The 144179-nt window shown below is 32.3% G+C and overlaps 1 protein-coding gene across 1 annotated transcript; it reads left to right on the forward strand.

Annotated features, from left to right (window-relative positions):
• Nucleotides 1–1285: 1285 nt before the first annotated feature.
• Nucleotides 1286–68174, forward strand: LOC114334086 (uncharacterized). The gene is made up of 5 exons (XM_028284101.2): nucleotides 1286–1721; nucleotides 5202–5537; nucleotides 11579–11824; nucleotides 30263–30462; nucleotides 67983–68174. Exons 1-5 carry the CDS (start codon nucleotides 1286–1288, stop codon nucleotides 68112–68114), a joined length of 1350 nt encoding a protein of 449 aa, XP_028139902.2. The 3' UTR covers nucleotides 68115–68174.
• The last annotated feature ends 76005 nt before the right edge of the window (nucleotides 68175–144179 follow it).

Raw genomic sequence — 144179 nt, forward strand, 5'->3', positions numbered from 1 at the left:
TCATCTGGGTGTCTCGTTATTTGCCACCTTTTTCTAAGCCTCCGCTTTTCTAGTATTTCAGTTCTAATTATTTGGGGCATTGTCTTCGGTGCCTTTTGTTTTTATTCTCATGTGGCGTAGCTTCCTATGCTGCTTGTTGAACCAACTTAGTAAAATATTCGACTCCTAATTCAATATCATTTGGTGTTTTCAGTGGTATTTGTAGATTTATATTTTGCTCTAGTATTGATTTAAAATATTCCCAGTCAGTTTTTTTGGAGATCAGATGCGGTATCACCTCCTTCTCTTGAGGTATGGTTGATATGGATGCAATAATTGGAGTGTGGTCAGAATTTAAATCATCGCTGGATAGTATATTTAAGTGCTCGTCTGATATACCTTTTACAATGAAAAAGTCGAGTAGATCTGGAACTCTGTTTGGATCACTTGGCCAGTATGTGGGTTGATATGTAGAGAGGTGGCTTAAATTCATTTCTTGTACAACTGAATATAAAACTCTTCCCCTTCCTGGAGGTGAGAGTCTGAAACCCCAACTAATATGTTTTGCATTATAATCACCTCCAGCCAAGAATCGGTTTCCCAGCGTTTTGAACAGATTTGTAAAACCTTCCTTATTTGGCCTATATCTCGGAGGACAATAAACGGCCGATATTGCTAGTGGCCCTACCCAATCTTCTATTACGATACTTGCTGCTTGCATAAAATCTTCTTCAAATTTGGGCAATTCATAATGTTTCAGGTTCTGCCTGATTATTACTGTTGCACCACCTCTTGGATTTCTCTCAGCATCTGGATGTCCTGCATCTCCTGGTGAAACAGAAATGTGTGTGTTTCCTGTTTTATTGGCACTGGTTTAAGCAACCAACTGGCCAGCCAATGTGGTTTCAGTTCTCTTTTTACAAAATATATGCTCAGTATCTAAATTTCAAACTCTAACTACTACTAAGTTTTTTACTCTGTTTTTTTTTATTATTTTTTTATTATATTTTTTAATTATATTTTTTATTTATTTTTTTTATTTTGTTTTTTATGTATTTTTTGTATATATTTTTTACTACGCTAAGACCTAAACCCGATTCAACACCTCGGAGGTTTAGATCTTCTTAGTAACTTTTTATTTTATTTTATTATTTTTTTTTATAATTATTTTATCAGAAATAGAAATAAAAAGCAACGAGTGAAAAATGTAGAGATACTTCAAACATGACAAACATGAATGAAACGTCAACGTTGAAATTGTATAACTTCTACTTATTATTTATAAAAATGTATGTAATTAGTTTAAATGATGATATTCTACAAAGTGGTTAAACTGTTCACAGTAATTACTTTCTTCTGTGATGTTGTTTACTCCCAAAATATCTATTGCAGAGAACGTGAGAGACTGGTCTCTACAAAATCTGCTGATTTATTTGAATTAGTTGACGCAACTCTTGGATCAAACATAACATTAAAATGTACCTTTTGTGATGAAGTTGACGATGGTCAAGCAAAAAACTGGTTCAAATCTGACAGATTGGGAACAAAAGCTAAAGAGCTCACTCCAGGAATGGAAAACGACAGAGAATTTAACAGAATTGTAGTAAATAATGATCATAGTTTAAGTATATTCAATGTTTCTATGCCTGATAGAGGAGTGTATTATTGCAGAAACTTAGAAATGAAGGAAATTAATATGGGGACTAATTACTATATTGACATTATAGATACATTCAGTGGAGGTAAACTAGTGAACTTCTTGCAGTTACTTGCAATTGTTTATTTTGTAGAAAATATTCCAAGAAGTATCTTCTTCTAAAATCAAGCAAGACTTGTGAGCCTCTGGTACTTTCTCGTTACCACACCTAGTTTTTCTCCTTTAACTCTCATAGTATAGGATGTGTATGGTAGCCTCTACTTTCATTTCGCACTTTCTGCACCATGGTTTATTCACCTTACCTAGTTTTATATAGGTAGTTTCATAAACGGTAATGTCCAGTCACCATTTCAGTGACCGTTTTCGAGAGGTTCGAGAGTTTTTTTGTCAATATTGTTCTTCTACATTTGTTGCTCTACATTTCTTTTGATTACTTTACTACTTATCAGCCATTTCTGAATCTCGTTTTTCGTAGTATCTTTTAGTGATGCAACAGAAAGGTTCTGGTCATACAAAGGTTTCTCTTGAGCTATGTTTTATACCAACAGATCTTTTCGCTCATTTTATTGTCTTTTGCCAGATTGTTGATAAAGTCGGTTCGCCACACTCAGACTCAACTGTCTAGAGATTTTAGCAAGCAATTTTGCCAATTTGGTAACATTGGCAAAAAAATAATTACTAAATAAATAATAGTTAGTAACTTTTTATTATAAATTGGCAGAAAACCAAAAAATTACCAACTAAAATCACTAGCCAGTTGTGTCTGAGTTTAGCGAATCGACTATATCTTTGCAGTTTCTCACCATGTTTGATTTATTGACTGGGTTCTTTTCTGCCAGACTAGTCGCTTCACTATCTGTGTAAATGTAGATTCTCTTAGCTTTAGTCTCTGCATCTATGATTTCATCAATCTTCTTCTTCTTTACGTGCCATCTCCCCGAAGGTTGACAATCATCATTGCTATTCTAATTTTTGACACTACAGCCCGAAAGAGTTCAGTTGGGCTGCATCCAAACCATTCTCTGAGATTTCTCAGCCAGGACATTTTTCTTCTACCTATGCTGCGCCTTCCTTGAATCTTTTCCTGCATTATTAATTTTAGAAGTTCATATCTGTCACCACGTGTTATATGACCCAAGTATTGCATTTTTTATTATTTTGATGGAATCTAGTATCTCCCTGCTGATTTCATCAATGCAGCCCACCAAAGCAAAAACTTCAGCTTGAAACACAGTTGTACATTGACCTAGGCTGTAAGATTTATTATAGTTGCATGTTTGCCCAAAGATTCCTGTACCATGGGCAGTTTTAGATCCATCAGTGATTAAATATTCTTTGTTCTGCAAAATCATCATATCTGAGTTCATCATAAAAATGGATTCCTCAAGTATAGTCCCAGTAGTGTTTGTGTGGCTATCCAATACATAATTCGGCCTCCAATTATTGTTTGCTTTGAGTATCAGAATGTTCATAAAGGCTACCACCGAAATATATAATTCCAGCTGATGGAGATATGTGATAATCTCTAAAGAAGAACAGTTCCAGAAGAGTCACCTAGGCCAGTTGGTTATATTGTTAATATGAGTGCTCCAATTAAGTTTGCAATCGAAGTTTACTCCTAGATACTTGACCTCATTGGTTCTTTCCAGTTCCTTCCCAAATAATTTCAGCTCACTCAGTCCAGTTAGTTTTATCTTACTAGTGAAGGCTACCAATTTAGTTTTGAAAGGGTTATTAGTGAAAGCTACAAATAAACACCTTTCTAGCCTTTCTCTAAATTTTGGGACTATATCCTAGAGCATGGCTTATTGCGATCAGGGAACCCATAATTATTTCAAGTTCCTCTTGGTGTAGCCTATGAAATAATATGCCGTCTCATTACGCAGTTTTGTATGGTTTAAAAGTGTCAATAGCCCATCTGACTTTGTGAGAACCAAAGATCTCTTCAGCAGCCAGCCAGTTCTTTTCGGTTGGGCTAAAGTTTGTTCCAAGAAGCATATTTTGACGATCATTTATTAATGTTTCGGTAGGTTCTTCTCAAATGCTATGTATTCAGTACTTTGCTCTACGGTGTTGAGTCATGGACTCTTAAACAGAGGAATATTAAAAATCTTGAAAGCTTTGAGATGTGGTGCTACCGCCGTATACTAAGAATAAGTTGGGTGGATAAAATTACAAATGAAGAAGTAATACGCAGAATAAATAACAAGCCAGAAGTTCTACTGAATATAAAAAAGAGAAAACTTGAATACTTAGGCCACCTGATGAGGGGACAAAAGTACACATTCCTACAAAACATAATGCAAGGAAAAATCCAAGGACGAAGAAATCCAGGCCGTAGAAGAATGTCCTGGATGAGAAATTTACTAACGAATTGTTCAAAACAGCAGTAAATAAAATTAGAATCGCCCTAATGATATCCAATCTCCGATAGGAGAGGCACTCAAAGAAGAGAAGAAGGTTCTTCTCGAAATCGTATTGTTGTCTGGTTGTCTGTTCGCTTGTCTTTGCGGTAACTCCTGAATAATCTCGAAACTCAAGGCAAAGATAGATAGTGATTGTCCTGGGAGTGTGTTCGTATTCTACCATTATTTAATGTTACCTCATTAAGTTTTTGATCATTAAGATATTGATCATAACTTGCGTATTATGTAATCCATATTTTATTTATTATTTCATATATCACAAATTTTCATTTATTTTAAGGGGAAAGGCGCCAAATGTCGCTGTCAAAATTTTCAATGTGTTTTAAATGTATTCATTTTTTTCGAATCCTGAGCAAACTAATAAGTATTTTTGAAAAATTTAAACGCAGAATGAAAGATTACGTTATTACCGAGGGCCGAAAGTTCCTTAGAATAAATAAAAAGTTTTTTTTGAATGTAATATTTGCAATTAAAAATCACACTAAATTTTCTCTTTTATTTTCACCCCTGTAACTTATTAAAATAAACATTATAGAAGTTTTCAGGGACTTTCAGCTCTCAGTAATAATGTAATCTTTCATTCTACCTTTCAATTTTTCAAAAATACTTATTAGTTTTCTCAGGATTCTAAAAAAATGAATACATTTAAAACACATTGAAAATTTTGACAGGCGACATTTTGTGCCTTTCCCCTTAAGGTGCATAGGCGCAAAATGTCGCCTATCAAAATGTTCAATGTGTTTTAAATGTATTCGTTTTTTTTTTCGAATCCTGAGAAAACTAATAAGTATTTTTGAAAAATTTAAAGCAGAATGAAAGATTACGTTATTACCGAGGGCCGAAAGTCCTGAAAATTTCTATAATGTTTATTTTAATAAGTTACGGGGGTAAAAAAAAGAGACAATTTAGTGTGACTTTTAATTTTAAATATCTGATTCAAAAGAAACTTTTTGTTATTCTAAGGGATTTTTAAGGCTATTCTAAGGGAAATTTTTCAAAAATATTTATTAGTTTTCTCAGGATTCGAAAAAAAAAACGAATACATTTAAAACACATTAAACATTTTGACAGGCGACATTTTGCGCCTATGCCAGTAAGATCTCAAGATCATGGAATATACATAGGTATATCTATTCTAGAACCCGAAACAGGTAACCTGTCTGATTGGAAAACATATTACGAAGAATTCATGTCTCCTCTTAATAAACTTTTGCTAGAATCTGAAGGATACGATTTTGTCCACGCCAGACAAGACTTAAAGCTCTCTATGGAGTTGTATACGTATTGGGAACCGTTTAGCAAATGTTTGTGTGATCAACCTGGTGGTAAGAGACAGAAGAAAAAGCGAGGATTATGTAGAATTAAGTTAAGACGCAATGGAACGTATGATAATACTGACGATGCTGATGTATCCTACGTTTTAAAAGGCCATGAAATATCTTGTAGATCGCGTAGATTGGAACAGATATTTCCAGGTATTAATGATTTTTATGATAAACAAAAACTTATTTAATTAATTTTCGAAACATGGTGCCTTTAACTAGTAATTTCCGGAAGTTTGGATTATTTAAGTTTAATTGTTGATTATAATTAGTCTGGGCTGATTATCGGAGAATAGGCCATTTTTAGGAAAAGTTATTTACCAGCAATTTTATTGCTGGAATCGAATCTTATTATTGTATGTATTAATAATATAGGTATGCAAAGTCCGCAGATAGTGTGCTACTTTTTTTATAAACAAAATGGCGCCCGAAAATCGTGTTTTTTTCAATTTTTGCTCTATAACTCCAAAGATTTTAACTTTACACCAAAAACACTGATATAAGAATTCACCGCAATTAAATTCTGCATAGAGAAGTATTTTTCTCGATTTACTTTGACGAAAACTTTCCCCGGAAAAAGCGGGTTTTTCCAACAAAATCTTTAATTTTCAACTAAACTTTTAGATAGGTAATTGTTAATCTATAATTAAATAACTTGGTAATATAAAATACCTTTTTGTATAGATTATAATTCCAGAATCCGATAGAAATTGAATGAACAGTTTAGCAACAATTAAATTGTTAATTAAAAAGTTACGGTCGCTATAATAACGACAATAATTATGATGCATAAGAATAACTATGATTTTTTCATAAAAAGACACTATACCTATCTAATGTACATTACAGAATTGAAATTGGACTATTTAAGCGGCCTCAGGAATATTTTAAAATTATAAACAGTTTTTTGGCTTATAAACAAATAGAATATCTCGGGAAATGTTAAACTAAATTAGATTGTAAAAACGGTATTCGAAAAACAGCGGCAGGACTCTTCTTTTAAAAGAAAAAAAAATTAATTATGATGAGTATTTCCTGAGATACAACCGGTCAAAGTTGACCGGAATTTAAGGAAAAGATATAACCAATAGGATCATAATTTTCAAACCGTCACCTTTTTATTTTTGTCCTCTTTCTTCACACCAATTTTCATGTCCTTAAAATACTCATAACATATATTATTATAATAAAAACTATCGATAATACGTGTGACAATTGCCAAAAATAGCAAAATTCCAATCAAAAATTAGGTTGGAGAAAATGTAACCCTCAAAGTTCAAAATCGGTATACGTTAAAAATATGCAGTTTCTCGGCTTCCCATGGAGCAATTTCCTTCATTCTTTTTTTGTTCCCAAGTAACTCGAGTAGAGCCATCGAACTAACGTATTATTAAATGTCAAACTTGCTTTTGTTTTGTTATAATAAATTAATTTATTTATTATAACACAAAATTTTAATTTGTTTAAATAAAAATTGTTTAAATAATTATACATCTTTCAAATGAGAATATTAATGTTTTTAACTTTAAAAGGTACACTTGTAATAAGTTTATCTAAAAAAAAGCCTACAACTGGAAAAATATGTAGTTTTCTGTTCTTTTAAATAAATTAATCTATTATAACCAAACAAAAGCAAGTTTTACATTTAATAATGCGTTAGTTCGATGGCTCTACTCGAGTTATTAGGGAACAAAAAAAGAATGAAGGAAATTGCTTCATGGGAAGCTGAGAAAATGCATTTTTTTAACGTATACCGATTTTGATCTTTGAGGGTTACATTTTCTCCAACTTAATTTTTGATTGGAATTTTGCTATTTTTGGCAATTTTCACACGTATTATCGATAGTCTTTATTATAATAATATATGTTATGAGTACTTTAAAAATATGAAAATTGGTGTGGAGAAAGAGGATAAAAATAAAAAGGTGATGGTTTGAAAATTATGATCCTATTGTTTATATCTTTGCCGTAAATTCCGGTCAACTTTGACCAGTTGTATCTCAGGAATCACTCGTCATAATTAAACGTTTTTTCTTTTAAAAGAAGCGTCCTGCCACTGTTTTTCGAATACCGTTTTCACAATTTAATTTAGTTTAATATTTCCCGAGATATTCTATTTGTTTATAAGCCAAAAAATTGTTTATAATTTTAAAATATTCCTGAGGCCGTTTAAATATTCCAATTTCAATTCTGTAAAGTACATTAGATAGGTATAGTGTCTTTTTATGAAAAAATCATAGTTATTCTTATGCATCATAATTATGGTCGTTATTATAGCGACCGTAAATTTCTAATTCGCAATTCAATTGTTGCTAAACTGTTCATTCAATTTCCATCGGCTTCTGGAATTATAATATATACGAAAAGGCTTTTACATTACCAAGTTATTTAATTATTGATTAACAATTACTTATCTAAAATTTTAGTTGAACATTAAAGATTTTGTCGGAAAAACCAGCTTTTTCCGGGGAAAGTTTTCGTCGAAGTGAATCGAGAAAAACACGTCTCTATGCATAATTTAATTGCGGTGAATTTTTGTTTGGGTGTTTTTGGTGTAAAGTTAAACTCTTTGGAGTTATAGAGCAAAAATTGAAAAAAACACGATTTTCGGGCGCCATTTTGTTTATAAAAAAAGTAGCACACTATCTGCGGACTTTGCATACCTATTTTATTAATACATACAATAATAAGATTCGATTCCAGCAATAAAATTGCTGGTAAATAACTTTTCCTTGTATTTTGCTAATTAGCCCAGAGTAAATCTTCCCGCGCTTGGTTTGGGTATTCTTGTGGTTTTTGTTTGACCTAAAGATTTAAGGGGCTATCCTAGTAGTCCAGGAACCAAAGCTTTTCACCTCGTAATTTTTACAGAATGGATCAATTTGTTTGAAAATTTGAAAATAATTAGTGGATAGTCCATGGATCAAAATCCATATGATGCCGATAGGCGCTTTTACCATGGGGGGAAATTTTGTAGTATATTTTGACTGCAAAAGTTAATAAAAACATTAATTCTTAGCAAAAAATGTTCTATACATTTTTTTGATAAAATTAATAGTTTTTGATCTATTCGCTATCGAAAGTGTTAGTTTTATATCTAAAAAATCAATGTCTTCGACCGTATACTCATTTACGATTCACTTAATTTTTGCCGTAGAACTAATTTTATCAAACCAAGTTCTTGGCAATTAAATTACCTACAATTTCATATTTAAACATTTTTTCGTATCTCTGATGCTAATCTTTCTATTCTGAAGGAAATCATTTTTTACCAAATTGCAAACATTCGTTATTCGCTTTAAACTTCAGTTTTTTAAGAACTATAATCCTAAGCCAGTGAAACTTCTAGAATCTATTAATAATATATAAATAAGAAGAATAAATAAGGCCAATGACTAAAAACACCGCTTACTTACGTTATTATGCTTCCAACTGGATTTCTCCTGTTTTTTTTTTTTCAAAAAAATATATTGATTTTTTAACCCTTACTTTTTTATTTTTTATCATAGAAAGTTCGTTAAAAAAGAATTTTGTAGGGATTTATAAGATCTATAAGGTTATTAATATTAAATCTTTTTAAAATTCTCAGTCACAAAAAGAGGTGGCATTGAAAAGGTTGGTAAAGCTGGTTTTTGCATGATATTACAAGATTTAATTGTCAATAGCTCACTCAATTTTTTGTCATAAAAAATTTTTTTGCAAACCAAGTTCTTGGGAATTAAATAAGGTACAATTTCATATTTAAATATTTTTTCGTTTCGCTGATGCTACTCTCTCTATTCTGAAGAAAAGGGCATTTTTTACCAAACTACAAAAACTCATTATTCGTTTAACTCCATTTTTTTAAAAACTAATCATTCTAAGCCGATCAAACTTCTAAAACCTATTAAAAATATATAAGTCAAGAAAGCCAAATCAGGTCAATGACAAATTTTAATTAGGGTGGTGATTAGGGGGTTGTTTACGATCACTTTTTTGATGAAAAAAATAGGGACTGACATTCTTTTCAGTCACTTAATTTTTTTAGCTAGAGATTTTTTTTATTTCTGAAGATACATATTTTTAAATACTTTAAATTAGTTTCAACAAGTTATCCCCGATAAATGCATATTTTTCCCGTCCTTTGACTTTGAAGCTACAATATTTAGCATTTGACGAAGAACAGCCAACATACAGTGTGTCAATTTGAAAAGTTGCCACCCCCTATAATTTGGTCCCTATAGAAAATCTAAAAATATGCAAAAACACGTCAAATTTATTTGTAAGGGGGACATTTTGTAGACCAGTTTTCAACTAAATTACATTAACCCTATAGCGGGGGCGGACACAACCCCCAAAATCTTTAATGGAAAGGGGGGTTGAGTGATACCTCATTTTGAAGGTCATTAAATTACCTTTTCAAAAATACACATACCTTATATTTCTTTTCAGTACTTTTGGAAAAATCTTGGACTCAATACTCTAAAAAATTTTGGAGTTCTAAACTCGATATTTAATTATTAAAATGAATTATAAAAAAAAATAAAATTACTGAAAAGAAATATAATGTATGTGGTATTTTTGAGAAGGTAATCGAACGACCTTTAAAATGAGATATCACTCAACCCCCTTTCCATTAAAGATTTTGGGGGTTGTGTTCGCCCCCGCTAGAGGGTTAGTCTAATTTAGTTAAAAACTGGTCTATAAAATCCCCCTCACAAATAAATTTGACGTGTTTTTGTATATTTTTAGATTTTCTATAGGGACCAAAATATAGGACTATATAATAAAGTATAGCTCGATTACTATTGGTCTTAAAGAAAATAAAAAAGGTACATTTTTGTTAGGTAAAGTTGTTTTGATAAAATGAAAGCTTTTTATTAGCAGAAAACTGATTAAAAACATTGATTTTTTCGATATAAAACTAACACTTTCGATAGCGAATAAATCGAAAACTATTAATTTTATCAAAAAAACGTATAGAACGTGTTTTGCTTATAATGAATGCTTTTACCAACTGTTGTGGTCAAAATATAATAAAAATTTCCACCCTCGAGATGGGGTGGCAACCACCCCCATGGTAAAATCGGCTTTTGTCATGATATAGATTTTGATCCTTGGACTATCCACTACTTATTCTCAAATTTTCAAGTAAATTGATCCATTCTGTAAAAATTGCAAGGTTTTGTCCTTTTGTAAGCTTCATTACTTGGACTATAGTGTAAAAGTACGAAATTCATATACTTTTTTTGGGAATTTCTAAAATAAAAAGTAGTGTACGAATTGTTTTAACAATTTGCATAAGCATTTATTATAAAAAGAAGTACATGTAAAACTATTTTCTTAAGAAAATATTGAATGTTAAACGATTTATGCGCCATCTACTGGCACGAAACATGCACTCTTGATGATAATGGAGAGAATAGGGGGTGGAAAATACACATTCTTATCATCATCAATGCCGGCACAAATCATAATTCAATATTAGACTGTAAGGTGATAGAAGTGCCACTATTGTATTATGTGATTAGTACCAAATATTGGCTGGATTACTGATACTATTCAGTTTGCGTCCAACGCGCGATAGGATGAGGGCACGTTCTTATCATCAACAGCGGCACATTTTAAGTTGGGTCAGTGTTTCAAAAATATTTGTCATTCTTATAATTTTGTTGTTCACAATATTCTATTTAAAATGTTGTATTTTTAAGTGTTTTTTTTTCAAGTTTCCTATTTTATAATCTTATTTCTTTAATAAACTTTTATTTTAATTTTGTAATTTTTGTTGTTACTACAATTTTTCTAATTCCTAGATAGTCTACTTAATTAAAAAAGCTCTTGGTGTAATCGTGGCATAACTCAAACCTTTTTTCACAACTAGCATTTAAATTATGAATTAAAATAAATAAAATTAAAATTATATACACTTTTTTAAATGGCTTTTTAGAGAAGGTATTAACTTAAATATGAAATGAAAACTAAACCCATTTATCTCAAAACATGATTTTTTGAGTTGTGCCGATATTCCATTCATTGCATGTCAAGTATTAATTCTTCTGCTTAATTGATCTCAAATCGTGACCTAAATAATTTTCTAATCGTCCCCTTAACATCCAATAAACAGAAAAAACGAGTTATCAAACGCCTCTTAAAATATCCTTCAGGGAGATGAACCTCCTCACGTCATTGATTAAATTCTCCATTTTGCCTTTCAGACATAAGTAATCGAACTAGAGTTATTCCCGATTTTGTTCAAGTGGAGATGTGCGTGGAAACATGCACTCTTGATGATAATGGAGAGAATAGGGGGTGGAAAGTAGGAAAAACGAAGGGATTTAAATACAGGAAAACATTTGTCTTGATGGAAAAATCACATTTGACGTTGGTTTGCCCTGAATCAACTCTGGATAATAGTGTGGTGTGGAGGAAACGTGGGAAGTCTTTAAAGCCCGGAGATGCAAGTGAGTAGTGTTAAAATTCCATTCACTAGATTACGTTCAATTGAAAGAAAGTAATAGAAATAATTAAAATGTGTCTGCAACGAGATTAATTATACTTTATTTGACAAGTTAAAAGAGGTGGAAAACTAAAATTCGGATTATTGTCCTCTGATGCTTTTTAAGATGTAATTATAAAGCAAAACAGAGTGATGGATTAGTCGACAAGGGAATCTAAAATTGCATTCACGACTTGTCGTTCATCGTGACAATAATCTTTTGAGAACTAGTTCCTTTAAAATCACAAAAGTGAATAAAAATAAACTGAAAGTAAAAATGACTCATATTTGATTACAGCACAGAGCCTCCACTATGTGCTTATTAGGCCGGGCCGAAAATGGGCAAAAAAAAATTTTTTTGCGAAATTTTAAACGGGCTAGTAAAAAAAAGTTGTGTATGATAGTCCTTATACTGTGTGCCAAACATAGGCCTAATTAAATTATCTTTGATCGGGCCCCCGGGGGCCTAAAAAAAATAAATTTTTTTTGCTTTATTTTTTGGGTCGGCTAGTGTCTAAAATATTAAAATCGATGCTACTATCTCGTTAAAAAATTTTCATCATGATCTAAAAAAATTTAACCGGCCCCCAGGACTAAAAATATAAAAGAGGGGTAAACAATGCATATTTATTTATTATTTTTGCGCTGTGAACTGTGCAGCTCTTTGCTTGAATCAATATTCGGCACGAAAGGATTTTACATTACACTATTTTGCACATATTTAACATTATTTCGTATATTCATTTAATCCAGAACTCAACACGATGAGATAGCTGCACGGTGAGTTCCACCCGCCCACCCTCCTTTGCTCAACATTTTTACTTACTCATTTCTTGAATAAATATCGGCTAATTCTTTCTGGCATCAAGTTTAGCTCGAATGTAACCATCTCTAGGTTCTTCATCACACACTTTTATTGACGCATCAGTAATTATCTTCACACACCTCTCCACCGCTTGAGTATAGCAAGGAAAATGGTCAAACTTTTGAGCTTGTTTCACCATGTCCCGCAATTCCTCGTCGGCCAAATTAGAATTATTAGAAGAGGATTTATTAGAAGACGATCTGTTACAGCACTATTCATCCATTCTATGAGATCTATGTAATCTTCTGCATCGAAATTGATTTATGGATTTGGCATACTATGAAAGTGCAATTTTTATACCAGCCTTCCTACATTTTAAAATTTTTCTGACAGCAACCTCTCTAATACGTTGGCCTGAATCTATTAACATACAAGTTTGAAATATTTCCAGAAGCGCAAATTAAGCAGTGTCTTGAATAACTTTATTGATAATAATTGATGAGGCATTATTCGGAAAATCTCTCGAGGCCTGGATTAATTTCCATAGATGTCTGCCACCATATTACATTCTTGGCTGTGTTTTTATCTCAAACGTCATACGAGAATATACTTGTATTGACAAATCATGTATCAGCTATAATCTTTAAGCTTTCACAAGGATCAGTTGTAGCTACATAAACTCTGAGAATGCCAACTTCTCTCTGCAAACTTTGAGAACATATTCCATCTCCAATTATTGCTTTAGATAGTTTGAACAAATACTATTGATCTGAACTTATATTATTTTCATTTACAAGAGGCAGGACAGCTTCTATGGGTTTAAATTTAAAAACAGACATTTTTTCGCAATTGGGAAGAAGGGATCCAATCGGCTCAGAATATGAATAGGGACCGTTTGTGTGGTCATGGTTTGTTTCCGAAGACCATGGTTTAATCTTTTCTTTCATCAAAGTAGAGCCCTTCAATTGAAATAGCTATATGGAGATGGTGGTCCAACTCTGAATCAAATATGAACAAAACCTGCCTTGATCTTTTTTACCCTTCAATTGACTTTTTATTCATTTTAAGTTTAACATTTTATTCTCATGCTGGAGTTGCCGTCTGTATTCTTTAACTCATCTCCGAATTTTATTTAGATCTTCTAAAGCGGCATTTAAAAGCTTAAGTATTTTTTCCCGTCGACTGTATTATCTTTCTTTTGCTTAAGTAGAATATGATAACAAAACCTTTTTTTGATAGCCCCAAACATTTTTTTAACAAAATAAAAGTTCTTTAAAGGCCGGGAGGCCCGGTTAATTACTTTTTAAACCGGCCCAAATTTGGTATAGGATCATATAAATACTAGTTACAACTTTTATCAACTAGCCTTGTACAAGGAAGAGTAAAAAATTTTCTACCCAAGAATAAAATTTTTAAGGGCCAGGGGGCCCGGTTAAATATTTTTTAAACCGGCCCAAATTTGGTATAGGATTATATAAATACTAGTTCCAACTTTTGGCAACTAGCCGTGTAAAAAAATTTAAAAAAGTTTTTTTCGGCCCGGCCTAGTGCTTATACGTATTTCGATTTTCAATAAATCTCGGTTCTCGGTTCACTACACCAAGAAAAACTGTCTTTATGATTCTTCTTGCTCATCCTTGGTTTCCTTTGGTCTCGCCGGAGTGGGGGTACGTAGGGGGCTGCGCCAATATGGAAACTCGTTCGATCCTCTGCGGTTGTACTGCCGAACGCCGGCTGCAGGCATCGTGTATCATTACATGTTAAAAGAGAGAAGTTGTTTCGTGAAAAAATTAAAGAGCGGAAAGGAAATATAGGTAGTTAATTAATTATCTGTCTAAGGTACGACTTTTACAAAATTCGTGCATTCTATTTTCTTATTCTTATTATTACGGTTAGGAGTTTTTAATGTCATGGGCTCCTTTGTTTTAAAGTACCTATATGTAACTAAAAATATTGCTGTATAACTCGTAATTTTTCAAAGGAAAACCTTATTGGTTTCAACTACATCCGTACGGCAATGGTTTATGGCCTTGACGGTAACCCTTAACCTCTATTTGAAGATTTGCTGCCAGTCGCGAACAAATAGACTTTAATAACTTTTTTCTATCAGTGACAATTCGAAAACGATTAAAATAACGATAACATTCTACCGAGTAGATGCGAAATAATGATCCGTTCATGCTATACCCCTATACGGAATATTTCCCCTCATATATCCCTTTCATATTCCCGACCTTCGTTTTCTTGCTGTTTGGGGTATTTTTTTGAACAAAATTTAACATATTTTATAACTAATGGCGTCAATATTCCAATTTCTCCAAATAATGCCAGCCCATTTTTCACCTGTAGTACCCCTCCTGTCTCACGATGGGAAAGCCATTCGATCAGCAGCATTAAAAAGAATCCCGACGGAGCGTGTTAAGGCGCGCTTGGCGAAATAGAAAAATGGAAAAAGATAAATACTGAAGACGAGAATCAACGCAACGTGAAATAATGAAATTTCTCGCAAAATTTGTTATGTATGATCCTTAAGCTAATAGCGAACCCTATATTTATGACCCCTGTCTTCTTCTTTAAGTTCCATCTTCTATCGAAGGTTGGAAATCATCATGGCAATGCGCACCCTGTTGACTGCCACTACTGCATTCGAACCATTCTCGTAAGTTCTTAAGCCAGGATGTTCTTCGTCTTCACATATTTCGCTTTCCTCGGATTTTGCCTTGCATAATAAGTTGTAATAATGAGTATTTTTGCCCTCTCCTCACATGTCACAAGTACTCAAGTTTTCGTCTTTTGATAGTTAGTATTATTTCTGGTTGATTTCCTATCCTTCTAGTTACTTCCGCGTTCGACATTCTTTGAATCCATGATATTCGTAGGATTCTTATGTAACACCAAAATTCAAAGGCGGCCAGCTTATTCAAATGGACTTGTTTCAATGTCCACGCTTCCAAGTCATAAAGAAGAGTAGAGAACACGTAACATCGAAACATCCTTAGGCGTAGTTCAAACCTTATATCCCGACAAGAAAGAACCTTTTTAAGTTCAATGAATGATGCACGTGCTATTTCAATACGTGTCTTAATTTCTTTGGTTTGGTATACATTTGATGTTATCCACGTTCCTAAGTATTTGTAGTTATCCACACTCTCAATTACAGTATCTTCAATAGTTAATTGGGTATTTGCGTGTGCTGATTTAGCTATGGTCATGCATTTAGTTTTCTTTAAATTCATCTTCAATCCGTACTCATGACAGCGTTCTAAGGCGTTGCATTACGTTCTGTAAATCATTGTTGTTATCCGTTATTATTACTGTATCGTCTGCAAAACGTAAGTTGTTCAAAACTTCTCCATTGATAGATATACCTTTTATTGAATCTGAGAGCGTTTTTTGAAATACTGCTTCACTGTAGACATTGAAAAGTAGTGGAGACAGCACGCAACCCTGACGGACTCCTCTTTGTATTTTGATATCTTGGGTGTCCTGGTTGTCAACTCTTACCTTGGCAGTTTGATTCCAATATATATTAGATATAATTTTCATATCACGACTGTCAATATTTTTCTTTTTAATATATCTACAAGCTTTTTATGTTGAACTTTATCCAATGCCTTTTCAAAGTCTACAAAACATAAGTACATATCCTGATTCATGTCCATGCAGCTCTGGGCCAGCACATTCAAGCCGAACAAAGCATCTCGTGTGCTCATACCATTTCTAAAGCCAAATTGTGTGTCACTGATTTTATATTCGAGAGTTTTAACAATTCTGCTGTGTATTATTTTCAAAAATGTTTTAAGTGTGTGACTCATTAAAGATATTGTTCTGTGATCCGAGCAGGTTGTTGCACTTGGCTTTTTGGGAATTGTCGGTAAAATGTCACAGTTCAAAGAAATTTAACATACAGGTACCAAATCGTCCTCTTTTCCATGGAGCTAGTAGTTGATACGATCAGTGCCATGGTCATTTTACTATGTAGTAATCTAACCACGTTGTGTTAAGATTTATATCATTGTATGAATTAAAAAAGGTAATAAAATTTCTACCGCCCACACTGGTGGTGTACCGTCCATACTCTGGATCCGACCGATTTTATCAAAAAGTAAATATTTATTAACTAAGTAGACTTCAAACAGGCATACGACTCATTCAAAAGTAACAAACTCTACAATATATTGGCTGAATTGGCAATACCACACAAGCTAATTAGACTCATTAAAGCCACAATGGATGAAACTCAGGCATGTGTACGAATACAAAACCACCGGACAGACTTTCTCAAAATTTCGCAGGGACTAAAGCAAGATGAGCTGGCCCCAACTTTTTTTAACCTGGCACTGGAGTATGCGGTTAGGCAAATGCAAACTGGACGAGGAAACCTACTGACCAACCGAACGGTTCAACTGGCCGCTTATGCCGATGATATTAATATTATGAGTAGAACATCAACAGGAGCACAGGAAACATACGCAGAGTTAAAAACGCAAACAAAAAGGCTAGGTCTGGAAATTAACACAGAAAAAACAAAAATAATGATACAGACGAGAAGAAATATAGTCCCACAAAACATTATACATGCAGATGACATTGAAACGGTTGGAAAGTTTACATACCTGGGAGCAGAATTGTATGCCGACGGATGAGAAGATCCGATCAGAAGAGAAATACGAAAGAGAATAACGCAGGCAAACAGAGCTTATTTTGCCCTCTCCCATATATATTTCGGTCTAAAAATGTCCACCGAAATACAAAGATGAGAATCTATAAAACCTTAATTCGACCAATAGCATGCTATGGCAGTGAAGCATGGGTCCTGAAAGAAACATCCAAAAACAAACTCGACACATTCGAAAGGAAAGTACTGATGAGAATACCAGGACCTGTGAGGGAAAACGGAATCCTCAGAAGCCGATACAACAACGAGCTTTATCAACTTTATAAGGAAACACCCCTGTCAGACTTCATTAGAATACAAAGATTGCAATGGGCCGGGCATAAGGATGGGAGAGGATAGGCTACCAAAAAGAGCACTGAATGCTAGAATGCAGAGAAAGAGATCGGTTGGAAAGCCAAGAAAGCGCTGGAAAGACACAGTAAACAGCGACGCACAAACCCTTTTAGGAGTCTGTGTATGGAGAAGAGCAGCCACAGACAAGCAAGGGTGGAGGCAAAAAATGAAGGAGGCCAAGGCTCAATTTGGGCTGTAGCGCCGTAGAAGAAGAAGAAATATTAATTAATTTCACAGTAACATGAGAATATGGACTATCGCTCAACATAAGCAAAACAAAATATATCATAATATCAAAGACAACTCAGGGCATTCGTGAGATATATGTAAGAATCAGCCTATTGAAAGAGTAAGAGAATTCAAATACCTATGTAGGTACAACCATTAATGAAAATAATGACGACGCTCAAGAAATACGAATCAGAATCGAACAGGCCAGAAACACATTTACAAGAATGAAGAGGCTTCCCTGCTGTCAAGACTTAAACCTTGAGTAAAATCTACGACTGCTGAGGTGCTACGTGTTATTCGTATGATACTATGAAATGGAAACGTGGACACTAAAAGAAAATTGACGTGAGGAGAATGGAGGTATTCGAGATGTCGATGTACCGAATACTGCTGAAGATCTCATGGGTAGATAGAATAACCAACGTAGAGGCAATGAGACGGATGGATAAGGAAAGAGAAGTAGTTACTTCTAATAATTAACAGAAGAAACTGCAACTGTGTCTACTGTAACTGATTGTCCAGGGGAGAATTGACAGTAAGAGAGGGACAGGCAAGATAAGACACTCGTGGCTCCAAAATCTGCGAAAGTACTTCGGGCACACATCAGTCGAACTATTCAAAAGTGCCGTAAGCAAGATCAGAGTTGCCATGTTAATAGCCAACGTTTGCAACGGACAGGGCACTTAAAGAAGAATAAGAAGAAGAAGAGGAGAAGAAAACTGAGATATATGGGATATGGGATGAGTGGAGATAAATATTTAATCAAAATCAATGGGAAAGTCCCCGTAGCTGGCTGTATACCATAGTTAAAAAACCATACAGAAGTAAAAACTTCTTTTGTATATTGGTATAAAAAGTTTTATTAAAAAACATAAAAGTCCTCCAAAAGGATTTGCAAAACGTTTTCAATCTGAATCAGATCATCCTCAGTGCCTAGAATGAAGTATTTCCACGTTAAAATGAATGCAAAAGGTTAAAATTGTGACTAGGTTAAAGAAAAATGTGACAATACTTACGTTCTGCTTCGTAAAAGAAACTAGCAACTTTTTGAAAAAGGTTACATCGATATTAATGGTTTACATAATAATTAAGTGATATTTGTAGCGACTCCAAGTCTATGTTACAAGATGAAATGTGCTAGGAGTGCTCAAAGGGCAACATGGTTCCCTGCTCGTTAAGAACCAAGTTAAGAACTTGTTAAGAACTTGGTTCTTAACGAGCAGGGAACCATGTTGCCCTTTGAGCACTCCTAGCACATTTCATCTTGTAACATAGACTTGGAGTCGCTGCAAATATCACTTAATTATTATGTAAACCATTAATATCGATGTAACCTTTTTCAAAAAGTTGCTAGTTTCTTTTACGAAGCAGAACGTAAGTATTGCCACATTTTTCTTTAACCTAGTCACAATTTTAACCTTTTGCATTCATTTTAACGTGGAAATACTTCGTTCTAGGCACTGAGGATGATCTGATTCAGATTGAAAACGTTTTGCAAATCCTTTTGGAGGACTTTTATGTTTTTTAATAAAACTTTTTATACCAATATACAAAAGTTTTTACTTCTGTATGGTTTTTTATAAATATTTAATACTCCAGGTCATTATGCAAGGAAAAATCCAGGGAAAAAGATCCATAGGAAGGAGACGTCATGGATGAAGAACCTTATCGAATGGTTTGGATGTAATAACAACGAATTACTTAGAGCCGCGGTCTCAAAACTAAAAATCGCTCTGATCATTGCCAATCTTTGAAGCGGAGACGGCACCTCCAGAGAAAAGATTGGGCGCTCACCATGTTGTCTTTCGTTTTCACTATTTTGTGATGCTGGGCGCTGCTCACGACCTGGCCTATTTATTAAAATTTTAATGTAAACAAGACCCTTCTTTTATTATGACTTATGATGTTCGATTGTTCTAGACTTCTGAAGTAAATTCTTTTACCTTTTTCGAGATGTTGTTGTTTATTTCTAGAACATTGTAATAATGTATAAATCGGCGTTATCGAAATGCCTCCCACTTTTTCAGGTAAATATTTTCATACATGAAATGCCTCCCAGGTACAATCGAAATGCCTCCGTTTCGTTAATCATTTAGGCTGATATTTTGTCTATTTAATCTCTGTATAATGACAGAATGTTGCCAAATTATAATTTAAATAGGTAGTATCTATTTATTTTGATTTTTCTAATTCTTATTGCAGTGTACCTACATAAAATTTGTTTCACATAAATATTTCACAGTACGACATACACATTTCTTTTTAGAAAAGAAAGTTGTTACCCGTCAATCTAATATCCAGCTTTTCTGGGTAATTCCAATTCCGATTCTAATCTCTTCCATATTTATAATTCCATTTTATAATTCTATAAATAGGTACTTTTACCTTAATCTTTTTGTTTGTTTATATTCTCTGGGTATTTTCTGGGTAATTCCAATTGCGATTCTAGTCTCTTCTTAACGATTCCATGAATAGGTACTTTTACCTTAATATTTTTAAATGTTGGCCAAAGATACAGTAAAACGGTGGAGATATACTAAAAAAACCTGCAAAGTATTTTTGTGAAAACACTAGGATGTGAAAATACGATAATTGAATCAATATTAGATCATACATAACCACGAGAAGTTGTCTGCCGAAGTTTACAATAGAAAAGCCGTAAGAAATTCAATAAAAAAAAGCAGCGTGGAAGATCTCAGCGAAAAATCAATGAAGCTCATTTGTAAAGAACTTAAGAAGACAAATATAGATACATTTACTATCAATGATATCAATAGGGTGAGACAAAATTTATATTATGCTAGAACCACAAATTCTTTAATTAAACTTCTCAAAAATATTTCTGAATTTCGTAAAGCTCTCGATTCATCTTCTATTATTACAAATAGAAATGAAAATTTTATAATTAAAAATGACAAAGATAATCATATTGTTATATTAACATGTTTTTCAAATCTTCGTTTTCTTTCGACTGTTTCCAATTGATATGTTGATGTTGACGGAACTTTTGAATACTGTCCTCGTTTTTTCACTCAATTGTTTAGTACACATGGCTTGAAAAATGGACATTATATTCCTCTTGTCTTTTGTCTACTTCAAGATAAAAAGTCATCTTCACATTCTTCATATTATCTCGCTTTTAAATATATCATAGAAGAATGTTTTAAAATTAATTGTACTGTATTCCCTAAAGTAATAACTTCAGACTTTGAAATTTCCATTCATAATGGTATTCGTATGAGATTTCCTGAAGCAGATCTTCATGGATGTCATTTTCATTTGGGTCAGGCATGGTATAGAAAGGTTCAAGCACTGTGATTAGCTCCAGAATACTAGAAAGAAGGTGTTGACTCAACCGAAATTACGCATTTTCTTATTTATATTTTTGGTCTTTCATTCTTACATCCTAAAGGTGGTAGCGATTTTTTTTATATAGATTTGGCAGAAATTAAACCAGTCGATGAAAGAGTCACCCAGTTTTGTGATTATCTTGTTGATAATTACATATCTGAAAATTCGACATTTCCTCCACATCTTTGGGCTGAGCACTCTTCATCCTTACAAAGAACCACAAACCCATGCGAAAGTTTTCATTCCAAGTATAATTCTTCTTTCTACTGCCCTCATCCTAACATTAATAATTTTATTGATGTAATTTTACAATTTCAAATAAATACCTACATTAAAATGAATTCTGTTTCGACACCAAAAAAAAATTGTTGCGGAAAGTACAGCAAAAATAAATTTTCTAAATGAAAAAATTTTAGAATTAAGAGAATGTAAAATAAATAGATTAGAATTTGGCAAAGTAGTATCATATAAATTTAGGAAAAATATTTTGTAATTTTATATTTCTATACACATTTTGTATTATTTTCCAAATAAGTTTTTTTGTTATGTTATTTTTAATAAATCTATAAAATACTTAATATGTTTTTGTATTTTTTGTTAGATTATTAATTATAAAAAATAATGGTTATAATAAAATATATTATATTATAATGGTTATAAAACTATTTATATATATTATTGTGATATTCAAAGATCGGTGTGCTCAAAGCAATTGATTAGATAATTAACTAATTAATTAAATTTAATTTTAATGATGCACTTATGATTTAATCACACTATTTAATGCTCTAATCTCAGGGTTTTATATTCTCGTGCTTCAATATCTCCTTTGCTTTACATATGATAAATAAGGTCAAAGATTAACGGAATAAAACACATATATGGTACAAAAGCATCTATTGAAATAAATTCACCCTCAAAATATCCTCTAAAAATAATATCTCCTATTCTGATTATTGAAATAACCCTACCACTATCTAAAGTACTTATTGAAATTTGCGTGATGAATAATTCTACAAAAAAAATAAAACTGTCTCTCGGATGATGAGTTGTCCAAATTCTTGTCTCTGGTCGCCTACAATTTACTCTTAGCAGCCCCCTATGTAGTCAGCAATCTCGCAACAAATTATTGCAAGCCTATTGTCATTAATGACCCCCTACAGATGCACGTATCTTTCAAAAAACAATGCTAGCCTTTTCTCCTCTCGATAAACTGAATCTATTTCTCGTTCCGGCATGCAACGGTGACTCTTGGAATATAAGTAGAACAATATAACTTACAATGCTTTACGTGATGAGCTTCCGTCAGGACACTTATTTCAACAAACTCACAACTATTCACTTATCTGCCTTACTACTTCAGGAGACTCTTAGAGATCACCACTAGTCGACTTAACGATCATTTAACAACTGACTCTTCTTCCACCCTCTAACATTTCGCTAAACTCCCATTCTTCATACCTAGCCCCTCCTTTTTCCTTCTTCACCAATCCGAGTTCCTCAATTTTATCCCCATCTACCTTTCAGATAACAAACACCAATTTTCCCTACCATTAGAAATTTCCTAAAACTAATTACATGCCAATCGGTTTTTTTTCCTTTCTTAATATCTAAACAAAGATTACATTCATTTAAATTTCTAAATACAATTATTCCCTCGCCGCAAAAGTCCATTTGGGAAACCCGGTCTCATTGTCCAAACACATAACCACTTTCTTATCATACTAACTGTACAAAGAAAATACTTAATCCCTATTTAAATTTTGTTTACCTACGGCCATCCAAAGATAATTGACTTTCATTTCTTCGAAATGAATTTTGGTATATTTTTATTATATGTTTTAACTTTTCTAAAATATTAAGATCGAAACCATATTAATTCAAATTTTACATATCTTAACAACTCCCCGCCATTTGATTTGCCGAAAAAATTCTGTTATTTATTTAAATGACACAAGTTTTTTTTTTAGGATCAAATTATTCCATTATGTTACCAAACTCTACTTATGATACTTATAAATGTCGTGAATGTTAAAAATACCCCGTATCTTGCCTGTCTCTATATGCGCTAATTCATAACTATTTACCCCATTTTCCGTATTGACCCTATATGGACCTTCAAATACCGGCATCAATTTAGCACAAATACCATTTTGTAAATTGGACACCCTCAGTGCCCTCACTAAAACTTTATCCCCTTTCTGGAATGTAACCGGCCTTCTTCTTCGGGTCCTCTCTTGCCTTTGGAGATATTTCTCTCCACTTCGTCTCAATCTTCGTTGAACCACCTCGATCACTTCTTCGTATTGTCTGGGGGCGGTGTCTTCCCACGGTCTCGTAGGCATTGTTCCTTTCATTACATATAAAGGCGTCTCCTTGGTAACCGTATTTGGTGCACAGTTCAAATACGTCTCTATTTCAAACACTTTTCTGTCCCAATGTCGATGATGTTCTTCCGCAGCAATTCTTAGAAATTTTGTGACTTCTTGTATAAAACGCTCTGATGGGTTGCTCTGTGGATGTCGGATGCTTACAAATTTTTTATTTATGCCTCTCTCTCTTAATTCCCCTTTAAAACGGTCATTCCTAAAGTATGTCGCATTGTCCAACAAAATATTGTCTGGTCTTCCCACTGTTTCGATAAAATCGTCTATCTTCCGAAGTATTTCAGCTCCTTTCGTGGTTCTACATGGGTACAGTTTTAAATACTTTGAGAAAACATCCACCATAACTAATATGTGTTTATTCCTCTGTGTTGTTGTTATTAAATCGCTCAACATATCAATGGCGACAATATCCAGTTTCTTCCGAGCTATGACGTTTTTTGTGATGTTTTCGTTTTTGAAATTCTTACTTTTACACTTTTGGCATGTCTCGCAATTTCGAGTCATCTCTTTGGCTATTGTATAGTCCTGTCGACAAATGTAGTTCTCCCTGAACATAAGCCACACCTTCCTGCTTCCAATGTGTCCGTTGTCACAGTGTAATTTTGCTAAAACTTCTTTTGCCATCTGTTCCGTGATTACATATAGTTCTTTACCATCGACCCTCTTAAAATATAAGTTATCTTCTTGTTCGGCCCTTTGCTTTTCTCTTTCATCCAGTTGTTCCTGATTTTCCCTGATCTGAGCCAAAGAAAATAAGCCTGCTTCTTCTCTCATTATGTTCATGCCAACGTGGAGAGTTTTGTGGTCCTCTTTGCGGAATTGTTCATCTCTCGTCAACGCATCAGCCAAGATATTGTCAGTTCCTTTGATATATTTAAATTCAAAATCATACTCTTGAAGTAAAAGAATGCCCCTATGAATTATATTATTTACCAGCCTATTTTTCATTATATGTACCAAAGCTGCATGGTCTGTTTCAACGGTGAATTTTGCCCCTAGTAGGTAAAACCGTAATTTATTTACACAAAATAACACACTGGCGAACTCTAATTCAGTAACGCTGTACTTTCTCTCATATGTTTTGGTTACACGGGAGACAAAACAGATTGGCACCTCTACATCGTCTTGGATCTGTGATAACACCCCTGCGAATTTTGTTATGGAAGCATCGGTCCGGAGAATGAAAGGTTGATCATATCTTGGGTGATGTACTCTTACAGCTGTGGAGAAAGCTCCTTTTAAATTTTTGAAAGCCATTTCTTGTTCCGTTCCCCATTTCCACCTAACATTTTTCTTAAGTAATGCTATCAACGGTATTTCTTTTGTGCTGATGTCTGGTATTAGTTTTTTTAAATAGTTTACCATTCCCAAAAATCCCCGCAATGTTTTTAAATTGGTTGGCCTAGCGTAGTTATTTATAATTCCGATTCTATCTTCTGCAAGACTAATCCCTTTTGTGTCTAATTTGAATCCTAAATACAGTATTTCCTTTTGGAAAAACTGACACTTTTGAATATTTAATTTCAATCCCGCTTGATCCAGTTCTTCTAGCACAGTGTGAATATGTCGTAGATGGCTTGTTATATCTGGTGAGAAAATTAATAAATCATCTATGTAATGTACAACAAATTCTTCATGCCTATTTAAGATTGTGTTCAATGCGCGAACCAAAGCAGCGCATGCACTCTGTAGGCCAAATGGTACCACCCTAAATCGGTATACCACTCCGTCGATCGAAAAAGCGGTATAATTTCGACATTTCTCTGCCAAAGGTATTAACCAAAAACTATGTTTCAAATCGATTTTGGAAAAAATGTGTGACCCTGTGATTCGTCCAAATATGGCTTCGATGTTCAAAGGCGCTTCGTATTGCGCGATTGTGTGTGAATTAATGTTTCTTGCATCTAAACATAATCGCAAATCACCACTCGATTTTTTAACGCATACTATCGGGTTGATATATGGAGAGTCACATCTTTCTATCACCTTGTCTTTGATCATTTTTTCAATTTCCTGTCCGACGCTTTGCCTGTATTTATACGGGATTGGATATGTCTTGGATTTAAAATTTTCTAAGTTTTTAACTTTAAAAGAATTTTCATAATTTTTAGCCACTCGGCTTTCTTCATTAATCAAATCTCCATAACTTTCTAGAATCTTCTCTACTTCCTTTTCCATATTTTCTCCACATTTTAATTTTCTTTCATCCTCATTTTGTTCGCATGTGTTCACTGTCCATAATATTTCTTCATAAAATTCTGGATTCTCGTCCATTATTGCCATTTCTTCTCTGTCCTCATCCTTTATTTCTTCTTCTGTTTTTTTTTATCTTCAATTTCCATTTGGTATCCCGAGCACCATGTTTCTACTGCTTTCATTTCTCTTATGAGAACTTCCTTTTCTTCCTGCTTCCTTTCTGTTTTATCGTCGATTGCCGACAATTCTTCCGTATCTTCGATTTCCTGTCTTTCTCTTGTATCCACCGTGTTTTCCTTCTTTCTTTTTGAACTCTTCTTCTTTTTCTTCCTTCTTTTTTTTTCTGGTTGATTTTTTTCTTGTACTTTCGGTTTTTCCTCTACAGTCATATTGATTTCTTTATGTTTTTCCTGTTCATTTATCTTTTCAACAATTATTTTCCTCTCTATTTCCGTTTCTTCTTCTATGTTGTCTGGTTCTGCTCTGATTTCCAGTTTATTCTCCGAAAAATTTATGGTGATATGTTTTTCACTCAATTCATCAATTCCCGCTATCATATCATGGTTTAAATCTTCGATCACCACACATTGCATAATATAGTATTTGTCTCCCACTCTGATCCGCACTCCCAAACCTTCATTTACTGTCGTCAATTTTTTGTTGTTTGCACCCACTAAAGCAACCCTAGGAATTTTATACACAAATCTGTCCAAATTTAATTCTTTTACTAGTTTCTTATTGATTAACGATATCTCCGATCCAGAATCAATCAAAATTTTAATCGCTTTATGTTTTATAAATGCATCTAAGAATATTAAATTGGAATTAGAACTTTGTCTTTCATTTCCCGCCAACTGTATAAACTCTCTCGGATGACAAAATATACCGGAGAGTTGTTTATGTTTGTTCAGTGGATGCTTTATTGAAAATCCTGTCTGGATTCATTGCATATATCTTCTTCCTCGTTTTCTATTGTTACATGATTCATCTCCCTTCTATTTTGTCGTTGGAAATTCTGATTGTTTCTACCGTCCCTTTGTTCGTTCGTATTCCTAGTCGGAGGATTTTGTGCATCTCTGTTTCTGTTGTGATTTTCATATGTTCTATTTTTTGCGTGATTCCTGTTATCATAATTTTGTTGTCTATTGTAATTTTGGTATTCTCTCGGCCTATCTTCGTTTGTTGATTGGGCATGTCGGTTTCTCTGGTCATAATTTGATTGATACCTTCTTGCCGGTCCATTATATTGTTCATGTTGTCTTCTGTTTCGCATTTCTCTTCGTTTTGCTTCCCTTACTTGAAGGAATTGGCACAAACTATCAATATCTTGATAGTTTCTCAAAATCACGTGGTCCTCCAGCGTTTCTTCGAAATGTCTGCTTATCATTTCTACCAGTTGTTCGGTAGAGTATTTGTAGTCTAGATATTTGGAATTGTTATATATCTGCAAAGCATATCTTTCCTCCGATATTCCCATTTTCTCGTGATATCTTCCATTCGGTAGCTCTTGGTTGATTTCCCTCTGTTTAACTTTCCCCCAGAAATAGTTGAGAAATTTATTTTCGAAATCTGTCCAATTTTCAAACTCATCTTCTTTACTTTCATACCATAACGCTGCTCCTTCTTTCAGATGGTTTCTAATTGTTTCTTTGCAGTCGTCAAAATATCTAATATGTTGCAATTTGGTTCTCAAATTTTTAACAAATGGTACTGGGTGTGTTTTTCTAATATCCCCGCCAAATTGTATTTTCGCGTCGCTTGTACCATGGATAATCATTTCCCTTCTTTCTCCACAATTCTGTTGATTCTTGAGTTCCGCAATTTGTTTTTCGTTTTGCTTAAATTTTTCTTCTATTTCTCGCCTGTCTTCTTGTATTGCATTTTCAAATTTGCTTTCTAACTGTTCTAATTCCATCTTCTGCACATTCTTAATATCCTTCATTTTAGTTTCTATTTCTTCTCGTTGCATCTCCAGTTTCCTTTCTGTTTCTTCTCTAACTTTTTCTAAACAGGCTTTCATTTCATTTTCATATTTTTCCAAACGCTTTTCCAATTTGCCATCATTCTCTGTTTCTTGTGTTCATTCTCTGTTTTCTTGTGTTTCTTCCATGGCTCGTTTTGATTCCTGTTGATTTTATTGCATTGTCCTTTTTGTTTCCTGTTGATTTCTATCCATTTGTTGTGACTGGAGTTGCATCAGTTGCAATAGTTTCTCTATTCCTGTTAATTCCTGTTCTTTTCTCTCCATAATCGTTGTATCTCCTTCATTATCCAATCCTTCTTCAACAATTTTTTCCTCTTCTCTGTTTTCTTGCATTTTGCTTTGCCTCCTTGTGGTCGACATGTTGTTTCTTTTCGTTACTGTTTTCTTTGTCCCCGCCAAATGTGAAATTTTACAACACTCTATAAGTTGCAGAACACGACAAATATTTCTCCCCAAATTTAATAAATTTTCTCCACAAATATCAAATATGCAATCAGTAAATTTCAAAATAAATATCAAATGTACGATTGGTAAAAAAAAATCAAATAATTCAATGGCAGTAAATATCAAATACCTACGATCAATCCATAAATCAAAATTATTTTTACACCTGGAAAAATTGTCAAATTATCTCTGGATCACCTGTAGTTATTCCTTATCTCTTTCCCTACCATCAAATGCAAAGCTGCGATATTTTTAAGCCACCACGTTCTGGGCTCCAGTTATTGTGATATTCAAAGATCGGTGTGCTCAAAGCAATTGATTAGATAATTAACTAATTAATTAAATTTAATTTTAATGATGCACTTATGATTTAATCACACTATTTAATGCTCTAATCTCAGGGTTTTATATTCTCGTGCTTCAATATCTCCTTTGCTTTACATATGATAAATAAGGTCAAAGATTAACGGAATAAAACACATATATGGTACAAAAGCATCTATTGAAATAAATTCACCCTCAAAATATCCTCTAAAAATAATATCTCCTATTCTGATTATTGAAATAACCCTACCACTATCTAAAGTACTTATTGAAATTTGCGTTATGAATAATTCTACAAAAAAAATAAAACTGTCTCTCGGATGATGAGTTGTCCAAATTCTTGTCTCTGGTCGCCTACAATTTACTCTTAGCAGCCCCCTATGTAGTCAGCAATCTCGCAACAAATTATTGCAAGCCTATTGTCATTAATGACCCCCTACAGATGCACGTATCTTTCAAAAAACAATGCTAGCCTTTTCTCCTCTCGATAAACTGAATCTATTTCTCGTTCCGGCATGCAACGGTGACTCTTGGAATATAAGTAGAACAATATAACTTACAATGCTTTACGTGATGAGCTTCCGTCAGGACACTTATTTCAACAAACTCACAACTATTCACTTATCTGCCTTACTACTTCAGGAGACTCTTAGAGATCACCACTAGTCGACTTAACGATCATTTAACAACTGACTCTTCTTCCACCCTCTAACATTTCGCTAAACTCCCATTCTTCATACCTAGCCCCTCCTTTTTCCTTCTTCACCAATCCGAGTTCCTCAATTTTATCCCCATCTACCTTTCAGATAACAAACACCAATTTTCCCTACCATTAGAAATTTCCTAAAACTAATTACATGCCAATCGGTTTTTTTTTCCTTTCTTAATATCTAAACAAAGATTACATTCATTTAAATTTCTAAATACAATTATTCCCTCGCCGCAAAAGTCCATTTGGGAAACCCGGTCTCATTGTCCAAACACATAACCACTTTCTTATCATACTAACTGTACAAAGAAAATACTTAATCCCTATTTAAATTTTGTTTACCTACGGCCATCCAAAGATAATTGACTTTCATTTCTTCGAAATGAATTTTGGTATATTTTTATTATATGTTTTAACTTTTCTAAAATATTAAGATCGAAACCATATTAATTCAAATTTTACATATCTTAACAATATGTATAAGTTAGTTAAAATTTATAAATACCGCCTAGTGTCAATAATGTTTAATACATAAAGGTTGAAAATAAAATAAATTAAATAACAAAATACCAATTTTGACAAAAATTTACAAAGAGACGAAGGTGCGGCAACGTCTCACTTTCACATAAAGATTAGAACCATGTAATTGATTTAAACCTTGGGAGGCAATTCGTATGTGACCAATTTAGCGACAGGTAAGAAATCCTATTTCGGGAGGCATTTCATATGCGGCCGTATAAATGAGGGTTTTTAGAATTACTAGGGGAGTTGTGAATTTGAAAACGTCGGGGTAGTTTGATATGTAACGGGCGCGGTATATTGTAATTAGTAAGCTGACGTTTAAATTGGTAAACTGGTGAAGCGCGCCTTAATACGCTCCGTTGGTCCGGACCTTAAACGTTGATAGCAAGCATTTTCTAAAAAGTTTTAGGCAATAACATTAATACGAGTAATATTTCAGGTTATTCCCATATGTACGTGGATTCGTTCAATATACTTTATCTAGTAAATGTAACGAACGAGGAAGAGGGAAACTATACTTGCCAAGTAGATGATATACAAATGCAAAGGATTAATATTTTTATTGTAAAAAAATCGAAATTTCTTTCGGGAGAACTAACCAGACATATGGGGTATTTGGGATTTATTCTGCTACTGACAGTAAGTAATTCGCCGAAATATAATTTAGACCCGCAGTTCTCAATCTGTGGTACATGTAAAGTTTGTTTAGCAGTATATGGTTGACTTCAATTAGTACCGACTATAAACATCCTTGGTTAACCGATAATAGTATAACAGGCCCGGTTTCAGGTAAAATTTAAATATGTTTCTTAAAAATCTTAGCAATTAAAATAGATTTAATTTATTTTCAAACTCATTTTAGAACATTAATTTCGGGTATACCTATAAGGCAAAGCAATATATTTTACATCCGTTTTTTTGTTTTTGTCGTCCTAATTATTGTAACTTTTGTGGATCCTTTGCTTTATTATAGGAGTACCGTCTAAAAAGTGTTAATTGTCAAAAGACCAACTCTGTCTACCTCGTTTGCTTATCGCTCCGGACCGGTCTTAACAATGGGCCAAGTCAAATAAATTTAATAATATTTACGACCGCACTAATTGAAGTCAACCATTTACTACTAAACAAACCATACCACTGGTGGTACATATCATTATTAGAGGTGGTAAACAAAATGCAAAAACAGCCAAACTGGGACCGTGCAAGTTCGGAAAAGCGACACCTGGTTTCATAGTTCAGCAATATTTTTAGCATTTTTGAATTATATTATATTAGTCCTGGTTACTGCATAATTGTCAAGGCCATATCCCAAAAAAGAATAAGAAGAAAAAGTAAGATTGAGGTTATGTTATTAAAAGGTAAACATTGTACTACAAGCAAAATACGATTAATTAAATTCACTTTAATAATTGCATATCATATCAATATTGTGGAGCAACATATAATTTTTACAATTTATAAGACATCATTTGCGAAATCCCATTTTCTTCAATGACAGTAGGTATGAAATATACGTAAATTTGACAATTTCAATTAACAATATGAATTATACAGGGGGTCCCAAAAGTAGTGGAACGGTCGAATATTTCGCGAACTAAACATCGGATCGAAAAATTGAAAAATACTTGTTCAATCATTTTCAAAAATCTATCCAATGACACCAAACACCAACCCCCACTACACCCCCTGGGGGTGGGGTTTAGGGTAACTTTAAAATCTCAAATGGAAACCCCCGGTTTTACTTGCAGATTTGGATTTGTTACGTAAAAGTAAGCAACTTTTATTCAAGACATTTTTTCGAACTGTGGATAGATGGCGCTATAATTGAGAAAAACGATTTATCCTGATACCATAGGTAAATTATAGAAACGGTCTAATATCTCAAGAGATATACTTCCAAATGAGAAACCAAAAAAAAGGTTTTTAATACTTTTTGAAAACCTATCGAATAACACTAAATATGACCCTCCAACCCACCCCCTGGAGGTGGGGTGGGGGGTAACTTTAAAATCTTAAATAGCAACCCACACTTTTTATTACAATTTCGGATTCGTCATGAAAAATTAAGCAACATTTATTCGAAACATTTTTTAGAATTGTTGATAGATGGCGCTTTAATTGGAAAAATACGATTTATTAGCGCCATCTATCAGCAATTTTAAAAAATGTTTCGAATAAATGTTGCTTAATTTTTCACGACGAATTCGAATCTGCAATAAAAGGTGGAGGTTGCTATTTAAGATTTTAAATTTACCCCCCACCCCGTCTCCAGGGGATGGGTTGGAGGGTCATTTTTGGTGTTTATCGATAGGTTTTCGAAAAATATTAAAAACCTGTTTTTGGGTTTCTCATTTGGAAGTGTATTTCTCGAGATATTAGACCGTTTCTATAATTTACCTATGGTATCAGGATAAATCGTTTTTCCCAATTATAGCGCCATCTATCCACAGTTCGAAAAAATGTCTTGAATAAAAGTTGCTTACTTTTACGTAACGAATCCAAATCTGCAAGAAAAACTAGGGGTTTCTATTTGAGATTTTAAAGTTACCCCTAACCCCACCTCCAGGGCGTATAGTGGGGTTTGGTGTTTGGTGTCATTGGATAGATTTTTGAAAATGATTGAAAACGTATTTTTCAGTTTTTCGATCCGATGTTTAGTTCGCGAAATATTCGACCGTTCCACTACTTTTGGGACACCCTATATATTAAGAAAGCTGCAAGATTTGTCCGCTATACGCGCACGATCGTTTCTCGTATCCCCTCCAAGTACTTGCACACGGCGAATAGTTACATAATTAGTTTACCTAGTTAGACAGGTAGGTATAGGTACCTATATGAGTTAGGTAGTACCAAAAATAATAAAAAGTTTTTTGTGGTACATGACTCAAAAAGATTGAGAACCACTGATTTACACTGTACAAAATATTGTTTGTATATAGAGAAATATTAAGATATTTTGAGAATTGTACAATTTAATCTTCTCAAGATTTAGTCATTTGTTTCCTGCTCTGACATCAAACTTAATGATATAATAATAGTAATAATGAGGTAAACATCCAGAAAATCATGTACACTAAATTTTAAAGTTTAAATCTTGAATCCTTTATGTACGTAAGTATTCTTTGGCAGTGTTTCATTCCCAAGTCCCCTGGGATCACGCTGATGTCAGTATTTGTAAGAAATGTGTACTTTCCCAAGATTCCCTTTATTTCAATCAGTTTTCTAAAAGGATTGGTTCGTAAAATACGGGTAAAGTGATTTATATCGCCTGTCGTTTAAATATTTATAAGTTTGCTAGTGGAAAATAAAGTAACAGAAGAATTTAAAACTACCTAAATTACATTACGTGTATTGTATATAAACATCAAAAAAAGTAGGAGAACACAGCAGGGAGATACTGGATTCAATCAAAATAAGAAAACTGCAATACTTGGATCATATATACCTAACACGTGGTGACAGATATGAGCTCCTAAAATTAATAATGCAGGGAAAGATTCAAGGAAAGCGCAACATAGGTAGAAGAAAAATGTCCTGGCTGAGAAATCTCAGAGAATGGTTTGGATGCACCACAACTGAACTCTTTTGGGCTGTAGTGTCAAAAGTTAGAATAGCAATGATGATTGCCAACCTTCGTCACGGAGATGGCACGTAAAGAAGAATCAAAAAGTAGTTCTGTCACCAACCAGATATAAAAAGGAACAATTGATGATGGAGGAAATTTAGATTTAATGGAAGAAAGACGTCATTATAAAAATAAAGATGATGAAATGAACAAAAAAGTGAAAAATTAAATAGAATTCAATATTAGGCATGCGAAAGAAGAATGGTTAAAAGAACAATGAGCAGAAATAGAAGAATGCCAGAAAAACATATGCCAGAAACAGATAGTTTTAATGCACACAAAACAATAACACAAGTTTACAACCAATTTGCGACTGGAATGCAAAATGGTGTTTTTTGTTAATTTATGCTCTCTAAATATGATTATGATGGTAAAAAGTTCCCAACACGTAAGATTTTTGAGTTAGGATTTAAAAAAAAATGAGTTATGATTTTTAAGTTATGAATATTTTACTAAAAATTTTTTAAAACAGTCATTTGTAATATATCGGGGCATGATCTTATCAAATTAACGTTTTTCCTAAAAATTGTGAATAATTTGGCCACACTGGGATATCTAATACCTACGAATAACACATTAACATTTAAATAAAGAACAAACCAAAGGTAGTCCTTAATCAGTAAACCTAACCATTTAAACTTAAATAGTTCTAAACCATTTTAACGACTGTTACTCTTGCATGACAAAAGTGTCTGGGTTTTCAAGGAAGAACAAGCATAATATTAAATATCCAGATATTACCTCAGCAACAAAACCGGTTTTTCATGGAGAAGATTTACCAGTTCTAGGACCTCGGCAAATCAGGAGAAAGAGTTGGAAATGTATGGTGACAAAAGTGAATCTGATGATGTATCAGAAAATAATGATTCTTATTTTCCCGAAAGCGACGTAAAAGCACCTTATTGCATCAAAAAAGCTGAATTACATGATTTAGTTCGAGACCTTCACTTGTCCAAAGGACATGCTTAACCCATAGGCTCTACATTAAAATAATGGATTTTTTTAATGGAATTTACTAGCCAGGACAACTTATAATATTTAAAAACTGTAACCAGGAGCTATCCTCGTTTTTTACTATGCAGGATAAAAGTGTGTTTGTGTTAATCCAAATAGTGATATGGGAAAATTGGGATATGCAAAAAATTGTGTACAAAAGACTTAATATAATTTTTGTTTCCAGTGTTGAAAGTGTTGAACTTATATGTATATTATAGTATATACGAATTTTTATAATAAACAGCCATATTTGATGAATTCTATAACTCCAAATCTAATATTTCACATGACCAGACAATGTACGGTGGAGGCATAAGCAGAAATGCGCTGTGCTTTAAGAAGAAGATAACTCAAAATATATACGTGGTGGAACATTTTGGTGTTTGAATTCGCATTCAGGATGCTTTAAACTCTCCGATACAGCCATTTTAACATCAGTCGCAACTTTTTTTTGTTAATTTGTTGACTAGTGCAATTATTAAAGGATTAATTTACAACATTAAAAACAAGAAAAATTAAAGATGGACGGAATACATCAATTAGTTGTTTAAAAGCAATGCCACAAATGGAAGTAGAAGGTGATGTGGCTTTAATGATATTCTATCTATCTATCTAATCAGCCCTAAACATCCATCCTTGGATATAGGCCTCCTCTTCCTTCTTCCATGCCTCTCTATCTTGGGCAATTTGCATCCATTTTGACCCAGTGTGTTTCTTCAGGTCATCTGACCATCGCATCTGTGGCCTTCCCCTTTTTCGTTTGTGGTTCCATGGTCTCCAATGTATTACCATCTTAGTCCATCTTTCATCCTTCTGCCGTAGGGTGTGTCCGGCGAACTTCCATTTAAGCTTTGCTACTTGGGTAGAGACGTCTTTCACTTTTGTTTTGTTACGGATCCATTCGTTTCTTTTCCTGTCTAATAATGTTCAGCATTTGTCTTTCCATGGCTCTTTCTGTCTTTGCTATTTTTTCCATATTCTCTTTTGTAAACGTCCATGTCTGAGAGCCATATATTAAAACAGGGAGTATACATTGATTGAAGACTTTTGTTTTTAGGTATTGCGGGTATTTTCTGTTCTTTAGAATATAAGACAGTTTTCCGAATGATGCCCAGGCTAACCTTATTCTTCTCTTTATTTCTTCGGTCTGATTTTCTTTATTTAATCTAGTGATTTGTCCTAGATATATATATTCTTTTACTTGTTCTATTCTTGTTGGTGCCACTGTAATTACTAGTTCTTCTTGTTAATTGGTCATGGTTTTTGTTTTACTGTAATTCATCTTCAGTCCTATCTTTGTCGATTCTCTATCTAGTTCTTCCATCATTCTTTGTAATTCTTCACTTCTTTCTGCTATTAATACAATATCATCAGCATATCGTAAGTGATTCAGATATTGCCCGTTTATGTTTATACCCAAACCATCCCAGTGCAGTTGTTTGAACACATCTTCTAGCGCTTGGTTGAATAGCTTGGGCGAGATGGTATCTCCTTGTCTTACTCCTCGGTTTATTTTAATAGGCTCCGTTTGTTTCATTAGCTTGATAGTTGTTGTTGCCTTATCATATATATTTGTAATTAAGTCGATTATTTATTATTAATTTGACTTAATTAATGATATTAAAGGAAGAAATTAAAATGTCATTAAAAAAAAAGAATGTGTGTGTACTTTGTACGCACGTAAGAAGTTATACTTCTATTATAATATAATCTAACTTCATATTATGATTTCAACGCAATCAATATACCTATCTACTTTAAACAGTTTTTTGTATTGTATTTAAATATTAAACTAATTTTAGAAAGAAAAAAAAAATACCAAAAATTAAAAAAAAAAGATATGACTTTGTCCGGATTTGAACAGGTGACCTCTCGATCCCTAGGCGAATGCTCTACCGATCAGGCTACCAGCGCTTTTGTATTCAGTCGATCATTTCTCGGACATAATTACAATCACGGTAACAGATAGATTAATTGAAAATAAACATTTTCAATAATACTTATTGGGAGGAAGACAAATCCAGACATAAAAATTATAATAAATATATTTACTAAAAACACTAATAATATATTCTTTTCACGCACACTTTATTTGCGCTACTTAACTTAAAAAATGTAGCGACTAATATCATACTGTCGGTGTGCGCATGCGCCAGGGAATGTAAAAATTCACTCTCGTGCCTAAAGAAGTATAACTTCAAAAAGCAAAAATTTCAAAGCTCTGGAGAACAAATCTGTCCAGAACATATAATAGTCCAGGGCGCATCTGTTTTGAGATGGACGTTGAGAGGTGACTCAAATTTTTTTGCAGAAATTGCTTGAAAATAAATCAAATAATAATATTTGAGTTATCCTCCCTCTCAAAAAGGTCCGGAACATTGTTTAAATAATCAAAATGTCAAAAATGAAGGAAAAATTCGATTTTTTTCTTAGTTTTTTGATTATAACTTTAAAAGTATTCATTTCCGAGAAAAGTTGTACTGACATAAAAGTTGCGTAATTAAATTTCCTACAACATAAAATTGGTTAAAAATTTAAAAAATACTCACCCTAGTTGCAAAATAGCAATAATTGCGAAAAAAACATACAAAAACAAGTATTCGCATTTTACGTTTTTCAACCATTTATTCTACACTTAGGACCTTCATATTACATCCAGAAAAAATTCATGATACAATAAAACAATACTGTAAATTTCATTAAGATCGGTTCAATAAATTTTGCAAAATAAATTTTGCAATCCAGCTTTCGCAAAAAAAATTAATTTTTTCAAAATGTTACAGGACTGAAAATAAAGCAGATAGCAAGTTGAAATTTTTTTGCTTATAGAAGTGTACTGTACCTTTTATTTGCAATTTTCAAAATTAAAATCGATTAATTACCACGGCGTCAGAAAATTTTTGAAATAAACAATAATTTTTGGTGCTACGCGCAGGACAGCGGTGTTCGATTCACACAAGTTGATTTCTACCAAAATTGCTTCCAATCATTATCTAATATATTATTATCTTACCCTATATTTTGATGTATTTTAATATTTTAATTCCACAAAAATCAAACTAATTTTATTATTGTTTGTGAAATATTGTTTAAACAATTGTATATGTTTAAAAATAATAAACTTTTATTATTTAAGTTAAAATATATGAACAAAGAAAGTTTTTGCTAATAAAAGTGTTATTTTAAAAGATAGAGTATGTGTTTTTATTTTGCAATAAACAAATTTATTTATTTATATCGAAATGTAATAAAAATTAAAATGTATCAATCATTGTCAAAGGTCATTGGAATGCCCAATCAGAGCAAACTATCCGCTGTCCTGCGCGTAGCACCAATAATTAATGTTTATTTAAAAAAATTCCTGACGCCGTGGTGTTAATCGATTTTAATTTTGCAAAATTACAAATGAAAGGTACAGTATACTTCTATATGCAAAAAAATTTTCAACTTGCTATCTGCTTTATTTTCAGTCCTGTAACATTTTGAAAAAATGAATTTTTTTTACGAAAGCTGGATTGCAAAATTTATTTTGCAAAATCTGTTGAACCGATCTTATTGAAATTTAAAGTATTTTTTAATGTATCATAAAGTTTTTCAGGGTGAAATATGAAGGTCCTAAGTGTAGCATAAATGGTTGAAAAACGTAAAATGCGAATACTTGTTTTTGTATGTTTTTTTTCACAATTATTGCTATTTTGCAACAAGGGTGACTATTTTTTAAATTTTTAATCAATTCTATATTGTAGGAAATTTAATTACGCAACTTTTATGTCAGTACAACTTTTCTCGGAAATGAATACTTTTGAAGTTATAATCAAAAAACCAAGAAAAAAATCGAATTTTTCCTTAATTTTTTGACATTTTGATTATTTAAACAATGTTCCGGACCTTTTTGAGAGGGAGGATAATTCAAATATTATTATTTGATTTATTTTCAAGCAATTTCTGCAAAAAAATTTGAGTCACCTCTCAACGTCCAAATGTACTAATATTTTTACAGATGCGCCCTGGTCTATAAAGTATAAAGTCCCAGTAGAGTAGAAAGCTTAAGATGCATAAATGATGATACCTTGAGCATTATAATAGTCTTGTTTAACACAATAGGCCATATACCTAAACAATTGTTACCCCCACCTTTTGCATATCTCTAAAAATACAAATGCTAAAGACTACAGAGAAAAATATCATTAGTAAGTCATATTCTCAAATTATTCTTGAATATAATACACGGTGGTTTTTAAATAGAAACTGGAAGACCTAATAGGTGATAGTTAGTTTGGGTTCAGAAATAGACTAGGAACCCAAGAGGCGTTATTAGACTAAGGCGCATCTGTAAAAATATTAGTACATTTGGATGTTGAGAGGTAACTCATATTTTTTTGCAGAAATTGCTTGAAAATAACTCATCTAATAATATTTGAGTTATCCTCCCACTCAAAACGGTCCGGAACATTGTGTAAATAATCAAAATGTCAAAAAATTAAGGACAAATTCGATTTTTTTCTTGGTTTTGTGATTATAACTTTAAAAGTATTCATTTTCGAGAAAAGTTACACCGACATAAAAGTTGCGTAATTAAATTTCCTACAATAAAGGATTAACTGAAAATTTTGCATTAACAAGTATTTGCATTTTACGTTTTTCAACCATTTATGCTACACTCAGGGCCTTCATATTTCACCCAGAAAAACTTTATGATCTGATAAAACAATACTGTAAATTTCATTAAGATCGATTTAATAGATTTTGCAAAACAAATTTTGCAATCCAGCTTTCGCAAAAAAATCATTTTTTCAAAATGTTGCAGCACTGTAAATAAAGCAGACAGCAAGTTGAATTTTTTTTTCATATTAAAGAATACTGTACCTTTAGCCCAATAAATGACCGTTTTGGAGTGTAATTTCCAGGGGCAACTCCGAATTGCCTGAAAATTTGGATTTAGATACTACTTACCCTCCACTTCAAAGTTAAATTTGTGCCGTTGGTTACTTTTATTTGTGGGGTGACATTTACCCCTTCTCGGGGGGTGAAAAACGCGTGTTTAAAATAAGGCCGAAAATGGATAAATTGACTTATTTTAACCACCTTTTGTTCTATAAAGTTTTTTACGTAAGTCAATACTTTTCGAGTTATTCTCGATTTAAAATGTTGATTTTTCGACAAAAAAAAACTACGTTTTCAGACAGTTTTTCCCAAATAACTCAAAAAGTAAATATTTTATCGAAAAAAATATTTTTAGTAAAAGTGTAGCCTATAAAAAAACGAAAAAAATGGTGTACCAGTAAAGTCTACAAATTGAGTAGAAGCAAAGTTGTAGCGCATGAAAAATACGTTCTTATTCGCCTAATTACAAATCTAATAATTCAACGCGAAATCACCAAAGAAAGAAGCGTTTTTTCGGGAAAACCTTACTAACATTTTTAAAGTATCGAAAAAAAGCTTATTATTTGTTTTTTACAAAAGTTTACAGCATCAAAAATAAACGAGTTACACTGAAAAAAGTTGGCCCCTTTTTTTTGGTAAAAAAAATCGTGAAAACCTCCCTCTATTTAGCACCCTAAATGAAATTAATCGTTTGGCTTTACCATCTATTTTAACTGTATGTGTATTGTTTATATGATCTGTAAGTTTGATTGGTTTGAAGTGCTTATTTTTTAAAACATTTGGTTTTATAGTAAAAAAAAATATCTAAAATTTTTTAAAAAATTTCATTTTTTCAAAATAACTTAAAAAGTATTAGTGATAAAAAAATCTTAAAGAGTAAAAAAATGTAGGTTTTGCTATTATAAATATGCTAGTTTCAATTTGTTTCTCCGTAAGACAAAAATTGGTTAAGATATGGCTGTTCAAAATTTGCATACACTCGTGATTAGTGGCCCATTCAAGTTTTCTCAATTATAACCCTTTCAAAATAAACACTTTAAACCGGTGAGACTGACAGATCATATAAAAAAATAGATAGGTAAGTAAATTGTTTGTAAAGCGGTAGCGATTAATTTCATTTGGGGAGCTAAACACAGCCAGATTTTCATGATTTTTTACAAAAAAAAGAGGGCCAACTTTATTTTGAGCGTAACTTGCTTATTTTTAATGCTAAAACTTTTGTTAACAATTAAAACAAAGCTTTTTATAAACACTTTAAAAAAGTTTAAATGGGTTTTTCCCGAAAAGTGCTTAATTTTTCGGTGATTTCATCTTGAAATATTCGATTTGGAATTAGACGAATAAGAACGTATTTTTCATGAGTTACAACTTTGTTTTTATTTGATTGATAGACTTTACTGATACACCATTTTTTTGGGTTTTTTATAGGCTACACTTTTGCTAAGGATATTTTTTTCGATAAAATATTTACTTTTTGAGTTATTTGCGAAAAACCGTCTGAAAACGTAGTTTTTTGTCGAAAAATCAACATTTTCAATGGCAAATAACCCGAAAAGTATTGACTTACGTAAATAACTCTATAGAACAAAAGTTGCTTAAAATCAGTAAATTTATCCATTTCCGGTCTTATCTGGAACGTATGTTTTTTCACCCTCGAGAAGGGGTGACTGTCACCCCCCAAGTAAAAGCAACCAACGGCACAATTTCAACTTTGAAGTGGAGGGTAAGTAGAACCTAAATCCAAATTTTCATGCAATTCGGACTTGCCCCTGAAAATTACACGGTATCGCCGAATTTATCGTTCATTTACTGGGCTACTTGCATTTACAATTTGCAAAATTAAAATCGGTTAACTACCACGGTGTTGGGAATTTTTTTAAAAGTTTTTCCGCTGTCCTTTAAAATAACACTTTTTTTAGCAAAAACTTTATTTGTTCATATATTTTAACTTAGAAAATTGGAGAATGGATTTAGTGTCCGCAGTCATATAAACCCAAATAAACAACAAAAACAACAACTTAGAAAATAAAAGTGTATTATTTTTAAACATATGCAATTGTTTAAACAATTTTGGAATTAAAATATGATCATACAACCAAATATAGAGTAAGAAAATAATATACCTATTAGATAAAGATTGGAAGAAATTTTGGTGGAGATCAACTTGTGTGAATCGAACACCGCTGTACTGCGCGTAGCACCAAAAATTAATGTTTATTTAAAAAAAATCCTGATGCCGTGGTAGTTAACCGATTTTAATTTTGCAAATTGTAAATGAAAGGTATAGTATTTTTCTATTTGTAAAAAAAATTAACTTGCTATCTGCTTTATTTTCAGTCCTGTAACATTTTGAAAAAATGATTTTTTTTTGCAAAAGCTGGATTGCAAAATTTATTTTGCAAAATCTATTAAACCGACCTTAGCTAAATTTACAGTATTGTTTTATCATACCATAAAGTTTTTTGGGTGAAATATAAGGTTCCTATGTGTAGCAGAAATGGTTGAAAAACGTAAAATGCGAAATACTTGTTTTTTTTTGTGTTTTTTTCGCAATTATTGCCGTTTTGCAACAAGGGTAACAATTTTAAAAAAGCTTAACCAATCTTATGTTGTAGGAAATTTAATTACGCATATTTTATTTTAGTGCAACTTTTCTCGAAAGTGAAGTTATAATCAAAAAACGAAGAAGAAAATCGAATTTTTCCTTCATGTTTTGACATTTTGATTATTTAAACAATGTTCCGGACCTTTTTGAGTGATAGGATATCTTAATTATTATTATATAAGTTAATTTCAAGCAATTTCTTAAAAAAAATTAGAGTGACCTCTCAACGTCTATCTCAAAACCGATCCGCCCTGGACTATATTTGCTTTTAATGTGATAGTTCAAAAATGCATGGGTATGCATGTCAACAGGCTTGTTTATTACGTTGATTTTGGAAAAGCATTTGACAAAGTAATACATGAAAAATTAGTCTCAATTCTAAAGACAAAAATTATAGTCAAAAGGGATTTAAGAATTATAGCAAAGTTTTACTGGAATCAATAAGAACAAATTGTAATAGATAACGAATCCTGTTCAGAAATTAAAATCAGGAGAGTTAGCTCGAATAGTTCGAGCCGAGCTTGACAATATATTAACGTGTTTTAGATTTTTTTCAAAAGGACTTCATATTTTCATACTCAATAGACACACTGTTTATTGAAAATACATATTTGTAGTTGAATGAATAAGAAGATGTATTAAAGTATTTGCTCTGCTCTAGAAGAGAAGGTCCCGAAACGGGACCAGAGATCATAATGGAGGAAATCGAACAAGCAATACGAAACGCAAAAAACGAGAAAACTGTAGGTCCAGACGAAATACCTGCAGAATTACGGAAATGTCTAGACGATGAAACTCTACCTGTACTACTGGATCTGTTTAATGAAGTACAGTCGAACCCACTTATTGGAACAGCCTTGGTGACAGTCAAAAGTATTCCTATAACCGGGATATTCTAATAACCCATCATTGGTCGCTAATAGAAATGTTTCGGGACCTCAAAATATATTCCTTAAACCGGGATATTCCTTTAGGTGGTATTCTAATAAGCGGGTTCGACTGTATATAAAACCGGAAAAATACCTCAGGAATGGTTGGTGTCCACCTTTGTAACAATACCTAAAACAATATATGCCAAAGATTGTTCAGACTATAGGACAATATCACAATATCGAAGAAGTAATACAGGCAATCAAAAAACTTAAAAATAATAAGACACCAGGTAGCGATGGTATACCCGCAGAGTGCTTAAAACATGGAGGAGAAGCGTTGTAGAGTAGTTCTATATACAAGCTAATTCAAGACATTTGGCGAGAAGAAACAATGCCAGATGAATGGAAAGAAGGGGTTATTGTACCAATAAGCAAAAAAAGAAACAAAAAGCAATGTATTAACTACCGGGGAATAACACTCCTAAACATCACCTACAAGATCCTTGCATGCACCTACAAGTTGCAAACATCCTGCTAGAAAGAACCAAAACATACACAGAAGAAATCGTTGGAGATTATCAATGCGGATTTAGACCGGGCAGCTCTACTATTGACCAGATATTCACAATAAAACAGATAATCGAAAAATGCTGGGAGTTTGATCGTGAGCTTCATCAGATGTTTATAGATTTTAAACAAGCGTTTGATAGAGTAGGCAGGGCTAGACTGTGGACAGCGATGCAGGAACTTGGCTTTCCAAAAAAACTAGTCAGGTTGATACGGATGTTTATGGAACGGTTACGATGTAAGGTGAGAGTTGGACAACAATACTCGGAGACATTTGGAATAAACAATGGACTAAAGCAGTGAGATGCACTTTCACCACAACTCTTCAACTTAGCTCTGGAGCACATAATCAGAAGTGCAAGAATCGAAAAACCGAATACAGTAATTCATCGAGAAGGACCAAACTTACTACTGGCATTTGCAGACCATATAGATCTAATAGGAAACACACGATTAAGGATGAAGGAGACTTTCGTGAGGTTCGAGAAGGAAGCAGAGAAGATGGGGATCCAAATCAACGAAAACAAGACGAAATATATGTATATGAGCCGCAATAACCAAAGCAGAGACAGAATCGGTCAGAACATCACCATCGATGACTTTAACTTTGAGCGCGTTAGAGAATTCAAGTATCTTGGAACAACATTAACTGAAGACAATAACGGATCACAAGAAATAAACAACAGGATTCAGGCCGGCAACAGATGTCTTTTTGCCGTCCAAGACCTTATAAAATCGAAACAACTAACAAGACGTACGAAGATACAGGCCTATAAAACAATAATACGACCCGTTGTGATGTATGGAAGCGAAACGTGGACGATAACAAAGGCAAACGAAGAGAGACTATGTGTTTGGGAAAGAAAAATCTTAAGGAAGATCTTTGGTCCTGTGCTGGATGAAGCATCAGGACAATATAGGATAAGAACTAACAAAGAGCTCGAAAAACTTTACCCAGACGCCAACATCATAAAAGAAATAAAGTCCAGAAGACTCCAATGGGCGGGACACCTCAGAAGACATTCTGACCAAAGAACAGTAAGACTGGTGTGGGAGGAAGTCCCAACTGGAAGAAGACACGTGGACGCCCTCGACTCCGGTGGCGAGATAATATAGGAGGAGACCTAAGCACTATGGGCGTGGAGAATTGGATGGAGGTTGCTCAAGACAGAAAACAGTGGAGGCATTTTGTCTGGCCAATAAATAAAAAAAATGCAGAAAAATTAAATAGAGCTCAGAGAGGATTTCTTGTAAGAATGACGGGAGCATTTGGAGCAACTGCAACACAGGCACTCACAGTTTTAACTGGACTAATGCCAATGCATTTAGAAACACAAAAAAGAGCATGTAATTATTGGCTAAAAAAAGAAAAATATGAAAAAATAATACAAATAATAGGATTAGATATAAGAAATAAAAGAGAATTAAAAGAAATAATAAATAGAAAAAGACAAAATGAATGGGAAAATTCAACAAAATCTAGACGTTTATACAATTTTATACCAATATTAGAAAACATTCCAAATTATTTTAATCCAAAACAAGGTTTAATACAATTTTTAACAGGACATGGACCGTACCCAACGTATTTGGAAAGATTTAACTTAAAAGATGATGCATATTGTGAATGTGGAGAACTAGGTACACCAGAACATATAGTGTTACATTGTGAAAATACTATAGAAAATGAAGAACATAGAGAAATGAGAAGAAGATTAGAAAGAATTGAAATAAGAGATATATTACAAAATGAAGAATATTTTGAAATATTAAACAATCTCACACAAATAATATCTAAAAAACAACAAGAAATCTATAATAATAGAAGAAGACAACCAATAATCCAACCCTGATGAAGTTGAGTAAGATAAAGTTAAAATAAATAAAATAAAATATAAATTCAAAAATAGATATTTACGATAATAATAATAATAATTCAATATAAAATAAATAAATAAAAATAATAATTCAATACATAATTCATGAAATTAAAAAAAAAACTACCAACTCTCTTCTGAAAATACGGACTGTCTTTATAACTTAGAAGGGAGTTGATAGTACCAAAAATATTTTAAATTGTTTATTTAAATTTGTTTGTTAAACGTAATTAATAGATTATGGCAAATTGTTAATTGTAAAAATAGATTTAATAGTTGAGTAAAAAATGTAAAAATATAAAAAAAAAATATCTGTAATCCCATCAGGAAAAAACGACCTGGATTAGTCACTAGAGGCCAGGTCATATGTATAAATAATAAATAAATAAAAATAAATAAAATAAAATAAATAATGTCTGGTCAGTATGGTTTTAGGAAAGGTAGATCAACAGAAGATGCAATAAATAAAGTATTTGAAATAGTAAATGAAAGCATAAAAAAGTATTAGGCCTTGGGCCCGCATATAAAATTATTATTTATGACCACACCGTTGAAACTTTTTGTACTTGTTATTTGGATGGAGTCGGACAAATTTTGAGCTTGGCGCATTATGGTAGTGGGGCGTTTGTCTGTCAAGCGGTGACGAAGTTGTCAATTTTATGCAAGAAAAAAATTTATTACCACATTGGTCATTCTATTTTAATCAATGGATTTTATCATATAAACAACGAAAACAATTTTGTCGGACAAAAATATTGGGGCATATGACGCGTCGGACACGCTAAATATGTCAAATTTATGAAAATAATAAATTTATTACCACATCGATAATTTTAACGGTATCTATCATAAAACCTTTTTACAATAATGTGGTAACCTTGTCGGACAATTTTCACGGGGCATATGCGCAGTCGGACGCGCCGAAGATGTCAATTTCCTGAAATTTTTTTATTTACAACCATTTTTCCGACAACATTAGTAGGTTATAAGTAATTATATTCTTAATCAAAAAATCAAAGTGTCGGACAAAAATATTGGGGCAACTCGACAGTCGGACAAAAAATTTAATTTTTATTAGTAAAGTATACTTTCAAATTATGCTGGGTTCGTGCATCCCTTATCTTTACAACCATTTTTCCGACAAAAGTAGCAGGTTACAAGTAATTATATTCTTAAACAAAAAATGTAATTGTCTGACAAAAATGTTGGGGCAAACGAACAGAAAACTTAATTCTTTTAGGCTATCGACGAGGAGGTATTATCAAAAAAAAAATTTAAAACAGTGTTTCTCGGTTACTTTTGAATCGATTTAGCTAAAAATTGGTACACACACTAAGTAAAACATTTAAAAGTGTATGACGTAGAGCTGTACCCAAAATTTTCCCAAAAAAATTTCGGACAAGAGGGAAAATTTTAGAAAAATTGTGATCTGATATTTGCGTACATACTCCTTGAACAACGACAAACATCGTTCTGTAGTTTTTTTTCTCGAAATAAAAAAAAATTTCCGACACAAGTATCAGGTTATAAGTAGTTATATTCCAAATCAAAAAATCTAAGTGTCCGACAAAAATATTGGGGCAAATCCAAAGTCGGACAAAAAATTTAATTTTTATTGATAAACTATACTTTTAAAATATGCTGGGTTCGTGTATCTCTTATCTTTACAACCATTTTTCCGACAAAGGTAGTAAGTTACAAGTAATTATATTCTTAAGCAAAAAATGTAATTTTTTAACAAAAATCTTGGGGCAAACGAACAGAAAACTTAATTCATTTAGGCTATCGACGAGAAAGTAATATTAAAAAATTTTAAAAGAGTTGTCTCGGTTATTTTTGAATCGATTTAGCTCAAAATTGGCACACACTAAGTAAAACATTTAAAAGGGTATGACGTAGAGCTGTACCCAAAATTTTCTTAAAAAATTTTCCGACAAGAGGGAAAATTTTTGAAAAATTGTGATCTGATATTTGCTTACATACTCTTTGAACAACGACAAACATCGTTCTGTAGTTTTTTTTTCCAATTAAAAAAAATTTCCGACACAAGTATCAGGTTATAAGTAGTTATATTCTATATCAAAAAATCTAAGTGTCCGACAAAAATATTGGGTCAAATCCAAAGTCGGACAAAAAATTTAATTTTTTTAATAAACTGTCTTTTAAACCTTACTGGGTTCGTGCAACCCTTACCTTTAAAACCATTTTTCCGACAACATTAGTAGGTTATAAGTAATTATATTCTTAATCAAAAAATCAAAGTGTCGGACAAAAATATTGGGGCAACTCGACAGTCGGACAAAAAATTTATTTTTATTAGTAAAATATATTTTCAAATTATGCTGGCTTCGTGCATCCCTTATCTTTACAACCATTTTTCCGTCAAAAGTAGTAGGTTACAAGTAATTATATTCTTAAACAAAAAATATAATTGTCTGACAAAAATGTTGGGGCAAACGAACAGAAAACTTAATTCTTTTAGGCTATCGACGAGGAGGTATTATCAAAAAAAAAATTTAAAACAGTGTTTCTCGGTTACTTTTGAATCGATTTAGCTGAAAATTGGTACACACACTAAGTAAAGCATTTAAAAGGGTATGACGTAGATCGGAACCCAAAATTTTCTTAAAAAATTTTCCGACAAGAGGGAAAATTTTCGAAAAATTGTGATCTGATAATTTGTGTACATACTCCTTGAACAACGACAAACATCGTTCTGTAGTTTTTTTTCTCGAAATAAAAAAAAATTTCCGACACAAGTATCAGGTTATAAGTAGTTATATTCCAAATCAAAAAATCTAAGTGTCCGACAAAAATATTGGGTCAAATCCAAAGTCGGACAAAAAATTTAATTTTTATTAATAAACTGTCTTTTAAACCTTACTGGGTTCGTGCAACCCTTACCTTTAAAACCATTTTTCCGACAACATTAGTAGGTTATAAGTAATTATATTCTTAATCAAAAAATCAAAGTGTCGGACAAAAATATTGAGGCAACTCGACAGTCGGACAAAAAATTTATTTTTATTAGTAAAATATATTTTCAAATTATGCTGGCTTCGTGCATCCCTTATCTTTACAACCATTTTTCCGTCAAAAGTAGTAGGTTACAAGTAATTATATTCTTAAACAAAAAATATAATTGTCTGACAAAAATGTTGGGGCAAACGAACAGAAAACTTAATTCTTTTAGGCTATCGACGAGGAGGTATTATCAAAAAAAAATTTTAAAACAGTGTTTCTCGGTTACTTTTGAATCGATTTAGCTGAAAATTGATACACACACTAAGTAAAGCATTTAAAAGGGTATGACGTAGATCGGAACCCAAAATTTTCTTAAAAAATTTTCCGACAAGAGGGAAAATTTTAGAAAAATTGTGATCTGATAATTTGTGTACATACTCCTTGAACAACGACAAACATCGTTCTGTAGTTTTTTTTCTCGAAATAAAAAAAAATTTCCGACACAAGTATCAGGTTATAAGTAGTTATATTCCAAATCAAAAAATCTAAGTGTCCGACAAAAATATTGGGTCAAATCCAAAGTCGGACAAAAAATTTAATTTTTATTAATAAACTGTCTTTTAAACCTTACTGGGTTCGTGCAACCCTTACCTTTAAAACCATTTTTCCGACAACATTAGTAGGTTATAAGTAATTATATTCTTAATCAAAAAATCAAAGTGTCGGACAAAAATATTGGGGCAACTCGACAGTCGGACAAAAAATTTATTTTTATTAGTAAAGTATACTTTCAAATTATGCTGGCTTCGTGCATCCCTTATCTTTACAACCATTTTTCCGACAAAAGTAGTAGGTTACAAGTAATTATATTCTTAAACAAAAAATATAATTGTCTGACAAAAATGTTGGGGCAAACGAACAGAAAACTTAATTCTTTTAGGCTATCGACGAGGAGGTATTATCAAAAAAAAATTTTAAAACAGTGTTTCTCGGTTACTTTTGAATCGATTTAGCTGAAAATTGGTACACACACTAAATAAAGCATTTAAAAGGGTATGACGTAGATCGGAACCCAAAATTTTCTTAAAAAATTTTCCGACAAGAGGGAAAATTTTAGAAAAACTGTGATCTGATAATTTGTGTACATACTCCTTGAACAACGACAAACATCGTTCTGTAGTTTTTTTTCTCGAAATAAAAAAAAATTTCCGACACAAGTATCAGGTTATAAGTAGTTATATTCCAAATCAAAAAATCTAAGTGTCCGACAAAAATATTGGGTCAAATCCAAAGTCGGACAAAAAATTTAATTTTTATTAATAAACTGTCTTTTAAACTTTTCTGGGTTCGTGCAACCCTTACCTTTAAAACCATTTTTCCGACAACATTAGTAGGTTATAAGTAATTATATTCTTAATCAAAAAATCAAAGTGTCGGACAAAAATATTGGGGCAACTCGACAGTCGGACAAAAAATTTATTTTTATTAGTAAAGTATACTTTCAAATTATGCTGGGTTCGTGCATCCCTTATTTTTACAACCATTTTTCCGACAAAAGTAGTAGGTTAAAAGTAATTATATTCTTAAACAAAAAATATAATTGTCTGACAAAAATGTTGGGGCAAACGAACAGAAAACTTAATTCTTTTAGGCTATCGACGAGGAGGTATTATCAAAAAAAAATTTTAAAACAGTGTTTCTCGGTTACTTTTGAATCGATTTAGCTGAAAATTGGTACACACACTAAGTAAAGCATTTAAAAGGGTATGACGTAGATCGGAACCCAAAATTTTCTTAAAAAATTTTCCGACAAGAGGGAAAATTTTAGAAAAATTGTTATCTGATAATTTGTGTATATACTCCTTGAACAACGACAAACATCGTTCTGTAGTTTTTTTTTCTCGAAATAAAAAAAAATTCCGGCACAAGTATCAGGTTATAAGTAGTTATATTCCAAATCAAAAAATCTAAGTGTCCGACAAAAATATTGGGTCAAATCCAAAGTCGGACAAAAAATTTAATTTTTATTAATAAACTGTCTTTTAAACCTTACTGGGTTCGTGCAACCCTTACCTTTAAAACCATTTTTCCGACAACATTAGTAGGTTATAAGTAATTATATTCTTAATCAAAAAATCAAAGTGTCGGACAAAAATATTGGGGCAACTCGACAGTCGGACAAAAAATTTATTTTTATTAGTAAAGTATACTTTCAAATTATGCTGGGTTCGTGCATCCCTTATCTTTACAATCATTTTTCCGACAAAAGTAGTAGGTTACAAGTAATTATATTCTTAAACAAAAAATATAATTGTCTGACAAAAATGTGTTGGCAAACGAACAGAAAACTTAATTCTTTTAGGCTATCGACGAGGAGGTATTATCAAAAAAAAATTTTAAAACAGTGTTTCTCGGTTACTTTTGATCGATTTAGCTGAAAATTGGTACACACACTAAGTAAAGCATTTAAAAGGGTATGACGTAGATCGGAACCCAAAATTTTCTTAAAAAATTTTCCGACAAAAGGGAAAATTTTAGGAAAATTTTGATCTGATAATTTATGTACATACTCCTTGAACAACGACAAACATCGTTCTGTAGTTTTTTTTCTCGAAATAAAAAAGAATTTCCGACACAAGTATCAGGTTATAAGTAGTTATATTCCAAATCAAAAAATCTAAGTGTCCGACAAAAATATTGGGTCAAATCCAAAGTAGGACAAAAAATTTAATTTTTATTAATAAACTGTCTTTTGAACCTTACTGGGTTCGTGCAACCCTTACCTTTAAAACCATTTTTCCGACAACATTAGTAGGTTATAAGTAATTATATTCTTAATCAAAAAATCGAAGTGTCGGACAAAAATATTGGGGCCACTCGACAGTCGGACAAAAAATTTATTTTTATTAGTAAAGTATACTTTCAAATTATGCTGGGTTCGTGCATCCCTTATCTTTACAACCATTTTTCCGACCAAAGTAGTAGGTTACAAGTAATTATATTCTTAAATAAAAAATATAATTGTCTGACAAAAATGTTGGGGCAAACTAACAGAAATCTTAATTCTTTTAGGCTATCGACGAAGAGGTATTATCAAAAAAAAAATTTAAAACAGTGTTTCTCGGTTACTTTTGAATCGATTTAGCTAAAAATTGGTACACACGCTAAGTATTACACTTAAAAGGGCATGACAAAGAATTGTACACAAAATTTTCCAAAAAGATTTTCCGACAAGAGGGAAAATTTCGGAAATTTTTTTTAAAATTTTAGAATGTCCTCTACAAGGCGGAACCCGACATCCGACGCCCTGAAGGGCACTAAGGATTATGAGAAAGAAGAAGAAGAAGGAATGTTCTCTACGTTACGTCCTTATAAATATTATAAGGTGTATTTCTACAAATTTTCAGTTTGATCTATGTAGATCTAACCGAGAAAAATTGTTTATAGTTCGCTTTGGTCTCCTTGATGCTTATTATTTTTTTATATCCCAGAAAACGGCTGTTCCCGTACATGCGACACTATATTATACAAGAAATTTTCGATTTTCTAAATGTGACTGAATTGAAAAAATTGGGCCAAATCCAATCTTAAAATATAGGAAAAGAGATATATGTCAACCATCCATTTTTTTCCAAGGGTGTGGATTTTACGTCCCATTTAGAGTCTGTTTTTCGTTCTCGTCCCCAAAACTCCCAAAAATTTAGAAAATTTAAGTCCGACTTTACAGCTTCCTTTAGTACTGAACATTACCTTTCCAAAGCATGTTTAATTTTGAAAATTCTTCTCTTCTTCTTCTTCTTCCTTTTATATAGACATTACTCTGTCTGTTTTTCAATGTGCCTCCAGTAAGTTGTCATTCCACCTTTTTCGTGGTCTTCCCACTGATCGTCTTCCTATTGGGGAACCTTCTCTGACCGTCCTTACTACTCTATTTGTTGTCATTCGGCTTATGTGGTCGTTCCATTCTACTCTTCTGCTTTTCACCCCATAGGCGTAACCAGGGGGTGGTTTTGGGGGTTATAACCCCCCTTTTGGATATACTTTGAGCTCTATACGCTTAACACAATTATTATTCCATACCCCCAGAGACCTTCAAGTAGACGTAACTCCCCCTTAGGATCATCCTGGTTACAACCCTGTTTCACCCAGTTATTAATGTTGTCCACCTTGCATCTCCTTCATATATCTGCACTTCTAGCTCTATCCCACAGCGTCTTACCATCGATTTTTCGCAATGTTTTCATCTCTGCTGTTTCTATAGCATTATTTTTGTCCTTTCTGTATCAGGTTGTGTTTCTGCCGCGTATGTCATTATTGGTCTGATGACTCTTTTGTAAATTCTGCCTTTCACTTCTTTTCTGATGTTTTTATTTCTCTATATTGTTTCATTCAGGCAACCTGCGGCTTTGTTTGCTTTATTCACCTGATCTTCCACTTTTGTTTCGAGCTTTCCGTAGCTGCATAGTGTGATGCCTAGATATTTAAACTCCATGACTTGTTCTATTATTTGACCCTCCAGCTCTAATTTACACCTTATTAGATCTGCTGTTATAACCATGCATTTAGTCTTTTTTAGGGAAATTTACATGTTAAATTTTCTAGCGGTTATACTAAATTCGTGCAGCATACGTTGTAAATCATCTTCACTTTGAGAGATTAGTATTGCGTCGTCTGCATAGCAGATTATTTTAAGTGGTTTTTCTCCCATTTGGTATTCTTTTTTTGTTCCTACTTTTTTTATTATTTCGTCCATGATCAGGTTGAACAACAGAGGACTCAGAGAATCTCCCTGTCTTATCCCATTGTAATTTTGAAAATTGTATATACCATTCAAAAGTTACCGATCTCAGAAATTTTATTCAATTTCTATTTAAAAAGGGAAAAATGTTTTTTCTCAAAGTTCGCATCACCCCGTGGAATATTCTAGCATCTATAAAATACTAAAATTAAAACCTAACTATAGCCTCATTCCTTCTCAACATTCAGTTTTTTCATTCATTCGTTTATGTTGGATAATAAAAAAGTTAAGGACTTTAATAACTAGCCATGTTTTTCATAGACAAAGTGTGTTTTTAAATGGCAAACTTTAAGGAGTAATTGTGCATGAGAAAATAAAGTCAGTTTGCTTTACGAGAAAAACGTATGTCCACAAATGCATCGTTTCCGAGATAGGGGGTGTTGAAGTTTTTCTGACGAACTGACGATTTATTTATTGCTTTAAAACCAGTTGACCAGTTGGTGGGTTTTAAGAGGTAGTTATTGCACATTTTTTAACTAGAGTTAAGAATTTAATATTCACCATTGGCGCGCATACGGGTAATATGAGCCGAAAAATACGTAATTTAATATGAAGTCAAAAATGTATAAAAATTAATTTTTTTTAAATTGTACCAAAACGCCCCATTATTTTTGTCCGACAAGTGATCCAATATGCATTACACATGTAAAAAAACAGTACAAAATAAAAATAACATCTGTGGTAATAAATAAAAAAATTTCAGGAAATTGACATTTTCGGCGGGTCCGACTGCGCATATGCCCCGTGAAAACTGTCTGACAAGGTTACCACATTATTGTAAAAAGGTTTTATGGTAGATACCGTTAAAATTATCCATGTGGTAATAAATTTATTATTTTCATAAATTTTAAGTTATTTTTCTGGTGTAACTTCAATGATATTATGCTAAAAATGATGGTGTATCGCATATTTAAAATGCGTTTATCTCGAAAACGGTTGAGTTTAGGAAGATGAAAGAAGTATACCTTTATTAAGTAAAACTAATAGGAAAATAAAAATTTTAATGTCAAAATTATACAGAGTGAGGGATAAAAAAAATTGAACGTAATAAATGAGTGCTGAAAGGCATATGTGACGCCCTCTGGGCAATGCATAATTTTTGGTAAGGAATTTAGATTTCTCGACCCAAGAAACCCCCAAATATAAAATTTCATGTTGTTATCTCATACCTATCAGGAAATATTAAATAATAAATAAAAAAAAAGTTTAACTTTGACACCCTGTATCTCGGCTCTTATAAACTTTGTACTAAGGTAAGTTAGCTTAAATCGGCCTATTTTAACCTCAGGAACCTGAGGTTAAGCTATGGCCCATTCTTTACCAAACACCCTGTATGCATAAAAATTACTTCTTCTTTTAATTGTACCAAAACGCCCCATTATTTTTGTCCGACAAGTGATCCAATATGCATTACACATGTAAAAGAACAGTACAAAATAAAAATGACATCTGTGGTAATAAATAAAAAAATTTCAGGAAATTGACATCTTCGGCGCGTCCGACTGCGCATATGCCCCGTGAAAATTGTCCGACAAGGTTACCACATTATTGTAAAAAGGTTTTATGATAGATACCGTTAAAATTACCGATGTGGTAATAAATTTATTATTTTCATAAATTTGACATATTTAGCGTGTCCGACGCGTCATATGCCCCAATATTTTTGTCCGACAAAATTGTTTTCGTTGTTTATATGATAAAATCCATTGATTAAAATAGAATGACCAATGTGGTAATAAATTTTTTTCTTGCATAAAATTGACAACTTCGTCACCGCTTGACAGACAAACGCCCCACTACCGTAATGCGCCAAGCTCAAAATTTGTCCGACTCCACCCAAATAACAAGTACAAAAAGTTTCAACGGTGTGGTCATAAATAATAATTGTATATGCGGGCCCAAGGCCTATATGTTTTAATGATCTTTATAGACGTGTCTGGGGCTTTTGACAATCTTTGGTGGCCGTCTTTCTTTGAAAGACTTCGAAGAATGAGATGTCCAAAGAATCTGTACTGAAGTCTCAGAAACTACTGTCAAGACCGATATGCAAGCCTAAGCTGTCCAACAGGAAAAAAGACAAAACATATCACAAAAGGATGTCCACAAGGATCAGTATGTGGACCTATGTTCTGGGATGTAATGCTAGAGGAACTGTTGGAACAATTGACTATAGATCCTGAAGTGCTTGGAAGCATAGCATATGCAGATGATTTGTTGTTGATCATAGATGCAAACTCAAGAAGAGAATTAGAAAATAAATCAAATGAAGTATTAATAAGAGTAAATGATTGGATGAATAAAGTAAAATTAACAATATCAGATTCAAAAACAACATATAGTTTAATAAAAGGAAATTTAGAAAGAGATCCAATTATAAAAATTAGAGGGAAAACAATAAAAAGAAAAATGGAAACAAGATATTTAGGTATTATAATAGACGAACAAAAATTATTTACAAAACACATGAGTTGTGTCTGTGAAAAGGCAACAAAGATCATGCATAGCATTGCTAGTCTAGCATAGAAGGAATATAGAATTTCGTTCCGACAGATGAGAATATACCTAAGTACAATACTTGCATCAATTGTAGGGTACGGTTCAAGTGTATGGGCACATAGATTAATAAATAAAAAAAATGCAGAAAAATAAATAGAGCTCAGAGAGGATTTCTTGTAAGAATGACGGGAGCATTTGGAACAACTGCAACACAGGCACTCACAGTTTTAACTGGAGTAATGCCAATGCATTTAGAAACACAAAAAAGAGCATGTAATTATTGGTTAAAAAAAGAAAATATGAAAAATAATACAAATAATAGGATTAGATATAAGAAATAAAAGAGAATTAAAAGAAATAATAAATAGAAAAAGACAAAATGAATGGGAAAATTCAACAAAATCTAGACATTTATACAATTTTATACCAATATTAGAAAACATTCCAAATTATTTTAATCCAAAACAAGGATTAGTACACTTTTTAACAGGACATGGATCGTACCCAACATATTTGGAAAGATTTAACTTAAAAGATGATGCATATTGTGAATGTGGAGAACTAGATACACCAGAACATATAGTGTTACATTGTGAAAATACTATAGAAAATGAAGACCATAGAGAAATGACAAGAAGATTAGAAAGAATTGAAATAAAAGATATATTACAAAATGAAGAATATTTTGGAATATTAAACAATCTAACAGAAATAATATCTAAAAAACAACAAGAAATCTATAATAATAGAAGAAGACAACAAATAATCCAACCCTGATGAAGTTGAGTAAGATAAAGTTAAAATAAATAAAATAAAATATAAACTCAAAAATAGATATTTACAATTATAATAATAATAATTCAATATAAAATATATAAAAAAAATAATAATTCAATAAATAATTCATTAAATTAAAAAAAAGACTACCAACTCTTTTCTGAAAATAGAGGGACTGTCTTTATAACTTAGAAGGGAGTTGATAGTAGCAAAAATATTTTAAAAAATGTATATTGTTTAAATTTGTTAAATGTAATTAATAGATTATGGGAAATTAATTAGTATATTGTAAAAATAGATTAAGTAGTTTAGTAAAAAATGTAAAAATATAAAAAAATATCTGTAATCCCATCAGGAAAAAACGACCTGGATTAGTCACTAGAGGCCAGGTCATATGTATAAACAATAAATAAATAAATAAATAAAAAATAAATAAATAAAATGTCGAGTCGGCTAAAACCCACGAAGGGTTGTAACGCCACGGACTAAGTAAGTAAGGTACTAGCGACATCTAGAAAAACCTCATAAGTAAGATTTTAAGTTACAAAACCTCGTAAGTTTAATGATCGTTTAAGATTTTAAGTAACAAAACCTCGTAAGTCGCTCTTTGACGAAAAAAGAATATTACTGAATTTTACTTAATGGTAATGGAATCGTTACCTAACAAGAACCCTACACACACAAAACGAATAAATTAAATCTTACATAAAGAAGCCAAAATGGTTTTCGTCTCTCCTCTAAAGTTACATAAAACTGACTTACGAGGTTTTGCAGTTTAACCGTCGGTATCTTAATTCCATATAAACATAAACTTTAACATGCTATAAGAAAACAGTTTCGCAACCTTCTTAAAATATTATTATTGCAACAATAATTTTCGTAATAAATAATAAAACCCTTTTGTAATTAAAACGTGATTATACTTCTTAATTGAATTAGTATCTGCCCCGTAGAGTCAAATATACAATTTACAATCAACCCTATCACTCAAGGGAGAAGGCCTGAATAATGACTAAAATTTAGAACAGGTCGAGATATGTTTAAAGGTGGAAATAATTATTCCTTCATGAATCTAATCTTGAATATATATACTTATTTGTTTATCTCCGGAGCCACAAATTTGCCAGGAATTTGCCGTACACAAGAAACGAATTCCGAAAACTAATGTTGACTGACAACGTAGAAGACTAGAAGACCTAAAATTCTTTATCAACAAAATCAGGTAATGCAATCAACAGTATGGAAGAGAAACTATAAACGAAAGGAAGATGATGATATGATTATTATTATTAACAAGAAAAATATAACAGAAGGTGAACTCTACTTCAACCAAACCCCTGTAGAAAGAGTGAGACAATATAACTACCTCGGCACCATATTAAATAAAGAATGGACCAACAACCAAGAGATAAGAGCGCTCATCGGAAAAGCTAGATCCACCTTCAACTGGATATGGGCGTCAGGGGCGTAACAGAGGGCCCCGCAGCGTGAAGCTTGCGGGGGGCCCCAATCGCTTAAGGGTCCCATCTTGTCATCTGATATTATGTAAAAATCTGTTATTGTTATATTATTTTTACGTTGTCTGTTTAAATTTAAAAACGTAAAAATTTCTAACTAGACGTATTTGCCAAGTGAATCATCTCATAATATCTAGAAACTTAATCCCTTCCGGCCTACCGAAATTTTATGGCAGCGACAATAAACTACCTATATAATGCTTTGTACGTGACTATTGAAAGATATTAGAATTGCAATTTGACGAATTTAAGAACAATATTTTTAAATCTAAAAATGGGTTTTCTGTCTCTCTGTTCTTTACCTACTTTTAGTATTTCGATACAATATTATCGCCAGTAATTTCATATTGGTTGTTTGCATTGAATGTTATTTATGTTTGTGTTGTTTTACGGTTATAGTTGCATCAGTTTGGAACGCATTTATTTAACAATTATTGACGACTTTTCTTGTGTAATCATTGAACAATCTCTCAAAAGATAAACGGTAAGATAAGGAAATTATAACACTTACGCTTTAGGGAAGTCAATGTAGAAAAACTTGCATTGTTTCGGTTTCGGAAAAAATCAAACAAGCTTATATTTTTCTAAAACATTTTTTGTTAGTTTATATATCTTATCTTAAAGTGAAAAGTTCTACTCACAGATGCCTCTAATTGTTTATTAATTCTTTAAACAATAAAACTGTTTTATATTAAATAATTTTAAAAGATATCGGTGAATTCATCATTTTACTTTGTTCAAAAATGTTTCTATTTATTGCTTTTTGCTTATGCTGAATTCGAACATGTCATTAAATCAGGGCCATAAGTACGATGTTCCCGGGGCAAACGTGATCTGGGGGCCCCCTATCGGGAGATCTGGGGTTAATCACTCAGCAGAAGGAGTCCGGGAAAATTGATATTTAACCACTTGAAAACGCATTTTAATGTACTCCAGGACTGAAGTTTCCTGTACCTACCTACATGTACATTGCTATCATGTACATTGCTATTTTAGTTGACCAACACAACAAAAATTTGAAATCACATTATTTTAAGCTAAATATTTACCATCAATATAACATCTTTTCTGTTTTCATAAAAAATATATTACATATAATGTTACTTACATTCTTCGGCTATAATGTAGGTTTTTAATCGCGTTATATTGCCTATAGGCAGTATAACGCGATTACAATCGCGGGGCCCCCTTCGTCGGGGTCCCCGAGGCACTGCCCCGGTTGCCCCAATGGTAGTTACGGCCCTGTCAGACATTACAATTTGAAAATTCAAAATAAATTTTTTTGAGCACTTATACAGTATGTCTGCGTGGCTTTGAACCATATGGGAAACATTTTTATTATCAATTTTACAAAAAAAGTTATTCTTCATGAAATGCTCTGAATGGTCTTAAATCTGAGATACAAAATAAGACAGATAAACCATCAGATATCAAAGCTTATCAATTTTATACGAGGTAAGTCAAAAAATAGGAATTTAACTCAAGGATAAAGTACTTTTATATTTAACAATATACGATTTTAATTTTAATATGTAATTACATCCTTGTAAATAAAAAATTAATTTTTCCAAATATTTCTCAAATTACCGATAACCAACATCATTTTATTACAATAATTATAATAACTATTTTATTATTAATTTTTTAATTTTACGAAAAAATTCTTTATAGAATTCTTATCAGATTCTTAATAAAAAGCTCTGCATTATCTCAAAACGAAGATTCAATCGTAATATATCACATTTTACCAACTTTATACGAGGTATGTCGAAAAATATGAATTTCTCTCTAAGCGTTAAGTACCTTTATAGTTCACAATATATTTCAACTGGAATGATATAATTTCATATTTAAACATAGTTTTTAATTGCGAACAACTTTTTATAATAAAATTTTTCAATATTGTAAAATATAAAGGTGGTCTAGGTACTATTCAGCGAAATTAATATTTTTTTATATACCTCGTATAAAAACAATAAAATTTAATATCTGATTATTGCAACTTAGGTTTTATACCATGCAGAGCATTTTATGAAGAATAACTTTTTTTCGTAATATAGATATGTAATAAAAAAGTTTCCCATAGGTTCCAAGCTACGCAAACACACTTTTTTGGAATGGGTCTGTATACCGATAAAGATGAGAAATGTAAGTTGTTATGAACAGTGAATGATAACGCTAACACAAAAAAGTTTTTGTTAAATAAGTCGTATTTAGTAATTGTTTAACGCGGGAGTAGTCGCGCTCACTTCTGTCACGTAAGCAGTCGCGTGTAGAACAAAATCTAACAATACAAATTTAAAACAAATTTCAATTTTATAATATTTTTGTTTGCTTGTTATGTTAAAAATATATATTTCTAACAATTTTAAAACTAATTGGTTCCCACCAAAGCCAAAAATTCCACAAAAAAAATAAATTAAAAAATTTAAAAAAAAAATCCTAAGCATTACCACAATCTTCTTCGAGGCACTTACAAGTGGAAAGTTATGATGCAAAATTGTTCATTAAGTTTTTACGGAAAATGATAAAAAGTTGGATTTTTTTTTCTAACGGCGCGACTGCTCCCGGATTAAAAGGGGCCCCAGTTCAAATTCTGCGGGGGGGCCCCGACGGAGTTTGTTACGCCACTGATGGGCGTTCTTTAAGAGCCATAATCTCTCTCTTGGCATAAAAGTGAGAATGCTGCGATGCTACGTCCTTTCTGTCATTTTTATCGTGTTAAATCGTAGACCTTGAACGAAGATATGTGCAGACAGTTGGAAGCATTTAAGATTGGATGTAGAGGTCCTCAGAGGAATGAGGATGAACGTAGAGGTACTCACCACCATCAAATCTCGAAAGCTACAATATTTCGGACACATTATGCAAAATGAATCCAGATATGAACTCTTACAAACCATTTTGCAAGGAAAAATATTTGGAAGGAGAGGTCCAGGAAGAAGAAGAACATCCTGCTGAAACTACCTCAGAACCTGATTCAACAAAACATCTATGCAGCATTTACGCGCTGCTGCAGATAAGATAGATTGCCATCATGGTCGCCAACATTCGTTACGGATAGGCACATCCATCCAGAAGAAGAACAATCCTTATGCATTTTTGTATAATGTGATTTACGTCAAATCGAAGTTCATTAGGAACAAGAGAAGCAATGGCAGCAACACAGGTGTTGGTCCAAAATTGTAACGATCAGAGGAAGGACGTGTTCCTGTCGTGTGAAGGTCGTGTCCAACATCACAAGTTAATGCAGATCCTCAAGAAGCTTGATATAGACCAAAAAGACGTAAGATGCATTGAAAACCTGTACTGGTATAAGGCAGCACAATTATAAATAGACAATTCTATTTCCAAACACTTACATATTATTATAAGAAGGGGTGTTCGGCAGGGATGTGTACTTTACCCTCTTTTATTTAACATTTATTCGGCCATATTTAAGCCATATTTCAAGAGTCTTTGGAAGATGCAGAGATGGGAATCAAAGTGAATGGGGTATTGATCAACAACATACGATATGCTGATGATGCTGTCTTAATTTGTGACAACATAGCAGATCTTCAACAACTTGTCACTATAATCGGAGAATACAGTAAGCGAATGGGATTAGAGATTAATACCAAAAAGACCAAATTCATGATAATCTTCAGAAACTTGGATGCATTTGAAAACTCCACCATAACACTGAATACTAAGTCCATTGAAAGAGTGAGCAAATTTAAATACTTGATGGGAACGTGGTTTTTTGAAGACTGGGCATCGGACAGGGAAGTAAAATGTCTCATTGAGCAAGCTCGACAAGCTTTCGTAAAATTTAGGTAGGTACTGACCTGTTCAGAGTTCGATCTTACACTGAGACTTCTTCTTCAGGTATCTTTCCCTATCGGAGGTTGGAAATCATCATCGCTATTTTAATTTTATTGGCCGCACTTCTGAATAATTCTAATGAGCTGCAACCGAACCAATCTCTCAAATTTCTTAGCCATGATATTTTGCGTCGTCCTGGGTTTCTCTTCCCTTGCATAATTAACCTAAGTATTACGTACTTCTCGCCCCTCATTATATGACCCAGATATTGAATCTTTCTAATTTTAACAGTTTTTATGACTTCACATTCTTTCTTCATTCTTTGTAACACCTCTATATTAGTTACTTTTTCAGTCCACCATATTCTGTGGATTCTCCTGTAGCACCACATCTCAAAGAAGTTTAATTTTTTGATTTCAGACTGTTTTATTGTCCACGCTTTCATGCCGTATAGTAAAGTAGAAAAAACGTAACAACGTAGCATTCTTGTGCGGATCTCTAGATTAAGGTTACGGTTGCAAAGTAAGTTCTTCAATTTTATGAACGTGTTTCTTGCTATTTCTATTCTAGAGCTGATTTCTTTTGTTTGATCTCCATCTTCGGTTAGCCACGTTCCTAAATATTTATATGTTGTTACTCTTTCGATCGTTGTATTATTGATGATCAGGTTATCTACATTTTGTGTTTTTTTTTTTAAATATCATTGATTTCGTTTCCTTGAGATTCATTTGCAGTCCGTACCTTTCACATGCATTGTATACATGTTGTATTATGTACTGTAGATCTTCCATGTCACTTGCAAATATGACCGTATCGTCCGCATATCTAATATTATTAATGCTATTTCCGTTGACCAAAATACCTTCCACAATATCCAATAAAGCTTCTTGAAATATCACTTCACTGTAGACGTTGAATAAGAGTGGTGAAAGTACGCACCCTTGTCGAACTCCTCTAAGTATACTTACTTCCTCTGTCAGTTCTCCTTCGACTCTTACTCTTGCTTTCTGATTTTGATACAGATTCGATATAATTTGTAGATCTCTACTATCTTTGATTTTGGTCTTAAGAATACTTAAAAGCTTTTCATATTGAACTCTGTCAAAAGCTTTTTTAAAATCTATGAAGCAAGCATATATGTCCTGATTCATATCCAGACATCGTTGTGTCAGAACATTGACTCCGAATAATGCTTCTCTAGTTCCTAGACCCTTTCTAAAACCCCTCTGTGAATCACTTATTCTTGTTCTAATTTCACGTGGATTCTGTTATATATGATTTTAAGGAAGGTTTTCAATGTGTGGCTCATTAGTGCAATTGTCCGATAGTCATTGCAATCTTTAGCATTTGTGATTTTTGGAATCGTTACAAAAGTTGAGAGAAGCCATTCTTTGGGTATGTGTCCCGTCTTGTATATGGAGTTAAAAAGGTCTACCAAGACATAATATTATCTTCATCAGTTATCTTCAATAGTTCAATTGGTATTTCATCGGGTCCTGGAGCTTTTCTACCTTTTGTGTGTTATGCATAAATAACTTCCTCTTTCATTATTTCTGGTCCCGTGGTTTCTCCGTCAACTTCTAATTTTTCTAGTTTTTGGTCATAAAATAGGTGTTCAATGTATTCTTTCCATCTACGTAATTTGTCTTGCGTTTCAGTTATAGTGGTACCATCTGCATTTGTTAATATCCCGATTGGTTTGTTACGATTTCCTGAAATCATTTTTTTAACCTTCTTATGGGTGTTGAAAGTGTCATACCTTGCCTCACATTCCTCAATTTCTTGACATTTAATGGACATCCATGTTTTCTTAGCTTGTTTTATTATCTGTTTTATTTGTTTATTAATTTCTTGATATTTAATATTATCTTTGTTTTTATGTATTCTTCTTTCGTCCATCTTTTCGAGAATTTCTTGTGTCATCCATTCTTGTTTGGCAGTTTTGTTGTTTATAATCGAGGGTAAAATTGAAGGCAAGAGAGGAATAGGACGCAATAAAATGTCCTGGCTCCGAAACATAAGGCAATGGACAGGGATTAACGACATACAATCTCTGATACACATTGCAAGAAACAGAGAGTTAATGGAAAATGTGATCGCTAACATCCATTAGTGGATTTGCATCTGAAGAAGAAGAAGAATAAGTTCAGTCAAGACTTCGTCAAAAATTTGTGGTCTCTTATGAAGTGAGTTTGCGGATACCCTGTATACTAATCTTTAAGTAGTACATATGTCCATATTGCTCGATAGTACATCGACGGCTAAAATAATTTTGTAAATAAAAAATATCGGATTTTTATAGCTGGTATTGAAGCGTGTCTTATAAACCAGAGTGTTAAAGGATCAATCTAACAAATGGCGAGCATTTTCCAGAAGGCAAAGAAATGTGCCGAATCGGTGAAATGAGTTCTTATTTGTTACTTTTTTTGTCGTTCTGGCACTTTTATTTGTTTTCCTTTATAGGTGCCGTATTACACACAAAACCTAATATACTTTTAGTTCAGTTATATTAGTATACAGGGTGTTTCATTAATAATTGGAAATATTTTAACTGTAGATTCCTATGCCCAAAATATTAAGTTTTAACCCAAATCACCTATTCCGAAAATGCTTTAAAACTGGATTATTAAATTATGAGGTATTCTAGTACTAAAAAGTATCGTCTAGTACTAAAAAACACAGTTTTCCAAAAAAAATCGATTTGAAAATTTTTCGTTCTTTGAATTTGAAAAAAAAAATAAAAAAAAACTATTTAGAAAGTCGAAAAGTGATACGTTTATTTATCTTCCAGAGACGAGTCGATTTCATCAATTGCGATTTTCTAGTACTAATCAGATGCGTCCGTCTTGGGCAGGTCATCGCATTATTTATTGTGCCTTTAATTTTTAAGTGTTTTGACACTAAATTATTAAATTATGAGTTATTCTAGTACTAAAAGTTACTCTTGTTTTAAGTGGGAAAAATACACGGTTCTTTTTGAAAAAATTTTAAAATTCTTTTTCAAATTCAAGAAACGAAAAAGTTTCAAATCCATTTTTTTAGAAAACGGTGTACCCTACCGACTTAAAGCAAGAGTACAGTGGAACCCCGATAAGTCGGACTCCGATAACCCGGAAGCCCGGCTAACCCGGACCGATTTTCATCAGACAAAACAAACAGTTTTTCAGTTTGACTGAGTTTTTACCAAGAAATGAACAATACTGTATACAACTGAACGTAATTTAGATGTATTGGCCATATGTATTTCATGTTTTCACAATTATAATGGAGTTTATCTGTAAGTATACAGTATTTCATTAATTTTTATCATATTCTCTGGCTAACCCGGATTTTCGATAACCCGCATCGGCCGTGGTCCCGATTAATCCGACTAATCGAGGTTCCACTGTACCGTTTATAACTAAAATACCTCAAACATTTTTAATCCAGTGTCAAAAATACTTAGTTACAAGTTAAACATAAAAAAGTTATGCGATAAAATAACCATTGCTCTACCCACAACGGGCGCCTATGACCGGTACTAGAAATTCACAATTATGGAATCGATTTATCTCCGAAAGATAAATAGGCGTACCAGTTTTTGTTTTTCAAAATAGAAGCGTTCTGGAGGTATTAAGAAAAACTAACGCCATCAACAAGACGCCATCTTAAGAGCACTAGCTCCCTTAAGAAGCGTTTTCGGACTAGGTGATTAGGGTAAACCTTAATATTTCGAGCCCAAGAATCTACAGTTAAATTATTTCTAATTAATAATGAAACACCCTGTATATCTTGCAATCAAATACAAAGAAACTTAACATCTCGTAATATAATGTTGTTCTGAAGCTATTTTCTTGTGGCATTTCTGCAATTAACTATTTTTTTATGGGAAATAAGCCACAATTTTACTAAAAAAATGATTTTATTAACGTGTCGACGCCCAAATCGGGTGTCGTTGTCAAAATATAAAAATATTAATGAATTAAACAAAAATGTTGTTACTAAGCAACAACATTTTTGTTTAATTCATTAATATTTTTTATATTTTGACATAGCGTTTCTTTGCAAAGACAATGACGTCGACTTTGCAAAGTAACAAGACACTTACTCAACACACACACTACACATTACACCTGAGTTAGTGATAAGTTAAACAATTACGTGACTAAGGGCCGGTTGTTCGAACGCTAATCAACAATGATCATTATTAAATATTTAATTACTGTCACCAAAACTGTCAATGTCAATTTTGTTTGGGTTGCTGAAAACAAAATTAATTACAATTATGAGATTTATTATTAATTATGTTAATAATTATTGTTATATTAATTGATTATAGTCTCAGAATTGTAATTAATTATGTTTTGACAACCCAAACAAAGTTGACATTGACAGTAATTAATTATTTGATAATGATCATTGTTGATTAGCGTTCGAACAACCGGCCCTAAAGGTTCTAGTTCTAAACCAAGGCCAGATTCAGAGAAAAAAAATATATTTTGACAACGACACCAGATTTGGGCGTCGAAACGTTAATAAAATCATTTTTTAGTAAAATTGTGGCTTATTTCCCATAAAAAATAGTTAATCGTAAATATAAATTAGATGAAGTTCTCAAAAAAATATTTTTTAATTATAGGAATAAGTTTGAATTAAATACCTTATACTAATGCAATAAATACAAGATAACTTAATAGTTCAAAAGTCTCTCAATTAACTCTCGCACTCTCAGGTATTTATCTTATTATCGACAAACAGGACGCGAATGCAGATATCGGTACGAAAGAAACCCTGTAAAGAAAGAGATATCTTTCTATGATATCATATTTAAATTAATTAAAAAGGAATAATTAAACTTACCACAGACTGTGAGTTTTTTTACTAATAGAACAGTACTGACTGAATTAGTTACGTAATTTCATGTGCCATATTGGCGAAAAACTCAGAATGAAGTTAAATAGAGATGTTTTGATTATCTATCTACAGTGATGAGGGCGCTAATAACCGGAAAAATAACGCAAAAGATGAAAGACATATTAAGTTGTGAGATAAAAAGAAATAAAACTAGTGGAGGTGGGAGATTTAGCGATAAAAACCTATAAACTTACATCATATTTATTGTTTCCCACCTTTAGACCTATCAGAGGAGTATGTCAGCTAAAACTGTCACTGTCACAGTGGCAGTTGCCAAACTCATAGAAAAAAGTGTTGTGTGATTTGGTAGAATGCGATCTTACTCTTTAAAAAATATGTCACGTATTTCAGCGCCATCTCAGCACCTGGTTAAATGGAAGGATACTACAAATCTGGCCTCCACATAAGTGGTCTGTAGCTTCGACATGATAGGTGTGAAATTTTAAACGTTCTTGTTGTTGATTGGATAGGAAGAGTGGCGTAATCTAGCCTCCATGCTAGGTACATCATAGCCTCCATACGGTACTTCCAATATTTAATATTTTATTCAAGTGGACAATAAAGGTACAACACAAACAACTTTTGTTTCTTAATTATTTATTTATACAATAATGTGACATTTTACGTAGAAATATGAGTATTTAATTTGGATTAAATATATGTTTACTCGTTGAATTTTTCCACCGTCTGCACACAACACCTGATGGGAGCCATTAGACCTAACAACAAAACGCGAAATAAAATGTGTATTTTAAAACTGTTGGATAAACAGTACCTACAGTCAGAAAATCTCTACCTTACAATCAGAAAAACTTACCTTTAAAAAGGTACTCGATTACAAAATAACAAAAATATCAAAAAACACGACTGAATATCAGCTTTTTATGGTGACACAAACACATCACATAAACCGACCATATAAAATAACTGAACGACAACGAACGAACGAACACGAACACTGAACACAGATTCACAGATAGCGCAGGATTTGTCAAAAGTCATGTTCCACCAATCACAACGCAGACATCAGCGCCTCTGACAAAATGGAAGGAAAATAAATGCGATTACATGTTTTTTATTAGAGTGCGCGGGGCATGGCCAAACTCATCCGATACGTCTAAAGGTGGGAAGCAATAAATAGAATGCAAATTTATAGGTTTTTATCGCTAAATCTCCCACATTCACTAGTTTCATTCCTTTTTACCTCACAACTTAATATGTTTTCTATCTTTTGCGCTATTTTGCAGGTTATTAGCGCTCTCATCACTGTATACCTTTATCCAGACCAATTAAAAGTTAAATGGTAACATTAACATTCCTAGTTATTATTTGAACGTGTGTGTTTATTTTACATGACCGATTTCAGCAACAAAAATGGCGAACGTTTTCCAGAAGGCAAAGAAATGTGCCGAATCGGTGAAATGAGTTCTTATTTGTTACTTTTGTGTCGTTCTGGCAGTTTCATTTGTTTTCCTTTATAGGTGCCGTGTTATTTCGCCGGACTGACGGTGACATGGTGGCGTAGACGTACTTTCGAATCGTATGAGGATTATATGAAAGAAAAAGGGAAAATTCCCTATGAAGAAGACGATGAGATGGAAACTCTATTGTGAATTGAATGTGTTATCTAATTTGACGTGTAGAAGAGATTATGAATGTTAAAAATATAAGATAGATAGACTTTATTTTATAAGATACTTATTAGAATTATCTGTAATAAAACTGATATGAATGTCTCTTATATGATTTGATGGTTTTTTTAGTGGTAATAGTGCACTAGGATGAATTATGTTGTCGATGTGAAACAATTGGGTGAAAATTGGCTGCTGTACTAAAAACATGTTACACATAGGGTTTTACGTGATGCCAGATGCACAAAAATTACAACACAAGTCCAGGTGTATCTGGAAGATTTAAATTTCTAATAAGGGTTCTTCTTGAACGCGTCTAGCAATCAGTGATGGCTTTATTGAATCTGTGTTGGCCTATTATCCCATTTTCGATTTTAAGTGGGAAATAGGTTGTTCATGGCCATTTATTTTTCTTGTTGCTCTCCAAAATAGTTGAAGGGTGCTTTCTGCAGATATTCATATTTTTAGATAGTTCCATCCCGTCGTTTTATGGTATTTTAGTAATTTTCTGAAGTTTAAGAAGTATATAACACCTATCAAATCCTACTCTGGTGCAGACATTTATAGCGACCATAATTCGGTTTTAGTGAACTTTAGACTCAAAAGGGTTCTAAAACAGAAAAAGTGGCAATAAAAGTACACATACCATAACTACAAATCTTCAACGAAAGAAAGAGATAATTCTTAAATTTGAGAATGAAATAGAAACGATAGCCACCTTAGTGCGAAAGACTTTGAAAATGGTGGAATGGAATGGAAGGATATTAAATTTTGATTTCTTGCCGAAAATTGGATTGTATTCTCTAGTTGTTTTCTATTTATTAATAGATTTCTTTATCTATGTGATTTTGGTTTCACATTGTATTGATATTATGTTACATATACAATATATATTTGCTTAGCTTATTAAAGTTCCATTTTCTTTTTGACTTTCATTTTTTTATATCTTTCTCGTCAGTTAAAATCTAAAGTAGCTCACAATAAAAAATGATCAGATAGCTATTGCGAAGTAAATCTCTGCACTGTATTCTTAACCTTATGTAAAAAACCTAATAAAATAGTTGACAAATTCGCAATTTTATAGGTTCTTCACAATTTAAAGTAACAAAAGAATTGATCGTATTAGATACACTTATTTATATCAGAGCCACAATTTGCTTCACTACGTTTGTTGTAAAAAGCGAAAAAGCCGCCAACTAGACCGGTCTTTACCATCAAGCTGAAAATTGGCAGGATTGTTCAAAATACCATCATAAATGAAATCTAAAAAGTCCTCATAAATCCGACCCGTGCTAAAAAATTTACGCGGGGTCAAAGGTCACCAACTATGGTATTTAGTGATTTTCAGCGAAACGGTAAATTTTATCGTAAAATTAGCTTTAACAAAAAATGTAGGTTAGATAATTATCTATAAAAAATATTTTAATAGTTTTTTTCCTTAGAGCGACCGTTTTTGAGATACAACGATTCAAAGAGTTGAAAGACTTCTAATCGTCATAATATATGTATTAGTACACGAGGTATATACATCACTGAAGCTGTAATACAAGTAAACATAATATTCTATCGGTCAACTTAACTTATATTACACATAATAATATAAGATTATAAATATGATAATGTTTCTACTATACAGCTTGCGGTCTACCGAGGGATGCAATGTAATGTATAAGCTGTATTACATTAGAGTGCCAACAAAAAAATCTTTACAAAGTGAATGTAACGCGAAAATAATAAGAATTATTTTAATTTTACGGCTTAATCCCAACAAAAATAGTAAATTGATATGACAAAGTATTAACTTACAATAATTCTTTTTATTTATGGGCCTTAGTTCAATTTGTAAAGATGGGTTTTGTCGGAATAAACACGTTCGTCGGCAAATCTAATCACACTACCTATTCTTTTCTCTGAAGGGTTTGAACATAATAATGAAGACAACTTTATTTGATGGCTATAATGATTTTACGAGAAATATTAAAGCTGCAGAACAACGTCGTAGAACTTTAGCAACATCTTCATCTTCTAATATTATATTTGATCAATCTATGACAGTATCTACCACTCAACAGAAATTTCTTGCAAATTCTCACAACAAATCTCGGTTAATTTCAATGCTGAAAGATAAGTTTATTGCTGAAAATATATCGGTAAAAAAAGCTAATAATGATGCTGACGTAATGATAATTGAAACAGCCCTAGAGCAATTCAATTTAACAAATACATCTATTATTGTAGGTGAAGATGTAGACTTACTCGTATTACTCACTGGTAGAACTCCAATCGAAAAAACTATCTTTTTTTTAAAACCTGGAAAAGCTCAACACCAATCGGAAATATATTCATCGAAAAGTTTATCTACTTTTGCAAAATGTCAAAATCATATACTATTTGTACACACAATAACTGGCTGTGATACGACATCTGCATTTTCAGGAGGGGTAAAACGACTGTTTTTAAAATGTTTGAAACACAAGATTTACTTGAATGTGCTGAAGTTTTAAAATAACTAACTCAACTTCACAAGAAGTTATTTCCAACGGAATTAGCTTTCTTCTCTCTATATATGGAGCGCCTAAGAAAACTACGTGCTTAGATAAGTTTCGATATGCATGTTTTTTTAAAAGTACTCGAAACAAAAAACAACGCTGAGGTTGGAGGAAGAGAAGAGTCTTCCTCCAACCTCAGCGGCTGCTCATCAACATCTTTTTCGAGTATATTACCAAGTTTAAGTGTTGCTTGATTATCAGCTAGATCCAAAAGACTGTGAATGGAAATTAGTAGACAGTTCATTAGAACCAATTCAAACTTTACTCCCACCTGCGCCGGAAAAACTCCTGAACACAATTTTTTGCAACTGTAAAAAGGGATGTAGCGCTAAATGTGGTTGCAAAAAAGTTGGACTGTTTTGTTCGGTAGCATGCACTAATTGTCAAAACCGGTCGTGCTCCAATGTTGAATCACCAACAATTGAGGATTCATTTGATTCTATCGAGGAGCCATGCGATGTGTCATTATTGGGACAATTTACTTGCACCCAGGATGAAGAAGAAGAAGAAGAACTAGAAGATGAAGAAGAGGAAGAAGAACAATGAGAAGAAGAACAAGGGAAGCAGAAGTATTAGAAAATTATAAACCAGTTTGATAAATTTCCCTTTTTTTTTAATTTATACCGCTTTATATATTTTTTATCATTTTTAACCCTTGCCAATATCAATTATTAAATAGCTTTAAATTAAACAGAATCATAACAGATCCGTGGAATAGGCCTACTGGGGAAACCACGTTAAAGAAACGCGCTAAGTAGGTACACTACCTCAAAGGTGGTGTGGAAACGTGTGCGCATATTATGACGATTACCACTTTTTGAATCGTTATATCTAATAAACGGTGGCTCTCAGGAAAAAAAAGTAATAAGACATTTTTTATAGATAATTATCTAATCTACATTTTTTGTTAGAACTAATTTTACGATAAAATTTACCGTTTCGCTGAAAATCGCTAAAAACAATATTTGGTGACCTTTGACCCTGCATAAAATTTTTAGCATGGGTCGGATTTATGAGGACTTTTTAGATTTCATTTATGATGGTATTTTGAACAAACCTGCCAATTTTTAGCATGATGGTAATTTTTGTAGCCTCGGATGCGTAAGTTGACCGGAGTAAATTACGGTGGACTGCTACTTGCTCAATAACCATTAACGCCTTTCAGACATTTACCCCAAAATGTTGTATAAAAGTTTTTTCCCTAATTTTCTGATTATTTTAGAAGTTGTAAGAATGTTGTAAGATGAATATGTTATTTGATACGTCAGATTAAAGTTAACATTAAAACTGTCATAGCTTTGGTTCTCGACAACCTAAAGGCTTCCTTAAACGCTTAAAATTTAGGTTTTCTTATCTATTTTGATAATTCCTAATCTAATATTATAGAATAATCTAACAGATGAGAGAAATCATTAACGACAACGTATGTTTGCTGACTTATGAAGCGAAATGCTCAATTTTTAAGCGGGCAAAAAATAGTTAAGTATAGGCTTAGGCCAAGAAATCCAATAAGTAGAAATTGTTATACATATACTGTTAAATAATTTTTATGGGGAGAATTTAGAGAATTAATTTTATGTCAAAAACCACGAGATCGTAAATTTTATTTATGTATATAGTCAAAATTTGTAAATAATATGATTTAGCCGTAAGCAGTGTTTCGTGGAAAGAGGAAATGCTTAGTGGTAAAGATTCTACGAACGGATTTATACAATTCAAACAATGAACTAAAATACGGTGGGTTTAGAAAGTGAATGTACTCGCGGTTGGAGTAGACAATAGAATGTTTCTAAATGGTTTCCTACAAAGAAACGACGGTAAACAATTTTGTTTAGTTTTAGAATAATATGGTTTTTCTAGAATGTAAGAAAAAAATTAATTTTAATATCTCCTGGAAATTAACAAGACAGAAAATTTGTATACAACACTATTTGTTCTTAAGAAATGAAAGTAGGGATTTAATATGTAGAGAATACTTGTGATTGGCGAGGAGAATGATGGAGGGAGATTAGAGTGGTTGAGTCTCAGATTGATGAGGGAAAAAGATTTACTGTGTAATTAAGATCGGAAGGGAGCAGTCTAGTTTGAAAAGTAGTAATTTTGTGTAAAGTGGTGAATTTGGTGGCCGTGTAAGCAGATTAGTGTTGAGACGAAGTCGTGATCGAGTCGAGAAGTACAATCTCCTCGTGTCCGAATAGATTCCAGTTTCTGTCTGGAACGAGTAGCCGGTTTGTATCAATTTGGCACAAGATATCGAGCTGAGAGAAAAAATCTTGGAATTATAAAGATTGATATTTTGTGTATCGAGTCGGAGACTAAATAGAGGAGAGATTTCTAGTGAGTGCTGTTTTTTGTTTGTGAAACAGTTTGGAAGAGAAGACCGTAGCAGCATCCGAGGAGCACGTGTGGGAGAACCGAGGACAACACAATCCATGAGAAGAAGTAAAGAAGATAAAAAAAGGTTAGTCAGATTATTTGTGAAAAGGAGAGATTTGTTGTATATTACATACCATATTTGTTTTTTGTCAATTTAACAGTTTTACAGCATAATTTATTCATTCATAAATTTATGGAAGATATAAGTAATCTATTTAAAAGGTGAAAATTAAATTTTGTTTTTTTTTAATAATAAGAACAGTCTACCGAATCATTTAAATTAAATTTTATATAAAAAAAGGAGATAGTAGAATTAACGATTATTTTTATTAGATAAGAAATTATTACAACAGAATACAGTTCATATATTTTAAATCTTATATTTATGGTATAGTATATAAATAAATAATATTTATAAAATTTATATGATTTTGAGTATATTTATTTTCCCTGTTTTGTCCTGGATAGAGTAAGCAACGAAAAATAGTAGAAGCCACAAACTAAAGGTGATACATTAAAATCAATTATTATCCCTGAGAATATTTTTTATTGGAAAGTTTTATTAAATTTTGGTTTTGTTTCCATGAATAGCAATTATAGGTTATTGATTATGTACTATAGAAAGGAACTACAACGTTAACGGGGTTTTATTATTTCATATGGTCAATCAATCTCTATATAATTATATATACAGGGTGAGGCAGATAAAGGGCCTATTAGAAATATCTCGAGAACTAAAGCTAAGAGAATAATGAAAATTGGAATACAAGGGTTTTGAGGTATAAACTATTTAATGAAAATATTTTGGTCTCTTTGCTACTTCCGGTTATACCGGAAGTTGATTGTAACTTCGTTTTTTAAAATGGGACACCCTGAATATTTTTACATTTTTGGATTCTCCTCGATTTTTTCTTTCTTAAAATATAAGGATTTGTAATATTATACAGGGTAAGTTAAAAGATAATAACGTTTTCTTATTAATTTCGTAGCAAGATTCACACCCTGTAGGATTGTAGTAATTTGACATAATAAACTCTATTAATGTTCAAATGATTTTTAATATAGTCTACTATTGTTAAGAGTTATTGGTATAGTTAAATTTTTCATTTTAGTATACAGGGTTGGTCGAAACTCGGAATGAGTATTTTCTGAGTTTTATTAAATGGAACACACTGTATTTTAGTATTGTAATGAAATGTTATTTTATGGTACTTTTTAATTTCTTAAGCATTCCCTATACTTAACTGCTTTAATTTGTGAGTTATTGGTGATTCAATCCAAACATTAATTATTGCAACACAAAATAGGTGAAATTGTATTAGGTTGGACGTGAAAATATTCAATCACAAATATCTTTTTGGAAATAAATAGATATTAAACTAGACTGATACTTAAAATGGCCAATAATGGTTGAGGTATCAAAATACCATCGAAGTTAAGACTGTTGGTGCGATTAACAATTAAGCACAAATTAAAGCAGTTAGGTATAGGGAATACTTAAGAAATAAAAAAGTACCATGAAATATCATTTCATTACAATACTAAAATATGGGGTGTTTCGTTTAAGAAAACTCAGAAAATACTCATTCCGAGTTTCGACCCACCCTGTATATTAAAATTAAAAATTTAGCTACACTAATAATTGTTGACAATAGTAGACTATATTAAAAATCATTTGAACATAAATAGAGTTTATTATGTCAAACTACTACAATCCTACAGGGTGTGAAGTTTGCTACGAAATTAATAAGGAAACGTAATTATCTTTTAACCTACCCTGTATAATGTTACAAAACCTTATATTTTAAGAAAGAAGAAATCCACGAAAATCCAAAAATGTAAAAATATACAGGGTGTCCTATTTAAAAAAACGAAGTTATAAGCAACTTCCGGTATAACCGGAAGTACCAAATCGATAAAAATATTTTCATTAAATAGACCAGTCTTCAAAACCCCCTTATTCCAATTTTCATAATTCAGTTTCCTTCAGTTTTCGAGATATTTCTAATAGGCCCTTTATCTGCCTCACCCTATATATATGATTATAACCCAAAAGAAAGAAATTTTGTTTTTTGTCCCATAACTTTTGTCTACGGGGATATAGGTATAGGCATTGCTTCACAGAAAAAAAACTTACATATTTTCTCTTTAAAATGATGTTTGGTAGAGGCCATTAGGATTTATAGTTTTCGAAATATGATTTTTCAAATTTCGCCACTCACAGCAATTTTGGGCAATTTTCTTTGTTATTTCGCAAATATTGTTCTGTAACTTTTTTATACGCAACTTTAGGCATATGCAATGGTACATGTAAGAGGAATAGAAATCAATTACCTTTAAAATGTTCTAACTGTATAATGTTCTACGACTTCTTTTAAAGAGGTTATCTTTTTCAAGATTTTATACTTTTAACGAGTTTTTATATTTTTTACGATTATTTTTTAAATTTCCCATTATAAGTTTTTTTTTCTTTTAGGTATAATATATTATACGGTGAGCACGTAAAGGTTGGAATAAATTCATTTTCTCGAGAATGGACGATTTTGGAAAAAAACCCAAAACAGGTCAATTTTTATTTTTAAATTGCGACTTTTTGGCATATGTATCATACTAGTGACGTCACCCATCTGGGCGTGATGACGTCATCTTAAAAATTTTTAAATGAGAATAGGGATCGTGTGGTAGCTCATTTGAAAGGTATTTTAATTCTCTATTCAGTAATACAAACAATAACATATTTATTTATACAGAGTGTCCAAAAAAAAATTTTTAATTAAATTTATTTACATAAAAAGAAGAATGTATGTAATTTATTTAACTCACAATACATTTTACTGCTATCAAAAAACAGGAAATAATGTTTATTTGACAAATAAATATTGTTTTTGCTTAAATTCAATATCAAAGCCGCCACCCACCTTCCTCTGGACAGTTTGAACATTTAGTTTAAGCGAAAAGCAATAAATATTTTTCAAAGAAACATTTTTTTCTGTTTTCTGAGAGCAGTAAAATGTATTTTGGATTAAATTAATTACATGCATTCTTCTTTTTATGTCAATAAATTAAATTAAAAAATGTTTTCTTGGACACCCTGTATAAATAATTATGTAAATGTTTATATTACTGAATAGAGAATTAAATTGCCTTTCAAATGAGCTATCACACGACCCCTATTCCCATTTAAAAAAATCATCGATGACGTCACCACGCCCAGATGGATGACGTCACTAGTATGATATGTATGCCAAAAAGTCGCAATTTAAAAATAAAAATTGACCTGTTTCGGGATTTTTTTCCAAAGTTGTTCATTCTCGAGAAAATGAATTTATTCCATCCTTTACGTGCTCACTGTATAATAAAAAAAGAAAGCTTATTCTGTTTACTTTAAAATGGTGTATTATAAAAAATTCTAGGATTATTTTTGAATAAGATATGCTTTTTCAAAATGTAATAAGTACTTGTAACGATTTTTGATTTTAGGATTATTTTTTAAATTTCTCATTATAACTTTTTTATGTGATTGTGTGTTATGATTGAATCTTATTTTTTATAGGTAATAATTTGGATCCACTTGATTCGGCCGGGCAAACTTCAAAATATGGATTAATTCCAATATTTACTGTCAAAGCTCCTGCACCACAAGCTTTGCTTGAAAAAATAGCATGTAAATGTACCAAAGGATAAAAAACTGCGGTTGTAGGGAGATAGGAATTAGGTGTTCAATATTCTGCAAAGGTGAATGTGCATGGGTACTAATTGTGGGAACTCTAAGATAACTGAGGTGTCAGAGGAAGATATTGAAGCTAATGCTAACGAAGAGATGGATTTTGAAAATTTTTTAAATGTCAACGTTTAAATAATTTTAACTAAAGTGATGTTTTCTAAGACTAATGTTTATTTAATTTTTGTAAAAGAAATAATTTTAAATAATACAGGTAAAAAAATATCAAAGAATCACTTGGTTTCCATTATTTAAATATAGATGATACACCATTTTAAAGAACAGAAAGTAAGCCTTCTTTATTGAGCAATATATAGTAGGGTAACGGGTACAGTTGTTGGCCGGTCACTAGTGATTGGTCACTTTCACAAAAATCCGAAATATTAAGATTTTTAGACAGTATAAGGAAATAAATGTATTTGCATTGCAATTCGGCAACATTGCTATATATTTGGTCTAGCCATTATCTCTCTCAGTTAATATTGTCTAGTTGTGACAGCGTGTGTTGTTGGAAGCTTAACAGGTGCATCCAGTTTTAAGAGTTTTTTAAAGAATTTGTTAAGGAAGGCCATTCAAGAGGTGAGTTATCGTGGCTAATAATATTGTGTATCTCCTTATATTAATGTTTTGTGATGATTTAGTGGGGTATATCTTACGTTATCGGTGGTTTTAATAGTAAGGTTATAATGTTTTGGCGGTAAATTTTAGTGGCCAAGCACTGTATCTCAAATATGTCCTCATTATAATGATTGGCCTGCCGGCCAATTACTGTACCTACTTTAAATTAAAATATTTATTATAATTTAGGCTCTTTTAGCTTAGTTTGGCCCAACACAACATATTTCAAGCACTTTTTCTTATTTTTTATGGCAATAACTAGTGGTTGGCCGACTGCCAGTCACTAAACCACAGGGTGGCCAATAACTGTAATGTGTAATAAGAATATATTTTTTGTCCGGATTCGTTTTTATAAAATTACAATTATTTTAGCTGTTATAAAATTAATGCCAATGCGGGCAATCTGAATCAAATTTTAAACTTCCGTATTGTAGATAATATTATTAGATACTATTAAATGATTTTTATTTTTAGAATAAAAAATGCCAAATATCCGGAAAGATAAAACGTATCACAAAAAATATACAGAACAAGATCTATGGTCTGCTTTTCAGGCCATAGAAAATGGCATGAGCCAACGGAAAGCCGCTGAACAATTTAATGTGCCAAGAGCAACACTGCAGTTTAGAGCAAGCGAAAAATTTAATGAAAAAAATAACCTTGGTCCCAATCCTATTCTTTCTTTGGAGGATGAGAATCGTTTAAAGAATTGGATCGTAACATGCCAAGACAAAGGTTTTCCAGTAAGAGAGGAAAATATAGAAGACTCGGTTAAAGGTTTTCTTGATGCAAAACCACGTGCTAATCCTTTTACTGACAATCGGCCCGGAAGAGGTTGGTATAGATTCTTTTTAAAGAGACATCCAGATTTAAGCGAGCGAACTCCAGAAGCGGTAACAGCAGCAAGTTCAGTTGTGTCCGAAAAAGATATAAGAAAATGGTTCACCGGTGTTCAAGAATATTTACACCGTAAACGTTACATTGATATTCTTCAAGACCCTTCACGTGTTTTTAATGGGGATGAAACCTGCTTCCTCTTGTGTCCCAAAAATAAACGAGTGTTGGCTGTAAAGGGAAGCAAAAATGTATATCAAATAGAACATCACTAAAAAGTTAATTTGACAGTTATGTTTAGGTTTGCAGCATCTGAAGAAATACCAGCACCGATGATTATTTACCCATACAAACAACTTCCTAGCAATGTTATAAATTCAGTTCCTCGAGAATAGGGCATAGGCTGTAGCGATACGGGATGGATGAAGAATGAAAACTTCTATGAATACATAGGAAACGTCTTATATAAGTACCTAGTTGCAAAAAACACTAAATTTCCAGTCATTTTGTTCGTTGATGGACATAAAACTCACTTAACCATTCAAACCAGTGAATTATGCCCAAAGTTACAAATTATTTTAGTGGCATTATATCCCAATGTGACCAGAATTATGCAGCCTGCAGATGTTGCTGCATTTAAACCATTAAAGGCAAGTTGGAACCGGGCAGTATTAAAGTTTAGACGAGAAAACCCAAACAAAAAGATACTATTGTCACAGAAGATACAATGACTTTAGATATTCAATCGACATCCGATAATCTGCCTTTAGTAAATCAAGACAACTCATTATATATAAAAAAATTGACACCTCAATTGACAAATTCTTTTTTGGCCAAAAACCCCAGAAAGAAAGGGTAAAAAGCAAACAGAACGGTTGCCTTTCGTGCTCACTTCTTAAGATCGTCAAAATGCAGAGAGGCGTAAAATTGAAGAGAAAGACGAACAAGAAAAAATAAAATTAGAACGAAAACAAAAGCGAATTGACGCAAAAGCAAACAATAAAGGTAAACAAAATAAAGAAACCAAGAAGAAAGTAATAAAAAAAATTGCCACAAGAGCCAATTCCGAGAGCAAAAAATGTCAAAATGTTGTGAAGAATAAAGAAAATGTTACACTAAATACAGATGATATTGTAGATACAAATACTTTTAAATCAGACACACTTCTTGATCATATAATTAAAAGCACTACTTTGAGAAGTGGAGTTAGAGTACATATACCAGAAGTGATTAACGCCAAAGAAAACCACGAACTGCCACGGAACCAATTTCCTGATTCTGTAGAGGAAAACACTATTCTGCCCTCAATTGATAACGTATCTTTTGATGTCTCCAACAATAAGAATTCATGAAATTTGAGGAATACTTCCTAAAGCAAATGTACAAATTTGGAAAGCAGCAAAGAAAAACGTGCTGGTGAGTCGGCTAAAAGAAAGTTATTTTTCGAAACAGAGGGATATCCAGAACATGAAAAAATACAAACTCTCTCAGATATATTGGTGAAACAATCAGACAACACCAACGTATCTGTAAATAATAATCTTTTGTATACAGGATTGTGCTATTCTTGTTCCTAAAATATTTCTAAATCAAAAGTTGGAATAAAATGTTTATTTTGTGTCAGAGGCTCCCATATTGGTAGTTGTATTAAAAAAAAACAAGAAATTGAAAATCTAAATAGTTTTGTGTGCCCTAACTGCACAAACAAAAAAAGAAAATAAATTAGAAATTTTATGAGTGGCCAATAACTGTAATTCTATATGCCAATAACTATGTTTGCATGGCCAATAACTGTGTAATTTTGTATGTTTTTAAATTTGTGTTAATTTTTTATGTACATTATTATTTTTACTAAAATAACCTGAGTTTTTATAAAATTTGATGTTTCATTGTTATTAAAAAACCCTTACAAAATATTTCACATTAAAATATACCAATATACAATTTTAATTCAATTTGAAATCCCTTAAGTGGCCAATCACTGTACCCGTTACCCTATATTCATGTACAAGAAAAAAAAGTTATAATGAGAAATTTAAAAAATAATCCTAAAATCAAAAATCGTTGCAAGTACTTATTACATTTTGAAAAATAATATCTGTAGTTTCTTATATTTTTGAATTTTTTGAGGTACACCATTAAAGTAAAAAAATAAGCTTTTTTTATTATATAATATAGTATATACCTAAATGTAGAAGAAAAAAAGTTATAATGACAAATTTCAAAAATAATCGTAAAAAATGATATTTTTTTATATTAGGTATTATATAATATATAATATAATGTTATATAACATATAATATGTTATATAATAATATTATTTTATTTTTATATTATATTATAAAATAAAAGTATAAAACCTTGAAAAACCATAATCTCTTTAAAAGAATGTCGTACAACGTTATACAGTGGACCATTTTAAAAGTAATTGATTTCTATTTCTATTACGTGTACCATTGCATATACCTAAAGTTACGTAGAAAAAAGTTACAGAACAATATTTGCAAAATAACAAGGAAAATTGCCCAAAATTGCTGTGAGTGGCGAATTTTGAAAAATCATATTTCGAAAACTATAAATTCTAATTACCTCTACTAAACAATATTTTAAAGAAAAAATATGTAGGTTTTTTTTTCTGTAAAGCAATGTCTATACCTATATCTTCGTGGACAAAAGTTATGGGACAAAAAACAAGATTTCTTTCTTTTGGGTGTCTTTGTGCTTTTTCTTTTGAATATATTTTTATAAAAAAAGTATCATTGACTTTTAAAAGTGATATTTAGATAGGAAATTTAACCAGGAACAATTTTTATGTAGGTATGTTTGTACCAAAAGTGCATAGAACTCACCCTAATGTAACCTGTACCCAGGGACTAATTCACCCATTTCTCAAAAACGCACCCCTTTAAATGGTAGCACTGCGCGGTTTTTTCATATATAGATGTCCATTGACCATATAAAATAATAAAAACCCGTAAACGTTGTAGTTCCTTTTAGCTATCTTATTTTGAATATAATCAATAGTCTATTAAAATAATTAATTAATTAATTGAATTAATAAGATGCTGATCAATCTCATAACAGAGAAAATACAGAGCATAATAATACATACCTACATATAGAACTACCTTCACCTAAATATTTATGTAAATTGAGAGTGTCAGAAAAACGCACTATCCATTTACAAATGATAAAATTTTTCGAAAAACTGGCAATTTTTAAACAGATGTATCTTTTAATATACTACATCGATGTTAATTTACAAATGCTTGTTTAAAAGATATTTAGAAATAGCTTCATTTGCCGGTTTCTACATTTTTTTCCTCGATTAGTTAAATTGTAACAATTAGTTGAATGGCCAGATAAAAAATGGCCAGATAGTTATTGCAAAGTCAATATCTCCACTGTATTCTTAAGCTTGTGTAACAAAACCTAATAAAATAGTTGACGAATCCGCAATTTTATAGGTTTTTCACAATTTGAAGTGGCAAAAGAATTGATCATATTAGATACACTTATTTGTATCAGAGCCACAATTTGCTTCACTACGTTGGTCGTAAAAAGCGAAAAAGCCGCCAACTACGGTGGGCTGCTACTTGCTCAATAACCATTATCGCCTTTCAGACATTTACCCCAAAATGTTGTATAAAAGTTTTTTCCCTAATTTTCTGGTTATTTTACAAATTGTACGAATGTTGTAAGATGAATATGTTATTTGATAAGTCAGATTAATGTTAACATTAAAAGTGTCTTAGCTTTGGTTCTCGACTACCTAAAGGCTTCCTTAAACGCTTAAAATTTAGGTTTTCTTCTCCATTTTGATAATTCGTAATCTAATATTATAGAATAATCAAACAGATGAGAGAAATCATTAACGACAACGTGTTTTTGCTCACTTATGAAGCGAAATGCTCAATTTTTAAGCGAGCAAAAAATAGTTAAGTATAGGCTTAGGCCAAGAAATCCAATAAGTAGAAATTGTTATGGTATAGTCAAAGCCCGAATTTCAGGCACTCCTAGATTTGACTAGGCAATCCTCAGGTCTGACTGGCCGTCTTAGTCAAAGCCCGAAATAAATTACAGTTTCGGCCTTTGACTAGTCAAACTTAGGAGAGACTACGTTGGTCAGACAAAGGTCGAAATTTAATTTTATGAAGTCGGGGTTTGACTAGTCAACCCCGATCAGCTATTAAAATGTCGTAATTTGTTAGAATAGGTTTAATAAGATATTGTTACCTCAAAAAATATAACAGATATCCGGTTAGAGGCTACAGCTATAATTTACTCCTTTCTGAGTTTGGATTCCATTCACTGCATAAGCAGCGTGAAATAAACGGCCTAATATTCATCTTCAAAATTGTCAATTGCCTAATTAATAGCGATGTTTTGCTTAGTCTTATGTCTTAGACTTTAATGTTAATGTACCACGAGCTGTGTCACGTTCAGGTGTAACTTTTCATAATTCGGTGCCTAATTCACAACATAATTTCTATTTTCCGATAAAAAGTATGTGCAGAAGTGTAAATAACTTAAGATCTGTGGACATTTTTTTTCTTAGTTTTAACATCTTTAAACGCGAAATACGCAACAGCTTACCGAATTGATGTCATGTTATTTTTCTTTATTAAGGTCTTTGTTTTTTATTATTGTGTATGTGTATTAACAACAGAAACATTTTTGTTTATTCTTTATTTTATTTTATATTTTGTCAGCAAGTGTTCAGTCAATGTAGTTTTCTTATGTACACCTTTATGGGTTCATACTTGGTGGATGTATATTTCAGTAAATAAATAAATAAATAAATAGAACGTCATTTTTTAATTGTAATGTTTATTATTTTTATATTGTCGTAATTAAAATAAAAAAATTAGTATTTATTCTCGCATGTTGAGGCATTATGGCATTTAGAATTGCACAATACGTTAGACCTTTTACACTTACATAGTTTTGAAGAGCACTTATTATTGCAGTGGTATTTTATAAATCCTTGTCCTCCAAATTTAGAATCTTTTGTACTAATTTCTCTTAGAGAAAGCTTAATGTCTGGAACATCTTCGAAATTAGGAAAATTCTCTTTGCATTCTTTTATTTGATTTTTTGAAAAAAGTGTGTTTATTGTTCCGTATTTCGTACCAACTCTATATAAACCGTCAATTATTGTTTTATCTTGTTTGATACCCAAAATATTTCGAGCATCTCCTTGGCACGCGTTCGAGCATGCGTTGTGAACAGACAGAAAAGATTAAAATAAATAAAGGAAATGCTATGGCTAATGCTATGAAACAATTAAGTGAAAAAAATTTCCTCCAATTTCGATCGGAAAAACTGTAACAATACCTATCCCCAAGCTTTGATAAAGCCAAAGAGGATGCTCGAAATATTTTCAGTAGCATACAAAATAAAACAATTGACTGTTTATATAGAGTTGATACGAAATACGGAACAATAAATACACTTTTTTCAAGAAATCGGATAAGAGAATGCAAAGAGGAATTTCCTAATTTCGAAGATGTTCCAGACGTTAAGCTGTCTCTGTCGCTGAGAAATTAGTACAAAAGATTCTAAATTTGGAGGACAAGGATTTATAAAATGCTACTGCAATAAGAAATGCTCTTTCAGATTACGCAAGTGTAAAAGGTCTAACGTATTGTGCAACTCTAAATGCAATAATGCCTCAACGTGTGAGAATAAACACTAATTTTTTTATTTAAATTACGAGAATATAAAAATAATGAACATTAAAATTAAAAAAATGACGTTTTATTAAACCTAATCTAACAAATTACGACATTTTAATAGCTGATCGGGGTTTGACTAGTCATGTTTGACTGAGGATTGCATAGTCAAACCTTCACCTAAATATTTATGTAATTTGAGAGTGTCAGGAAAACGTACTATCCGTTTATAAATGATAAACAAATGCCATTTTCGAAAAACTGGCTATTTTTAAACAGCTGTAGCTTTGAATATACTACATCGATGTTAATTTACAAATAGTTGTTTAAAAGATATTAAAAAATAACTTAATTTGCCGGTTTCTACATTTTTTTCCTCGATTAGTTAAATTTTGACAATTAGTTGAATGGCCAGATAGTTATTGCAAAGTTCCTAATAAACAAAACCTAATAAAATAGTTGACGAATCCGCAATTTTATAGGTTTTTCACAATTTGAAGTGGCAAAAGAATTGATCATATTAGATACACTTATTTGTATCAGAGCCACAATTTGCTTCACTACGTTGGTCGTAAAAAGCGAAAAAGCCGCCAACTACGGTGGGCTGCTACTTGCTCAATAACCATTATCGCCTTTCAGACATTTACCCCAAAATGTTGTATAAAAGTTTTTTTCTCTAATTTTCTGGTAATTTTACGTTTGGATGCCTCCGAGTGGAAGAGCCAGGTGGACCTTTTTAACAAGAGCGCGAGGGCTATTATTCGGAGATAGGATATTGTTAGACTCTCAAAATGGTTTTATATATTATTGGTGATCTGCTTTTCGATTGTTCACTCTTGTCTGTTTATGTACTTATTTGATGGAAAACAATGGTATTTGTTGTTGGATTAGGATAGTTCTAAATATGATTTTAAAAAGAGCAAAATGTAATGTTGGGTGGTCTTTTGAAATTCATTCACTTGTATTGTAATCATTTAATCAATACATGTTAACGTCTTTTCAAGGAATTTATTTTTTCAAGGAACTACTGGAGAAAATATATTCACAGCTTTTGAAACTGAATTTCTTCATCCTTCATCTTTGAAATGCCGCTAATTACATAGGTTTCTTAATTGTTACAAAAAGCTATGAATTAAGTGACTAACTCCCTTATTGTCGTAGGATAACATTTTCGTTTTTTAATTTGTTAAAAATGCCAGATTTTCGAATATGACAAAGTCATTTTTCTTCGACAAATAGCGAAAAAGTTATTCTCATTGTTTACAAACAAAAAAATGCAGTGCTTTTGCATTTAAGTTTTGCAATATTGGAAATGGTTATTTCTCGCATCTTTTACATAAACTCTTTCTATAGAATAACTCTCTTGTATATGGTGCCCGTAGCATTATTATACGTTCATTTTTTTCTGCCCAATTAAGGCCGGAGTCCTGCAAGGCTTACTTACTTACTTACTTACTTACTAGCCAACGCCCACCCTTGGCATGTTAGCCATTTGGCGGCGCGCTGACCAGTATAGACGAGCCGTTTCTCGTAGGCGATCTTCATCCTCCTCGGGTGGGTCTGTTATCAGGGCTGGGCACTCTGGGAGGTGAGCAGCATCCATCTGGGGCTGATTACATAGTGGGCAGTTGTCATTTTCACGGACGCCGATGCGATGTAGATGGGAGGCCAGGTAGTCATGCCCCGTAGTTGTTCTGAACGCGGCTACACTGATGGGTCTCGGCAAGTTGTGAGGGATTGGTGACTCTATTAGGTGGGCCCAAGATTTTCCAGCACCGGCTTGTATTTGCTGGTCTTTTATCTTCGCTTTGATTCCTCTTTTAATGGTGGACTTTGCTGATGTGTACGATTGGAAGCTAGGGGGCTGTGGAAGAGTAGTGCCTTCTTTTGCAAGTTCATCCGCCGCTTCATTCCCTTCAACACCGACATGACTAGGGATCCATTGTAAAGTAATCAGCCACCCTTTTTCCAGCAAGTTCGATAGTTGGACGCGGCAAGATATTGTTTGGGCACAGTCGGTATATCGATTTGTCGACAGGGCGAGGATTGCGGCTTGGCAGTCGATGAAGAAGGCAACTTTTTGGGGGTGTTGGAGATTCTCGAGACTTTTAGCGGCTTCGTGTATAGCAGCAATTTCGCGATCATAGTTGGTGAGAGGGGCACCCACAGCTATGGAGCCTTTGGAGAACGTTGAGACATATCCTGCTCCTGTTCTTCCCGAGTCCGGCATCGAGGAGCCATCGCAGTAGATGTGAGCCACTCATGCGCTGGGTAATTGGTGTGTATCGTCTCTAGGGCGGCTTTCCTTAGGACAATGTCTGACGATAAGTGCTTCGGGTCGTTATGGTTTTCAAGATGCAATTCTGTGTTTGGTAGACAGCGAGCGAGTGTAGTTTGCGCTGGGAAGGGGGCGGCTTTCGACAGGTCAATGTGGTATTTTTCCATGATTTGATTTGCTACTGTAAGCGGAGTGGTTTGTGTTTTAAGACGTGAGGCTGCTTGTCTATATTCGTCCCATTTTTGTGGAAGTATTCGTCTTTGCCTTTCCCAGAAGGTTAACGCGTGTTGCTCTCTGCGGCATTGTATTGGTTCAATACCGGTCTGGGCTTCCATTGATGTAATCGGTGTTGCGTAATCCCGGTAATACCGGTCTGGGCTTCCATTGATGTAATCGATGTAATCGGTGTAATCGGAGTCCTGCAAGGCAGTATCCTAGATCCCATTCTATATGTTTTATGCACATCAGATATTTCTGCGTGTCCACTCACTGCCATAGGAACCTTTGCGGACGACACCGTCATCTTATCAATTCACCAGGATCAAGTAGAAGCTTCTAACATCCTACAAAATGACTTGCAAAACTACAAAAATTGGGTCAAAAAATGGAAAATTAAAATAAATGAGGCTAAATCCATCCAGGTCAACTTTATTACAAGAAAATATCAGTGTCCATCACTATACATAAAATACAAAATTATTACTAAAAACAACTCTTCCAAATACCTCGGCATACATCTAGACTCTAAACTTACTTGGAAAGTGCACATAACAAAGAAGATAAATCAAATCGACATGAAAGTCAAAGAACTCTAGATTAATACGTAGACAATCAAAACTAAGCTTGGAAAATAAACTACTGATATTTACTTACTTGTCCTCTTCGTTCCCACTGGAACATAGGGCATCTACTGTCATTCTCCATTTTTGCCGATCTTGTGCTTTTTCTCTAACTTCTTTCCAGGTTAGGCTGACGTTTTCTGCTTCTTTCATAATTGTTTTCTTCCATATATTTATCGGCCTCCCCTGTTTCCGTTTTCCTGGAGGTTGGAATTCCAATGCTTGTTTTGTTATGTCTGTGTCTGGTTTCCGCAGAGTATGACCCAACCATTTCCATCTTCTCTTTCTTATTTCCTTATGTATTGGTTCTTGCTTCGTTTTTTTATCATAAGTCTGAGTTTGTGATTCTGTTGGGCCAAAATATTCTTAAAATTTTTCGTAAGCATTAATTGATGAAGGATTAAATCTTTCCAATGTTGTGCTTTTTTATTCACCAAGTTTGTGATCCGTATAATAGTACTGCCTTTACATTACTATTAAAGATTTTTACTTTGGTGTCCAGTTTTATCTCATTAGATTTCCATATATTATTTAACATATAGTATGCCGTCTGTGCTTTGCCAATTCGTGTCTGGATATCCTCCTCTGCTCCTCCTGTCGTGTTCAGTATACTTCCTAGGTAATTAACTCTTTCCACTGATTTCAGCTCTTGGTTTCCTATTAGTATGCCTATTTCTCTCGGTATGTTAATCTTCATTAATTCAGTTTTATTCATGTTTATCTCCATATCCACTTTTTTACCTTTTTTTGGCTAATTTCTCACTTTTATTCTGCATGCTCTGTCTCTTTGCTAAAAGTAGGCATACATCATCTGCGTATTCAAGATCTTCTAATTGTTCAAAAGTATTCCAGTGTATCCCAGTTTTACCGTTGCTGCTTTTTCTCATAAGCCAGTCCATGACAATAACTACTGATGTACAACACCATCATCAAACCAATATGGATGTATGGTATCGAAGTCTGGGGATGCGTAAGCAAATCTAATATTGCTATCATCGAAAGGAGACAGTCAAAAATACTACGCATGATCACAAATGCACCTTGATTCGTGTCGAATTTAACATGACATGAAGATCTGAAGGTTCCATTCATCACAGATGCCATTAAAGATAGGTACAACAAACACCACGAGAAAATGAAAACACACGCCAACGCAGTCTTATAGCCGCTATTACAACCACCAATTACCCGAAGGTTAAAAAGACTATGGCCAGCTGACATGAATACAACCTAGGACTACCTCACTGGAAGGAATGCCTTCACGCCAATGAGAAGCTCAGCTCCCAAATCAACACTTTAAATTATAGAATGTATAATATTCTTATTGTTAAATAAAGTGTCATTAAAAAAAATAAAAATTTTGATTTATAATCATCATTATGTTATCTACAATCCTAGTGGGGTGACTGCCGCTCTCCTTGAGCTCTTTCGATTTATTTGTCGCGTTAAATAAGTCCGAATTAACATTTTGGTTTTACAATAATTATGTTTTCCCTTATGGTTACCCATTAACTCCCATCTTCTTAAGGTCCTCAATTATCTGGTTCTCCCATCTGGTTTTGGGTCTTCTCTTGGTCTGCCTGATACTGATCTCCATTTGGTGATTTTCTTAGCAACTGCTTTTGAATTTCTCCATTATGGCCTTTCAGACATTTATCCCAAAATGTTGTATAAAAGTTTTTTCTCTAATTTTCTGCTAATTTTATGTTTGGATCCTCCGAGAGGAAGAGCCAGGTGGACCTTTTTAACAAGAGCGCGAGGGCTATTATTCCGAGATAGGATATTGTTAGATTCTCAAAATGGTTTTATATATTAATGGTAATCTGCTTTACGATTGTTTACTCTTGTCTGTTTATGTACTTATTTGATGGAAAACAATTGTATTTGTTGTTGGATTAGAATGGTTCTAAATATGATTTTAAAAAGAGCAAAAACTACAGTTGGGTGGTCTTATTGGATTTAGTCACTTGTATTTAATCATTTAATCAATACATGTTAACATCTTTTTAGAATTCTAAAATAAGAATTTATTTTCACTTTGCGAGAAAATACATTCACAGCTTTTGAAAGTGAATGATTGTATAAAATACAAGTTGAGGCGAATCTACTTCGAAATAATATGTAAATAACTACACTGAACGGCACTAAAAACGGGTATCTTTTGAATTTTTCATAGAATAGTCGAAACACACTTTATTTTTATTGTAACTTTTATCGATATTGGCATGCTCTGATAGAGGGTTTTAGGGTACGTTCTAAAAAGAAAATGCGTATGGAAGACTTTTATATAAAGAGAACTGTACAAACTTAATAATTAATACAAAAAAAAATATATGAAATAAAACAGAGTACTGACTACAAAGTTGAAATTTACTATCCACTTCGGAAATCGTTATCAAAATACAAAACATTAATAAATTAAACAAATTTTGTTTTTGTTGCTTGGTAAATAATTCTTCTTACATTTTATATTAAATAAATCTTTCTTACAAGTTTTTGGTCTAACATTTAGGTTTCTTTTAAAATGAACACCAAACTCTGATTTTTTATGTATCTTATTTAAAATATAAATGATGAATCCTCGATATGTTATTGACTTCGTAATCGTGGTATTTTCTTTCCATTGATTTCGTCTTTTAATATGTGTAACCACTTCCTACTGCATTCTGCCGAGGAATTTGCAACACAATTGGTTTCATTCAACATAATTAGAGCCGCTTCTTTGTTTTTTTCTCTTTTGCCATCTGTTTATTTCAGGACTATACTTAAATCTTTCCACTAAACTCTATGTTCATTGTCTTATGCGTGTTTACATATTTGAGATCTATCAAATTCTCTATTTTTATACACTTATTCTAACGCTTAATGGTCTTGATGTTTCACCTAAATAAAAATGTTTGCATTCACAAGATATTTTATAAATACAATTCTTTGTTCTTTCTCGTTCATTATTAGGCTTAGTTTTAGATAAAATATATCTCAATCTGGAGACCATGGCCTTTACAAAGAAAACCTTAGAGCAGCTCAGTACAACCCAAAGAGCGATGGAGAGGCCATGCTAGAGATTAGTTTGAAAGACATGATTCGAAATATCGACATTCGTGAAAGAACAAAAATTACTGATGTCGCAGAACGTATAACAAGGCTCAAGTGGCAATGGGTCGGGCATGTTTACCCGAGAAAATCCCGAAAAATGGACACAGATATTAACAAACTGGAGATCAAGAGAGAACAGGCGAGGAGTAAGCAGACCGCAGAAGAGGTGGACATATGATATCAAACAAGTCGCGGTTCGATGTCGATGATAGCAAACGCAAGAGGCCTATGTCCAGCAGTCGACGAACATAGGTTGAAGAAGAAGATCTCAATGTGTTTGTTGTTTGGAATGTTGTTAAAATGTTTAATTTATTTCCTACTGTTTGAGTTTTTCGATAGTCCTTTTATCCTTGGTATTTGGTATAATTGATGTTATATATGGTATTGTTACTTTCCTCGTATTATTTCTTGTGAATGTTATAGCGTTGATTGATAAATACGGACCATATATACCAGTATATTTATCAGTCAACGGTTATAGGATCCCGTTCTAAGTTGCTATACTCCATTCGGTCTATAGACCAGGGCGCATCTGTAAAAATATTAGTATTACATTTGGACATTGAGAGGTGACTCAAATTTTTTTTCAGAAATTGTTTGAAAATAACTCAAATAATAATATTTAAGTTATCCTCCCTCTCAAAAAGGTCCGGAACATTGTTTAAATAATCAAAATGTCAAAAAATGAAGGAATGTCGATTTTTTTCTTCGTTTTTTGATTATAACTTTAAAAGTATTTATTTCCGAGAAAAGTTGTACTGACATAAAAGTTGCACAATTAAGTTTCTTACAATATAGAATTGGTTAAAAATTTAAAAAATAGTCACCCTTGTTGCAAAATAGCAATAATTGCTAAAAAAACCATACAAAAACAAGTATTCGCATTTTACGTTTTTCAACCATTTATGCTACACTTAGGACCTTCATATTTCTCCCAGCAAAACTTTATGATACAGTAAAATAATATTGTAAATTTCATTAAGATCGATTCAATGGATTTTGCAAAATAAATTTTGCAATCCAGGTTTTGCAAAAAAAATTAATTTTTTCAAAATGTTACAGGACTGAAAATAAAGCAGATAGCAAGTTGAATTTTTTTTGCTTATAGAAGTGTACTGTACCTTTTATTTTCAATTTGCGAAACCAAAATCGATTAACTACCACGGCGTCAGGATTTTTTTTAAATAAACATTAATTATTGGTGCTACGCCCAGGACAGCGGATAGTTTGCTCTGATCGGGCATTCCAATGACTTTTGATAATTTTAATTTTTATTGCATTTCGATAAAAATAAATAAATTGGTTTATTGCAAAATAAAAACATACTCTATCCTTTGAAATAACATTTTTTTTAGCAAAAACTTTCTTTGTTCATATATTTTAACTTAGAGAATAAAAGTTTATTATTTTTAAACATATGCAATTGCTTAAACAGTATTTCACAAACAATAATAAAATTAGTTATAAATATTAAAATACAACAAAATATAGAGTAAGAAAATAATATATTAGATAAAGATTGGAAGAAATTTTAGTGGAAATCAACTTGTGTGAATAGAACACCGCTGTCCTGCGCGTAGCACCAAAAATGAATGTTTATTTAAAAAATTTCCTGACGCCGTGGTAATTAATCGATTTTAATTTTGCAAATTGCAAATGAAAGGTACAGTACACTTCTATAAGCAAAAAAAATCCACTTTCTATCTGCTTTATTTTCAGTCCTGCAACATTTTAAAAAAATGAATTTTTTTGCCAAAGCTGGATTGCAAAATTTATTTTGCAAAATCTGTTAAACCGATCTTAATGAAATTTACAGTGTTGTTTTACTGTATCATAAAGTTTTTCTGGGTAAAATATGAAGGTCCTATGTGTAGCATAAATGGTTTAAAAACGTAAAATGCCAATACTTGTTTTTGTATGTTTTTTTTTCGCAATTATTGCTATTTTGCAACAAGGATGACTATTTTTTAAGTTTTTAACCACTTCTATATTTAACTTTTATGTCAGTACAACATTTTTCATAAATGAATAGTTTTAAAGTTATAGTCAAAAAACCAATAAAAAAATCGAATTTTTCCTTCATATTTTGACATTTTGATTATTTAAACAATGTTCCGGACCATTTTGAGTGGGAGGATAACTTAAATATTATTATTTGAGTTATTTTCAAGCAATTTCTGCAAGAAAATTTGAGTCACCTCTCAACGTCCATCTCAAAACAGATGCGCCCTGGACTACTATTCTTAATAATTCCTTATTTATTATTTATAAACGACAAAGGATAATCATTTTTTAATAAAACATAATATGTTAACAAATGTTTGTTTTTTTAAGAATAAATTTTCATTAGAACAAGTAATTTTGGCTGTATCGTATAAGGATTTAATGATTCCCCCTTTAACATTGGCGTTGTGATTTGATTTGTAATTTAGAAATAATAAATAACCAATAACTTATATTGTGGCTTATTCCCAAATAAAATAGTAAACCATATTTATTATGTTCAGTAGAATTGAGCTTAGTATGCAGCCTTGCGTCACGCTCTTCTCTCTCTTCAATCCTGACCCTGCGGAGGGAATGTAGTGGTCGACGTGATGTCGTGTATTATCCGTTTCCAAAAATCTCTGTCACTGGTCATTTCTTTTAACTAATGCATAGGTCTTTTGCATATTCCTGTAATTTGATCGATCCATCTTGTTGGTGATCTTCCTCGTGATCTTGGCGATGCTGAAACTTTTGGTTAGTTCCCCATTTACTCTAACTCTGGCATCCTAATTGTTATTGTATTATAGGCATAATAGCAGTATCAGATGAGTCGGAACTCCCATTTTATTGTGTGTTATTGAATTATATTAGACATAAGACATACATTTTATGTAATTAACTATTAGATGGGAAATAAGCCACAATTAAATTGAAAAAAAAAATAATTTGAATAACGTTTCGACGCCCAAATCTTGTGTCGTTGTCAAAATACAAAATACTAATAAATTAAACAAAAATGTTGTTGCTTAATAAAAAATTATTTTAATAATTTATTTAATCTGACTCATTTATATCGGCAGTTCAGACATATTATATTATACATTTTAAAGTACAAGACTTAAAAATGATATTGCCAACATTTATGAGTTGCGCTCCTGGGACGACTTTACTGAAAGATAGTTCATTCGATTACATGAAATCAACTTCAACTCAAGAATATCCGCCACAAAAGAAATCATAGCATGTGATCTGTCTTTAAAAAGACAACCAGATGCAAATTTTTTTTTTGTGGCGGATATTCTTGAGTTGAGGTTGATTTCATGTAATCGAGTGAACTATCTTTCAGTAATGTCGTCCCTGTAACGCAACTCATAAATATTGACAATATCATTTTAAAGTCTTCTACTTTAAAATGTATAATATATGGCTGAATTGGCGATATAAATGTGTCAGATTAAATAAATTATTAGAAGATTTTTTTACTACTAAGCAACAACATTTTTGTTTAATTTAATAGTATTTTGTATTTTGACAACGACACCCGATTTGGGCGTCGAAACGTTAATCAAATTATTTTTTTCAATTTAATTGTGGCTTATTTCCCATGTAAATAGTTAATTATAAAAATACCACAAGGAAATAGCTTCAGAACAACATAAATTTTATGTCTTCTAGTAATTTTATATTTGTATAATTTGTGAAATTAAATTGCACTTGATCAGATTCTCACTCTTACGGTTTTTGCACAAAATTCTACCGTCCGAAAAGGGATACTTCATTTATTTTCTGGTAATACATCAAACGATCCATTTTTGCTCAAGTTCTATCTAATATATTGTTGCAAGTTATCCATTATTCAAATACACATGTAAAGTCAAGTGGTCCTTCAACTATTAGTTACTCCAAAAGTCACAAATAATACACAATTGTAACTACACGACAAAAGCCCTAACACCTTTGTACACCTGTGCACAAAGCGTAGCGTTCATTCATGAAAATTTTTGACTTTCATTCAGTTTTTGTGCATGTATTTTAATAGTATCAGTCGGAACCTATTGTAGAAACGGTCAGAAAGGCATTTAAAATATATTAGTGGACTCTTTATTTGTCGTCATTGAATGCGAACAGGTAAAAATCGTAAGAGTTCACTTCTGAAATTCCTTTAAAGTTGAATTTGTAAAATTTTGTGTGACTGTCATTTCAAGTATGCTTTAGAAATCGGCAAAGGCAATAACAGTGGATGGTGTGTATTAAACTAAACTTGTAGTAGTAGTTCTTTGTTAGAACATCCTGTTTATAATGGATTGACTAACTATTCTATAAAAAAGAATTCTGTAAAACGGGATATAATTCATGAGAATCTCTAGAAGTTTCTCAGGGGTTGTTTAAAATTGTAAACTGTGTTTGATTTTACCTACTAATCATATTTTTAACAGTTCGTGTTTATTTGTTTAACCATTAACCTTCCGTGGCTAACATTGGGTCTGTGAGACCGACCAGTTTTTACGATTATATCCAAATCGTTCGTTATGAATCTTCGCCGCCATCAGTAGCTGCCTGATTTAGATGCCTGTTTTTAGTGTTGAAGTTTGAGTCTTCAGTGTCAACTAATTATGCAATTATCGGCAAATCTTGTCTCAGAGACCCATGTTCGACCCATGTTGGACCCATGATCTACTCGATGAAAAAAATATTTAGATTAACGAAAGACCGTGCAAACAAGTGCTGATAATTTAGTAACCCAATTGCCAGGAGTAAAAAGTGAACCTAGGTACAAGAAAACAGCAATGGAAATATTTAGGTTGTTTTTGACAAATCAGATGTTATGTGATTGTTTTATTTTCTTTGGTACTTTGCTAATGTTAAAGAGGTTTAATAATTTAAAAATAGGTATTATTTATGTTTAATTTTACTCCTTCAAGGAGTAAACACAATCCTACGCTTGAAAGTGTGTCAATGGAAACATTTTTTATGTCCGTTTGCATTTATTTATCACGTTTTGGTATGGCGACGATACATAATGTGACTAATAGCACGATAACTTTTGAATGAAAAGTCCCACTTCAACCAAATTTGGTATATAGTTTCTTTTTTTTTTACGTATAATATTGAGCTCTTGAACCGGAAGAATCAGTTTACCAGAAGTTGTGTTTTTCCTGATTTTTTATGTAAAAATATGTTGTTTTTTTTTCAATTCTTTCACCCTGTATACAGCGTGTCTACTTAAGTTGGAAACATATGGGAAACTTTTTTGTTATGCATTTTACGAAAAAAAGTTATTCTTTATAAAAAGTTCTGCAGGCTCTAAAACCTAAGATTCAATCATCAGATATCAAATTTTATCAATATTATACGAGGTATGTCAAAAAATATGAACTTCGTTCAAGAATAAAATACCTTTATTTCTCTCAATATCGAAAATTCTTATTATGAAAAGTTGTTTGGAAATATAAACTAAGATCAAATATGCAATTATATGCTTCTAATTGGATAAAAATATTTTCCAAATTTTTCTCAAATTTATTGATACAACTCCGTTTTTATTTATTACACATACGATAACTATTTTATTATTACTTTTACGAAAAAAAGGTATTCTTTATAAAAAGCTCTGTTTATCCTAAGGCCGAAGATGCAACCATGAGGTATCACATATCACATTTTTTTCATTTTATACGAGGTATGTCAAAAAATATGAATTTCACTCAAGAGTAAAGTAGCTTTATTTTTCACAATATTGAAAACGGTTATTAAAAAAGTTGTTTAGAATTAAAAACTATGTTTCAATATGCAATAACATCCTTCTAATTGAAATATTGTGAAATATAAAGGTACTATAATCTTGAGCGAATTTCATATTTTTTGACATACCTCGTATAAAATTAATAAAAGTTGATGTATCATGGTTGTGTCTTAGATTTTAGACCATGCAAAGCTTTTTATAAAGAATAACTTTTTTTCATACAATGAGTTATCATATTTGTAATAATTAAAAACGATGTTGGGTATCCATAAATTTGAGAATTTTTTTTCCAATTAGAAGCATGTAATTGCATATTTGATCTTAGTTTTTAATTCCAAACAACTTTTTATCATAAGAATTTTCGATATTGAGAGAAATAAAGGTACTTTATCCTTGACCGAAATTCACATTTTTTAACATACTTCGTATAATATTGAGAAAATTTGATATCTGATGATTGAATCTTAGGTTTTGGGGCATGCAGAACTTTTTATAAAGAATAACTTTTTTTCGTAAAATTAATAATAAAAAAGTTTCCCATATGTTTCCAACTTAAGTAGACACGCTGTATATTAATTTCTCAAAAAGTTAATACCGGCATTAAAAAGGGCGTAAAAATAGTTTTTAGGAAATATCTTGAACTTTTTAGTCACGTTAATTACCATTTAATAAATGCATAACTTATCTTCACATGTACCTATGTGCGGCAGATTCGTGCAAATATTATAAGAATTAATTATTGTTCATTTAATGGTAGAAGCATATAATTTGGACCACATATACTACACATACAAAGGGTCAAATTTAGATATGAGGCCATCTCAGATTCTGGCTTTTACAAAAATGGCGGGCATTCAAATTTGGCGACTATACATATGTGACTAATAGCACGATAACTTTTGAACTAAAAGTTCGATTTTAACCAAATTTGGTATACAGGTTCTTTTTTTTTTTTGTAAAAGATCGAGGTCTTAAACTGGAAGAATCGGTTTACCAGAAGTTGTGTTTTTCCTGATTTTTTATGTAAAATTATGTTGTTTATTTTTTCAATTCTTTCACCCTGTATATATTAATTTTTCAAAAAGGTAATACCGGCGTTGAAAAGAGCGTAAAAATATTTTTTAGGAAATATTTTGAACTCTTTAGTTATGTTAACTACCAATTAATAAATGCATAACGTATCTTGATATGTATCTATGAATCTATGTGCGGCAGATTCGTGCGAATAATATAAGAATTATTGTGCATTTAATGGTAGAAGCATATAATTTGGACCACACATACTATATAGGTCTGGATCCCGCGTATGAAAAAAAAGTTGATTAATAGCAAGCTGAAAATTTGTTAATAGCTTAAGGGTGTCTAGTCGGATAAACTTTGATATATGGGAAAACTGGAACAGGGGCAGTTTTAATTGTGGAACAGGTTAAAAATTTGGAACGGTCACACCACGAAAACGGCACATTTATTTTGTCCGACAGAACAGACTTAAACTCTCCGAACAGAGATTAAACTCTCATGCAAAAATCAGACTGCTATTTATCACCTGTCATAATTCCTGTCATTTGACATATTCTACATGTTCCACTCATTAAAACGCACTTTTGGTGATAAATAGCAGTCTGCTTTTTGCATGAGAGTTTAATCTCTGTTCGGAGAATGTAAGTCTGTTCTGTCGGACAAAATAAATGTGCCGTTTTCGTGGTTTGACCGTTCCAAATTTTTAACTTGTTCCACAATTAAAACTGCTCCTGTTCCAGTGTTCCCATATATCAAAGTTTATCCGAGTAGACACCCTTAAGCAATTAACAAATTTTCAGCTTGCTATTAATCAACTTTTTTTTCATAAGCGGGATCCAGACCTAATACGTATAAAGATTCAAATTTAGATATGAGGCCGTCTCAGATTTTGTCTATTACAAAAATGGCGGTCATTCAAAATGAATATGCCGCACATAGGTACATGTGAAGATTCGTTATGCATTTATTAAATGGTAATTAACATAAAAGTTCAAAATATTTCCTAAAAAATATTTTTACTCTCTTTTCAATGGCGGTATTATCTTCTTGAAAAATTAATATATACATGGTGAAAAAATTGAAATAAAAACAAACTTCTGGTAAACCGATTCTTCCGGTTCAAGACTTCGATCTTATACATCAAAAAAGAACCTACGTACCAAATTTGGTTAAAATCGGACTTTTCGTTCAAAAGTTATCGTGCTATTAGTCACATATAGTCACCATTTTGAATGCCCGCCATTTTTGTAAACAGCAAAATCTGAGATGGCCTTATATCTAAATTTGAACCTTTATATGTGTAGTATATACACACATGTCCAAAAGTTTGGAATAGGTACAAATAATATATCTACGCCCGTGGTGGTTTCAAAACTATTGTTGATATTCATTTTAGAGAGTTTTTACATGAAAATGATAAAAACTTTGAATCGTTTTTGTATCATTTTGCCCATTTTGGTCGCATTCAACTGATTAGCGTTTTACACATTATTTCAGTCTGTGTTTAAATTTGAATGGAGCCGTTTAAAAATGCCTAGAAACGTGATATCTCACTTTGACAGATCTAGAGTAATTGCTTTGTTGCAACAGGGCTTTAGTCAAAGTGATATCGCGAATATTGTTGATGTTACTCAGAGTGCTGTATCTGAAATTAAAAAAAAATTCCAAGAGACAAATGACGTTAAGGATCGTCCCAGAAGTGGTAGAAGTCGATGTACAACAGCAGCACAAGATCGGCAGATAACATTGATAGCTCGAAGAAATCGGCTGGAATCCACAAGTGGTATATCCAGAAAAATTTCTAGGCTGCAAGGACTGAATATTTCACGGCAAACAATAACACGCCGACTAAATGCGGTAAATTTGTATCGTAGAAGGCCCTTACATGTTCCTAAACTAACCTACCAACACAAAATAGTAAGGTTGCAATGGGCCAGAGAAATGGTGCAACATGGTCCTAACTGGAATAACGTGATGTTCTATGATGAGTCAAAAATTGGCTTGGTGTCTGATTTGCGAAGAACACTGGTTTGGAGGGCCCCAGGACGACAAGCCCGACTAGAAACAGCCCAACCGCGTGTCCCGTTTGAAGGTGGCAGTATTATGGTTTGAGGTGGTATTATGAGTGGTACACGGACGCCACTGCTCGTTCTGGAGAGAAGTGTCACTGGTGCTATGCACATCGAGGAAGTTTTAAATCCTGTTGTACGTCTATTCCGAGGGGCAGTAGGTGATGATTTTGTATTTATGCATGACAGCGCACCTCCTCATCGAACAGCAGCAGTACAAAATTTTCTGGAAGAAGAAGGAATATCTACATTACAGTGGCCCTCGAATTCCCCCGATCTGAACGTTATTGAACATGCTTGGGACATTCTCAAGACACGCATCAAAAAGCGAAACAATCCCTCTATTACACTTCGCGAACTAAAAGATTCTGCTCGTGAAGAATGGGAGAGAATTCCGCAAGCCCAGCTCGACCAGTTAATCGGCAGCATGCCAAATCGCCTGCTAGTCCAGAAAGCCACTGCGCATCCGCTAGGAAAAATATTCTAATTCGTATTTTTTGCACAATCTTACTCAAAAAGGACTCCTTTTAACAAATTTGCATGTTGCCAGGACCAAATGGCGGTCAAAAAATTTTTAAACGTTTTTTTTTTGTTTTTTTCCTAAAATTATTTTTTTTGCATGGAAAAAAGTTTTTTTAGGTTTGTTGGATGATTCCAAACAGAAAAGGTCTTTAGTGACTTTTCTCTAAAAATGATAGTTTTTGACATATAAGCGAATAAAAATTGAAAAATTGCGAAATCGGCCATTTTTAGTCCTCAAAAACTGTGTGAAAAACTGAAAATTTGAATGTTACCAAGGTAGGTAGATATTCTTTAAACATCGATTTATGAAATCCCTAAGAGTTTTTTGCAATACAATATTCAAAACTCCTTTGTTTTTTAATTGCTAATCAAGCGTGCGCGACACTATTTTCCACCGACAGTATGGTGCAAATGAAAGGAATAAATTCGTTATTTCGTAAACCGGCGACTTAAGGAAAAATCCCGAAACAGGTCGATTTTTATTTTTAAGTTATGATATTGTGGCATATATGATATACTAGTGACGTCATCCATCTGGACGTGATGACGTAATCGATGATTTTTTTTAATGAGAATAGGGGTCGTGTGCTAGCTCATTTGAAAGGTTCTTCAATTATCTATTCAGTTATATAAACATTTACATAATTATTTATACAGGATGCCCAAAAAAATTTTATTAAATTAAATTATTTGACAAAAGAGATGTAAAAGGACACCCTGTATAAATAATTATGTAAATGTTTACATTACTGAATAGAGAATTGAAGAACCTTTCAAATGAGCTACCATACGATCCCTATTCTCATTTAAAAAACTCATCGATTACGTCATCACGCCCAGACGGATGACGTCACTAGTATACCATATATGCCACAATATCATAACTTAAAAATAAAAATCGACTTGTTTCGGGATTTTTCCTTAAAGTCGCCGGTTTACGAAATAACGAATTTATTCCTTTCATTTGCACCATACTGCCGGTGGAAAATAGTGTCGCGCACGCTTGATTATTAATTAAAAAACAAAGGAGTTTTGAATATTGTATTGCAAAAAACTCTTCGGGATTTCATCAATCGATGTTTCAAGAATATCTACCTACCTTGGTAACATTCAAATTTTCAGTTTTTCATATAGTTTTTGAGGACTAAATATGGCCGATTTCGCTATTTTTCAATTTTCAATCGCTTATATGTCAAAAACTATCATTTTTAGAGAAAAGTCACTAAAAACCTTTTCTGTTTGGAATGATCCAAAAAACCTAAAAAAACTTTTTTCCATGCAAAAAAAAATAATTTTAGGAAAAAAACAAAAAAAAACGTTTAAAAAATTTTGACCACCTTTTGGTCCTGGCAACATGCAAATTTGTTAAAAGGAGTCCTTTTTGAGTAAGATTGTGCAAAAAATCCGAATTAGAATATTTTTCCTAGCGGATGCGCAGTGGCTTTCTGGACTATGCAGACATGCATACAGGCCAATGGAGGAAATACTAATTATTAGTTTTATTAAAAATTATTTTTTCTTTACTAATTTATTTTTAAATGTAAGTTGTAGTTTTTAAGTTTTTCACTCCAAGTGAATAAATAATTCTTTCGCATATCGTTTATCTAGTTTTAAGATTTATTTAGTATTGTTAAGAATTGAAACAAAATGATGTTTAACTATTTAGAAAAGTTTATATAAAAATCAATAAAAAGACGAAATATTCCAATATTCCAAACTTTTGGACATATGTGTATGTTCCAAATTATATGCTTCTTCCATTAAAGCCACAATAATTCTTATAATATTTGCACGAGTCTGCCGCATAAAGGTACATGTGAAGATACGTTCTGCATTTATTAAATGGTAATTAACATAACTAAAAAGTTCAAAAATAATCCGAAAAAACATTTTTACGCTATTTTCAATGGCCGTATTACCTTTTTGAAAAATCAATATATACAGGGTGAAATAATTGAAAACAAAACAACATATTTTTACGTAAAAACCAGGAAAAACACAACTTTTATTAATAGCCTAATAAAATAAAAAAAAATCAATATGTAAATTCGTACAGGTTAAAACAAATTTTATATCAAAGTTTAGGTGGGTACAAAAGATATTTTCAAGAAAGTATCCAAATCATACAAGGGGATCATTGTTTAAATAATTAAAAAGGGGTCATTTTTGCAAAAAAATTACTTTTTTAACTGCTGAGGTCATTCAATTACTAATGAAGGTCTATAGTAATATTTTCTACAAAGTTGAAGGGTAAATTTTTCACATAAGACTTACTAAATTAAATTTGACCCCCTATTTATTTAAATAATTATACATAAAACTTTAAAAACAAATTTGCAAAAAATTATTTTTAGCGTTTTAAATAAGCAATATAAAATATCTTATTTTACAGAATAAGTTGCGCTATGTTACCAGTATTAAGGAAAAAAATTGGTCGAAAAATATTTAATATTTTTTGAGATATTGAATTTGTTTATTAAATGTTACTATATTTTCAATTGCAAAAACGCGGTTGTTGCCAAAGAAATATTCACCTGCTTAAGATCTCATTATTTTTATTTTTATGTATATTTTCGATAAATGTGTTCATAAATTCAAATTTCAGTTAAACTCCCCACTAAAATGGCATTTGAAAATTATTCAAATTTGTTTATAATTTGTTTTTTTAATAACGTCGCGGGGATTAAGTATTTTGAAATGCCGTCTCCATAATTGGGTTCCTGGGAACTTTTTACTAATTAACAAATTTTTTTTGTCATTTTTCTTCTTCTTTTTTTTTCTTTGAGTTATATTCCTACGGGCCCTTTTAGGGTTAAATTTTATTAAGAATGTCGAATCTCTGAGTTGTAGATTCTAGACCTAAAAATATTAAGATTTAACTAAAATCTCTTAAATAAAATGTGGCTACTTACTGAGTTACAGGGTGTTTTATTTAAAAATTTAAAAATTATTGTTACCAAATACTTTAAAACTATTTGACGTATCCTTATCATACTTGGCAGAAAGTGTGGCTATTATACACCCTATTAAATTGTGATTAATAAACGTTTCTAGCTAGTGCCAGAGGCGTACGACAGGGGATAGAGAATGATTGACCCTTCCCAAGTTCTACGCCACTGAGTGAATTACTATTGTAGCGAAATTTTTCGATTCTCCAATACTTTGTATGTAAATAACTTTATTGGTATCGATAAAGTCATCAGTTTGAGAGATATTGGAAATTTAAAATGAATGAATGAATGAATCAAAATAACTATGCCGTTTTATTTTTAACGACCAATATCTCGAAAACTAATGACTTAATCGTTACCAGTAAAGAGTATATTATTTACATAGAAAATATTGGAGAATCGAACAATTTCGCTAAAATAGTAATTCCCTCAATGGCGTAGAATTTGGGAAGGGTCAACCATTAACTGGCCCCTGTCGTACGCCTCTGGTGGTAGCTAGAAACTTTTATTTATCACAATTTAGTAGACTGTATAGTACCCACACTTTCTGCCAAGTATGATAAGGACATGTCAAATAGTTTGAAAGTACTTGGTAAAAATAATTTTTAAATTTGTAAATAAAACACCCTGTAACTCAGTAAGTAGCCACATTTTATTTAAGTGATTTTAGAACAATCTTAATATTTTTAGGTCTAGAATCTACAACTTAGAGATTCGACATTCTTAATGAAACTTAACCCAAAAAGGGCCCGTAGTAATATAATGCCAAGAAAAAAAAGAAGCAGAAAAAAAGACAAAAAATTTGTTAATTAGTGAAAAATTCCCAGAAACCCAATTATCGAAACGGCATTTCAAAATATTTAATCCCCGCGACGTTATTAAAAAAATAAATTATAAACAAATTTGAATTATTTTCAAATGCAGGTAATTATTTCTTTGGTAACAACCGCGTTTTTTCCATTGAAAATAGAGTAACATTTAATAAACAAATTCAATATCTCAAAAAATATTAAATATTTTTGGACCAATTTTTTTTTAATAATACTGATAACATAGCGCAACTTATCCTGTAAAATAAGATATTTTATAGTGCTTATTTAAAAAGCTAAAAATAATTTTTTGCAAATTTGTTTTTAAAGATTTATGTATAATAAAATAATCCTATAGACCTTCATTAATAATTGAATGACCTCAGCAGTTCAAAAAGTAATTTTTTTGCAAAAATGACCCCTTTTTAATTATTTAAACAATGATCCCATTGTATGATTTCGATACTTTTTTGAAAATATCTTTTGTACCCACCTAAACTTTGATATAAAATTTGTTTAATTTTATTTTACTAGACTATAAACCGGTTGAACAACTTTTATTAAACCAAATTTGGTTGAAACAGGACGTCTCGTTCAAAAGTTATCGTGCTATTAGTCACATATGTATAGTCGCCATTTTGAATACCCGCCGTTTTTGTAGAAGGCAAAATCTGAGATGGCCTCGTATCTAAATTTAAAACTTTATATGTGTAGTATATGTGGTCCAAATTATATGCTTCTATCATTAGATGCACAATTGTTTCACACAGGGGCGGCCCGTCGGGGTAGGCAAGGTAGGCGCCGCCTAACCTCTTCAAATGTACAATACAATAATAAATTATTTATTAATATAAATTACTTATTTCAAAATTGTAAGTTATAAATTTTGACAGAATACGTAAGTATCTAAAATAAAAAAGCTACTTTTTAATTTCTCTTCGAAGTTGTAATTATTGTACCCTCCTCGTAGTAGTGCTACTCACTTCTATTATGGCACTACCCTATTAAAGAACAGAACAGCATAAGCGTCTCTCATTCTTTACGCTAACGCTAACCACAGCGCTGTAGCTATGGCTTGTCTAGCCGTAGGTGCCGTAGTGGACGAGAATTTCCGGGAACTTTTTGGGGCTAGGTTAGGAGGCTACATTTTTTTGCGCCTTCGGCAATGGTTTTCCAGAGCTGCATCTCGGGATAGCCAATTGTATGTTTTAGGATCCTGACTACAATTACTGAAAAAACTAAAAGTGCGAATTTTGTCATGAAATTTGGTACGTGGGGTTAGAATAATATTTGGAACAACGTTTCCAAATAACTTTTTCCGATATCTCTAACGCGAAACAAAATATCGAAAATTCGCCCTGGTTGTAGATTCGCAGTAGATAGCGTTTAAAATTTAAATTTGAGTTGACTTATGACTATCTTAAAAAATGTGAACCATCACACTTGCTTGACTGCAAAATTTTAAATCTGTATTTATTTTGATAGCCGCAATATAGGGGTGTCTTCATCTTAAATGCGACACACTGTGTATATAGGTATAGGAGTATATAATATGTAGAGTATAGTAGAGTATAGAGTATATAATAATATAAAGGTATATGTGTCGCCTACCCACAAACTGAGGTCACGAGCCGCCACTGGTTTCACATATCGGCTGCACTATACTGAATTGCCATCTTTGCTGTTTTTGACTTTGACAAGTTGTAAAATATTAATTGTGATAAACGTCACTGAATGTTTATTTACAAAGACTTGAATTTTGTATGCGAGTTTTAAAAAATAATCTTTGGAATACCACACAATAGTAAGAATGTATAAGAAAATAATGCTCCAGTTTGTCTCAAACTTGTTTCCATTCGGCAATAGTCACTCAAGCCCTGCGTGCTCTCGTCTCTATAGCCAGCCAACAAGTTTTCGGAAAGTTGTTGCATTATTTTCAATTTATTCTCACTCTCTTGTGAGATTAAGCTGAAAATAAAATGCTCGAAAATTAAGTATACTTGTCAAATAATCGAATACGCCAGCAAGAATAGGATATTAACCCCGAATTCTATCCTACTGCATGGATTTTAATGAAATTTTGGGCCTAGCCTATACTTATCTCCTAATTCAAAGTCTACCCTATGTCGATGTGTGCTTTTATCTTGGGGTGGTTCGCACCCCTTCTTAGGGGTGGAAAAATTTTTGGTTAAAATTACCACGGAATTCGCTAGAGAACCTAATGCTAAGCAAAAACTGTTCCATATTTTTTTTTAAACTCAATACTTTTTGAGATATTCGTGGTTGAAAATTGGCCATTTTCATTGAAACATAATACCTTTTCGAACGGTGTTTTGCGAATACCTTAAAAACTATGCATCTAACTAAAAAAAGGAAAAACCAATATTTTAAATTTCTCCGAAGAAAATATTAGTTTTTAGCGTTTTTTTTTTCATTAAAGTTCTACTGTAGTTCACCTACGATTCAGACGTGTTTATCGGCAAGAGTAAAACCAAATTAAACAATATCCGATTAAAATTGTGTCTTAAAATAGTTGTTCAAAGGTGGTATATAAGGAAGTTTGGATAGAGTGTTCAAAACCAATTAAATGGACCTGCAAGTCGGGGGGAAACCCCCTGACCCTGTACCCCCAGATATACCTCAAAAAAAGATAAGTTTAATTAAAGATGTAAGTATGGATATTTATCCAGTCGGACAGGTGACAACCTTTAATAAAAATAACATTTGCAATGAAAATAATCCGGTAAGTACTGATAATAATTTATTAATTAATCAAAATTCGTCAACAAATGATAAAATCGACAATATTATGTCAAAAGAAAGAGAGGAATTTGTGTATGTAAGTACTGATTTAGGGCCATACCATATTTATGTTGAAAATAATACAGCTGAATTCAAAGGCAAATTAAATGCTCTCAAAATTGGAGATATAATTCTCTCTAACTTCCCGCAAACAGATAACAAAATTATTAGTATTGATTCTATAGGTCGGAATAGGATTAGAATCAAGTTAAAAGATTATAAATCAGCGAATTTTCTAATAACTCATAAAAACGATAACATTTTTGTTAAAAATAACTTTGTATTGTACATTCCAAAATTTATTCTTCATAGACAGGGCGTCATTAGAGATATTGAACAAGACTTTTCGGATGAGTATATAAAAGGTAAAATAAAACCATTTGATCAACATTGCAATTTTGAAGTTTCTAACGTCAAAAGAATAAACCGTAAAGTAGAAAAAATTACAGATGAAGGTAAGTCAATAGAATATGTAGCTACTAAGTCTTGCATTGTTACTTTTAAATCCCAAATTTTGCCAAAATATATTTCTATTAATAAGGTTATTAAGGAAGTAGAACCCTACAAACAAAAGGTACTATTATGTTATAACTGCCTCCGTTTCGGCCACCTAGGTAGTCAGTGTAGAAGTAGACCGAGATGTAGTAAATGTCAGGAATCCCACACCACAAAAGATTGTACTAGTACTGACTACCTACCACGTTGCTTTAGCTGTCAAGGAAATCACCTTACAACTAATTTATCTTCTTGTCCAGAATTTAAAAGGCAAAAAATTGTGAAGGAAACCATGAGCTCTTCCAATGTTAATTTCTTTGATGCAAATAAACAGGTCCCAAAAAATACATACGCCAACATAGTCGCTCTTAATACCTCTGCCATGGAAAATAGTGTAATTTCCTCGACAAATTATCCCCAACGGATTCAATCTGGACTTACCCCATCTAGCATAATACAGTCTCATTCTTCTCAACCCCAATTCTCGCAGACCCAGAATTTACAACCCAAATCGTATAAAAATAATTTTACTAATTACATGTTTTCTTCTCCTACATCTTCAAGCCCAAACAAAAGGCACAGGCCAATTAGCCCTAATCCCATTGAAATTTCAAGACAAGAAATTCTTTCTCAACCAAACTCATCTTTTGTCTCGGGAGGAATTTTTAATAGTCAACATTATTTAAAAAACTCAGTTGGAGTAAAATCACAATCAGAGGAATTAAATTCAACAATAAGTTTAGTTTTAGAAGTAGTTCTCAATATTATAAATAATATAAAACAAACAAACAATTTTAATGTATCAGAGTCAGAAATAGTTCAATTAATTAGTAATCATGTAAGCCAACCCTTGTCTTCAAATTCGCAGACATCACAAATATGAATATGCTGCAATGGAATTGTCGTTCAGCAGTAGCTAATAAAGTAAATTTAGAATATCTGCTATATCAAAATCAAATTTCCATAGCATTACTCTCAGAAACCTGGTTTAAATCAAAATACTATTATAATTTTAAAGGTTATAATTGCTTTAGATCAGATCGTGCAGACGGGTATGGTGGAACTGCCATTTTATTAAAATCAAACATAAGATGTGAAGAAATAAATCTTAAAAATAGACACCCTTTCACTCATAAATGTATTTCAGTTCAAATTTTTCGAAACAAAAATCCTATTACTATTGTCTCAGTATACATTGAACCAAAAACCCAGATATCTGAAAGACAATGGTTGGAATTCTTTACAGATATTCCTAAGCCTTTTATTATTGGTGGCGATTTTAATGCCCACAGTATCGCATGGGGCTGTGAAATTGAAGACAATTATGGTAAAAAACTTTTAGAAAGTATTGATCATTGTAATTTGATATGTCTGAATGATGGGTCGCCCACATTAGCAACTAGTAACAGTCCATCTGCTATTGACTTAACATTTTGTACTCAAGATCTTTCAAATTTTTTAACGTGGAGTGTCTTACAAGATCCTCATGGATCCAATCATCTTCCGATTATCATAAACATGGAAACAGATAATACAACTTCATCTCCAACTGAAAACTTTCATAAGATCTGGAATCTTAACAAGGCCGATTGGGACTTATACACCTCTGTACTAGAAGCTGAAAATTCTCCCGGTAATTATCAACAGTTAATAGCAAACATCAATAAAGCAGCCAATTTAGCAATACCGAAGTTTTCATCTAACGTCATACATAAGAGACAAATTTCAAACCAATGGTGGTGCGAAAGTTGTAAAACTGCTGCTGATAACCGTAAAATTGCATACGGAAAATATAAACAAAATCCTACAAGGAATAATTTATTTGAATTTAAGAGACTTGATGCTGTCGCAAAAAAACTCTTCAAGCAAAAGAAAAAACAGAATTGGATAGAGTACTGCGAAAGCCTTAACTCCAAAACAAAAATCAGTGAAGTATGGAAGAAAGTAAACGCCTTTAAAAACCGCAAACAGTCCAACAAGTTTCCAATAAATCCAAATTCAAGCTGGCTAGATGAATTTCATAATAAAATATCTCCTCAGTGGGTACCTTCCCAATATTTTCCAGAATACAGCGAAACAGTTTCAAGGGATAAGTTTGGCTTAGAACAACCATTTAAATTGTGGGAGTTAGATCGAGTACTTAGTCAACAAAATAGCAGTGCTCCAGGTAAAGACAATATTTCATATTCCATGATATACCATATACCACTTCAATATAAAATATCATTATTACATATTTTTAATGAAATTTGGAATGACACGTCACAAATTCCAGAGAGTTGGAAGGAATATATTCTAATACCTATTAAAAAACCTGGAAAACCAGAAAATTCTTATAGTTCATATAGACCAATATCCCTAGCTTCTTGCTTCCTAAAGACGTTAGAAAGATTAATAAAAAATAGAATTGAACACTGGTTAGAGCAAGAAGATATTTTCCCAAAATCTCAATATGGATTTCGAAAATCAAAATCAACTCAAGATGCGATAACTTCCTTAGTCTCATCTATACTAATAAACTTTACTGATAATGCGTATACTATGGCTGCTTTTCTAGATGTCTCTTCTGCATTCGATACCGTTAATTTGGACATTATGTATAAAAAACTAGTAGACATTGGTTTTCCCATCAACTTAGCTAGATTTCTGAGGACACTGTACACTAATAGATGGACGGTTTTAAAAATCAACAATTCCATCTCCACTCCACGTCTTACAAATATAGGACTACCACAGGGTAGCATATTAAGTCCAATGTTATATATTTTATATAATATTGATTTAGAAAATTGTATTAATAGCACAACAAAGATTATTCAATATGCTGATGATGTAGTAGTTTACACATCCCACAAATCATTGGATATATGTAAAAATAATTTTAATGTCTCAATTAAGGCTGTTCTTAATCACTATCAAAATATTGGTTTAGCAATATCAGAATCTAAAACAGAAATTTGCATTTTCTCCAGAAATCGTCAAATTCCACAAGGTCATTTGGCAGTAGGTCAAATTCAATATCCTATTAAAAATTGTATAAAATATCTCGGTACTTATTTGGATAGAAAACTTCTATGGAAGGATCACATGCATCATATCATAAAAAAGTCTGAAAATGCAATGAATATTCTACGAGCCTTTTGTAGAACTAATTGGGGTGCCGATCCAAATATAGCACTTTTATTTTACCGTACTATAATTCGTCCTATTTTCGATTACAGTTGTCATCTGTATGGAACTGCTGCAAACACAAATTTGTATAAATTAGAAATACAAAAAAATAAATGTCTTCGACTTTGTCTTGGATATTTGAAGTCTACACCCGTTAATATAATGGAAGTTGAGGCGATAGAACCACCCCTGGAATTTCGACGACAGTTTTTAAGTGATAAATTTATTACTAGAACTATAGGAAAAAATACAAACTATCTGCAGGATATACATAAGTTATCAATTTTAGATCTAACTCATAAATATTGGACAAAGAAAAAATGTCCCCTTCTTGTAGATAGTTACTTGAAAATATCTCAATACCGAAGTACTTTCTATACTTATGAAAATCAAGTTTCACCTATGTATTCCCATGTATTAGAAGAAATTTTCTCAAAACAAATTAATACTTTTTTTATGGATATTAATTTAAATCCAGCCGTTTTTCAATCATTTATACTTCATAAATGGCCACATTATCAGTTTTACTATACAGATGGATCCAAAGTACAAAACAAAGTAGGATGTGCAATAATCAATATTCAAAGTGGATTTAAAAAATTATTCAAATTGCCTTGTGAATCATCGATATACACCGCTGAAATGATAGCGATACTTTTTGCTTTAAGACACATATTTAGTAACGAACCCTATAGCTGCATAATATTTACAGACAGTAAGAGTGTCGTTGATAGACTAACTAACGTACATAAGTACCAACAACTCAATCATATAGAACTGGAAATTATGACTCTTTATAATAAAATTGCAAATTTAGGAAAAAACATCATTATATCATGGATAAAGGGACACGCAGGCATTAGGGGTAACGAAATAGTAGACAGGCTAGCCAAATCCGCCCTAGAAATAGGTGAAGAACTTCCCATGAACTTACTACCCATTTCGGATATTGATATTATTAGTAGACGACACCAAAAAGAAAATTGGCAAAGGTATTATCGAAACACGAGAACTGGTAGTAATTACAAACAAATGCGACCTGAAATTCCCATTAAAAGATGGTTTCATTCCGTATCAAATCGCCATTTCATAAGAGTTATAAATAGATTGAGATGTAATCATGCTCTTACCCCCCTTCATATGTACAGTCTGGGTCTCACAGAGTCACCTAACTGTGAGTGTGGAAAAGAAGGTAATCTACTACATATTCTCCTCGAATGTTCACATCAATCAGTAAATATAAACAAATTTTATGATAATCTTAATATATTAAAAATTCCACTTCCCGTCTACCTGAAAAATTTGATTTTTTCTGAAGAGATTAATATATTAAAAACAATTTACGAACATATCAAAAATTGTAAATATAGATTGTAGCAATAAAATTTACCCTGTATTTAAGAAATTTTGTTAAAACAAAGCAGGCATGTTTGTTAAAACAAAACAAACATGTTTGTTTTGTTGTTATTTTGTTTTAAATCCTGTAGATTTAAGTAATTATTGTATATTATAATTGAAAAAAGAAAAGAACAAAAAAAAAAAGGAAAAAAAAACAAAAAAAAAACAAAAAAAAAATAAATAAATAAAAAATGCAAAAAAAAAAACAAAAAAATAAAAAATGCAAAAAAAAACTAAGAAGATGTAAACCTCCGCGAGGATGAATCGGGTTTACGTCTTAGCGTAGTAAAAAAAAAACAATTTATAAAAAATAACAATAAAAAAATTAATAAAAAAAAACAAATTAACAATATAAAAAAAATGCAAAAAAAAAATACAAAAAAAAATACAAAAAAAAATACAAAAAAAAAATAAAAATTTACAAAAAAAAATGAACAACCAAAACAGAGTATTATTTAGATAATAATTGTAGATAATAATGTTAGTTTGTTATGTATTTAGAGTTAGAAATACAGAAAAAATTCCTCTGATTGAAAAATCAAATTTGTTTGTTTTTAAAATAACAAAATGTCTGGCTAATTGGCTCGGCCAAGGCCATCAAATTCACTCAAAAAAAAAAAACTAAAAAATCTATAATAAACATTTTTGTAGGTTATAAAAAAAAAGAGACACTTGCCTTCATAAATCTTCTAGTTATAATACAAAAAGAGATATGGTAGGTGAAAATAGTTTGTTTCTTGGTACATTCTCAAATTGGTGTATTCAACTTGAAATACCAGAGAAACCGTCGATTTTAGGTGTATAATGCTACTAATACCTTTTGTAGTACTTGAAAAGACCTTTAAAATGAACTATATTAAAGGTCCATTACAGAGAGATAAGCTGCAAATAAAATTGATAACTAATGTATTTTAAGAAAAAAATGAGAAGTAATTTTAACCCCCATCCACCAAAATGTAAATGCATCGTTTTTCATTCCACAATACATTTTATTATAGTGTTTTTTCTATGTTCAAAAAGTTGGACGGGTTTAGAATAAATGGTTTAAAAAAAATCAAATTATAGAGAGCATTTCTAAATTTTCTTAAAAATCCTCCTTTTTCTCCATGTAACTTGAAAATGATAAGAGATACAGTAATGAAAAATTAAAAAGAAATTTTTATCTGAAAAAGCCGTACAATTTTATGTGGTATCCTTCTTCCGTATCTCTTATCTTTTTCGAGTTACTTGAAGGAAAAAGAAGATTTTTAAAAAATTTAAAAATTTGCTCTATAATTTGATCTTATTTTTTTTTCAAAAACTTAATCCATTCCAACTTTTTGAACATAGAAATAACACTATAATAAAAAGTATTGTAGAAGAAAAACGATGTATTAAAATTCTGATGGATGAAGGGTTAAATATAGTTCTCATTTCTTCTTAAAATACATTAGTCATCAACTTTTTTGCAGAATATCTCGCTTAGTTTGAATGTAATCGACATTTAGTGCTACTCATTTTAAAGGTCTTTCCAAGCACTGCAAAAGTTATTAGTATCATTATACACCTAAAATGGACAGTTTCTCTGTTATTTCAAGTTGAATACACAGATTTGAGCATGCAGGAAAAAAAACTAATTTCTTCTTACCTACCATAATATCCCTCTTTGTATTTTAACTAGAAGATTTATGAAGGAATGAATATCTTTGTTTTTTATAACCTACAGAAATATTTTATATAGTTTTTTTGTTAGATGCATAGTTTTTAAGGTATTCGCAAAAATCCGTCCGAAAAGGTGTCATTTTTCAATGAAAATGGCCAATTTTCAACCATGAATAACTCAAAAAGTATTGAGTTTTCCAAAAATAATAGAACAGTTTTTGCTTAAAATTAGGTTTTCTAGCCTCTTCCGTGGCTATTTTAACCAAAACATTTTTCACCCCCGAGAAGGGGTGGGATGCACCCCCCAAGATAAAAGCGCACATTGGCATAGGGTATACTTTGTTTCTTGAGCTATTCCCTTCTTACTGTGAAAATACCAAGTACATAAATCGATATAGTAGGATGGAATTCGAAGCCAAGTACCCTCATTGACTGCCCTAGAAAGCTGGTTTTTAAAAGTAAAAATCAAAGAAAAAGAAATAAAAATAATCTGACTAATTAATAATTCGCTTTATGTCTTTTATCATCAAACCGATTATTAAAAGCTTTCCCCAAAACTTCCCAAAAAGTTTGTCAAACAGCTTTGAATAACATTCCTTGATCGAAACCTTAAAACAAAGATTTTGATTCTGTAATTTCACAACATTTTTATGCTTAACCTTCAAATATTTTCTTGTTCTCGAGAATCCTCGTTGAGCAGTTTTAATCGGATTTTTGCGGTCTTTCATCAAGTAAAAAACTTTTATATATAATTATGTGCTACCTTTCTTTGTACTTTTTCTACCTTTGAAGTCCTTTGATGTCTTGCGGTATGGGCTTTTTGGCTCTAAATTAATTTCAAATAAAATGAAAGTTAACATTTTCTACCTTAATCGTTTGTACAATGGCAACTGTTCACATACAGTGTGTTATTTAACGCCTTTAGTCTGGAAGGAGTTTTATAAAAAAGAGGACAAAAGCAACGGTGATAATCACCAAGCCATTGCTATAAAAATACACTAAAAAAAGTAGAATCTACGGCAAGTTAATAAAAGACAGAGTTGAAAATGAATACAACGCAATGGAGGTAGAAGGATAAGTTTAGAATATTTTTTTGTCTTTTTTTAATAAAATGCCGATTTTTGCCTATGATGGCACACTTCAGGATATTCAATGATTGCATATGTATGTCATCATAGAAAGTCCAGAAGAAAAGCGTTTATAAGCATCCATTATTCACTCCAAAAATACTAATGATGAAATATCTTCGAAATCTGAAATTAAAATGCCAAAAGCTAATGTGCGTGGACCTTCATTTGTACAAAAAATAAGGACCAGTATTGTAAAATTGTAAACCTCTTGTAAACCAGAAAATGAAAAAAGCGAAAACGTGGGAAGAGCGGTATGCTCAATTTTATAAGAAGAAAAAGCAATTTAATAAAAAAAACTGCCATGAAGGTTCAATAAGAAAGTTTTCGTGGAAAAAAATAGCAGTTAAGAAGAAGAAGAACAAGGGGAATTCTGGAATGATCTTAAGAGGATCGGTACGTATTTTCGGCTGTAATGCTATTCAAATGGGGATTCATTTTTTTCGAATCCTGAGAAAACTAATAAGTATTTTTGAAAAGTTAAACGCAGAATGAAAGATTACATTTTTACCGAGGGCCCAAAAAGTCCCTAAGAACTTCTATAATGTTTATTTTAATAAGTTACAGGGGTGAAAAACTAAGAGAAAATGTAGTGTGATTTTTAATTTCAAATATCTCATTCGAAATAAACTTCTTATATATTCTAAGGGACTTTTGGCCCTCGATAATAATTTAGTCTTTCATTTTGTGTTTAAATTTTTTAAGAATATTTATTAGTTTTTTCAGGATTCGAAAAAAATGGACACCATGTCCGTGGAAATCGCACATTCGCTATCTTTGTCATACAACGCACTCATTCGAATATAATGTTATGACAAAACTCAAGACAGTGACAAGTAGAGATGTGTCCGACCCGCTATTTTGATAATGCAGTTCATTCGGCTACTGCTTTTTAACGCTTTTACGGTGATAATAAAATAAAGTTATTTATTGTTTATATATTATTTATGGAAAATCCAAGTATTTCAAGTCATTAAAGTTCAAATAAAAGTATTAGTTTATAAGAGTTTGTTCCGATAACCGTAAATAGGTACGAGTTTAGCTATAAAGTAAAGTGCCCATGGTGGCATAAAATGTAGTAAATGCTAATGCTTCAAGTACGTACTACATTTTTGAAGATTTCACTACACTTAAAAAGCATTTGCTTTTCTCCGTAGTATTTGCTACTATTTACCAGCCTACATAGAAGAATGTACTACGCTTTTGAAGATGTGCTTGTTTAGTAGTATTTTGCTTCAGTTTAAGTGAAGTTGGTGGGTGAATGGCAGCATTTATGAATGTGTGTTATAGAAAAATTTACAAACTAAGAAGAAGATTCTTAATTTCTGGGGTCATTCTTTTATCAAATAATATTTAATAATTGTGAAGAAGATTAACACATAACAATTGTTCATTTTATCCTCGCGTAACTCTTTTGTCGCTTCGGATCTGAGTCACTCATTTTTACTCATATACAATTCTAATAATTTGGTACGTAAAAATGTGAATTCACAAATCACAAGCACATGGAAAACTAATTCCATCACGATTGGTGTAATGCAGACACGGCTGGCGCTACGCTTTGTAGTAGATACTTCTGGTCAGTAGTAGGTACTTCTGTTGTGTAGTAAGTTCTTCTCAACAAAAGCACCTACTTTTATGTAAAAGAAAATGCTACAAAGTAGTGACTATTTGCTGAAGCAATAGCATCTACTACGTTTTATGCATTCCGCCCATTTTCTTGAGTGAATTATTAAATGTTGACTTCATATTTTGATAAAGATGATTTTGAGATTTTATAATTAAAGGCTTCGCTTTTTACGGAGAGTTTAACGCTTTTTTTCTCGAAGAAAAATAATAAAATGATATTTTCGGCTCCTTTTCCTAAGTGACTTCTCTATTGAGGTTGGCGGTCAATATGGCAAATTTCTCTCTATTCTGGGCTTGATGAATTAAGTCATTTCCTGTTGTGTGGGTCCAATCTCTGATGTTTCGGAGCCAAGATTTTTTCTTTCTTCTTTAACCCCTTTTACCTTCGATCTTGCCATCTAATATTACCTGGAGCTGCTCAAATTCCCTATGACGCATTATGTGTCCTAGATATGACGTCTATCTAATTTTGATAGTATTGACCAGATGAGGACGTGTGTTTATTATTTTCAGTAATTTTTCATTCGTGTCATTTTCAATCCTATCATTTATACAAGTAAAGGTTATCCAAGAACATTCAAAAACTGAACGAAACCGAAATAGCCATCTCTACCTTTCTAATGACAATGTCACTGTCAACCTAATGTTTATATCTGCAGTTGCCATACCAGAGAGAATTTTACTACACGTAATTTTCCGTGGAAAGACAGAAAAAGTAGGGATAGCCGTAAAATATTTGCGAATTATGTACCCATAGCCTTAAAGACGACAACCCTAATGTCGATTGTTTGTATTGTAATGAACTTTTACAATATTACGACTTTATTTTTTAATTTTTGTTGGTATTTTTCGTAATAATACATGAAAAAATAAGTTCTTTTGTTTTAAAATAAATGGTGTGCCATCATAGGAAACGTATGTCACCTATGATGGCATCCTTGCCATTAAAATAAGTAAAAGCGTGCAAAAAACGTTCAAAATCAATATTATATTGTTCAATACTTAAAATGTAGCTTAAGTTCGAATCACTTGGCACCACAAAAATGCTTAGAAAATTTTAAATACACTTAAAAAATTGAGTTAAAAGGTGTGACTTTCCCTTATTGATCCTTTAACAAATACATGACGCCAGACGCCCCTTTGTTTTAAGATACTTAATTCAAAAATTGTTTTTTGCATATCAATGAGTACACAAGGCCCGAAAAAATAGCAAGTCATCATTTACCAACCGGCAAAAATCAAGCAGTATAACCAAAGTGCCAATATATCTGCTACAGGGAAACGCCATGTATGAGAACCGAATTTTCGTTTTAAATCGCCACGTGCCGATGACGAGCAATGTTGACCAGAGCCAATAATTCAATTTTTTCTAAAAGAATTAATTGGTTATTGAAAGTCGGAAGGCAATCGCATACATTTACTGCCTCGAAAACGTGTTTGTTTGGTCACGCTATAATTTGAAACGAATTTGGTTATTTTGATGGTCTTCCGGTTGATGTGTTATTAATTTCCTTCCGATATGAAAAGAAATTAATGTGTAATGTGGAAATGGTCTTTGGCCAAATCGTTGAATCTGTAAACTATGTTAAAAATTACTTAAAGAGTTATCAAAATGTAAAAATTATACTATTGGATATAGAAATTGTGTCAATATTCGCAATCTTAAAGTTTGTATATTTTTTAATAGTTGTTACACAATCATGGGGCAACCGGTTTAGAGGCTTACAATTTCTGCCTCATCTTCAGACCCAATACATAAAGTCTTTACAATTACAAACTACAAGCTAAAAATCACAAAAAGACAAAAATTTACATATATTATATAAAAACAACTATGTCTTGATTTAAATTAAAATACATACAATAAAGCAAAACAACTGCAGAGTACTGAACTTAGTAGTCTATAGAGTGTATTCTGAGACATTTTGCCATTGAGAGTGACCAATCTGATGAGAATTGCTTGGAATATAATATAATATTATATACTACCATCAATCCTAAATATCTGTGGCAAAAAGTTCATCTAATGCCATCCCCTCTTTGTGAACACACACACACACACACACCATCAATCCTTAAGTAGTTAAGGGTTGATGGAGTCTTGACAATATGGTATATGATCAAAATACACATAAAGTTTTTAGTAATAGGTATGTACTTACATATCAGTGACGGAAACTGTTCTACGGCTAAAGATATTCATGGAAGTCGCCAGCCCCATCAAAACAGCGGACTAGTGCAGTAGCTCTTAATATCTAGATAGTGCTAGTAGCTCTAAGCTCTAGCTATATATTATATTATATACCAAGCAATTCTCTCTCAGTATTCTCTCTATAAACTACTAAGTTCAGTACTCTGCAGTTGTTTTGCTTTGTTGTATGTATTTTAATTTAAATCAAGACATAGTTGTTTTTACATATACAGGGTAGCGAGAAAGTATGGAAAAAAGATAATTTCTCAGAAACCGCTAAAACGATTTTTATAGATTTTGGTGGGTGAGGGTCTTTTAATTCGGCCGATATTATAGTGGTAATTTACTGTTGAAAAATCTTCCGTTTTTCTGGAAATCTAATGAACTTTCTTATTTTAAATAGAACACCCTGTATATTTTTTACGTTTTGAAGTCCTTAAAGAATACTGATTATTTTTCATGTTATATTCCCTATACCTAATTGCCTTAGTTTCGGAGTTATTACTACATTTAAAAAAAAATTAAACAAATTATAAAAATTAATTTTTTCGGCCCGAGTAGACATTAGTTTAGGTTCTTTGGATCATTGGGAACAAAAAAGGTGTTTCGTAATTTTCTTTTAAAGTTAATCGTTTCCGATTTATAAACAATTTAAATCTGAAAAAAGTCGAAAAATGACGAACCTCGATGAACCTATTACCTATTATATCAGTATTGTCTTATTTCATTTTAAAACATTGTTTTTTAGTTGTTAATGCAGCCCCATCGCCCGTCCTCTCATATCCGCTTCATTAACAATTAAAAAAATTTTAGAATAAAATGTGCCAAAAATTCTTATAGGGAGCTGATACAAGAAAGTTTGAACTTGAATTTGAGTACCTCGTAATTTCAAAACTTTTTTTTCTTGTGTTTTTAACCTTGAAAATCGTCATTTTTAATTTTTTTTTCAGTTTTAAATTGTTTATAACTCAGAAACAATTAACTGTACAAGAAAATTACAAAAGACCTTTTTTGTTCCCAATGATTCAATGAACCTAAAAATAATGTCTACCCGGGACAAACAAATTTATTTTCATAATATTTAATTTTTTTTATAAATGTAGCAATAACTCCGAAATTACGGCATTTAGGTATAGGGAATGTAACATAAAAAGTAATCAGTATTTCCTAAGGATTTCAAAACATAAAAAATATACAGGGTGTTCTATTTAAAATAAGAAAGTTCATTAGATTTCCAGAGAAACGGAAGATTTGACAACAATGTAATTACCACTATAATATCGGCCGCATTAAAAGACCCTTACCTACCAAAATCTATAAAAATCGTTCTAGCGGTTTCCCAGAAATTACCGTGTTTCCATACATTCTCGCTACCCTGTATGTACATTTTTGCCTTTTTGTGATTTTTAGCTTGTAGTTTGTAATTGTGAAGACTTTATGTACTGGGTCTGAAGATGAGGCAGAAATTGTAAGCCTCGAAACCGGTTGCCCCATGATTGTGTAACAACTATTAAAAAATATACAAACTTTAAGATTGCGAGTATTGACTCAATTTCTATATCCAATAGTATAATAGACTCGCATTGGTAGACTCGTTTCATTATTTGTAAAAAATTATAATTTGTAATTGTCTCGTTTATTAAGGTTCATCAAATTGTTCGAGAATTTTGGCATAGTATGTGTATGGGCGAAATGGGCGTCTCTTCTTCCATTTCATACTTTCTGCACCATGGTTCATTGACCTTACCTAGTTTGTATATGTGGTTTGTTAAACGGCAATGTCCAGTAACCATTTCAGTGACCGTTTTGATCTCTAATTTATTGAGGTTCATCAAATTGTTTGAGAGTTTATTATCAATATTTTAGATTATTTTTTAGTCTGGATTTGCCCTTGAGTAGCTCTCCTCCATTTCTTTTGATGATTCTTTATCAACCATTTCTGAACCTCGTTTTTCGTAGTATCTTTAGTGATGCTACAGAAAGGTTCTGGGCCTTCAAAGGTTTCTCTCGAGCCTTGTTTTGCAAATATATCTGCACGTTTATTCTTATGCAACACCTTCGTGACCACGCATCCGTATCAAAGATAATGTACTTCTTTTGGCCAGGTTGTTCAGGGGATCTTTGCCGCTCAGAATAGCCGCTTGGCTATCTGTGTAAATGTTGATTCTCTTAACTTTAGAACGTGCATGTATGATTTCAATAATGCAGGCCACCAAAGCAAAAACTTCAACCTGGAACACAGTTGTATATTGACCTAGGAGGCTATAAGATTTTTATAATTGTATGATTGCCCAAAGACTCCTGATCCAGTACCATCGGTAGTTTCAGATCCATCAGTGCTCCATATTAAGTGCCCATTAATATTTTGGGACTTTTTGTTCTCTTGATGGCAGAATTTACAAAACAATCATCAGACCAATACTGACATAGGTGGTAGGAACACGCCCTGACACACAGGACAAAAATATTGCTCGAAACAGCGAAGGTGGAAACCCTTCGAAAAATCGATGGTAAGACTCTATGGGACAGATATACGACGGAGACGCAAGGTGGACAATATTAATAACTGGTAAGAAACAGAAGAGTAGAATGGAATGGCTGCATGAGCCAAATGACAACAAATAGAGTCGTAAGGACAGCGAGAGACGGTTCTTCAATAGAAAGACGAAAAGAAAATGAAGAATTAATTTCTTCGAGATTTACGTTCGATATCTGACCACTCGAAGATTTACTTATTAGAGTTTGAAAATGTGGTCTCGAATTATCTAGCATTAGAATAAAGTAATTACCTACAAAGTGTGATATAGGAAAACAGTATCACCTAAAATATCAATAATGTATCGTCGTGTTATCATGCTATCTTCAACAAAAGCCAGCTTCGTACGACCTTTGATCGATATTTCGACCTTTAAACTTAACCTTTAACTACACGCGCTGGCGTATTTTGTACGCCAGATAAAAGAATTCTACTGCAAATATATTTAAAAATTTAATTTTTGACCTTGTTTATCTCTCTAACCTATCACTGGAATGTGCTTTACAATTTGGTTTTAGTTTTGTTATAATCGGCGTTCTGGGAAGATCGTAATTTACAGTTTATTATTTGTTGTTTCCGGTGGTGGACAATATACGCCACGATTATATTAATACAAGTAGTAATATAAGTACATATTTTAATTGTTTTTTAGTCATTATAGCACAAAATATATTTTTCTTTATAAACGATACTTTTTCTCCCGTAAAAAATCACATTTCAAAAAATTTTTATTAGTAATTTTCTTTATCATGGAATACAGTTATTCCATGATTCCAGTTATAAATCCCAATTGGCTTACTGAGAAGGAACTCCAAGTATTCACTGATGCCGAATAAGGCTTACAACAAACAACTAAGTGTATTTTTTCAAAAAACAGTAAACAAATCCGCTGTTTTTAAGTGTATTTTCTTGTGGCGTATAAAGTACGCCACGCGTGTAGTTATGTTATAACTTGATGCGCGGGTAGTTAAAGGTTAACACTCCTTCGTGAACAAAAATTTAAGTATATTCCAAAAATATTTCACTCATTATCCTCCAATCGCACGTAAGATGTTGATGAGCAAATGACCTTAGCTGGTCTACAAGTCTGTAATCCAGCGCTTACCCTTATAGTAGAGGATCCGATATAAGATCGATTTGCACCGATTTGTTTAATGGATACAAATTATTGGATATGTAATTTAGCATGTTAACAATTACAAAAAACAAGGGTTGCCCGATCTAATCTTGTTCTAACTATAATTAATTAATAATTAAAAAATTACATTTTTTTATGAATTTAAAAAAAATTCGACCCGAGCTAGTATTATTTCAGATTTTTTTATCATTCTAAACAAAAAAGGTCTTTTGTAATCTTTCTCTAAAGTTGATAGTTGATACATAAGTTGATACATAAATTCAAGACCAAACTTTTTTCTATCAGGTCTCGATAAAATTTTAGCCATGTTTTATTCTAAAACATATTTTTTTAATTGTTAATAAGGAAGGTTTCTTATGGGGAGACGGGCATTAACAACTAAAAAACAATGTTTCAGAATGAAATAAGTCCAAAAGACTTATCAAGAACTGATAGAATAAGGTTTGAACTTGAATTTAGGTGCTTCGTAATTTCATAAATGGTATTTTATACTTAGGTTTTTGAGCCTTGAAAATCGTCATCTTTTTTTCAGTTTTAAATTGATTATAACTAGAAAACGATCAACTTTGGATAAAAATTAAAACAGGCCTTTTTTGTTTAGAATGGCCTAAAAAATTTGAAATATTATCTGCCCGGGTCGAATTGTTTTTTAATTTATAAAAAAATGTCATTTTTTAATTATTAATTAATAGACCGGGCAGTATCGTCGCCCCCGCTAGCGCAATTATTCCGATTCGATTTTTTTGCACAAACTTACTCAAAAAGAGCTCCTTATAACATATCCACAGGGTGCCGGGCGGTGCCGTGGTCGAAAAATTTTTTAAACAATTTTTGTAAACAAATTCACAAAAATAATTTTTTATTTCCAAAAATTTTTTTTAGATAATTTGGGTCATTCTGAGCAAAAAAGGTCTCTTGTCATTTTTCTCTAAAATTGACTGTTGTCGAGTTATACGCGATTAACAATTTGAAAAATGCGAAAATAGTCATTTTCAAGGCTTCATAACTCGATCAAAAATGATTATTATGAAATTCAAAAAGTGACAAAATCAAGATTCAAATACCTTCTCCAGCGTTCTGAAGAGATTTTTGTCATTAATTTATTACAAAGCTGTTATTTTTAGTTATTAACAATTAGCGCTATGGTCTAACTGTATCGTCGCCCCCGTTAGCGGAACAATTCCGATCAGATTTTTTTGCACAAACTTACTCAAAAAGGGGTCCTCATAACATATCCACAGGGTGCCTTGCGGTGCCGTGGTCGAAAAATTTTTTAAACAATTTTTTTAAACAAATTGACAAAAATAATTTTTTCATTTCCAACAATTTTTTTTAGATAACTTGGGTCATTCTGATCAAAAAAGGTCTCTTGTAATTTTTCTCTAAAATTTATTGTTGTCGAGTTATATGCGATTAAAAATTTTAAAAATGCGAAAATGGCCATTTCAAGGCTTCATAACTCGATTTAAAATGATTATTATGAAATTCAAAAAGTGACAAAATCAAGATTGAAATACCTTCTTCAGTGTCCTGAAGAGATTTTTGTCATTATTTTATTACAAAGCTGTTATTTTTAGTTATTAACAATTAGCGGTATAGTCCAACTGTAGTCACCCCCGTTAGCGGAACTATTTCGATTGGATTTTTTTGCACAAACTTACTCAAAAATAGGTCCTTATAACATATATCCACAGAGTGCCGGCCGGTGGTCGAAAAATTGTTTAAACAATTTTTAGACCACGGCACCGGCCGGCACCCTGTGGATATATTTAAGGACCTCTTTTTGAGTAAGTTTCTGCAAAAAAAATCTAATCGAAATACGAGTAGTTTCGCTAACGGGGGTGACGATTCAGTTGGACTATAGCGCTAATTGTTAATAACTAAAAGTAACAGCTTTGTAATAAAATAATGCCAAAAATCTCTTCAAGACGTTGAAGAAGATATTTGAATCTTGATTTTGTCACTTTTTGAATTTCATAATAATAATTTTTAATCGAGTTATGAAGCCTTGAAAATGCCCATTTTCGCATTTTTCAAATTTTTAATCGCGTATAACTCGACAACAGTCAAGTTTAGAGAAAAATGACTGGAGACATTTTTTACTCACAATGACCCAAATTATCTAAAAAAAAATTGTCGGAAATAAAAAAATTATTTTTGTGAATTTGTTTAAAAAAATTGTTTAAAACATTTTTCGACCAAGGCACCGCCCGGCACCCTGTGGATATGTTATAAAGACCTCTTTTTGAGTAAGTTTGTGCAAAAAAATCTAATCGAAATAGTTCCGCTAACGGGGGCGACGATACAGTTGGACTATACCGCTAATTGTTAATAACTAAAAATAACAGCTTTGTAATAAAATAATGACAAAAATCTCTTCAGGACGCTGAAGTAGGTATTCTAATCTTGATCTTGTCACTTTTTTAATTTCATAATAATAATTTTTAATCGAGTTATGAACCCTTGAAAATGGCCATTTTCGCATTTTTCAAATTTTTAATCGCGTATAACTCGACAACAGTCAAGTTTAGAGAAAAATGACCAAAGGTCTTTTTTACTCACAATGATCCAAATTATCTAAAAAAATTGTGGGAAATGAAAAAATTATTTTTGTGAATTTGTTTAAAAAAAAATTGTTTAAAAAATTTTTCGACCACGGCACCGCCCGGCACCCTATGGATATGTTATAAAGACCTCTTTTTGAGTAAGTTTGTGCAAAAAAATCGAATCGAAATAGTTCCGCTAACGGGGGCGACGATACAGTTGGACTATACCGCTAATTGTTAATAACTAAAAATAACAGCTTTGTAATAAAATAGTGACAAAAATCTCTTCAGGACGTTGAAGAAGCTATTTGAATCTTGATTTTGTCACTTTTTGAATTTCATAATAATCATTTTTAATCGAGTTCTGAAGCCTTGAAAATGGCCATTTTTGCATTTTTCAAATTTTTAATCGCGTATAACTCGACAACAGTCAATTTTGGAGAAAAATGACAGGAGACCTTTTTTGCTCAGAATGACCCAAGTTATCTAAAAAAATTGTTGGAAATAAAAAAATTATTTTTGTGAATTTGTTTAAAAAAAATTGTTTAAAAAATTGTTCGACCACGGCACCGCCCGGCACCCTGTGGATATGTTATAAGGACCTCTTTTTGAGTAAGTTTGTGCAAAAAATCAAATCGGAATAATTGCGCTAGCGGGGGCGACGATACTGCCAGGTCTATAATTATAGTTAGAACAAGACTAGATCGGGCAACCCTTGTTTTTTATAATTGTTAACATGCTAAATTACATATCCAATAATTTTTATCAATTAAACAGATCGGTGCAAATCGACCTTACATCGTTAAGTAGACTATTAATCTATTTATTTGGAAGGATACTTATTTGAACGTTGAAAATATATGAATAATGTGAATTATTGGGGGATATTTTTTCTTCTTTTTATCAAAAAAAATATGAAAAGTTGTCTATCAATAAAAAATTATGTAAAATTACAATTTTTCACTACAACTAGGATACAGACTCGGTCACAGTAAAATCAGTATATGTAGTGTGCTATGCGGATGGTGCTGCCCTGATTGCAAAGGATAAGGATGACATACAAAGACAACTTTATCGATTCTACCAAGCATGTCGACGACTCAACATGAACATATCCACGCAGAAAACAAAATGCCTTACCATTACGAAAGATTCAATTAGGTGCAAGCTCGTGGTAAAGGAGAAACCCATAGAAGAGCTAAACCAGTTCAAATATCTAGGTGTAGATTTATCAAGTTACCATGACCCAGCCAGAGGCCTAAGAGGACAAATAAACAAGGCTGCAGTCATGTCCGGATGTTTGAGAGATGTGGTCTGGAATAACCCATATACACTCTGTCCGTAAAGTATGGAACAAATTCTTTTTTAGCTAAACAGAACATTTTAAGAAATAATCCTGAATTTTTGATTTTAATTTACGGTATTTTAAAATAATATTCTAATATACAGGGTGAATTACTTTCGAGTAATGACGTCCCCGTCATTTTTTTTTAAATGGAACACCCCCATTTTGTCTCAATTTTCGGATTACTCTAGCTGAGCTAATTCCAAAAATGTATCACTTGTTGATTCAAATTGGTACAGAGTGGACAAAAATACAATAGTTTTGTGTGTGCTCATAAGGTTACGCGTTAGTTAAATTAACAATATCAAAAATACTTATTGTCTAGCGGACAGAATATAAAAGAAAGGATTTCTTATCAATTTAAAAGAAACATAGTAGGCTATGTTTTTGTTAAATGTCATTATTTGTTTAGTAATTTATTGATGTTCAGTGACAGTTTAGTACTACAATATTTTTGGTATTTGTGAATGTTTTAATTATTGCTTAGATTTAATTTGAAGTAGAAATGGAGTTAAGTGTAAAGCAAATAATTGAAATACTTATGATGATTGGGTATGGAGACAGATCGCGAACTCAGATGGAAGTGTGCAATTTGTTTAATGATAAATATCCAGAAAGACCTATAACGCGTTCAACATTCAGTAAGATTGAAAAGAAATTTCGAGAAACTGGTACGGTTGAAAATGCACGAAAATCAGGTCGTCCCTCTGCAAATTCTGATACAGCATTAGATGTTTTACTTAGTTTTGAAGAAGATTTTACTTAGTTTTACGCACTTCTGTGCGTAAAGTTAGTCGCGATATCAGTGTTAGCAAAACAACGGTACAAAAACTATTAAAGCTTTAAAAATGGCATCCTTATAAAATCAAACTTGTGCAGGAATTAAACGAAGATGATCGCGGTAGAAGAATTCAATTTTGCGAAGCAATGATGGATAACATTATGTTTTCTGATGAGGCCACTTTCACGTTAAATGGCGAGGTTAACCGTCAGAATTGTAGATACTGGGCAAAAGAAAATCCCGACTGGATGTGTGAGCATCATACACAATACTCGCAAAAGGTAAATATATGGGCTGGAATTGTAAGAAATCGAATCATCGGACCCTACTTTATCGAAGGTAATTTAAACGGGGCAACGTACCTTGAGTTTTTAAGGGGGTATCTCGTACCTACTTTACGTAATTTGTTTCCCAGCAGACGTAATCCTGGAGGTTTTGATGAAAGTCTATGGTTTCAACAGGATGGTGCACCTCCACATTATGCTGCAGATGTTAGAAGGTACCTAGATGAAATTTTTCCGAACATGTGGATTGGTAGACGTGGACCTATTGAATGGCCAGCGAGGCCACCAGATTTCAATCCTTTGGATTATTTTATGTAGGGCAATCTGAAGAATGTTGTGTATCAAACGAAACCAGCAAATATTCCAGAATTAAAACAGAGAATTCGGACAGCAATAAACAATATTTCTCAAGACACAATAAACAAGGTTCAACAAGAATTTGTACAACGTTTGGGTTACTGTCAAATACAGCAATGGCTGCAGTCCGAACATTTATAAAGTCATGTATTTCATCATATTCTGTCCGCTAGACAATAAGTATTTTTGATAATATTGTTAATTTAACTAACGCTACTTTATGAACACACACACAAAAAACTATTGTATTTTGTCCACCCTGTACCAATTTCAATCAACATGTAATACATTTTTGGAATCAGCTCAGCTACAGTAATCCGAAAATTGAGACAAAATGGGGTGTTCCATTAAAAAAAATGACGGTGACGTCATTACTCGAAAGTAATTCACCCTGTATATTAGAATATTATTTTAAAATACGGTAAATTAAAATCAAAAATCGACGTGTTTCAGGATTATTTCTTAAAATGCTCTGTTTAGCTAAAAAATAATTTGTTCCATACTTTACGGACACAGTGTATAAGAATGGCAGCAAAGTTATAATTTATAAAACTTGCATCAGACCTGTTATGACCTATGGTATTGTATCAAGAGAAGACACCAGTAAAACCAAAAGTATGCTACGAACAGCCGAAATGAAGACACTAAGAGCAATAGCAGGTAAGACAAGAAGGGACAGAATACGAAACAACATCATCAGGGAACAATGTGACGTGCAAGGTGTAGTAAGATGGGGTAGGCAAAGACTAATTGAATGGTTCAGTCATGTAAAAAGAATGGAGGAGCACAGACCACCAAGAATTGCGCTAGAAGGAAAACCAAGCATCGACCGGGGAGACCACCAAAAAGATGGAGAGATTGCTGGCAGTCTACCTCTAAAGAAATACTTCACCGTCGGAATTAACAGATCGACAGATCTGCAACAAGTATAAGAAGAAGAACAATTTTTCAACGTTTTAAAACGGTAGCTTTTGAATCTGAGTGTTTTCTAAAATCTGTCAAATGCAAAGTAGTCCAGGGGGGATCTGTTTTGAGATGGACGTTGCGAGGTGACTCTAATTTTTTTGCAGAAATTGCTTGGTATTAACCCATATAATAGTAATTGAGTTATCCTCCCACTCAAAAAGGTCCGTAACATTGTTTGAATAATCAAAATGTCAAAAAATGAAGGAAAAATTCGATTTTTTCTTCGTTTTTTGATTATAACTTTAAAAATATTCACTTTCGAGAAAATTTGCACTAAAATAAAAGTTGAGCAATTACATTTTCTACAATATAAGATTGGTAGTTTTTTTTTTTAGTTGTTACCCTTGTTGCAAAATAACAATAATTGCGAAAAAAAAACATAAAAAAACAAGTATTCGAATTTTACGTTTTTCAACCATTTCTGCTACATTTAGGACCTTCATATTTCACCCAGAAAAACTTTATGATATGTTAAAACAATGCTGTAAATTTAGTTAAGTTGGGTTAAACAGATTTTGCAAAATAAATTTTGCAATTCAGCTTTCGCAAAAAAAAATCATTTTTTCAAAATGTTGCAGGACTGAAAATAAAGCAGATAGCAAGTTAAGTTTTTATTTTAAATAGAAGAATACTGTACCTTTCATTTGCAATTTGTAAAATAAAAATCGGTTAACTACTACGTCAGGAATTTTTTTAAATAAACATTAATTTTTGGTGTTACGCGCAGGACAGCGGTGTTCGATTCACACAAGTTGATTTCCACCAAAATTTCTTCCAATCTTTATCTAATATATTATTTTCCTTACTCTATATTTTGTTGTATGTTCATATTTTAATTCCACAAAAATCAAACTAATTTGTTTATTGTTTGTGAAAAATTGTTTTAACAATAATTGCATATGTTTAAAAATAATACACTTTTATTTTCTAAGTTAAAATATATGAGCAAAGAAAGTTTTTGCTAAAAAAAGTGTTATTTCAAAGGACAGAGTATGTTTTTTATTTTGCAATAAACAAATTTATTTATTTATTTCGAAATGTACTAAAAATTAAAATTTATCAATCATTATCAAAGGTCATTGGAATGCCAATCAGAGCCAATTCCTTTGCAATTTTGCAAATTGCAAATGAAAGGTACAGTATTCTTTTATACGCAAAAAAATTCAACTTGCTGTCTGCTTTATTTTCAGTGCTGCAACATTTTGAAAAAATGAATTTTTTTGCGAAAGCTGGATTGCAAAATTTATTTTGCAAAATCTATGAAACCGATCTTATTGATATTTTTATAGTATCGTTTTGTCATATCATAAAGTTTTTCTGGGTAAATTATGAAGGTCCTAAGTGTACCATAAATGGTTGAAAAACATAAAATGCGAATACTTGTTTTTTTATGGTTTTTTCGAAGTTATTTGCAACAAGGGTGACAATTTTTAAAATTTTCAGGTAATCCTATATTGTTGGAAATTTAATTGCGCAACTTTTATGTCGGAGCAACTTTTCTCTAAAATGAATACTTTTAAAGTTATAATCAAAAAACCAAGAAAAAAATCGAATATTTCCTTAATTTTTTGACATTTTGATTATTTAAACAATGTTCCGGACCTTTTTGAGTGGGAGGATAACTCAAATATTATTATATGAGTTATTTTCAAGAAATTTCTGCAAAGAAATATGAGTCACCTCTCAACATCCAAATGTACTAATATTTTTACAGATGCGCCCTGGTCTAAAGATCTAACATAATATGGCCAAATATACACGCAGCAGGACAAATCGAGTGGAGTGACCGTAGATAACAATTGATTGGATGGCGACGGGCAAAATCACATGAAGTCAGTTAGATTACTGATCAAAACATATGTCTCATAAGTTATTCACCATTAAAACAGAATGCTACGATCTTCAGTCTTCAACAATCGTCAATATAAATTTAAATGTACCTATTCGAAAAACTTGACAATGAAAAAACACGCTGCCCCACTTTTACCCCTCGGTAAGAAATCGTCGTTTATTATTCATAATTATTTCGCGTAAAATGTCAAAGAGTCCTTACACACAATGATTATATTATACCTGTTCATGATACAAAGAACCGTTGACATACAACTGATTGATTATAATTGATGACTGCATATTTCCAAACAAATAACTAATTTTATGAATGAGAGAACTCAGGAGCTTGAGCGTAATGTTACTGAGACCTTTTCAATGTCTTTTCCTTTTTGTTTGTATTAGCGACACTTCACTTGGAAGTAATTGTTGAATGACAGGTACTTAGGAGTTTATTCAGACGGATTTTTTAAGAGGTTTCGAACGATGTAATTGATAGGATTAGTCTTAAAGGCTTTATCGCCGTTGCGAAATAGTTTTGGCGGCTTCTCCCTTTTGAACTAGTTTGATAGTGGACGAAAGACGTTAAGCGGCAATAATTATTGACGTATTGCAAAAAAAAATAAAAATCTTAATGGTTAAAAAATGGAAGATTAAAGTAAATGGTAAATAGCTATTTGTATAACAAGGGAGGAAAGTGCTACTTTTCCTCCCGAGAATGAAGTTTACTGTAATCATTCAAGGGATGAAAAGGCACTTTACTCCCATGTTATACATGTGGTTTTTCCACCTTCCTCAAATAACAAGTAATTTTTTCATTTTTACTTAATTTATTTTAATATAGGTACAATATAACTGTCAACTGTCAAATATAAGTCAAATTAATAATGTAAACATTGTTAAATCAAAATAACAATTTACTGTTTTTTACCATCCTGAAAAATACAGGGTGTTTTATAAATAATAAACGTTAAAATGTATAGATACTTACGTAATAGAAAATAGATATTGTACAGGGCGTCAATAAGTTATATTTCATGAATGAAATACCATGACGTCACTTTTACTTTTCCTCCCTAGGAAAGAATAGCTATTTGTATAACAAGGGAGGAAAGTGCTACTTTTCCTCCCGAGAATGAAGTTTACTGCCCGACGCGTAGCGGAGGGCAGTAATCATTCAAGGGAGGAAAAGGCACTTTACTCCCATGTTATACATATGGTTTTTCCACCTTCCTCAAATAACAAGTCATTTTTTCGTTTTTACTTAATTTATTTATGTAACTAACCAACAAAATTTATTAGAACTAAAACTAACAAGTATGTGGAATATAACTGTCAACTGTCAAATATAAGTCAAAAATATTAATGTAAACATTGTTAAATCAAAATAACAATTTACTGTTTTTTACCATTGTGCAAAATACAGGGTGTTTTATAAATAAACGTTAAAATGTATAGATACTTACGTAATAAAAATAGATATTGTACAGGGCGTCAATAAGTTGTATTTCATGAATGAAATATCATGACGTCACTTTTACTTTTCCTCCCTAGGGAGGAAAAATATTTTCCTCCCTAGGGAGGAAAAGTACAACTTTGCTCCCTACAATCAGGTCCGGAAAAGTATACTTTCGGTAGAGGTAGGTGGAAAAATATTTTCCTCCATAGGGAGGAAAAGTACAACTTTGCTCCCTACAATCAGGTCCGGAAAAGTATACTTTCGGTAGAGGTAGGTGGAAAAAGTCTACAAATTACGTTCACAACAAAAAGGATCAATTGCCCACCCCATAATTTTATATTAATAACATTCCTATCCCCTTAAAATCAGATGTCAAGTACCTGGGACTCCATTTGGACAGAAAGCTGACACGGAAGAACGATATCAAAACCAAGAAAGCACAACTAAACTTAAAAGTCAAACAGATGTATTGGCTGCTAGGTAAAAGATCCCAGTTATCATTATAAAACAAAGGAGTACTATACAAAATTATACTAAAGCCGATGTGGAGTTATGCTGTAAAGTTATGGGGCTGCAGCAAACCGAGCAACGCTAAAATACTGCAAACTTTCAGTGAACTTAAACTGTCAACTAAAAGTTCTGCAAACTCAGCAAACGTCAAACGCTCTTCTTTATCAAGTGATTGTAGAAAAAGTAAATTTAAGTATTTAAATATAAAGAAAATAAACAAGATAGCATCGACACAAACCTACACATTCACCACCTACCGCTCACGACGGTTACAGTTCCGGCAAAGCATCTCTTCAACCCAGAGTACCTTTGCCCCGACAGAGTTCCAACTCACTCCATTAGATAACTGCCGTTTGATTTCCTTCCCAGTACAGTACACCGAGTGAAACTGATTTCATATTCTTGATTTTCATAAGTACACTCTGGGTAACCATCACTCCTTGGTTCCATCGGAGAGGTGGCACGTAGTGGGGTTGTGCTGGTATGGAAACGCGTTCGGTCCTCTGGTGACTAGCTATTGAACGCCGGGTGGACATTATATAGTTACACAGTCACATCAACGGCATAACGATTCTCACAAAGGGCAATTCTAGTAGATATTTCGTCATTTAGAGAGACTGGTTCGAGAATAATTTTGATTAAAATTGAACCATTGCGGTTTTATAATTAAATGAAATGTTTACATTTGTATAACAGACTCTCTTTGCTGAGTAAATTGACATTACCTTCTATGTTGTGTGTCGCTTCAGATCGCCACCCGTGTTGAGCTGCCCCCCCCCCACTTGCAAAAATTAAAAAACGAATAGCCCTGATTTATGAGCTATTTATGAGCTCTCATATTCCGCAAACTAAAAATTTTGAGCTCGTTCCACTGAGCAGGAATTTAATAATTTAGTGGGGGGGCTGAGTCAGCCCCCCCCACTACTTAAAAATAGGAATATTGAATCGGTTTTTGCGGTAGAATTACGAGCTATTTATGAGCTCTTGAAATTATATAGCTTCGATTTTTGAGCTCATCCCCTTCACCCCCAAACAACCCTTTAATTGATTTAACTTAAGAGAAAAATGCTGAGAAAACTTAAAATATATCGTATTGCGGATATAATTCCTATAGCGTATTTACTCTAAGAATAAACTAATGTATCAGGTGCATTTCGATTATTGAGCTACAACCCCTTCGCAAGAAAACCACCCTATCTTCCCGGCTTAAGAGAATGTTCTACTTAAAATGCATTAAATTAATTATTTGGCGACTACGTATCATTTAATAATTTATAAGCTTTCAAATTACGCGCATTTAAATCAGTTAATTGCAATTTATTTTATATAGTGCAGTCACTGAAAGTAAAAATCAACGATTACCTTCAATTTCGGTGAACCTTCATAGATTTTCACGAAAATTGGTCAGTGGTTAGAGGATACCTCAAACAACAAAGGTGATATGGTACCACCTTGCGCCTTTACCCTGAGGGTGGATACCGCCCCTTCTCGGGGGTGAAAAATTATTTTATAAAAAATAACTGCACAAATCTCTAAAAGAACAAATTATAAACAAAATGTATAAAGTTATATATGTATAATGTCTATATAAAGTTATTAAAATAAGTCAATACTTTTTAAGTTATTAAAGATCAAAAATTTTAATTACTCATGAAAAAAATGCATGTTTTGAAGCGGTTTTTCGTAAATCACTGAAAAACTGTAAGTTTTTACAAAAAAGTTAATATATTATAGCTATATATATCGTATAGCTTATACTCTAAGAATAAACTCTTAAATCACGCGCCTGTCGATTATTGAGCTACAACCCCTTCGCAAGAAAACCATACCATATTCCCGGCTTAAGAGAGAGTTGTACTTAAAATAATTTAAATTAATTATTTGTCGACTAGATATCGTTTAATAATTTATGAGCTCGCAAAATATACGCATCTCAATTATTGAATTGCCATTTTCTTTCTACCGGGTGGTGAATTGGAAAGCGGGCCATAGGAAACTCAATGTAAAATTCTAAGCTGTTAAATTCCTGCTTCCCTAATTATTTTACATCAAAAGTCATCAGAAACTATTTGTAGAGAATTGAATTCTCTATTGAAAACAACTGTTAATATTGTTCTATGAACAATAATTATTCAAAATTTTGTAAAAATATAATACAATTTTCAGAGTAATACGCCAAAGCTAGGCCACACACAATACAATAATGTGTATAAGATTGCATTTGTTGACAATGAATTTATTATATTAACAATTAGAACTGTCAATTTTTTTAATTATTTTATCATTTTTTGTTTAAAACACAATAAAGTTGATAAGATACCCTTAGTTAAGGAGAAAATATTAATAATAAAGATATTTTCTTCAGTCAATAATGTGCTCACTGTCAGTTAAATAGTAACGTGTGGCCTAACATACCCACACATACCTACTGCGGTAAATACATTATATTTTTCAAAATTTTGGAATGTGTTTAAATCGTAGAACAATTGTAACTTCTGTTTTTAATACAGATTTCAATCCTCTACAAATAACTTCTCATGACTTTTGATGTAACATAATTAGGGAAGCAGGAATTCAACAGTTTAGAATTTTACATTGAGTTTCCTATGGCCCGTTTTCCGATTCACCACCCGGTATAGTGCAGTCACTGAAGGTAAAAATCAACTATGACCTTCGATTTCGGTAAATCTGCATTCATTTTCACGAAAATTGGTGAGCGGATTTTGATGCTATCAACTTTTTCTGGAGCTCATTTTTGATAGGTATTTCTAAGTACTTTGGCAAGTATTTAGTACCTAAGTGTTATAAAATGCATCTCTTTCCCGTTATTTAAGCTTGAATCCTTAGATTTGAACAGTCGCAGAAAAAAATATACATTTAATTACCAATAACTTACTTTAAATTAACATTAAAGGGTTTTTCAAGTAAGCAATTTATTATATTTTTTATTAGCTTAAATTTTATTAATGAACACTTTTTTGTAAAAACTTGCAGTTTTTAATTTATTTATGAAAAATCGCTTTAAAGCATGCATTTTCTTTCACAAAAATTAAAATATTTGATCTTTAATAACTCAAAAAGTATTGATTTATTTTAATCACATTATATAACAAATTTTGCTTACAATTTGTCACTCTCTCGATTTGTGGGGTTATTTTTAATTAAGTAATTTTCACCCCCGAGAAGGGGTGACATATACCCCAGGTTAAAACCCCAAGTTGTTATTGTTAATTCGTGAAAATGAATGGAGATTTACCAAAATCGAAAGTCATATTTGATTTTTACCTTCAGTGACTGCACTATAGAAAGAAAATGGCAATTCAATAATTGAGATGCGTATATTTTGCAAGCTCATAAATTATTAAACGATATGTAGTCGCCAAATAATTAATTTAAATTATTTTAAATACAACTCTCTCTTAAGCCGGGAATATGGGATGGTTTTCTTGCGAAGGGGTTGTAGCTCTATAATCGAAGGGCGCGTGATTTAAGAGTTTATTCTTAGAATATAAGCTATACGATTAAACTACTATTAACTTTTTTGTAAAAACTTACAGTTTTTCAGTGATCTACGAAAAACTGCTTCATAACATGCATTTTTTTCACGAATAATTAAAATCTTTGATCTTTAATAACTTAAAAAGTATTGACTTATTTTATTAACTTTATATAATAAGTTTTGCTTTTAATTTGTTCTTTTATTGATTTGTGCAGTTATTTTTAATAAAATAATTTTCACCCCTGAGAAGGGGCGGTTTCCACCCTCAGAGTAAAGGCTCAAGGTGGTACCATGTCACCTTTGTTTCTTGACGTATCCTCTAACCACTGACCAATTTTCGTTAAAATCGATGAAGGTTCACCGAAATTGAAGGTAATCGTTGATTTTTACCTTCAGTGACTGCACTATATAAAATAAATTGCAATTTACTGATCTAAAGGCGCGTAATTTGGAAGCTTATAAATTATTAAATGATATGTAGTCGCCAAATAATTAGTTTAATGCATTTTAAGTACAACTTTCTCTTAAGCCGGTAAGATAGGGTGGTTTTCTTGCGAAGGGGTTGTAGCTGAATAATCGAAATGCACGTGATTTAATAGTTTATTCTTAGAGTATATAAGTTATAGGAATTACATCCGCAATACGATATATTTTAAGTTTTCTCAGCATTTTTCTCTTAAGTTAAATCAATTAAAGGGTTGTTTGGGGGTGAAGGGGATGAGCTCAAAAATCGAAACTGTATAATTTCAAGAGCTCATAATTAGCTTGTAATTCTGCCGCAAAAACCGATTCAATATTCCTATTTTTAAGTAGTGGTAAACTAAAGTATCAAATTCCTGCTCAGTGGAACGAGCTCAAAATTTTTGGTTTGCGGAATATGAGAGCTCATAAATAGCTCATAAATCAGGGCTATTTGTTTTTTGATTTTTGCAAGTGGGGGGGGGGCAGCTCAACACGGGTCAGATCGCCACAATTTTTCGTTCAATGGTAACGAAAATTTGACGTTTACTGAGTACCGTCACTTTATCGCTCTAGCGCGTTAAAGTTTGGTAAACGCGCGTCGTCCTTACCAACCATATAACACAAACAAATTGAACATTCAAACTGACAAATATAGGCCTGGATCCCGCGTACCAATAAAAAGTTGATTAATAGCAAGCTGAAAATTCGTTAATAGCTTGTTACCGTTTCATTAAACTCTCATGCAAAAATCAGACTGCTATTTATCACCAATATAATTCCTATGATTTGACATGTGCTTCGTGTTGGGCTCATTAAAATGCCCAGTTGGTGATAAACACCAGTCTGAATTTTGCATGAGAGTTTAATGAAATGGTAATAAATCAATTGGAAGATCAGTCCGACAAAATACATGGAACATTTTCGTAGTCCGACGTTGCAAATTTTTAACCTGTTCCACAATTAAAACTTCTCCTGTTCCAGTGTTCCCATACATCAAAGTTTGTCCGATTAGACACCGTTAAGCTATTAACAAATTTCCAGCTTGCTATTAATAATAATAATAATAATAATAAAAGTCTGAGCTTGCCATACAAGAAACTCAACCTGACAATACAGAGCAGGAAAACAACGAGTTACGTGATAACCTAGTAAGCGAAATGGCACGTGCGGTACAGGAGTTTAATGGAACAAACCCACTTAGCAGACCACCGCTACCACGAATAAACTCTTGTAAGAAACTAGGTGCGCTGTTACAAATTGTGAACAATGAAGTCCTACCCGATTATGTCGCAGAAGCCCACACATTAGAATATTTGCACATGCTAATCTACTGTGCAGCAACAGCAATTGCTAATGTAATGGGCGTTAAGATCAGAACACGACGGGGTACTAATAACGAAAGAACTGGTAACAGAATTGCACCTTGGGAAAAAAGACTGCTCGGAAAGATTGAATTACTACGTAAGGATATTGGTATAATCACAGAACACACACGAGGTGTAACAAGTAGAAAAGTTATCAGGAGAGCTGAAGAAATAATGCTGAGTACCGCAAGACACTCAAGATATGATCCAGAAAACAACACAGCCCATCAGTGTCTGGATACATTAAAACAAAAACTATCCGTTTATTCAGGGCGACTAAGGAGGTACAAAGTTAGTAACAAACGCAAAAGCGACAATGCTCTTTTTGAGAGTTCTGAGAAGGCGTTCTATCGAAAACTCAATTCCACTGTAGAACGTGTCGATAAGACTTACCCAAGCCAAGAAGAAATTCATGAGTTTTGGGGAAATCAACTTTCCACACCAGCTGCTCTTAACAACAATGCTGGATGGATAGAAGATACGACACAGAACTGCCAACACTACATTACTACCCTTTACGAACCCTTCACTACTGAAGAGGTCTCAAATATCATCAAAGAGCTTCATAACTGGAAATCTCCTGGACCAGATGGAGTTCAAAACTTTTGGCTCAAGAAGTTTTGGAGTGTTCATGAATGCTTATCAACATTAATTAATCATGTTATTTCTAATCCGCAAGATATACCAGCATTCCTAACTCAGGGTACCACTTATTTAATACCGAAGGATCAAAATAACACCCAAGATCCAGCCAAATATCGCCCAATTACTTGTCTTCCAACTTTGTATAAATTGGTCACATCCTGTGTAGCCCGGCGTATCTACCAACACTGTGCTCTGAACAATATCATAGAACCTCAACAGAAAGGATGCGCTAAGGGTTCCATGGGATGCAAAGAACAACTCATCATCGACTCAGTCATTTCTAACCAGGCATATTCCAAAAAGAGGAATCTTTTTACTGCCTTCATTGATTACAAGAAGGCCTTTGATTCAGTGCCGCATGAATGGCTTATAGATATATTGAGAATATATAAAGTCGATGATAATCTAGTGACCTTTTTAGAGCATATAATGACAGAGTGGAAAACTAGAATTCACCTTCAAATACCTGGTGAAATTAACATCGAAACTGAAAATATCGCAATCAGCCGGGGCCTGTTTCAAGGAGATTCGTTGAGTCCTCTGTGGTTCTGTCTAGCTATGAACCCACTATCTCAGCTATTGAACTCCACAGACGCAGGTTTTAGCATCAAAAATAACAACAATGTGGTGGCGAAGCTTAATCATTTATTGTACATGGATGATTTGAAATTAATGGCTTCCACTCGAAACCAACTCGATGAGATGCTAAAAACTGTAGAAACTTTTTCTAATGATATTAGTATGCACTTCGGACTAGACAAGTGCCGTATTTTAAATATAGTCAGAGGAAAAGTACAGCCCGGAGGATTCGATATGCAAAATGGCCAGAACATCGAGGCCATGGGTGAAAACGATATGTATAAATATCTTGGAGTAAAGCAAGCGCGGAAAATTGACCATAAACAAATGAAAACAGAGATAACTACAGAGTTTATAAGAAGGGTAAAACAGCTGCTTCGCTCACAACTTAACAGTAGAAATTTGTTTAAGGCACTAAACACCTACGCATATTCCGCGCTTAGCTATTCGTTTGGCATTGTTAAGTGGACAAAAACGGATATAGAGAATCTTCAGCGAAAAGTAAGAACACACCTCACAAAGGCACAAAAACACCATCCTAAAAGTGCAGTAGAAAGAACAACATTACCACGGAATCTAGGAGGAAGAGGACTTATGGATATAGGTGAGCAATTAGATAAACAAATTGCTAATTTAAGAAATTATTTTCAGTTGCAAGCTGAGACATCTACTTTACATCGCGCTATTTGCGCAGTAGATGACACAACACCGATCAAACTGAGGGAACCAGAAATGCGCATAAACCACCTCACTAAAGACGAAAAAATGCGCACCTGGATGGGTAAACCTCTGCACGGGCGACATCCCAATGAGGTCAGCCAAGACTATGTCGACAATACAGCGTCGAACTACTGGTTGACATCAGGAAAGATGTTCCCTGAAACGGAGGGTTCATTACTGGCCATCCAGGATCAGGTTATACCAACCAGAAATTACCTGAAATATATCGTCAAAGACCCTCAGGTTCAAAACGACAGATGCCGATATGGATGTCAAGCCCAAGAAACCATCCAACATATTACAGGGGGCTGCCAGGCATTTGCTGCAACTGAATACAAGGAACGGCATGACGCAGTGGGAAAAATCCTTCATCAGGAGATAGCTTTCAAGCTGGGACTTCTCCAAACGGACCATCTCCCGTATTATCAATACGTCCCTGAGAGTATGCTTGAGGATGGCAACTACAAGCTATACTGGGACCGCACTGTGCTCACAGACCAAACAGTGGCACATAATAGACCAGATCTTGTACTAGTTAATAAATTAACAAAACAAACAACACTAATTGATGTGGCGATACCTAACAACAATAATCTACGTAGTAAATTTACTGAAAAGATCGCCAAGTACAGAGATCTGGAAATTCAAATACGAAGGCAATGGAGAATGCAAAGTACCCAGACGATACCGATTATCATGTCTACTACTGGAGTCATTCCGAAAACCCTCCTCGAAAGCATCAAAAAGCTGGGTCTGAATGAACATCTTTATAAGACCATGCAGAAAGCTGTACTACTCGCGACGGCCAGAAGTGTACGAAAATTTTTGGGAGATACACCTGCATTCCAAGTCACCTAGGGCTCGATAACACGGAAAGAGTCCCACCAGAGCTCAATCCTTTTGATACCGTAGGTATCTGGGATGAGTCAATTTTCCTCTTAGAGGGAGTGTGAGCCGTATGGCTAAATCTGGATAAAAGTCTTTATTAGAAACAAAAAAAAAACAATATACATACAAAATAATGAGCGAAGTTTAGCCTAGACTACTCTTACACTTAACTCACTAATTTGATGCTAAATTAAATAACACAAGTGATTCGATTAAATGGCACTAAAATATATAAATATATGGAATAAATTTAAATACATAAAAAAACATTTTTATAAAAAATTTAAAAAATAAACAAGCATAAAGAAGAAAATATTAGAAAATTACTGAGCAAAAAAAATTAAAAACTACAGGCAAGAGAGAAGGAAAGAACAAAGAAGAGCAACTTATTATATGGACTGAAATTACAGATTACTGAATGGATGCAGCAGATTGTTTTATTAAACTCAATTATTGTGAGTTTATTAAGAAAATTTTCACTTCGGTTTTAAACTTTTTGGAGTTTTTAAAATTTTTAAATGTTTGTGGTGGACAATTGTAGGCCTTAATTGTTGTATAGCTAAAAGATTTTTTAAACATGGATGTTCTAAACCGAGGAAGGGCAAGTGTTTCAGGAAAGCAAATGGTGCGTGGAAATGTATGAAGTTGTTCTCTAAATATAATCTTATCTTTTATGTAACTTGGTTTACCTGTCTGGATCACTTTATGAATAAACACCAAATTTTGCAGCTTGTATTGGTTGGTAATATTAAGCCAATTAAGTTCTTTTATTTTATGGGATATTCTATCATATTTTCGAATACCATGCACCAATCTGCAGCAAGAATTTTGAATTTTTTGTAATCCTTTGACATTATTAACTGTTAGACAAGGACCATATATAAAATTACAATACGAGAGATGCGATAACACTAAGGATTCACAGAGTTTTGTTCTCATTTTAAAGTTTAACATTTTTCTATTGGAATAAAGCAGTTTTATGTTTGAAAAACATTTCTTTATAACTTGATCTACTTGTGGTTGAAAAGTCATTTTAGAGCCCAAATAAAGTCCAAGATATTTTGCTTCCAATATCATTTCTAGTTTTTCATTATTAATAGAAAACTTAACGTTGTTTAATGTTGACAAGTTTTTATCAGTTCCAAAGAATATAGTTACACATTTCTTTGGATTTAAAGTTAGGTTGTGTTTAAGCGACATATCATAAACTTCATCCACACACAACTGCAAATTTTGAACACATTCTCGCATGTTATTTTTTGATAGTGGAATATAAAGCCCGATATCATCAGCGTAGGCATGAAAGTCTGTCGAAATCTGGTTTAAAATGTCCGTAGTGTATATCAGAAAGAATAAAGGTCCCAATATATATCCCTGAGGCACTCCGGTAGGAACGAAACAAAAATTTGAACAACATTCATTACCTTTTAATATTTGACGACGGTCGCAAAGATAAGATTTTATTAGCAATAGTGCAGTTTCATCAAACCCATAAAACTTAAATTTGGCCAAAAGCAATTTATGACATATTTTGTCAAATGCTTTGGAAAACTCTAATAGCACCATTGCAACAATTTCATCTTCATCCCAAATTCGAAAAATGTCGTCTGTAACCTGAGCTAATGCTGATATAGTACTGTGGGAGGGACGAAAGCCTGACGGTTTTTGATTTATAATTGAGTTGTTTACAAAGTAAGTAAATATTTTTGTTCATATAGAATTTTTTCAAAAATTTTCGAAAGCACTGGTAGCATCGTTATTAGGTAATCAACTTTTTTTTGGTACTCGGGATCCAGGTCTAATATAAAAGTTTGCTTAAAATTGAAATAATAGTAGAATATAGACCTAATATTCTTTCGGGGTCTAGAATAATAATTAAGAACTATTCTTACTGCACTTTTAATTTCCAAATTACAATGTGAATTACTATTAATATTTGTTCAACTATTAATATTTGTTCATAGTTATAATAAAGTTAATGATTTTTTAAATAGTTACAATAAACTTAATTATTTAAAAATAGTTTCATTTTATTAAGTGATTGTAGAAAAAATGTATATGTTACAAGCATAAAGTGACATTATTGCTTTCGAGTAATTACCGCGCTCCGCTTTACGCCGCGTCTCAAGCAATAATGTATCACTTTTCGCTGTTAATACATAAATAATTAACTATTACATTTTTAAGGCAACAAATATTTTATAAATTTTTCTTGAGAAAATGATCGGTTTATATTTTTCTTTAGATGTATATCTATAAATATGTCCCTGGCAGAAAAATTGTTACTGCATTGTGAATAAATTTTTATCATACCCCTTTACGAACACAATTAAAAATACACATACTTAACTTTTGAAATCGTCGTATAAAACACACAATGTAGCATCAATCCCTTAGTCATCTACCTCTGCAGTTGTGGATTGTTATGCAAATATTCCATATAATGACTCTGCGTATCGAATCTATGCCTTAAATAAATCGTCTGTATGTACAAAAACACAATGCGATTTTTTATTCAAATTTATTTAATAATTAGAAGGATTGTATTCACGTTAAGGACAGTAGGTTTGTCAACGATAAATCAAGAGAGACTGAAGCAGGTTTGATTGTGTCTGTTTTTTGCTAATTAAAAATATGGCTTTAAACATTATAGGTACCTCTACAAATTATTTACATACATAAACTGTAATAATGATATTTAAGACGATATTAAACAATATTTTTTTAACTAAAAGAAAAAATCTTCTTACTATCCCTCTTTATAAGCAACTCTGTAACTCTGAACTCTTCTTATACCTCTTCTACCGATTGGTGATTTATCTCTTGCTTTGTTGACCACACGTGGCTCCTACATTCTGCTTATGTGGTTATTCCATTATGTTTTTCTATTTAGTGCCCATTCGTTTATACAGGGTGAGGCAGATGAAAGTCCTATTAGAAATATCTCGAGAACTAAAGGCAACAGGATTATGAAAATCGGAATAAAGAGGTTTTGAAGAGTGATCTATTCAATGAAAATATTTTCATCTGTTTGCTACTTCCGGTTATACCGGAAGTTGCTTATAATTTCGTTTTTTTTAAAGGGACACCCTATATATTTTTACATTTTTGGATTCTCTTCGATGTCTTCTTTCTTAAATATTAGGTTTTGTAATATTATACAGGGTAGTTTAAAAGATAATTACGTTTTTTTTTCTTAATTTCGTAGCAAAATTCACACCCTGTAGAATTGTATTAGTTTGACATCGAAAACTCTATTTATGTTCAAATGGTTGTTAATATAGTATATTATTGTTATTAATTGTTAGTATAGCTAATTTTTTAATTTGAGTATACATGGTTGGTCGAAACTCGAAATGAGTATTTTCTGAGTTTTCTTAAATGGAACACCCTGTATTTTAGTATTGTAAGGGAATGATATTTTATGGTACTTTTTTATTTTTTAAGCATTCTCTATACCTAACTGCCTTAAATTTTGAGTTATGGGTGATTCAAGCCAAATATTAATTGTAACAAAAAATACGTGACATTTTATTAGGTTGGCCGTGAAAATATTCAATCACAAATAATTTTTCGGAAATGAATACATATTAATCTAGACTGATACCCAAAATTAGCAGTAATGGTTGAGCTATCAAAATAACTACGTAATTAAGATTGTTGGTTCAAATTAACAATTAAGCACAAATAAAAGAAGTTAGGTATAGGGAATGCTTAAGAAATAAAAAAGTATCATAAAATATCATTTTATTACAATACTAAAATATAGGGTGTTTCATTTAAGAAAACTCAGAAAATACTCATTCCGATTTCCACCAACTCTGTATACTAAAATTAAAAAATTAGCTATACTAACAATTCTTAACAATAGTAGACTATATTAAAAACCATTTAAACATAAACAGAGTTTTTGTTGTCAAATTGCTACAATTCTACAGGGTGTGAATTCTGCTACGAAATTTAGAAAAAAACGTAATTATCTTTTAAACTACCCTGTATAATATTACAAAACCTCATATTTTAAGAAAAAAGACATCGAGGAGAAACAAAAAATGTAAAAATATACAGGGTGTCCCATTTAAAAAACGAAGTTATAAGCAACTTTTCCGGTATGACCGGAAGTAGCAAATAGGTGAAAATATTTTCATTAAATAGATCACGCTTAAAAACCCCTTCACTCCAATTTTCATAATTCTGTTGCCTTTAGTTCTGTTCTCGTTATATTTCTAATAGGCCAGTTATCTGCCTCAACCTATATACACTGTACGTTAGTTACATTTTCTTAGAATCTTTTTCGATATCTCAGGATCTCAGCGTACGAGTATTTCCTGTAATTCTACTCAGTACTCTCAAGAAGAAAATCCACCACATAAGTTAAGGAACGCACTTATAAGATAAACTTGACAGATTGTATCAGTAATAGATTCATGAATGAAAGAACAAATTGTGCAAAATACTGATGCGAATACAAAATCGTTATTAATAAAGACAGAAATAGATCAAACCCAAAAAGAAATTCTGACACAAACTGGATACAAGAAGAAGCAACGGGTGCCGGAAGAAATGTTAGATTTAATGGAAGAAAGACGTCAACATAAA

This window comes from Diabrotica virgifera, chromosome 9 (genome assembly GCF_917563875.1).
Source record: "Diabrotica virgifera virgifera chromosome 9, PGI_DIABVI_V3a".
In the NCBI taxonomy this organism is placed as follows: Eukaryota; Metazoa; Arthropoda; class Insecta; order Coleoptera; family Chrysomelidae; genus Diabrotica; species Diabrotica virgifera.

Bases quoted from the DNA above. Each gene is read 5' to 3' on its own strand.
- LOC114334086 (XM_028284101.2), top strand. From the start codon at position 1,286: ATGATGATATTCTACAAAGTGGTTAAACTGTTCACAGTAATTACTTTC. The intron at 1,722-5,201 runs GTAAACTAGTGA...TATCTATTCTAG, and splicing joins TATAGATACATTCAGTGGAG to AACCCGAAACAGGTAACCTG. The intron at 5,538-11,578 runs GTATTAATGATT...TTTGCCTTTCAG, and splicing joins ATTGGAACAGATATTTCCAG to ACATAAGTAATCGAACTAGA.